The 117,311-nt window shown below is 55.7% G+C and overlaps 5 protein-coding genes across 21 annotated transcripts; 3 read left to right on the top strand and 2 right to left on the bottom strand.

Moving 5' to 3' along the window:
- Positions 1 to 9,146: 9,146 nt before the first annotated feature.
- On the top strand, positions 9,147 to 20,247 carry GIPC1 (GIPC PDZ domain containing family member 1). Of its 13 annotated transcripts, none has more exons than XM_081284328.1 (10): positions 9,147 to 9,236; positions 11,263 to 11,477; positions 11,959 to 12,013; positions 13,502 to 13,578; positions 17,044 to 17,364; positions 17,867 to 18,052; positions 18,147 to 18,327; positions 18,951 to 19,063; positions 19,341 to 19,422; positions 19,521 to 20,247. In XM_081284328.1, exons 5-10 carry the CDS (start codon positions 17,077 to 17,079, stop codon positions 19,670 to 19,672), a joined length of 1,002 nt encoding a protein of 333 aa, XP_081140454.1. In that variant the 5' UTR covers positions 9,147 to 9,236; positions 11,263 to 11,477; positions 11,959 to 12,013; positions 13,502 to 13,578; positions 17,044 to 17,076; the 3' UTR covers positions 19,673 to 20,247. The 13 variants fall into 13 exon arrangements, with proteins under 13 accessions (XP_081140454.1, XP_081140450.1, XP_081140452.1 ...); XM_081284330.1 differs by lacking the exon at positions 11,263 to 11,477 and adding an exon at positions 13,204 to 13,310 and having other exon boundaries at positions 9,176 to 9,236; XM_081284326.1 differs by lacking the exon at positions 11,263 to 11,477 and having other exon boundaries at positions 9,165 to 9,236.
- A 618-nt stretch (positions 20,248 to 20,865) lies between these two features.
- Positions 20,866 to 25,760, top strand: PTGER1 (prostaglandin E receptor 1). 2 transcript variants are annotated; one of them, XM_081284316.1, is made up of 2 exons: positions 20,866 to 22,214; positions 23,271 to 24,706. In XM_081284316.1, exon 2 carries the CDS (start codon positions 23,288 to 23,290, stop codon positions 24,548 to 24,550), a length of 1,263 nt encoding a protein of 420 aa, XP_081140442.1. In that variant the 5' UTR covers positions 20,866 to 22,214; positions 23,271 to 23,287; the 3' UTR covers positions 24,551 to 24,706. The 2 variants fall into 2 exon arrangements, with proteins under 2 accessions (XP_081140442.1, XP_081140443.1); XM_081284317.1 differs by lacking the exon at positions 20,866 to 22,214 and adding an exon at positions 24,751 to 25,760 and having other exon boundaries at positions 23,266 to 24,238.
- On the bottom strand, positions 25,589 to 50,137 carry PKN1 (protein kinase N1). 2 transcript variants are annotated; one of them, XM_081284313.1, is made up of 22 exons: positions 49,908 to 50,137; positions 45,214 to 45,508; positions 43,155 to 43,306; positions 41,248 to 41,383; positions 38,821 to 38,966; positions 38,190 to 38,403; positions 37,227 to 37,421; positions 34,192 to 34,301; positions 33,966 to 34,109; positions 30,078 to 30,153; positions 29,865 to 30,006; positions 29,682 to 29,775; positions 29,012 to 29,091; positions 28,862 to 28,937; positions 28,686 to 28,777; positions 27,288 to 27,464; positions 27,084 to 27,146; positions 26,921 to 26,997; positions 26,672 to 26,814; positions 26,310 to 26,417; positions 26,125 to 26,205; positions 25,589 to 25,858 (listed from the first exon to the last, which is right to left on the bottom strand). In XM_081284313.1, the coding sequence occupies exons 1-22, from the start codon at positions 49,926 to 49,928 to the stop codon at positions 25,655 to 25,657; spliced, it is 2,826 nt and encodes a 941-aa protein (XP_081140439.1). In that variant the 5' UTR covers positions 49,929 to 50,137; the 3' UTR covers positions 25,589 to 25,654. The 2 variants fall into 2 exon arrangements, with proteins under 2 accessions (XP_081140439.1, XP_081140438.1); XM_081284312.1 differs by having other exon boundaries at positions 29,682 to 29,778; positions 49,908 to 50,136.
- An 8,947-nt stretch (positions 50,138 to 59,084) lies between these two features.
- DDX39A (DExD-box helicase 39A) lies at positions 59,085 to 67,755 on the top strand. Of its 2 annotated transcripts, XM_081284318.1 has the most exons (11): positions 59,085 to 59,224; positions 63,283 to 63,494; positions 63,822 to 63,949; positions 64,879 to 64,971; positions 65,315 to 65,498; positions 66,220 to 66,338; positions 66,704 to 66,835; positions 66,917 to 67,026; positions 67,114 to 67,258; positions 67,363 to 67,510; positions 67,599 to 67,755. In XM_081284318.1, exons 2-11 carry the CDS (start codon positions 63,287 to 63,289, stop codon positions 67,613 to 67,615), a joined length of 1,284 nt encoding a protein of 427 aa, XP_081140444.1. In that variant the 5' UTR covers positions 59,085 to 59,224; positions 63,283 to 63,286; the 3' UTR covers positions 67,616 to 67,755. The 2 variants fall into 2 exon arrangements, with proteins under 2 accessions (XP_081140444.1, XP_081140445.1); XM_081284319.1 differs by lacking the exons at positions 59,085 to 59,224; positions 63,283 to 63,494; positions 63,822 to 63,949; positions 64,879 to 64,971 and adding an exon at positions 65,937 to 65,997 and having other exon boundaries at positions 65,438 to 65,498.
- Positions 67,756 to 67,833: 78 nt separating this feature from the next.
- On the bottom strand, positions 67,834 to 86,221 carry ADGRE5 (adhesion G protein-coupled receptor E5). Of its 2 annotated transcripts, XM_081284314.1 has the most exons (22): positions 86,035 to 86,221; positions 85,779 to 85,957; positions 82,667 to 82,720; positions 82,374 to 82,493; positions 81,702 to 81,857; positions 79,335 to 79,466; positions 77,946 to 78,077; positions 77,272 to 77,418; positions 76,708 to 76,854; positions 76,531 to 76,577; positions 76,343 to 76,420; positions 74,274 to 74,451; positions 74,084 to 74,197; positions 73,681 to 73,904; positions 70,932 to 71,111; positions 69,796 to 69,993; positions 69,286 to 69,512; positions 69,116 to 69,182; positions 68,939 to 69,030; positions 68,638 to 68,806; positions 68,454 to 68,552; positions 67,834 to 68,372 (listed from the first exon to the last, which is right to left on the bottom strand). In XM_081284314.1, exons 2-22 carry the CDS (start codon positions 85,801 to 85,803, stop codon positions 68,343 to 68,345), a joined length of 2,616 nt encoding a protein of 871 aa, XP_081140440.1. In that variant the 5' UTR covers positions 85,804 to 85,957; positions 86,035 to 86,221; the 3' UTR covers positions 67,834 to 68,342. The 2 variants fall into 2 exon arrangements, with proteins under 2 accessions (XP_081140440.1, XP_081140441.1); XM_081284315.1 differs by lacking the exons at positions 77,272 to 77,418; positions 77,946 to 78,077; positions 79,335 to 79,466 and having other exon boundaries at positions 85,779 to 86,221.
- Positions 86,222 to 117,311: the final 31,090 nt, after the last annotated feature.

Genomic DNA, 117,311 nt, shown 5'->3' with positions numbered 1-117,311 from the left:
CTTATTGTAAGTTGCCACTGCCGACACAAGACCAAAGTGTGTGACTTGTCATTATGCAGCGTGACAGCATTAAAGACTGATGCTAAACCTCAGGGGAGCGGTCCTGCGACTCTGTTTGAGGGCTCTGCTGGTTCTGGGGATGGGGGTGGGGGCCTGGGCATCCCTCCAAAGGCAGTCAGGGAGAGGGCGGGGTGGGCAGGAGGCAGGAGGGGATCCTCTGCAGGGCAAAGATAAGTCTGCCTTGCTGGGTTAGGAAACGCTAACCCATCCAAACAGCAAGACTCAAGTACAGTGGATGCTGCTCATTTGGTGAAGGTTAGGGCCAAAGCTGGGGTTGGGGCTGGCTCCTAGATGTTCTTGCCTATCTTCCAGGGAGGACTCTGGCTTTGCCTGGTGACCTGGTCACCAGGGCCAAGGAGAGGTGTGATCTGCATTTCTAATGCCCTGTCAGGCTTTCTGCCAGGGCAGGCTGTCTGACAGGCTCTGCCAAACCAGAACTAGAATTCTGGCCTCCCAGGAGCTGACCCCGCCCTGGAAAGATCCATTTCCTGCCTCCTATTTGTTGGCTACTGAGCTTTTACTTTGTAACTTTTTAAGGAACTGGTTTTATTATAAGGTAAGTAATTATGCAGGCTTACAAAAATGTAATGCTATTTAGCTACAAAGTGGTACTTTGTTTTTGGCAATAGTGGAGGATAAAACCAGGGCCTCTTGTATGCTAATCCCTGCTGCCTCACTGAGCAAGGCAGGAGATGCTATTTAGTGTTAAAAAAAAAAATCACACTGCTTGGAGCTAAGAACAGCTTCCCCTTCCCATTGAAATGATCGCTGGCCACAGTCTCAGACAGCACTGCCCAAGGCAACTCTCCAATAGTGGGAACAGCGTAAAGGTTAAGATAGTTGCAGTGCTCCAATCACAAATGAAGGGTTCAGCCACCATGTGTTTGTGGCTAGTGGTATCTGTTGGATGGTGCAGGTCTAGAGGGTTTTTTAACCAGGTATAATACCCAGGTAACTTCAAAGAACAGCTTCATGGAGCCAGGAGAGGCTCCCCTAGGCAGAAAGTGAGCCTGAGACTGGAGCCAAAAGTATTGAAAGTTGTTCACCAGCCCAGACCCCCGGGCCACATTTGCTACAGAACTGACCAGGCCTCAGTTGGGGGGGTCCCCCCCATACCCCTGCCAGAGTTGTCTTTCTGAAACAGGTCCCTGTGGATTTCATATTGAAGTGCTGCAGGTGACCACAATGTTCCTGAAGTTCTGACAAATGGTGTGGCTGAGCTTCCTGGTGACCTGGAGAGGAGGGTAGGAGGTGGGAAACTCCTTGTAGTAAGGGGCGGGGTGTGTGGCTCAGCAGCAGAGCGCTTGCACAGCACCCACAGGGCCCCCGGGTTCCACCCCGGCACCTCAAAAACAAATGGTATAACCCTCAAAATGTCCATGTGGTGGAGCTGAGCTCTGACCCTCCCTTTCCCACTTCACCAGGACAGGCAGGCAGTGGTGCGACACTTTTTTGGTGTGGATCCAAGGGTGTGCTTACATAAGCACGAGCATAACTGCTCATTTTTGAGTTTGATTTTTGTGGCTGCACAGGAATAAAAACTGCAAAAGGTTCAGGGCGTAAAATCCTCCCTCAGCCGGGGTGTTCACCTCCACCCCCAATGTTCCCACTTTCTCAAGTACCTTTCCTGAGGTGCCACAGGGAATGCAGTTTTTTTGTTTTAACTCAAATGCTATGTACCCTACACCCCCTCCCACCCCCCACATGATACGACACAGTAACGGAGCCATCTTGTCAACTCTACCCATATCGTGTGAAGTTTCAGTCCATCATTTTGGTGTCCCCTGATTGTTCTGCAGCCATTATTCCTGCTTCCAGGTTTGAGCCTCAGCTTGATGACTTTCTAGCTAGGTGACCTTGTGCAAGTGACCTACCCTCTCTGGCCTTCATTTCTTCAGCTATAAAATGGGCATGAGATAGTACCTCTCTCCTGGGTCTGTAGAATGTCATGTCTACAGACAGGCATGTGCACACTAGAGAGGCACCGGCTAGAGCGAGCGCTGTGTCCCAGCTCTTGTCATCATTCCTTGGGGATGTGAAGGGTTCTTGGCCCACAGCTTGTAACCCCAAAGAAGGTGAGTCTGGAGTCATTTGGGTCAGTGCTCTGCTGAGCTCCAGGAGCCAAATCAGCCAGCCTGAGGAAGCCCCTAAACTTAGCAGGCTCCCTCCGAGGCCTCTCCTGACAACCCACTCATTCAATAGAAGAGACTGGGCTCCAGAGCTCAGCGACCTGGGTTTAGATCCGGGCTTTATCACTCTGCTGCTGTGTATCCTTGGGCAAGTGACCATCTGATTCTCAGTGGCCTCCTTTCAAAAATGGGAGAAACGAAGGTGCAGGTCTTTTAGGGATGCTGTAACAACTAGTGAGGGGATGCATGAGGGAAGCACAGTGACAACGCAGCTCCCAGGCGAGGGGTAGCCCAGCGGCACAGCAGGCACTTAGCCTGCACAAGACCCTGGGATGGATTCCCCCACACCCGTGGGAAAAAAATAGCAAATATATCTAAAGTACCTTGCAGAAAACCTATCTTAAATATTTGTTGTTCTCATTGCTAATGACAGTGCCAGTCACTTAGTTAGCACTCATCCATTTAATAAGCATTTATTGAGCACCTCTTGTGTGTTGGCCAGGTCTTGATTCTGGGAACACAGAAGTTAAAAATTCTTGTCCTTGGGCTGAGGTGCAGCTCAGTGGTAGAGTGCTAGCTTAGCGTGTGCCAGGCCCTGGGTTCCACCCCAGCACACACAAAATAAAATCCCTATCCCTGTGGAGCTGATGGTAAGTAAGGGTAAAAAGAAAATAAGCATAAATAAATAAAATGTAAAATGTGCTAGATAATGGAGAAATAGAAAACTAGTGGGTGGAAAGTGTTGGGTACATTTTAAAATAGCACAGCAAATGGCCTGCCAAAAAAGTGACATTTGAATAGACAAAGGAAGTCAGGAGCAGCTGTGTGGATACTGAGGGAAGGGCATCCAAGAACAGGGAATAGCCTGTGCAAAGGCCCTGAGGCTGGGACATGCTTGAGTTGTTGAAGGAGCCAGTCAAGGGCCCAGTGAGGTTGGAGCACAGAGAATGGTGTGAGAGTTGGAGGAGGAGAGGGCAGGGAGGTGATCAGGCAGATGATGCAGAGCCTGTTGGGCTGCCAAGCAAACTGTGGTTTTCACTCTGAGTGTGTTCAGAGTCTGCCAGCATTTTGAGTTTCTTTTGTTTTCCTTTGCATGTAGCAGGGGCTGAAGGAGGAGTGTGGGTGTGTATCCTTTTACACGATGACTTCAAATCCCTGAGATAGGTCATCGGTGTCTTGAGATCTCACTGCACCAAAATTCCATCTCAAAACAGCACAATGCGGACAATAAACATCTAGATTGTTTTCCATTTAGATCTAGGCTTTCAAGTTCCTGTACTCATTTTTTCTCCCCCAGATCTTAAAAATGCTTTCATGGTTGGCTAATTCCATCCCCGAGAGGCCTAGAGTTCTCAAACTCCGATTATTCAAATGCACATCTCCCTGTCAGGAGGGAAGGAGCGACAACCTCAGGGCACCACTCAGAAGGGCCCCTTCCAGAGTGTCCCTGAGGTCACCAACCATGTCCTAATGAGCTTTGCATAGCCAGTGCACAGAGTGACTCTGGTCCATAACTGACTCTCAGAGCGTTCCTTGACTAAATAATTAAGTGACAAAGTGACTCTGACAAGAGCACTCACAACATTTGTCCTCTGATCACTCATGTCAAGGAATGTGCAGAAGAAGGTCGACCAACCCCGGGGACTGCGGAAGTCCCCCATGACACACATTCCAAGTTTTTTTTTTTTTTCCTGGCTCAAGGAAAGCCCCTCTTTCCTGGGGACCCTGCTCCTACTTCCTGGTTCATGAATGAGTCACTGGGCACAGTTCTTGAGGAACAGCTCAGGCCAGACCTGGGAGACCCTTTAGGTAACAAATGACAATCTTGGAGCAGCCTCAGAAAGCTCACAGTCTCCCGGGAAACATGGACCCGGAGATCCCAGATTCCCGTGGCTCCCATCACAAATAACCACAAACCGAGTAGTTTAAAAAACAGAAATCTGTTGCCTCGTGTTCTGGAGTCCAGAAGTGCAAAATCAAAGTGTCAGGAAACTTACCCTCCTGGGAACTCTAAAAGGGCATGCATCCCATGGCTGGTGGCTTCTGCAGGCATCTCTCTGCCAACATCTTCACATGGCCCTCCCCTCAGTGTGTCTCTCTGCTCCTCCCTCTCTGTTTCCCACAAAGGCTTCTTTCATTGGATTTCAGGCCCAGCCTAATCCTGGACTGTCTCAAGATTCTTCACTAAACTGCATCTTCACAGGCCGGGCTGCAGCTCAGGGGCAGAACATACGCTCAGCATGAGTGAGGCTCTGGGTTCTATCCCCAACGCTGTAAAAACAAACAAATAAATAAATCGCACCTGCCAACAGCCTTATTCCAAAGAATGTGGCATCCACAGGTCCTGGGATGTGGACATACCTTTTGGTGGGGAAGACGCAGCATTCAGCCCACTATGCCGACCAAGGCACTGCTATGAGCCTGATAGACCCTGCGCCCGCGGGAGAGTCACAGGGGTTGGTCAGGGGTCAAGGATGGGCCTCCTAAGCAGATGGGGGCCCAATGAGGATCCCTCCCCCTCCCCCACCTCAGACCTGGTGAGGCTTAAACAGAGTGAGCAGGGCAGGGTGTGCCCAGAGATGACACAGGCCCCGCGTCAGGGTCCTGCTGAGGCAGGCCCTGCGTGCCTGAGGACCAAGAGAAGCCGGTTGTGAGAGTTTGAGTCAGAAGGGACACGGCTGGGGTGGCTTTTCCCTGGGAGGTCGAGACGGGACCTGGGCGGTTTGGGACCCAGATTTCCCCGGGAAAGCGATGCCGGGCATCTGTGCGGCGAAGCTTGACTCCAGGAGAAACCCTTCTGCTCACAGAGCCTTTCTGTTCTTGGAGGGCAGGAGGCTTGCTGGGGTACCCTCAGCAGAGGAGGGTCCTGATCTGATTCAGGTGCTCACAGGCGCCCTCTGGCTGCTGTGGGTGGAACAGGCTGCGGAGGAGCCCAGGATCCAGGCGGGACGTGATGGAATTGAACCCAGGAGGGCTGTGAGGGGAGTGCAGGGCAGGATTCAAGAGGTGTTTTGTTTTGTTTTGTTGTTTGTCTTTGACACTAAGGACTGAAGCCAGGGATGCTTTACCACTGAGCTACCTCTCTAGTCTTTTCTTTTAATTTTTGTTTTGTTTTGTTTTGACACAAGTTCTCACCAAGTTGCCAAGGCTGGCCTCTAATTTGCAATCCTCCTGCCACAGCCTCCAGAGTAGCTGGCTTTAAGAGGTATTTTGAAAGTAGAGGGCTGGAGGTGAAGCTTATAGATATAGCACAGATTTAGCATGCATGAGACCCTGGGTCCCATCCCCAGCACTGCAAAAAAAGAAAAAAAATATGGAACTGCAGAAATTAGCAATATAAGTGGATTATCAAGGCGCAATGCTAAAATGCACAGCAATACCGTGCTGAAGAAAAAATAATTCAAATATTATAACAGAACAACCATTGAAACAATGCACATTTTCAAGGAAACACACAACTGGAAAGATACACACCAAACCCACCAGAGGGTCCCCTCTGGGATGGGAGAGAAATGTAGGTATTTCCCACCCCCATGTTATTTTGCAATTTTCAAACCTGTCACAAACTTAAAAATATAAGAAAATGGGGCTGTGGGTGTGGCTCAGTGGTAGAGCACTTGCCTTGCACGTGTGAGGCACTGGGTTCAATCCTCAGTGCCATGTAAAAATAAACCAATAAAATAAAGGTATTGGGTCCATCTAGGACTAAAAATATTTTTTAAAACAGATTAAGAAAATGAATACCCACAGACCACCCTCCTGGTTCCAGCAAGGGTTAATATTTTGCCAAATTTGCTTTCTCTTTGCCCCCACCATATATACATACTATAGTGTATTAGCTACAACATTCTGTACGCACACTTTTTTTCTGAGTCATCTGACATATGCACTCATCACAAGTTTACCCCAAAGAATCCTCCTCCCGAGGACGAGAGCATTTCACACAAGACAATGACGGCACTCAGGACACATAACACAGGTACGATGCCATTCTCCAACAGCCACTTACAATTCAAATTTCCCCAATTGTCCCGAGAACATCCTTCATATCTGTTTTATCTTCTTTGGAACCTTTATTAAAGATCCCGTGAAAAGGAGCCTGGCAATCATGCCTCTCTGTTTCCTCCCATGTAGGACTGTAGCCTCAGCTTTGGTCCAGTCATTCATTCACATAGTGAATCCGTTGCTGATGCAGCTTACAGCTTTGATCTGTTTGAAGAGTCCAGGCCAGTGGCTTTGCAGAATGGCTCTGGATCTGGATGCATCTGATTGTTTCCTCATGATTAAGATTCAAGGTTGGGGGCTGGGGATGTGGCTCAAGTGGTAGCGCGCTGGCCTGGCATGCGTGCGACCCGGGTTCAATCCTCAGCACCACATACAAACAAAGATGTTGTGCCCGCCGAAAACTAAAAAATAAAGATTAAAAAATTAAAAAAAAAAAAAAAAGATTCAAGGTTGGGGCTGGAGTGGTGGCCAGTGGTAGAGCGCTTGCCTAGCATGTGTGAGGCACTGGGTTCGATTCTCAGCACCACATACAAATAAATGAACAAAATAAAGGTCCATCAACATCTAAAAAATTTTTTTAAAAAGAGATTCAAGGTCAACTCTTCTGGGGGAACCATGTACTTCAAAGGCAATGTTTGGTTCTCAGTGCGTGACAGCAGGGGGCATGTGAGGCTGGCACTTTGATCACCTAGCTCAGGTACCTAAATTAGCCTGGAAGGCTTGGTTAAAACAGTGACTGACAGGTTTCTCCTCCGTTCTGTGTGTGGCTCCTACTGAACGTGCATTGCTTTCACACCATCAGAAACCCAAAACAGGGGCTGGGGATGTGGCCCAACTGGTAGCGCGCTCGCCTGGAGTGCGTGCGGCCCGGGTTCCATCCTCAGCACCACATACCAACAAAGATGTTGTGTCCGCCGAGAACTAAAAAATAAATATTAAAAATAAAATTCTCTTCTCTCTCTTTAAAAAAAAAAAAAAACATTGGAAGTCGAAACTTTGTCAGAGAAACACCTGTATACGTTCCCTTTTCCCAGTCCTGATTGAAAAATGTAATCTCTGAGCTAATCCTTGATGTGTCTTTCGTTGAATCAATGATTTCTCTCTTTCGTTGAATCAATGATTTCTGTGGAAGCTGCAAATGGTGATTTTTCTAAAACAACCTTTGTCTCTGCATGTATCAGGGGCATTTCAGAATGGGATTTTTTTTTTCCTCCAAAGGGATGGAGGTGACACTCAAGTTTGAGCCCCTCCCCAGTCTCAGTTTTCAGGAAGCCTCCTGAGCTATAAAACCGGAGTAGATGCCCAGCCCTGTTCTCTGCCCTCGGGCCATCCCATAACCCTCTTCTCTGGGCACTTCCTTATCAGTCAACGGGAGGCAGGTGGATGGGGCTCAGGAGTCTACAGCCTGGGTTCGGTTGTCCCTGAGGCCTCACATCTGCCCTCTCCAGGTGTGCAGGGGGGCAATTCTGATGCCAGGCTCAAGCAGGGCATGGGGCACAGGCCCAGCCAAGGCCACTCTCACCCAGTAGGAGTGGCAGAGGTCAGCAGAACAGGAAGGGAGGGACAGTGGCTGTGCCCATCGCCCTGGCCATGGCAGATCCTTGTTTGCTAGCTGGGTGGGGCCAGCCGGGAGGCTCTACAGCTAAGCCCAAGGCCCATGCCCCTGTTTCTCTCCGCCCTTCTCCAGGTCTGGTGAGGCTGGGATGCCCAGCAATTCCCCCTGGTGACTGCAAAGACCCTGTCATTCAATACGATTCCCTGAACACACAGCAAACTGCTGCTCCAGTGGCCGCCTTGGAACCAGAACGGAGGAACCTCATCTGTCCTGGAAACTGAGCGTCCTAGCCGGCTCCAGGTGAGTTTGTGTCTTTCTTTCTTGGATCTGAGCCCACCTGAGGGCTGATAAACTCTACCCGACTCATCCATCCACACGGGGCTGTTGAGATCCTGTTCTGGGCCAGCCTGGAGGGTGAAGCGTGGGGGGTGGGGGTGGGTGATGTGGTTGGCAAGGGAAACTCAGCTTTGGCCCTCAGGGAATTCGGTCAGATGGAGGGGTCAACTTCCTGAGAGCAGAAACTGGGCTAGTTGGTTCCCGCCTTCGATCTATCACATAGTAGGTGCTCAACCAACCAAAAGAAAACTTGCTTTGTCTTCTGTTCCATTCTGCCTTTCTTGGCCTTTCCTAGTGTGGTCCTCTCTCTGGCCTGCACCTTTTTGCTCAGGCTGTTCCCTCCAATGGGAGCACGTTCAGCTGTTCATTGATCTGTCTGTGGAGGTAGACCACGGCCTGGCACGGAGTAGGGGGCACATTAAATATTTGACGACTGACTGAACGAATGAATGAATGAATGACTGCCTTTGTCCATTGTACACCCCAAGAAGCAGGGACACTCGGGACCCTCCCTATTCTTCTCTGTCCATCGTCCGCCCGCCGGGGATGAATGCATCTTTTCATTCGCTTGCAGGATGGCAGGGCTGGGGCAGAGAAAGCAGGGCGGGAAACTGGGTTGGGGGCTGTCACCTCCCCCGCCTCCTCGAGGGTCTGCTTTTCTGGAGTTTGTGACCTCTCCCCGAAACTCGGCCTGGGTCACCTGACTCCCACGGCCAGTCCCCCGCGCCTTAACACCAGGGGCTCCCCAGACTAACACTCCGCCGACAGCACGCGGTGCAGGGGTCCCAGCTTTTTATTGGCCGCTTGTCTCCTTTCTCCCCGGCGATTGGCCGGAGCCCAGTCGCAGCTCCCCCCTCCGCAGCCCTGCAGTAGTACAGCCCGCCGCGGCTTAGGCGGGGCGGGATGGTCCACTAAGCCGTCGCGCAGGGGGTTCGGGAAGAGCCGGGAGAGGCGGAGGGATCCCCCTGGAATGTTTCCGTCGGGTCCACCCAAAGCGGGGCAGCGCGGATTGGCCGCGGACGCAGGGAGGCGCCTCCGATTGGCTGCCTCTGGGCGCCGGCCCCGCCCCCTCGCCGCGGCCGCCGGAGAGGCCCGGGCCAGAGTTTGCGGAGGGCCGAGCCAGGCACGCGCAGGGCGACGGCGCGGCTCAGGTGAGTGTCCCCCGCCTGCGAGGTGCCGCCGCCCCGTCGGGGGTTGGGTGCAGCGCAGACCCTGGGGTCGCGGACCCGCGAGGATCCAGCAGATCGTGCGAGGTGGGGCCGGCTGCGTGGACGCAGCTGGAGGTCGACAGTGGGCGCGGGGATGCCCCAGACCCCTTCGCAGCGGGACAACTCCCTTCCGGCTGGTGGCAGGGGACAAGCGCCTCCCGCCGCTGGACTGGGGTCTCCCGCCGTGCCCTTGCCATTCTTTCCTTAGCTGGATCGTCTGGTTCTGGTGTAGACAGGCGGGGGTCGGTATTTCTGACTCTTCCCGGGATACCGTTCCAAAGCTGGGGGGACGCGGCGAGGACCGAGGTCTGGATGATGATGGTGATGATGATGATGAAACTCACCCTAGCCAGCGTTACTGAGACTTCCTTGTCAGCCATTTACATGCGGATCACTGAATCCAAACACCTCATGGGAGGGGCTTTCACCTTCTTTCAGAGGTGCGGTAGCATGCCCAGAGAGGTGGAGTGATGTGCCCAAGGTCACACAGCTAGTAAGTGGCAGATCTGGGTCTCCGAACCGTGCCTTAGGGTCCAGAACTAGAGTCTCGTCCACTAGACCAGATGCCCAGTGACTCCGGGGCTTAGGTGTTCGTGACCAGCTCCTGAGCTCAGCCCCACCCCACACTCACATCTGGGCTGCACCTGCTAGTCTATGCTTTCTGCCCACCCAGAGCTCCCAGAGCTCTCCAGACACCAGCTCTCAAACAAGAAGCTGGCTCGTGTCCCTTCTCCCCTGGGCTGCAAAGGAAAGGCCTGAGTATCTGGGGGTCCTGAGAGAGACCAACGTCCAAGGAAATGGGCAGGGAGCCAAGATGCTGGAGTCCCGGGCATGCAAGGCCTCCTGGCCTCTGGGCAGCCTGCGCCAGGACTGGGCAGTGGGCGGTTTCCCCGGAACCACTCAGGGGCCGGTTTTTCAAGAATGAATCAGAGGCCTCCTGCCTTCCTCCTCTCCAAAGCAATACATTGCTGGAGGGGGGAGCCAGGGTGTGGTGTGCCCCCCACCAGCTCACATGGGCTCCTGGGAACCCCTTCCCTACTTCCTGCTCCCCTCACTTTGCTTCTGGGTGGTCTAGTTGCTAAGTTTCAGGGCCTTCCCAGAGACGAGAGGGTGGGGGTGTGCTGGAATTTCGCTCAACCTGTTTGATGCCCAAAAGCTCCTCTTCATGGGTAATTGGTGTTGTGGGAACTACCTGGCTCACAGCAGGCACATGAGGGTGGGGCCCAGGCAGTTAAGTGAGGCTATAAGACACACGTTCATTCATCCTAAGGTTTGGGGGGCTTTTCTGGTAGTACTGGGATGGAAGCCAGAACCTCGCACATACTAGGCAAGTGCTGTACCTCGGAGCTAGATCCCCAGCCCTTACAAGTATTTATTGAACACCTACTGTGTGTTAGGCACTGAGGTTGGCTCCAAAGGATACCATGGTGAGCACCATGAAAATCCTGCTTTCGGGGAGGGGCCTTCTAGTGGAGGCAGAACAGGCAACAGACAAGTTAATAAGAACATAGAGGAGGCTGGGGATGTGGCTCAAGCGGTAGCACGCTCGCCTGGCATGCGTGCGGCCCGGGTTCGATCCTCAGCACCACATACCAACAAAGATGTTGTGTCCGCCGAGAACTAAAAAATAAAATAAAATAAATATTAAAAATTCTCTCTCTCTCTCTCTCTCTCTCTCTCTCTCTCCTCTCTCACTCTCTCTTTAAAAAAAAAAAAAGAACATAGAGGAGATCACTTCAGGTCTTGCTTAAGTGCTATGAATAAAATATGAAGGAATGGCATCATAGAGAGTAGCTATGGGCTGGGGGTGTGCTCTAAGAAGGTGGCTTTTTCGGTGGCAGTGGGATGGAACCCAGGGGTGCTCTACCCCTGAGCCACACCTGCACACCCTTTTTGTTTTTTGATTTTGAGATGGAGTCTACATTAAGTTGCTAAGGTTGGCCTTGAACTTGTGATTCTCCTACCTCAGCCTCCCGAGTTGCTGGGATCAGGCGTGTGCGGTGGCAGGTGAAGAAGGTGGCTTTTGGAGTTGAGACCTGAACAAGAAGGAGTCAACCCCGCAGAGATCAGGCAAAGATCAGGCACAGGCAGGGCGAAGCCTCGGGGCTGCGCGGATCCAGGAACAGTGTGCTCGGGCAGAAGATGGAGTCAGAGGGGTGATTCTGCAGGAGTCTGTGGATCCGGGTGGGGGTTTTGTTGTGTGTGCTCTTTTCCCCCTGCAAGGTGGGATCCTGTTGTAAGATCTGAGGCAGAGGAGCAATGTCATCTGGTTTACATTTTAAAATAGAGACACAAAGTTAAATAACAGCCTGATGCTGGAGGACAGCAGTTGTGTCAGGCCTGAGCCGACTGGACCATAGAGGCTGGTCCAGCAGGCTAGAGCAAGCCAGGAAGGCTGCCTGGAGGAGGTGCTGCGAGTAAGCCTCAGCAGACACAGAGGACAGGGGTGTTCCTGGGCAGAGGAGGGAAAGCCTTTGGACAGTAGGAAGGACAGCAGTGGCTGGGGTCTAGCTCCGGGGTGGAATGTTTGCCCAGCTCGCGGGAGGCTCCGCCAGCGATCCCAGCTTCCCTAAGTGGCAGAACAAAGTGCCAGCGGGTCACGTGCGGGCACACACGCGGATTCCTAGAAGCACTCCCAGAGACAGGAATTCTGCCCGTTTTTCAGGTGAGGAAACTGAGGCCCCATGAAGTGAAGTGACTTACCCAAGGCCGCGTGGCTGGTAAGTGGCAGGGGTGGGATTTGAATCCAGACCAGGATGCCTCTAATGGCCCCGTTTCCCTCTCCACCAGTGCTCCCCTTGCATAGGACACCGGGCTGGCCGACCCCAGGGCTGTGGTGTGGTCAGAAAGAGTAAGGAGGTTGGGAAGGGTGTGTGACACTTGGGAAGTGGGGATCCTGGAAATTGGAAATTTGGGTCATGGTGACTGACTGAAGGACGGTATTGATGGAAATTGTTTAATAATCATCAATATTTATAGACCTTTATTATGTGCCAAGAACTGTTCCAAGCACATGCATAGTTTCCTTATAGCTCAGAGAGGTTAAGCTACTTGCCCCAAATCACACAGCTAGTGAGAGGGGAAGCCAGGTGCCAGATACATGTTCTCAGCATCCTACCTTCCAGCAGATGGATCGGGGGCAGTGATGATGACAACTGGTGAAGGGCGGGTTTTTTACTTTTTTCTCCATTCCTTTCCTTTTTCCTTCCTTTCTTTCTCAACATTAAGTTTGCGGAAATAACATGAGGGCGCAGTACTGTTTTATTCATTGAGATTTTTTTTTTTGGTCAAATATTTAGTGAGTGCCTACTGTGTGCTGGACTCTGTGATGGCTGTTGTGGTAGAGAAATGAGGGGAGCAATAAAAGACTGGTATCCAGAGTATATAAAGAGTTCCCCCGGGCTGGGGCTGGGGCTCAGGGGTAGAGCGCTCGCCTCGCACGTGTGAGGCCCTGGGTTCAATCCTCAGCACCACATAAAAATAAGTGAAATAAAGGTGTCGTGTCCAACTACAACTAAACAATAAATATTAAAAAAAGAGTTCCCCCAAATCAATAAGAACAGAACTAGGCCACACAGTTTAAACAGACCATGCATTAAAGGGGAGGGGGCCAAGGCTTAAGCAGGCAGTTCACCAAGGCCAGTCCGGAGGCCCAGTAAGTGTCTGAGAAGGTGTGTGTGCCCCTGGTCGTCAGGGGAGTGCAAACAGATCCACAGGGAGGCTGAGGGAGATGTGCCAGGCAAACTGCGAGCAAGGGGCCAGGGGACCACAGACGTGGGACTTGTGCCTTTGCGAGGGAGACAAGACCCTCTTGGGACAGGGTCTCCAGCCCGCAGCCCTTCAGTGCCACAGAGCCAGGCCCGGGGACTTGTTGAGCCAGGGAGCTTGGGGTCACTCGTTCCTCCGACAGGTGTTTCCTGAGTGCCCGCTCTGAACCAGACTCCGCTCTGGGCACTGAGTGTAGAGTGGACAATTTTGCTGGCGTCCCTGCCCTTCCAGAAGACAGACAGTGACAGGGTCAGTGGACAAAATGCGTATTCCGCCTGAAAGACAGAGGGAGTGAGTCACAGCAGGGGGAGCGGCCAGTGGAGGGCCCGAGGCTGGACTGTGTTGGAGGGAGGGAGGGGGTGACAGGTCTGTGGGCCACGGATGAGGACAGCCTGGGAAGGGTGGCAGAGGGTGGGTGTGAGGTGACATCTGTTTCACAGGTCATTTGGCTGCTATCTGACAAGACTCTGCGGGGCAAGGGCAGACCAGAGGCCCCAGGAGGCAGCCTGTGGTGTGGGTGAGTGAGGGTGCGGCCAGGGGCTCGGGGAGCGCCTGAGCACGGGTGGACAGGGAGTGGCACCAGCCGGGCTCCGAGAGCCCTTCCCAGGGCAGCAGGCGGGCACCGACCCATGAGGTGGGTAGGATGTTCCCCTTGAGGATCAGCAGCCGAGGCCCAGGGAGGTGGAGCCGCTCGGGGGACAGATTCATAGTTGTGAACTTGGGTTTGGGAGTCAGACTGCAGGTGCCTCTTGGCTCTGCGACTTTGGACATGGGACTTAAAAGTAAAATCTAGCTGGGTGCGGTGGCACTGGCCTGTAATCCCAGTGACGAGGGAGGCTGAGACAGGAGGATTGCAAGTTCAAGGTCAGCCTGGGCAATTTAGCTAGATCCTGTCTCAAAATCAAAATTAAAAGGGCTGGGGCTGTAGCTCAGCAGTAGAGCGCTTGCCTCGTACATGTGAGGCACTCGGTTCGATCCTCAGCACCACATCAAAATAAGTCAATAAAATAAAGGCATCGTGTTTATCTACAATTAAAAAAATCTTAAAAAATTAGAAACTAGATATGGGGTTAGAAATGATGGTGGAATGTGTTGGACATTACTATCCAGAATCCATGTATGAAGACACGAATTGCTGTGAATATACTTGTATGCAACCAGAAAAATGAAAAATGGTGCTCTGTGTGCGTAATAAGAATTGTAATGCATCCCACTGTCAAATATAAATAAAAAAATTAATTTTAAAAAATGTTAAAACTAAAATAGAAAGGGCTGGGATGCAGCTCAGTGGTAGAGCGTCTCTGGGTTCAGTCCCCAGAACCACAAAACAAACAAAAAAGTGAAACCTGAGCCCTGCCCCAAATGACCAGGCTGCTCGGGGTCACCTCTTCTCCTCTCACCTCCTCCCATTTACTCTGTGGCTCAGACCCCTCCCATCTCCTGAGATCCAGAGGCCCTGTGTGTTGTGTGCCCTGTCACCTCTCTGCCCTCCCCTCCCCTACGCTGAGCCACACAGGCCTCCTCCCCATTCCCCAAACAGGCCAAGCATGTCCCCACCTCTGGGCCTTTGCACCAGTTCCTGAACATTCTTGCCCCAGATCTTCGCAGGGGGCTTCCTCCTGTCCCTCACGTTCACCTTCACTTGCTCAGAGGCCCTCCTCGACCTTGTGCTCAGAATTAGTCTTGATTTATTGTCTTCCTAGCACTATTAGGGGCCACTTAGCGTCACTAAGTTGCTGAGATTTGGACTCAAATTTGCGACCCGATCCTCGTGCCTCAGTCTCCCGTGTCACTGGGATTACAGACATGTCCATGCCCGGCATATAGTCATGTCCACTTAACAGTGAGGATACTTCCTGAGACCCTCATCATTAGGCAAGTCTGTCATTGTGCATTTAGTATATTAGAACTGACAGTAGGTGTTCCCACACTGGCTGGCTCTAGACCGTGTTTTCTGAGGAGTATGGTCAGAGCCCCAGCTAGCTTAAGTAGCTCCCGTATGTGAACGGGAAAAAGACCCGCCTTTCTCCTGGCAGACACCGCCATACCAGGTATGTAGTTTGGCAGACAGAAGGCAGACTGAAACTCAGTCCTGCCTGATATCTTGGTTTAGTACTTTTGTCCAATAGACAACCTGTAGAACTGCCCTGGTGTTCCTGCCCTGGTCTTATTAAAATGATAAGTGGAATGTTCTAAGTACCCCCTCCAAATGTTTCCTTAAAGGGAGGGAGAAAGAGAGAAATAAAGAAACAGGAAGAATAAAGAAGAAGATAATCATATCCACTTAACAGTGAGGATACTTCCTGAGAGACACATCTTTAGGCAATTCTGTCATTGTGCAAACATTGGTTTCACTTACACAGACTATGATGCCCCTAGGTGATCTATTGTATATGTGTTTCTTTGTCCACTGAAATGTCATGCATCACATGACCATAAGTCTATCGGGACAGGTTTTGCTGCCATAACAAACATCCCCCAAATATTAGTGGTTGGACCAACCAAGGTTTAGGTTTTGTTCTTGCTGTGCATCCACTGGAGCTCAGCAAGAGGTTGTATTTATTGTAGTCTCCCAGAGCCTGGCCTCACGGAGTTGCCACCATATCACATGTGGCCGATCACCCTGCCTGAGGCTGATGACCCCATGAATTAAATGCTCCAGCTCAGAATGTCACATATTGCTTCCTCTTATAACTCATTGGCCAGAGGCAGTCCTGTGCCTGTCCCGTCCCAGGAGGATCAGTAAGTGCCAATCTCCTGTGTGCTTTGATGGGGGAGACCCCAACTTTTTGCACACCTCATTGATGACTGTGACTGATAGGAAGATGAAGGAAGGCCTCGTTTCCAGCCTCCGTTCTCTCCATCTGTTAAATGGACGTGATTATCACATGATGTGGTCTCTGCATTGTAGTGTGGGGTGAGGACTGAGGTCGCAGGCAGTTGCACAGAGTCGTGGTAGATACTAGCTGGGGTTACTTCTGTACAGTTCAACACCAAGTCGAGAATTCCAACCAAGACTCATCTGTGTTCTGAAGAGTCGCTCGGCCGTATGCATGGGTTCTACGTCCACCAATTCCACCAATAGTGGATGGAATACCTGGGGAAAAAGTTGGCGTCTATACTGAACAACTGGACACAGACTCTAAGTTATTCCCTAAATAATGTAATGCAACAAACTGCCAGGTGCGGTGTCACACACCTGTCATCCCAGTGGCTCTGGAGGCTGAGGCAGGAGGATCTCAAGTTCAAGGCCAGCCTCAGCAATTTAGCCAGGCACTAAGCAACTCAGTGAGACCCTGTGTCTAAATAAAATACAAAATAGGGCTAGGGATTGGCTCAGTGGTGGAGTGCCCCTGAGTTCAAATCCCTGGTACCAAAAACATATGTATATATAATGTAACAACTTTTTTTTGGAACTAGAGATTGAACCCAGGAGTGCTTGACCACTGAGCCACAGCCTCACCTTTTTTTATTTCCTCTCCTTAAGTTGCTTAGGGCCTCACTAAATTGCTGAGGCTGGCCTTGAACTTTCAATCCTTCTGCTTCAGCCTCCTGAGCTGCTGGAATTACAGGCCTGTGTCACCACACCCAGCTGTAACAATGATTTTTATAGCATTGGTATCTTGTAAGGTATTTTAAGTCATCTACAGTTGATTGAAAGTCTCGGGGAGAGGCTGGGGTGTCGCTCAGCAGTAGAGCAGGCACCTGGCAGGCACAGGGCCCTGTGTCCCATCCCCAGCACCATAAAATATAAAAATAAATAGTTTAAAATAAGATATGGAAGGATGGGCCTGTGCAAATAAACTCCATTTTATATCTGGGACTTGAGCATCCAAGGGGCTCGATGTCATCGAGGGGTCCTGGAACCAGTCCCCACGATACTGAGGGGCAAGTGCACATCATTGTCACTTGTCGGGTGGTAGTCCTGGGTGGGGGGGCACCCGAGTCCTGCCGGCCCCTGAGCCCTGCCTCCCGTCTGCAGATCTCCTGGGTGTACCCCCACTTCTCCCTGCTCATGCCGCTGGGACTGGGGCGGCGGAAAAAGGCACCACCCCTGGTGGAAAATGAGGAGGCTGAGCCCGGCCGCGGCGGGCTGGGCGTGGGGGAGCCGGGGCCCCTGGGCGGAGGTGGGGCAGGGGGGCCCCAGATGGGCTTGCCCCCCCCACCCCCGGCCCTGCGGCCCCGCCTGGTGTTCCACACCCAGCTGGCCCACGGCAGTCCCACGGGCCGCATCGAGGGCTTCACCAACGTCAAAGAGCTGTACGCCAAGATCGCCGAGGCCTTCCGGCTGCCAGCCGCCGAGGTACCTGTGGAGGGCCGAGCAGGGCGCCAGGGTCCCTAGCGGTGGGCCATAGGCCTAGGTGAGCCGGGGCTCAGGTGCCACCGCTGTGCGTGCAGAGGTGGTGTCCCCCTCGATGGTGGGGAGCCGGGGTCACTGGTGGAAGCCACACTCCCGTCAGGCCTTTCCAAGCCCCCGGAGACTGTGTGGGCTGGAGGCCTGACCCCGGGGCTGTGCGGGCAGAAGAGAGGCAGGCAGGGAGACAGCGGTGGGCTGGGCCGGGAGGAGGGGGTCTGCCCCTTCATTCACTCCCCAGGCACTCACTGAGTCTCACCCTGTGCCCGGCTCCAGTCCCTGGCAGCAGGAGGGAGTTTTTGTTAGGACAGAAGTCCTAGAGCTCAGAGGGCGCCCAGGCCCTGGGGTGGAGACCCCTAGCCCTTTGCCAATCCCCGCCCTCCCCCCCCCCCCAGATGTTAGCAAAGGGGCCCGGGAGGGAAGCCAGGGACGAGCATCTCCCACCCTGCAGGTGATGTTCTGCACCCTCAACACCCACAAGGTGGACATGGACAAGCTCCTGGGGGGCCAGATCGGGCTGGAGGACTTCATCTTTGCTCACGTCAAGGGGCAGCGCAAGGAGGTGGAAGTGTTCAAGTCGGAGGACGCTCTGGGGCTCACCATCACAGATAACGGCGCTGGCTATGCCTTCATCAAGGTGCCTGGGTGGTCGGGGCACCAAGTCCTGGGCCCAGGGCAGGCCATGGGCCCCAGGTAGAACCGCCAGGGCTGATGACCCCTCTCCTTCCCAGCGCATCAAGGAGGGCAGCGTCATCGACCACATGCAGCTCATCAGTGTGGGCGACATGATCGAGGCCATTAATGGGCAGAGCCTGCTGGGCTGCCGGCACTACGAGGTGGCCCGGCTACTCAAGGAGCTCCCCCGAGGCCGCACCTTCACCCTGAAGCTCACGGAGCCTCGCAAGGCCTTTGGTGAGGGGCTGCCTCCTGCACCCCGCCCGCCATGACCCTGCTCTTGGCCCCCTCCGCCTGCAGTGCCTGGAGCCACCAGCAGATGGCGGCCGTGCCTGGCTGCGGGGGAAGACGGGAAGCTCCGCCCCGCCCCAGGAGGGCGCGCTGGCTCCCCGCCCAGCCTGGGAGCAGGGGCCAGGGGGGGTAGGAGGAAGTTGCCCCCACACCCCGCTTCCAGGAACCATTAGCCCAGCCAAGCGCCCCCAGCCCTGAGAAGCCAGGCTTGGCTGCCCTGTGCCCACACCCCCACTTCTCCATCTGGCTTCACTAACTCCCAGGAATGGGCCCCAGGCCCCTGGGGGGGGGGGGGACTCTGAAGCCTTTCCCTGGGCAGACGGGGCCGGTCTGTGGCCGGCAGCTATGGCCCCCACCCCCAGGCCGTGGGGACAGTACTCAGAGGCCAGTTCCCATCCCCTCTCTATTCCTCGGGGAGGAGAAGTGGCCCCCTCTGGTCTCCTCTCGCTTTCTCCAGGCCTGGAGAAGGTGGGGAGGGGGTTCGCTGAGGCCAGAAGGCTGGTCTCTGGCCAGGGCCTGCGGAATTCCATCTCCCCTCCTCCCCCTCTCCTCTTCCCTGCCTCCCACAGACATGATCAGCCAGCGTTCAGGGGGGGGCCGCCCCGGCTCCGGCCCACAGCTGGGCACCGGTCGAGGGACCCTCCGGCTCCGATCCCGGGGCCCTGCCACAGTGGAGGATCTGGTGAGTGATCTACCCAGCTCCAGCCCCTCGCCCTTCATGTCGTGGTTGGTGAGGGGACTCTGGGCAGCCTGCCTGGATTCACATCCACTCCTGCCCCCCCTGAACTCACACAAGTGGGCCTCGGTTTCCCTACTGTGAAATGGGAGTCATAATAGCAAATGTCATGGATGAAAAGATATGTGAAGCCCTGAAAAGGGCACTTAATAAAGGCACTAAATAAGTACCGTGACAGTTCTGTTCCTATTATGATGACCTCCCTGTCCCTGCTCCCCCCCAGCCTTCAGCCTTCGAGGAGAAGGCCATTGAAAAGGTGGATGACTTGCTGGAGAGTTACATGGGAATCAGAGACACGGAGCTGGGTAAGCTGCTGGGTAGGGAGGGTCCCAGCCTGGGAGGGTCTTGGGGAGGGGGCTTCTTGAACCATCTGTGCCTCCACCTCATCTCCTCCCCCACACAGCTGCCACCATGGTTGAGCTGGGGAAGGACAAAAGGAACCCAGACGAGCTGGCGGAGGCCCTGGATGAACAGCTTGGTGACTTTGCCTTCCCGGATGAGTTCGTCTTTGATGTGTGGGGTGCCATTGGGGACGCTAAGGTTGGCCGCTACTAGGACTCCACTGGACCTCATGTGATGACCTGGGCCCAGCCTGGTGGGGATCCCCAGAAGGATACCAGGGCCTGGGCCCGAGTTCCCAGCCTGGGGCAGTAGCTCAGCAACCCGAGGACAATGCGGAGCAGAGGTGGGGCCAGCCCCGGCCCCAAGCCAATCGGTACCACCACCCTCCCTGCTTCCCAGCCCGGCTGGGGTCCCCAGCCTCCCTGTCTGGTTCCCCATCTACCTCAGCCGGGCCAGGTGCGTGGGAGGGATGGCCCAATTGGGCGGCTGCCCCTGCCCCCAGCAGTCCCCACCATGGCTGCCAGACTGGTCCCAGGGTCTCTGGGGCCTCAGGTCTCTCTGGGGGCTGTGACCTCTCCAGTTTCCTGCTGCAGGGAATGCAGAAGGGGGGCACCCCCACTGCCAGCAAATGCAATAATACCCTCCCCTCTGAGAGGAGCCCCTCAACCTGGATTCTGTTACCTCCGCATTTGAAGAGTCTGCTGTGAACCCCCACCTCCCCACACCCTCATGGCCAGGCCCCAAACCAGAGCGGGAGGGAGGGACTTTGTATCTGAATTTGCGTCTGGAACATAAAGAATCTATCTGGTATTGGACCTGGTGGCCTCGGGTAGGGCGGAGGTGGGCCTGTTAGGGAAGAGCACAGCAGCTGAAATCTATCTTCCCCGGGCTCCAAATTGAATTAGGAGCTGGCGGGGCCGCCGCCCCCTCCCATTGCCCTGACGAGGCTCCTGGCCTCCAGCCACCGGCCTTCCAGGCAGTGCGGAGATTCCTGGCCTACTAGGGGCTCAGCTCCTGGCCCCCGCCCGCATCTCCCAAGCCAGTGTTGGGCCTGGACGCGCAGGGTCCACAGGCCCATGGCACGTGACCCCTCCCACGGACATAAACCCGTGGCTTGTTTTGACAACCCACTTCATCCCAGAGGATTGAGGGGATCAAGGAAGGGGAGGGCGGGACCCTGGCCAGACCTGGAGAGAAGGGAGAGGGTGGAAGGAGGGGAGCAGGGCCAGAGGTCTCCGCAGGAATGTTTGGGGGTGAGCGGAGGTTCGAAGGGGGTGGGGAAGGAGCCACGGGGCCAGGCAGAGGCACGGCCTTAAGATGTCCCTGGGCATTTGAGGACTCTTGGTGTGGCAGTGCCAGGGGACAGCTCCAGGGTGAGGGGTGTGGCTGGTCTTGGGTTCTGTCTGTGTTGATGGCTGGTGACCATGTTGAGCAGGACTGCAGGTGCACGGTATGGGTGGGGGTGTCTGGCCGAGCTGTTGGAGTAGAAGCTGGGAGGTGGCCTCACCGTTTCCAGGGGTGCCCCTCCTTGCGTCTTGGAATGTGCCTGTGGGTCCTCGTATTGCTAGGGAGTGTCTTCCCATGGCCTGGAGTGACAGGGACTCTCGCAGAGGACGTATGTTAGAAAGGTCATTTCGGGGGGCTGTGTTTTGAGGTGTCAAGGGAAGTGGCTGGTGTCGCAGGGGGTCAGACTTTCCTGCGGCATCTCAGCGCCCCCATACATAACCACAGGGACCTCTGACGCAGCTCCCCTCCAGTCCTCTCCCCTCTCTCCAGCTCTGGCCGGGGTCCTGCCCCTCCCTCCCTTCCCCTCAGTCCTCCAGGAGGGTGCTGCAGGGGGCTGGGTGCTAGGATGACGCCTCTAAGTGGGGCCAGGAGGCAGCAGTGGCTGGGTCTCAGGGTGAGGTTGTGTGGTGGGCCCCCAGAGGTGCCCATCTCAGGGCACGAGGTGAGGCCGCAGTCTGTCCAGGGTGCGTCTTCGTGCCTTGGGGGTCCCACATGTGCTCAACTCACCCTAAAGCAGGGTGCAGAGGCTGGCCTCATCTCCAGGCTTCCTGGCTCCCCTGGGCCCTCAGCCTCCTCCCTGTCTCTGAGGGTGTGACTCCCCGCAGCCCTGGCCTGGGCTTAAGCCCCTGTGTAAATAGTGGGCGGGTCCCCTGACCAGGCTGGGCCTGACCCAAGCCAGTCCGTCCAAGGCACTGACCACAACCACCCATCTTGATGCCCACAAAGGTTCTGGCAGGTCAGGGAATAGTTGCTGCCCCCCACCACATGTTAGACCAGCCCCCCAACCCTCAAACCTGGTGGAGACAGCACCACCCCTGCAGCCCGCCCAGCTTGCCCTGGGCGACGCTCATATTTTCCAGTGTTTAGATTTTATCCGCTTTATTAATGAGGCAGGCAAGAGGCCCGAGCCCCGGGGGAAAGGGGCTGCTCCCGCCCCACTGGGAGGAGGGGGTCACAGGGGACCAGGCCTACTCTCAGGAGCCTCCCTCCTCATAGAGGAGGAGCTGGGGCCCCCAGTGGTCTCCACCCATTGCCAGGAGGACAGACTGGGGGTCTCTGCCACTCCAGGCCCCCAGCAGGCGTACAAGGGGTGGAGCGGTCCCTGGAGGCCAGCAGGGCTGCGGGTGGAGGCGAGGAGCCGCCCCAGGAAGAGGGAGGGAGGGAGCGGCGGCCCAGAGAGCCAGGCGCAGCGGGCGTGGGCAGCCGGGCCTGAGCGGTGGGCCATGGGGACCCAGCGTCCCAGCGCTGGGTAAGAAGGCTGGGTTCGGGGTTGGGTTTGGGGATGAGGATGGGACCTTGGCTACTTTGGTTGATACTGCTGTGTTCCCTGGATCTCAGTCCCTGTGTGTCTGTCCTTGGTTCTTACTCTGTCCATCCACCTTTCCCTCTGGCCCAGGGTGAAATCCGGCCTTTTACCCCCTACCACCAGAGTGTGGTGGAGTGGGAGGGGGAGAGGGAGGCAGGATATGGGTCTCCCTGAAGTCTCTGGGACAGGGAGGGGTCGTGGGCAGTGTGGGATCGTGGGCCTCCAGGTGAGGTGGTGGTCAGGGATGGTGCCGGGGTGAGAGCAGTGGAGCCCAGAGGCCACCGTGGAGGACCGAGTTGTGGCCATGGGCACAAATATGACCACAGGGCCCAGAGACGAGGTTCTGGGAGAGTGCCATGGAAGCCAGAGATGGGACTGTGGGGTCAAAGACATGACTATAAAGATACAGTACCATCAAAGCAAAAAATGGGATCAGGCTGTGAGACACAGAGATGGTCCACAGACAAGAGACGGGGCTGTGGGAGGAGGGTTATGGGGACAGAGACAGTGCCATGGGGGTCAGAGATGGGTCCATGGGACGGGGATGTCTGTGATAGTGGAGTTGGAGCTGGGGACATCAAGGATGGGACTGAAGTGAAGGTGACATGGTGAAGGTCAGTGCGGGCACCTTCGAGCAGCCTGTCCTTGGGGTCAGAAATAGGTGTCCCCCATGGGGCCCTGGGCCAGGAGTTTGCCGTGCTGTAAAAATGGGAGATGGGGGTCAGAGGTGGATCTCTGGGGTGCAGAAGTGGGGCAGAGCCTCGGGGGGCTGTCCAGGGCAGCCTTAGAGTGGTGGGCATATGGGAAGGAGGCGGCAGAGTGGAAGGAGCAAGAGATGGGCTAGTGAGGGGCAGGGGCATCAGAACAGCTAGGGTCATCTGGAGTTGCCACAGGCAAAAGGGCCTTGGGGTCAGATGGGTTCTGGTGAGATGGGACAGTCAATCCGCGGTCTCCCGCGGTGTCCCTCCAGCCTCACTTGCCTTCATCTCCTCTACCCAGCCCTCCTGGCGCCTGACATGAGTCTTTGCGGGCCCCTTAACCGGAGCCTGGCCGGCGAGGCTACCACGTGCTCGGCGCCCGGGATCCCCAACGTGTCGGAGGTGCCGCCCTTGGGTGGTACGGGCGGATCACCAGCGCTGCCCATCTTCTCCATGACGCTGGGTGCAGTGTCCAACGTGCTGGCACTGGCGCTGCTGGCTCAGGCCGCAGGCCGTCTGAGGCGCCGCCGCTCGGCTGCCACCTTCCTGTTGTTCGTCGCTAGTCTGCTGGCCATCGACCTGGCGGGCCACGTGATCCCGGGCGCACTAGTGCTGCGCCTGTATGCTGCGGGGCGCGCACCGGCCGGTGGGGCCTGCCACTTCCTGGGTGGTTGCATGGTCTTCTTCGGCCTGTGCCCGCTCCTGCTGGGCTGCGGCATGGCAGTGGAGCGCTGTGTGGGTGTCACCTGGCCTCTGCTCCATGCCGCGCGCGTCTCGGTGGCCCGCGCGCGCTTTGCGCTGGCAGCATTGGCCGCCGTGGCCTTGACGGTGGCGCTGCTCCCGCTAGCACGCGTGGGTCGCTATGAGCTGCAGTACCCTGGCACCTGGTGTTTTATTGGCCTCGGGCCACCCGGTGGCTGGCGCCAGGCGCTGCTTGCCGGCCTCTTCGCAGGCCTCGGCCTGGCTGCACTACTCGCTGCGCTAGTGTGCAACACGCTCAGCGGCCTGGCCCTGCTGCGCGCCCGCTGGCGCCGCCACTCCGGACGTTTTCCCCAGGCCTCCCGCCCAGATAGCCGCAGACGCTGGGGGTCACGAGGCCTCCGCTCGGCCTCCGCCTCGTCTGCCTCATCCATCGCTTCAGCCTCCCCAGCCCTCCGCAGTTCCCGGGGCGGAGGCTCAGCACGCAGAACCCGCGCCCACGACGTGGAGATGGTGGGCCAGCTCGTGGGCATCATGATGGTGTCGTGCATCTGCTGGAGCCCGCTGCTGGTGAGGGGCACAAGAGCCCCTCAAGTCACATGCCTTCCCCGGCCCCACCCACTCTTCTCTATCCCTATAGAGACCCTCACCCAGCCAAGGCTCCACCCCTTTAAGACCCCACCTGCCAGGAAGGCGACCCTTTGCCTTCTCGTTGGCGTCCGTTCTCCCAGCCCCGTTCTCTTAGTCCTTCCAGGGGTCTGTGTGAGCCGCCCCGACCTACACGGGCCCCCAAGCCCCTCTCCCCTAGCCGCCTCCTCCTTCTTTCGTGGCTTCCCTTTCTCCTGTGTGCTTGGGGAGACTTGGCCCTTGTATCCCTTCTGACCAACGCCCCCACTTCTGGAGGCCTTTGTTTCTGCACCCCTCCTTCCACAGCTCTTTCCCACATAGATAACCATTTAAGGTCCCCAGGACACTCCGCCCCTCCCCCAACCTCCTTCCAGCCATGCCCCACCCACCCCAGCCTCACCCTCCCGCCCCTTCTCTAACCCCCGTCGCACGGCTCACACCGGCTTTCCCCGCAGGTGTTGGTGGTGCTGGCCATCGGGGGCTGGAACTCCAGCTCGCTGCAGCGGCCACTATTTCTGGCCGTGCGCCTTGCTTCCTGGAACCAGATCCTGGACCCCTGGGTGTACATCCTGCTGCGCCAGGCCGTGCTGCGCCAAGTGCTTCGCCTTCTGCCTTCAAGGGCTGGCGCCAAGGGCGGCCCCGCGGAGTTGGGCCTAACCCCGAGCGCCTGGGAGGCCAGCTCTCTGCGCAGTTCCCGGCAGAGTGGTCTCAGCCACTTCTGAGTGCGCCCGAAGGCTAAGCCACCCAAAGTGCTCAGCGCAGCGCCTTTGAGGAACCAGAGTTTTGTCCCGTCGGGGCTGCAGCACACACTGGGGCCGCGTGGGGGCGGCAGAGGATCCGTGTGCGCCTCGAGACCGGAGCAGTTCCGAGGCTTGCCACGCGAGGGCGCAAACACCCGACGCTCAGTTGTCCAGCGGGGAATCCAGAGCCAAAGCCACAGGAGCATGCGCCCCAGCTCCGCAGTGACTAGAGCAAGAGTGTTTGAGGGACACTTTCTGTCACTGCGGCCGCCAAGACAGATTCTGTTCATTAGATCCTGAGCTCCTCCCAAACAGCCCCATGACCTATGCCCAAGCCATGCACCATCATGGCCTCGAACTCCCAAAGCCTCCAACAGGACCCTGACCCCCCTCCCATCGCGGCTCACCACTCCTCCCACCACAACAGCCCTGAGTCCCACCCTCCCCCGACCCTCTTCAAATGAACCCCCACCGATCTGCCCCATCACCTGGCCCTACCTCCAAGCATGTCCATCCCCCAACCCCCTCTCCGCGCACAAGAAGGGCCAGGATGCAGGGCTGGGGCAGACCCCGGAGGCCTTTTTAAAAACTAAGAGCTCGGGGCAGGGGAGGGGATGGGCTAGCAGCCGCCGGCCACGAAGTCGAAGTCCTGGAAGGCTGCCTGCTCAGTGGCAGTGAGGGGCCGCGCGTCGCGGGGTGGGCTCAGCGTGGGGGCCTCGCCGGTGAACTCCTCGTCAAAGTTGCTGACATCTGTGCGCCCCGAGAGCGTGGGCACGAAGGGTGGGGGCAGGCGCCGGGCCAGCAGGGCTTCCCAGCCCAGTGTCTGGGAAGGCAGGAGAGGGAGGTCAGGATGGGAGGCTCGGGGCAGGCGTGGCTGAGAGAGGCCGGTCCTGGGTTTGTGGGGTCAGCACAAGGTGGAAGAAGAGGGGTGAGGCTGGGGCAGGGGGAACTGGCTCACCCGGGACACGGCCCACCAGGCCAGAAGGAGTGACTGGGCCTCCACAGGGCCGTGTGGGAGGGGAGGGTAGGACACAGCCCGTGGCGACGGGCCCCTGGGGTGGGAAGGGCGACTGGCTCCTGAGGTCTCACCCTGAAGAATGGCTGCTTCTTCACGTCCTCTGCATCTCGCTCACTGGACCCCAACCTCCGCTCTGGATTCCTCCGCAGCAGCTGCAGGTGCAAAGCTGCGTCAGGTCTGTCTCCCGCCGAGGCCCTGACCCAGAGCCCCTGACCCAGAGCCCCTGTCTGGGACGTCCCTGCCCGGGAGTCCTCACCCTCCGCATGATGCCGATGGCCTCCGCAGACAGGAAGCGCGGGTAGCGGACCTCATCATTGACGATGCTGTCAAACACCTCCTCCTCATCATCCCCTGGGAATGGCGACTGGGGACAGGGGTGGGGTGAACGAGGCCCCTCTCCGGGATACCACACCCAGTTCCACCCGAACCCTTGCTTTGGCGGTGCGTCCCCACAGAGGCTGGCTTGAAAAGGGGCGAGTATCCCATTTCAGATTGGGCACTGAGGTCCAGGGGCAAAGCCACCTGCCCTCCTCACCCAGCTGGGGCGGAGGCAGAGTTGCGTCCCAGCCCTGGGCACAGGCACACTCCAGGCCCGGTGGGGGCGCCCTGGGGCCTCACCTCACCGACCAGCATCTCGTAGAGCAGCACGCCCAGCCCCCACCAGTCCACGGCCCGGGTGTAGGATGTGTCTGTCAGCACCTCGGGCGCCAGGAACTCCGGGGTCCCGCAGAAGGTGCTGGTCCGGTCCCCATAGCCCATGCCTGGAGCAGCAGGGCCAGGCGAGCTTAGCGGGTGGCCCAGTACCGCCACCGTGGTCCACACAGCCGGCCGCCCCCTCCCTGTCCGACCCCAGGCTCCGCTCCTCACCCTCTTTGCAGAGGCCAAAGTCTGCGATCTTGACGTAGCCCTCAGTATCCAGGAGCAAATTGTCCAACTTGAGGTCCCTGTGGGGTCAGAGGTACAGAGAGGGACAGGCTTGTTTGGGGGGGCTCTGGCTGTGCCAGGGCCGAGGCGCCCCCGCAGCACACACCTGTAGACGATCTTGTGTTCGTGGAGGAACTGCAGCCCCAGAACCACGCAGGCCGAGTAGAAGCTGCGGAGAGAGTGGGCGGGTCCTGGGAGCCTGGAACCCCACCCTTGGGCCCCCAGCCCCCAAGAGCTCCCGGAGGCCCGGGGAGGCAGGGCCCAGGGGTGGAGGGTGGCGCCCGGGCTGAGCGCCTGGGCAGTGGCTCACACGGCTCGGGGCTCGGAGAACACGTCGCTGTGGATGTGCAGCATGAGGTCGCCGCCCGCGGAGTACTCCATCACGAAGCACACGTGCTCCGGCGTCTGGAAGCAGCCGAAGAGGTTCACCAGGAACGGGTGTCCCGCGCTGGTCACCGCTGCCAAGATCCGCTTCTCACACATCAGGCTGGGAAGGGACAGGGGGTGGGGGGCACAGGTCATGGACACCCCCAACCCCCAACTCCCACTCTCCCCGGAGTCCTCAGTCCACCGCAGATACAGCTGTGCACTTCGGATAAGTTGCTTACAATCTCTGAACCTCAACAACCTGATCTGCTAAAGAGGCACCCAGAACCCATCTGTCTTCCCAGTAACTGCCCCATGACCTTCCTTTGGGGAACCCCAGGGCTGGGCACAAGGCCCAGGCTACTGGGGTGCTCCAACTCTTTGGCCAGGGATTGGTTCAAGGGATGGGCAAGCCTAATCAAGGGTCTTGGACTGAGGTCCCTGTGGGGTCAGAGGGTACAGAGAGGGATAGACTAGTTTGGGAGGGGGCTCTGGCTGTGCCCAGTGGCTGAGGCGCCCCCACAGGGACTCTGCTTCCACCACTGGATTGCCAGGGTTTCCACTGGAATTATTAAGGAATGAAGGCTAAAGCTGGGTGAATCTCAAGCTGTTGGAGTACAGAGGTATCTTTGCCCTCTGGAGGGGACTGCAAGCCAAGCCCGCACAGGAACACAGAACTGAGAAACCTCATCTGAGCACCTGGATATAGCCATGCCTGAAGGCACTCACCCCAGGACTTTTCTGGTCCAGCTCAATAAATTCTTTTGTTTGTTTAAACCTTTCTAAGCTGAGTTCCTGATTATTATTATTGGGAAGGCTGGGGACAATCCCAGTGCCTCTGTTGAGTGTTTATAGGGATTAAGCTCTGTTTATAGAGTACTTCAGATGAATCCTCTCATTTACCCTGCAAGAATGTTATCATTCCCCTTTGACAGATCAGGAGACTGCAGTACTGAAGGGAGAACTCAGGTTCTCCAAGCACATCCAGCAGAGCTGGGATTTTAACCTGGGGCCCTGACCCCAAAGCAGAGGCAGTGCAGTAGCACCAGCTTTGGAGCTGAGGCCCTAGGTTCAAAGCTGGACCTGCTGCTTACTGGCCGTGTGACTTTGACAAATTGCTCAATCTCTGTGTGCCATCAGCAGAAAGGGACCATAACAGTATTTACTACTTGAGAGAATAACTGCTCTTTAAATTGTCACTATTATCTTAAATATAAGAGTAATAAGTTCCAGTGGCTGTTATGAGTCACTCTCACTACGGCTCCAAAAACAGGATGGCTCTGTCTCTCATTTCCCAGAAGAAAAGACAGAGGTCCCCAGAGGGTCACAGCAGGGTTCTCACCTCTCTACCTCGTCTCGGGCCACAATGTCCCCTTTCTTCAAAGCCTTGATGGCAAACAGCTCCCCGCTGGACCGGAATTCAGAAAGCAGCACCTGGAACCACAGGTAGCCTTAGTGGCCAGCCCAGGACCCAGCCGGACAGGACCCCCAGCCCCCAAATCCTTGCCCTGCACTCACCTTCCCAAAGTGACCCCGGCCAAGTACTGCCAGGAACTTGAAGTCCTCGAGGGTCAGAGGTGACTTCCTCAGAGGGCTGTGGAGAGAGGGCACTGGTGGGGACAGGGACGGGGGGCAGGGCTGGGAGTGGGGACTGGAGAGAGGCGTCACCTGCACAGGGCGGGGCCTGGGGTCTCCTGGGTTTCCGGGGGCAGCTCAGGAGTGCTGACAGTTTCCTGGGTGGGGGAACTCTACGGAGGAGAGAGGAGGTCAGGTGGGGGGCCGGATGCCCCTGCCCCTGACCTGCGCCACCTGACCTGGACCCCTCTGTCCCGGCTTTGCGCACACCCGCCTTGCGCACACCCGGCCAGCTGCTTGGCGTCCCTGCCCTGCATACACTGGGCACACTGTGTGTGCCTGCCAACTTCTGACCTAGAGCCAGACCCAGGACAATGCCGTCACCTTGGCAGGCTCCCCTGTCACTCTTCTGTGAGTGACCCCTATCAGGAGAATGGCAAGATCCTGACCTCTGTCATTCATAGGAGCTGTGCAGGGCCCGAAGGCGAAGCTACTCGGCGCAGGACATGCAGCAATGAGGGGGAATGCAAGCAGCCGGGCTCCCCATTCCCTTTTTTTTTAGGACTGGGGATGGTCCCCAGGCCTTGCAAGTGCTCTGCCACTGAGCTACACTCCCAGCCCCTGAATGCAAGGATAGAAAGCCAGGCTCCAGTTCTACTAGAGACACGCTGTGCCAGCCCAGGGAAATTCCTGGCTGTCTCTGATGATGGACCAGGATGCGCAGCGCAGCTCGGGCCTAGTGGGAGAGGGGACAGACGCCTACCAGGCTTGACGGGCTGGAAAGAGGCCCCGGGAGGCTCTTCTGGGGCGAGCTGTCCGAGTCAGCTCCGAGGTTCAGCTTCTCCACGGAGACGTCACTGCTAGAGGGGAGGAGGGTGTGTGGGACCCGGCAGCGGCTGCGGCTGCGCAGTGAGAGGCGGCTGGGAGCCCCGGGGCGCCTCCTTACCCTGTAGTTCGGGCCTCGGACCCTGGAGAAGGCCCGGGACTGAAGGTGCCCGTGGCGGCGGCATTGGGAATGAGCCTCCGAAGCAGCCGCACCCACGTGGCGACGTCGATGTTCATCTGCCTGGCACGCTGGAAGGCCTTTCCTGAGACAAGACCAGGGCTGTCACTCCCTGGGACCTGGCGGGCCGCTCCCCCCGCCCCAGGCCAACCTCACCTTGCTGCTTGGAGAATATCTTCTTCTGCCGCCGGAGCCGCGGGATCCTCTCAATAACGGGGTTGCGGAAGGTGACCTGGGCGGGGGAAGGCGAGGACCCCTGCTCACTGAGGGCAGCCTGGTGAGGACCCTCAGGAGACCAGCTGTGTCCACCCGTGCTCTGTGGGTTCTGATCACCATGCACTGCGCTCAACCGCAGAGAGCCGGGTGACAGGGCACCAGCCGTCCCCACCTCCTCCTGCCGGGAAAGGGAAGGAGCAGGCGACCATGCCCCTGGAGGGGGAGGGTCCGGCCCATGGGACTGACATCTGAGCCAGCCAACTGAGGTCCGGCAGCACCCACTGCCCTGATTCCCCAGGTGTGGCCCAGGCCAGCTGACCTGGTGGCACCGGACGCTGTGGTCTAATCTGGAATGGCCTGTGTCAAAGGCTGGTCCCCCGCCTGTGCAGTACTGGGGGGCGGAGCTCCTGGGAGGCGGGGCCTGGGGCAAGGCCATCAGGTGGAGGGACACGCCCCAGCCTGGGGCACCAGGGCCCCAATCCAGGACAACAGGGCCCAGCCCCAGCCCGTTCTGCTCTCGCGGGGCTTCCAGCTGCCATGAGGAGAACAGGACCGTCTACCACGTGCCCCTGGAAAGATGTGCTGTGCCCCACAGGCCCGGAGCAACGGTGCCAAGCAGCCACTGACCAAAGCTATGAGACAAACACCTCTTTTAAGTTGACCACCACAGGTATTTTGTCACAGCGGAAGAGTTGACTAACACCTGGGAACTTGCTTGAAATAGAGACTCTCAGGCCCCCATCATGGACGAGCGAACCAGAAGCACTGGGAGTGAGGCCCACCAGGACGCCAAGGTCCTCCCACACGGGAAACCACGGTTTGGCTCAATCTTCCCAACTCCAACAGCTTCTCGCAGGTTCTGAAGTCCAGAACCACAGTGTCCTACATGGTCACCACACATGGTGACTTAAATTTAAATTAGTTGAAACTTAAGTACCATTAAAACTTTGGTTCCTCAGTCACACTGCCACGCTTCAGATAGGAACACTCCAGCCACAACAGAATCCAGTGACTGTGGCTCTGCGACAACAGAGCGGCAGCAAGTTCTGTGGCTGGAGCTTCAGGGGCCTCCGACACAGACAGAGGCAGGCAGGGAAGCCTCGCCGGTGCGCTGCCTCCAGCCCCTCCATCTGGTGTTTCTCTTGTTTGTGTTTGGTTTGGGGGAGCTGGGGATAGAGCCCAGGGCCTCGGCACTCAGGGAGGCCCTCTCCACAGGGCCTCGCCCCAGCCCAGAACAATTACACTGCCCACCACCTGAAATCGCCTTTCCTTCAATGACCAGGTTACATAAGAGTGTCCAGGTGAGGGTGTGAGACAGGAGACAGACTCAGATACAGGGAAGTAAAGGGTTTTGTTTTTTTGTTTTGTTTTTTGCTATGCAGTGAAGGGACCCAGGGCCTCACTCATGTTAAGCACGAGCTACCACCGGGTCCCATCCCGGTGGGTCCCATCCCAGCTCCTTCCCTACTTCTTTTTTTGTGGGGAGGGTACCGGAGATTGAACTCAGGGGCACTCAGCCACTGAGCCACATCCCCAGCCCTATTTTGTATTTCATTTAGAGACAGGGTCTCATTGAGTTGCTTAGGGCCTTGCTTTTGCTGAGGCTGGCTTTGAACTTGCAATCCTCCTGCCTCAGCCTCTGGAGCCGCTGGGATTACAGGCCTGTGCCACTGCACCCAGCTCGTTCCTCTACTTCTGGTGGAATTACACCCCAATATGAGGTTGAAATGTCGTAAGCTACGATGCACTGAATGCCCCCAAACGTCATCCTCTGCCTCGCTGCCAAAATCCTGCCAGAACTACCCCCCCACCCCACGCCTGCAGTTGAGCAGAACCATCCACCACACACCTATTTAATCAAAAGGCATTGACTAGTTCAGGTGATTTATGGACTATGGTACTGAGGGTCAAGGTCAGCACAGCTATACTAGCAGGTGACACAGGGTTTCTACTGCATGTGTTCTCTTTCTCCCAGCGTCATAAAGTTGAAAAAACGTAAGTCCATGCTGGGGGTCACTCAGGAGCAAAGCCCCACCAGAAAAGAAGAGAAAAGGAATACACACACGTAGGTGCATATAAAAAGAGTTTCTGAGGGGGTGGGGTGGGGCTCAGTGAAAGTGCTTCCTTGCATGTGTGAGGCCCTGGGTTCCATCCCCAGCACCACAGAAAAATAAATAAATAAAGATCCTGTGTTGTTTTTTTTTTTTAAAGAGAGAGTGAGAGAGGGGAGAGAGAGAGAGAGAGAGAGAGAATTTTTAATATTTATTTTCTAGTTCTCGGCGGACACAACATCTTTGTTGGTATGTGGTGCTGAGGATCGAACCCGGGCCGCACGCATGCCAGGCGAGCGCGCTACCGCTTGAGCCACACCCCCAGCCCTCCTGTGTGTTTTTTCATCTACAACTAAATAAATAGCAACAAAAAGTTTTTGAGAAAAATCTGGCCAATGAGGGGGGTCAGAGACTTTCCTTCTCTGTGCCTGAGTTTCCCCCTCTGTCAAATCCAATTAATAATGGTCCTCTGTGGGGCTGCTCTAAGATGTGACAAGTTCACATCAGCAAGGTCTCAATACGAGTCTGGCTCCACGCTCCTGGGACCTGCTAAAACCATTATTAATTCCACCTGTTCTCCACCAGGGGCCTCCTGTCTGGATAGATATGTGCTTTTTTTGTTTGGTACTAGGGATTAAACCCAAGGACACTTCATCACAGAACTACATCTTCAGTCCTTCTTATTTTTAGAGACAGGGTCTTTGCTGAGGGTCTTGCTAAGCTGGTCTGGAACTTGAGATCCTCCTGCCTCAGCCTTTGCCTCCCTAGTCACGGGGATTAAGGCATGTGCCACCACGCCCTGATGGAGATATTTTTGACTGTCAGAACTGGAACAGGCCTGGGCAAGGTGGCACACCACGCCTGTTATCCCAGTGGCTTGGGAGGCTGAGGCAGGAGGATCAAGTTCAAAGCCAGCCTCAGCAAAAGCAAAGCACTAACTGAGACTATCTCTAAATAAAATACCATAATATATTTTATACAAAATGGGGTTGGGGCTCAGTGGTCGAGTGCCCATGAGTTCAATCCCTGGAACTGGAAAAAAAAAAAAAAAAAGGAACAGGAGTGGGCAGAGGTGCTACTGGCACCCTGTAGGGGAGACCAGGAAGCGCCCTACTCTGCTACTGTACACAGGATGCCCTGCCACAGAGAATGAGGAGGATCCAGTCCCCAGTCAGCAGTGGCAGGGAGGGACCCTGCTTTAGACCCTAACCTAAGGCATCTGTGGGAGGAGCCTCCGCCTGCCTGCGAGGCTCTGGGGCAGGCTCCACCCTTGCTTTCTTTGCGGGCTTGATAAAACTTTGTGATTTTCTTCCCCGCTCAGTGCTGGGGACGGAACCCAGGGTCTCCTGCACACCAGCCAGCGCTCCCCCCGAGCTGCACCCCCAGCCTTTTTCAGAGAAACAGACATTTCCATCCCTGTGCAGACACCATGAGCGCACTTCACACAAAAGATGGTAAAATCAGGAAAAACCACGTAAGGTGGCCACGTTGTCACTGAGCGATGTCATCTTATGGGGTCCCCCTTGTCTACGTGGTCTGTCCTCTGCCTCAGAACCGAACCAACCAGCATCACTGATGGGACTGGGTAAGGGGCCGAGGCACATCCAAAGTGCGTCCTATTCTCCCAGGAAACGGGGGGGGGGGGGGGGGGGGAGGAAGGATTTTCTCAGGGTGGGGGGGGGAGGAAGGATTTTCTCAGGGGGGGGGAGGAAGGATTTTCTCAGGGTGGGGGGGGGGAGGAAGGATTTTCTCAGGGTCGGGGTCGGGGGGGCTGTACCTCAGCCACTAGGCAGCCTTGGGGCTCCATGTCCAGCTGCACCTCATGCCTCTCGTTGTCCAGGAAGTCCTCCAACTTCAGGAACTTGAGGGCACACAGGCCCCGCTGGTCCCTCCAGAACACCGCCAGCTCCAGCTCCCGCGCCTCGAGGGACAGGAACAGGGCTATCACCTGGGGTGTCCGGAGCCCAGAACTCCGCTGACCCCGGCTGTCCAACACAGCTCACCCTTTCCAGCTCCAGGGTGAAGCTCTGGTCCCAAGCGTTGGGGCCACACGGCTTCCAGGAAGTCTGTCCCACCACTGTGTTGTCAAGCTTGAGCACAGTGCTGACCTCACCTGCAACAGGAGAGCAGGTCAGGAAACCGTGGGGGGTCTCTAGGGTCTTCTTAAAGAAATCCCAGTAACATTCTGCTTTACTATATTGGCAAAGTTCCAAGTTTTGCCTGTGATGTTAAAGGCTTTGATCCAGTTGACTTTTTCATATGGTGTGAGGTAGGGATCCAAATTCACTTTGTGTGGGTACGGTACTGGGGATGGAACCCAGGAACACTCTACCACTGAGTTACATCCCAAACGCTTTTAAATTTTTTTTTTTTTTTTAATTTTGAGACAGGGTCTCAGTAAATTGCGCAGGCTGGCCTCAACTTGCAATCCTCCTGCCTCAGCCTCCCAAGTAGCTGAGATAATAGTTGTACACCACCACTTCCAGGCATATTCACTTTTATTCTATTCAGAAGTGCCAGCAGTATACTCCTACCCTAGATAAATGCATGCAGGCGTTATACTTCAGGAGATGCATACATATGCTACTTATATAGTGGACCTAAATCAAGAAACATCTCACTGTCCACTAATAGAAGAATATAGGTTGCATACCCCTAATATGAAAATCCCAAATCTGTAATGCTCCAAAATCTAAAACTTTTTGAGCACCAACCTAACCTTCATTTTTGAACTTAGTTTCATGTCCAAGATCACTAAAAATATATAAAATTACCTTTGGGCTATGTGCATAGAGTATATGAGACATAAATGAATTTTGTGTTTTGACTTGAGTCACATTCCCAAGATATTTCATTATGCAAATTCTCCATAATAAAAAAAAAAATCTGTATTGTTGGAGACAAACAGGTGCTAAAACTACAAAGGAAAACAAGGAAAGGAAATTACAATCATAAGCATCAGAAGGCCAGCTACCTGAGGCTGGGGTTGTGGCTCAGTGGTAGAGCGCTTGCCTAGTATGTGTGAGGCACTAGGTTCGATTCTCAGCACCACATATAAATAAATAAATAAAAATAAAGGTCCATTGACAACTAAAAAATATTTAAAAAAAGAAGAAGAAGAAGAAGAAGTCTAGCTACCTGAGGGTAAAGGGATTAGAATTGAACTGGGGAGAGGAATTCTGGAAGGCTAGCAATATTCTATTTCTTTTTCTTTCTTTTTTTTGATATTAATTGAACCCAGGGGTGCTCTACCACTGAGCCACATCCCCCAGCCCTTTTTAATTTTTTTATTTTGAGACAGGGTCTTAGCTAAATTGCTAAGTTGCTGAGGCTGGCCTCAGACTTGTAACCCTCCTGCCTCAATTTCCAGAGTCACTGGGGATACAGATGGCAACAGTCTATTTCTGGGCCTGGCAAGTGGTAAGATGGGTGTTTGCTTTATTGTTATTCTTTTGATTTCTCTTGTTTTGGGTTGTTGGGTTTTGTTTTTGCAGTGCTAGGGGTGGAACCCAGGCCCCTGAGCTAGGCAAGCACTCCCCCACTGAGCCACGCCCAGCCTTATACTCACGTTTTTGTACATGGGTACATCTTTTTTCTTTCTTTCTTTTTTTAAAAATTAAACCAAAATGCACATCAAATTCACCACCATGATCATCGTTGAGTGGGCAGCTCTGTGGCATTGAGCAGTACCACGGTCACCATCACCATCTCCAGAGCTCTTTTTCATCTTACCCAACTGAAACTCTGTCCCCACAAACTCCCCACTCACCCCTTCAAGTCTCTGGTACCTGCCTTCTAATTCTGCCTTTATGAATTAGACTCATGAGGAAGTCACGCGGTGTTGGACTCGTCTCAGAATTTAAAATAAAAAAGAAGTGGGAAGGGCTAGGGTAGTGGCTCAGTGGTTGAGCGCCTTCCTCACATGTGGGAGTCACTGGGTTCGATTCTCAGCACCACATATAAATAAATAAAATAAACGTCCATCAACAACTAAAAAAATTTTTTTAAAAAAAGGAGTGGGGATGTAGCTCAGTGGTTCAGTGCCCCTGGGTTTAATTCCTGGTACTAAAATATAAATAAATAAATTATACTGCTGTAAATGTGGGTACACAATGTCTCTTGACGATCTTGTTTTATATTCCAGGTGCAGTGGCAAGCACCTGTAATCCCCATGGCTTGGGAGGCTGAGGCAGGAAGATCGCAAGTTCAAAGCCAGCCTCAGCAACTTATCGAGGCCCTGAGCAATTTAGGGAGACAATCACACTGTACAAAATAAAAAAGGGCTGAGGATGTTGCTCAGTGGTAAAGTTCCCCTGGGTTCAATCCCAGTTACCAAAAATAAAAAAGAAAAGAAAGAAAGAAATTTCTTCTAAGATCTTATTTCCAATTTTTTAAAAATTTTTGTTGATAGAATTTTATTTTTATTTATTTATATGTGGTGCTGAGAATCAAACCCAGTGCCTCACACATGCAAGGCTAGCGCTCCACCACTGAGCCCCAGCCCCAGACCTTGTTTCCAATTCTTTTGGATGAATACCCAGAAACAGAATCACTGGATCATATAACTTTATTTCTTTGTGGCACTGGGGACGCAACCTGGGACCTCACAGGTGCTAAGCCAGTGCTCTACCTGAGCCACCGCCCAGGCCATGCTCCGTGTTCTGAGGAGCCACGGAGTTCTCCACAGTGTGCCCTTCACATTCCCACCAACTGTGCACAGAGGTTCCAGCTTCTCCAGGTCCTCACCAACACAACACTCTGCTCTGTTGTGGCTGTCACTGCTGTTGTGATAATAGATGAATTGGGGGGAGGGGATGTTGGTTGGTTGTTTTAGTGTTTTTTGTTTTTGTTTTTCTTTTCCTTGTTTTGGCTTCTTTGCTTTGTTTTCTGGAGATGGGGTCTGGCTCAGGTATTCAGTTGGCCTCCCACACAGCTGGGATTACAGCCGTGTGCCACATGTGCACTGTTTAAAGTGTCACAAATGTGGGGTGTCCAGGGCCCCATCCATGTCCCACCCTCAGGCCCGGTGCCCACTCACTTGTGTTCTCAGCTTCTGCTTTGAGGCTGCTCCGGCCGCTTAGGCTTCCGCTTCGGCTGTAAAGGCCCCGAGTTGGGCGGCTCAGGAAGGTGGTACGGCTGTCGGGGGTCCCAGGTACCCCCATCAAGGGTGAGGGGTTCCAGGGGATGGTCTCTGGGAGGTCTCTGCAGCCCACCACACGCACCTCCAGGGTTCCTGCAGGAGTAGCAGGATCATCAGGGGCCACTGCAGGAGCAGGCTACGGGGCCCATAAGGGAAGGGACACATCCCAGCATACAAGTGGGAGCCCATAAAGGGCAATCGGGGTGGGGTAATCGATGGCTGTGCCCAGATATGAGAATAGGGAGAGGTACTCTAGAGGGTCTCTAGGAACTCGCTAGGACCCAGGGGTCTGGGGTAGGATCTGGTGAGCTGATTTGAGGTTTGAGAGGGGCTGAGGCAGAGGTTGGAGGTTCAGGGCTGAGGGGTTTGTTGGGCCAGGAGCCAGGTGGAGAGGAGGGGATGGGGCAAAAATCTAGAATCAGAAAGCAAAGTGGGGTGGGAAGCCAGGCTTGGTAGGCACGCCTGTAATCCAGCGACTCTCTGTAATCAAGCTGCAAGAGGAGGGCTACAAGTTCGAGGTCAGTTTCCGTAACCTAGCGAGGCCCTAAGCAACTCGGTGAGACCCTGTCTCAAAATAAAATATTAAAAGGGCTGGGATGTGGCTCAGTGACTAAGCGTCCCTGGGCTCAATCTCCAGTACCAAAAAAAACAAACAAACAGGTGGGAGCCCACGTGCAGAGGGCTGTCTGGCCTGCGGACGTGGGGTGCAGGATGAGAGAGACAGGTGGCAGGGAAAGGGAGAGGACTGAGGGACAAGACTCTGATTGGAAAGCCTGGATCCAGTTCAGTGGTCTCAGGGCTGGGGCAATATGAGGGGTCAGAGGCCCAGAACCGCCAGGGCAGGGCAGACCCGGGGCGCACCTGTGAGCGGCGCAGGCTTGCACAGGGTGCTGTAGTGCATGGCGGGGAAGGGCCCAGTCAGGAGCGCGCTGAAGGCGGCAGACGAGGCCACAGCGAGCTCCTCCCGCAGCAGCCGCCCCTTGGGGTGGTCGGCAGGCAGCTCCGTGAGCCTCCGCTCCAGCGCCTCTCGAAGCAGCCCCAGCTTCTGGTTGGACTCGGTCAATTTCTCCTGCGCCTGCAGTGGGAAGGCAGGGCTGAGGGTGGGACTGGGCAGCCTACCCAAGCACAGTCTAGGTACTCCCCCAGCTTGGGTTCCTTCTCTCTAGGGGTTTAAACTTCAAACCACTCTTCCTGCCCTTGAACTCCCTGTAGACCAGACCCTGCCCCTTACTAAGGCCCATCCCTTGCAGAGGCCACACCTCTTACCAGTTCATCCAGGCCGAGGCCCCGCCCCTCACCGAGGCCCCGCCCTATAGTGGTCCCATTCCTAGTCCAAGCCCCACCCATTGCTGAGGCCCCACCCCACGCTAATAAACCGCCCTGCTGAGGCCCCGCCCCTCCCTCATTGAGGCTCCACCTTCACCAGGGCCTGTGCAGGGGGTCACTGCCCCTCACTGTAGCTCCGCCCACCGCTGACGCTCCAACCCCTTACCTCCCCAAGGGCCTTGCGGTCCGGGGTCTTGGCCGCGCTGAGCAGGCGCAACACATTTTTGGCACCCTCGGCCACCGCATGCTCCACTCGGAAGTGATGTCGTAGCTCCTCGATGCGGAGCTCTACTGCTCCCAGGTCTGGGTCCCCTGTTGGGATGGAACTTCGGACAGTGAGGCTGACCTGCAGGTCCCCGGGCAACCTGGCCCCAGACACAAAGCCATGCAGAGGCACAGGCGCTGGCCACAGACATAGCACCGCCAGGACGCATCCCGCTTCTCCCCAGGGGCAGTCACGTAACAGTCACGCTGCCACTCGCAGGCAGGCCACACTCAGCCAGACTCAGTCACTCTTATCCAAACACCACCACTCACAGAGAGCGTCCTAAGGACATAGCAGGAGTCACTGTAATGATACACAGGCATGCTGTCAACCTGGGCTTAGGGACAGTCCCACTGTAATTGCCGGTCTTCATTCCAGAGAGCAGCGGGGGGGACAGGCATGCAGTAATCCAGGGCAGTCACAGAATTAGCTAGAGTCAGTCACTGCCATCCAAATAAGACATGACATTTTTCACCCAGGGACTGTCACCCACAGGGACAGGGACATAAATCATGCTGTCATGAGGTGTTGACACACTTCACTCCCCAGTGAACAGTCACCATCCTGCTGTCACATCCTTAACCAGGCACAGGGTCACCTGTGGGCATTTGGACAGCCACAGGGATTCAATGACACTGCACTCACGACGCTGGAGCAACAGCCATCCTAAGACACAGAGTCCTGGATGCTCCGACCCCCATGGGGCACGTTGGAGCAGGGGCCTTGGGAGGTGACGAGGATGAGTGGATTCATGAGGGGCATTTGGGATAGCACTGAGGCCCTCAAAGGAGAGAGACCCGGGCTGGGTGCAGCCCAGTGGTACAGCACTTGGCTGGCAAGCTGAGACCCCGTCCGTCCCCAGCATGGCCAAAGAGACAGAGGGACAGAGACCAAGAGCCTGCCATGTGTGCTCACTTGAGCACATGCTGCCTTCCCCTCCTCCCCACCAAGAAATGCCACCACACTCCTCAGAGGCGGGGCTGTATCACTGAGCCCACAGAGACTCAGTGTCATAGAGAAAGACTGGGTGTCAATGCAGATGAAGGCACAGGGACAAGCCACATCCCAACACAGGAAAGAGCCACCCAATGGCTCGAGGAGCACATCCTGTGACACAGGTGTAGGAATTTCATCACTCACAGGCAAGGGTCACAGCTCACTTGGCTGGCTGTCAGTCGCTAGGATGGTCCTATAGTCCTGGGTAATGTCCCAGCTCAGACCCTCGCATTTTGTCACAGAGCCACGTCAGTCACACTGTGCCCACAGGTGCGTGGCGCTCTCCTAGACAGGAACTAGTCACAGGGATGCTGATGTTCACAGCATGTTATCTTACAGTCACACAGGGGTTCCCAGGCATGCTGGTGCACGATGCTCAATATGCCACAGAGAGTCAGGGATAAAACTACAAGCCACTCACGGTGACAACACCCAGAGGCAAAGGGCCACACTCACACAGCACGTCACCAAGAAGCACACAGACACACCACAGACGCACACAGGCCCCAGACACACATGCTACCACCAGTCACAGTCCAACAGCTGACCCTCCGTTACCTCTCCTGTGACACACTAGACATATAGTTGTCCCTTGATATCCACAGGAGACTGATCCCAGGATCCTCCTCTGGTACCAACATCAAGTCTCATTTATAAAACTGAGTAGCATTTGCATAGAACATACGCACATCCTCCCGTAAACCTCAAAGCACCCTTGGGTGACTTAAAATTCAATGTGAACGCGGTGTACATAGATGTCACGCCGCGTCATTTACAGACTAATAACAAGAAACAAAGGTCTGCATGTGTTCATCAGAGGCACAATTATTCCTCGAAATATCTTCAACCTGTATTGGCTGAATTTATAGACAGGGAACCCAGGGATACGGGGGGCCAACTGAACATCATCTCCTGGCCCCCATCCAAGTCACATTAATGCTGACCCACATCAGTGGTACAACCACCGCACACAATACAACAAGACCCTGCCTGCGCTTGGGGCTGGCAGTCTCAACACTTCAGCTCATTCGTACCTGCAGACCCAGACATGCAGGCTCATGCTCAGACACGTTCGTGCGTGTACACACACACACACACACACACACACGGATTTGTCCTAAGAATGAGAGTTGACTGATACCTGATTTAGTCCAAATTTTAAAATGGGACAAAATTTCAAACAGACCCAGAGAAGGTCAGGAACAGGTTACAGTCACACAGCAGGGGCATGGTACCTGCCTCCTTGCCCCAGAAAAGAATGCTTTGTGGAGCTGCAGATTGAAGCCTGCAGGGTGGAATGCAGGCCAAGCTATCTCAGGGTGAGGGACTTGCCTTGGGCCTCCTCTGGAGCCACCTGGCTCTCCAGCTGGCCAGCCTGCAGTGCCCGGCGGAGCTGCATGCGGATGATGTCAATCTTGGTCTTGCTGTCCTGCAGCATCTGCTGGGCTGTCAGCAACAGCTTGCGGTCCTGGAGGCAGAGAGGGGTTGTGAGAGGAAGGCTGGAGAGCTGCTTCTGTCCACACTACACAGACCCTGGAAGGCTGTGTGACAGTGAGTGTTCATGTGTAGATACAACAGCGCACACTCCCATAGAGTCCTGGGAGGTGATTAATATAGTGCATGGGGTTTGAGTCCTCACTCTGCCACTCCACCTCTCTGGGCTTCAGTTGCCTTACTTCAGAGTACTAATGGCACTTCTCTCCACTGGCCCGATGACTGAAGGAGCTGGTCTGTGTGCAGAGCGCAGAGCCAAGCCTGCTAATGTCTGCATTAGCCCTCAGAGTGACAGGCATGTGGGGAAGCGGTTCCCCAAGGCCACACACAAAAGGCTACGCATTGGCATTGTATTTATGTGAAACATCCAGAACAGGTGTCCATACACACAGAATGTAGATTCGCTGTTGCCAGGGGCTGAGGGAGGGGAGGGGGGCTGACTACTAATTAAGACAGTTTCCTTTTAGGGTGCCCCCTGAAATGTTCTGGAACTAGACAGAGGTGCTGGTTGCACTACATGGAGTGCACATAATGCCACTAACCTGTGCACTTTAAAATGGGTACCATGGTGAGCTGGGTGCTGTAGTGCATGCCTGTAATCCCAGTGACTCAGGAGGCTGAGGCAGGAGGATTACAAATTCAAGGCCAGCCTGGGTAACCTGGTGAGACTCTGCCTCAAAATAAAAATTTTTAAAAAAGGGCTGGGAGGGCTGGGGATGTGGCTCAAGCGGTAGCGCGCTCGCCTGGCATGTGTGCGGCCCGGGTTCGATCCTCAGCACCACATACCAACAAAGATGTTGTGTCCGCCGAGAACTAAAAAATAATAAATATTAAAAAATTCTCTCTCTCTTTCTCTCTCTCTCTCTCTCTCTCTCTCCCCCCCCCCCTCCCTCCCTCTCTCTCTAAAAAAAAAAAAAAAAAAAAAAAAAGGGCTGGGGATGAAGTTCAGTGGTAGAGTACTCTTGGGTTCAACCTCAAGTATCACAAAAATAAGTAGGTAAATATATAAATTGTTTAAAAAAATGATGAATGCTTGGACACTAGTTTTTGATTATTTTGCAGTACTTGGGGAAACCCAGGGCCTTTCACATGCTAAGCACATGTTCTGCAACTGGGATGCACCCCAAGCCCCAGGGTGATTTCTACTATGCTGTGCTTAGGGTCTGTCCTTGTGAGACTCAGTACAAAACAATCCTGGCACCTCCCCTGGTCTCCCCCATGTGACCTCTCAGGTGCCCGGCTGCCTCCCCTTACTGTTCTGCCATGAGGTCCTCCCCAGAAGCCGAGCAAACGCCAGGCCCGCGCTGCACCTCCAAACTGACCTAAAGTCATTTTTTTAAAATAAATTATCCAGTCTGTGGTTTAGCCGGGTTCAGTGGCGCACACCTCGAACCCCAGGGGCTAGGGAGGCCGAGGCAGGAGGATCGCAAGTTCAAAACCATCCTCAGCAACAGTGAGGCACTAAGCAACTCAGTGAGACCCTGTCTCTAAATAAAACACAAAGTAGGGTTGGGGTTGTGGCTCAGTGGTCGAGGGCCCCTGGGTTCACTCCCTGGTACCAAAAATAATAAATAAGCAGTCTGTGGTTTTCAGTTATAGCAACTGAAAATGGAGGAAGAAAATGTGTGTGATCATGTGTGCACACACATGCAGGCGTGTCCATGTGTGAACGTGCAGGTGTGTGCCCATGGGGAGGGTCTGCGCTCGTGAGTGTGCACACAGGTCCATGTGCACCCGACGCCCACCTTGGTGCTGCCGTTGCTGTAGGTCTGGATCATGTTCTCTGCCCCCTGCTTCACCTTCTGCTCAATGGCCAGCTGCTTCTCCAGACCTGCCACCAGGCTCAGGTTGGTGGCTGAACAGGCAGGGCCGCCCATACCTGGGGATTGGGGGCCATCTGGAGGGAACAAGAGGAAAAGCAGTTACCACTACTGTCACCTAGCTCTGTCTAGGACACGTTGCCCCAGCCATGAGCATCCATCCTCAGCCCACCTGGGACATCGGATGTTACCCAGGGGCAGAGGGGCGGAGGAGCTGCTGCCACCACACAGAGGGCCAGACACCAGGGCCCAGAGGTCCTGTCACCCAGCCCTCTCCGGGAAACCCCTTAGGACTGGGGTCAGGACCCAGAATGAATGAAGATGGCCCACATCCAGGTGAGTGCCTGCCTTTGTGGTTCACTGGTAGGAAAGGCCCCCAGGTGTTCACACGGCTGTGGGTGAGCCCATGGGGTGAGTGTGCTTATGTTGGTGAACCGCAGGTGTCACCCCCAATGCTGGCACAGCTGTGAGACACTGGGAGACCCTGGTGTTGGCTGTTCTGTCCACGACACCACTCTGTTTGGGTGTGCAGGGCTGGTGTGGCTGTGCTGGTGCCTCGGGGCATCTGCATGAGTCTCTGAAGGGTGGTGGGACACAGGCATTGGAGCCGCAGAAGCAACTGCGTGAGATCCAGGTGTTGGCTGAACTCTGTGCCTACATGCAGGACACGGTGACAGACTCTGTGTGTGAGGTGCTGGGCACTGGTGTGGGAGTGTGCGTCTCTCGGTCTTGTTTGGTCACAGATGTCCCTCTCTGGCTGTCCAGGGGACTGTGGAAGTTTGCAAGGGTTGGTGTGTGTCTCTGGGAGCTGGTGTAGCACGTGTGCAGGTCTCTGTGTGTCATCTGTGTTTCTGTAGGTGCTGGTGGCAGTAAGTGTGGGTGTTGTCATAACTAAGAGACAGTCTCTGGGATTCACATGATAGTGTGTAGCTGGGTGCAATGGCGCATGCCTATAATTCCAGCGGCTTGGGAAGCTGAGGCAGGAGGATGGTGAGTTCAAAGCCAGCCTCAGAAACTTAGCGAGGTCCTAAGCAACTCAGTGAGACCCTGTCTCTAAAAATAACATAAAAAGGGCTGGGGATGGGGCTCAGTGGTTAAGTGGCCCTGGATTCCATCCTTGGTACCCCCCCCAAAAAAAGTCATATGAGAGTATCTAAGTCCTTGGTGTCGCAAGGGTGTTGTGATTGATGGTGTGTTTTTCTGGGGAGTTATATGACAGGGTGTAAGTTCTGGGGTGCCATCTAGGTGTTGTGTGATGAAGAGACCTGTTACAGCAGTGTGAGCATACATAACTCAATAAACTGTACTTAATGTGGTTAAGTTTTACATTTTTTTAACCACAATTAAAAATAAAAATATAATTTTTTTAAACATTAAAAAAAATGGGTTGGGTGGAGCTCAGTGGCAAAATACTTGCCTGGCATGCTCCAGGACCTGGGGTCCAGGCCCAGCACCACAGAAATGAGAAATGAAAAATAAAATCCCTGGGAGTCATGCAAGCATTATGTGGTGTCTCCGGGGTATTTGTGTGACAGTGTGCACATCCTTGTGTGTGAGGAGGTGTGACTGGTGAGAGCTGCCGGGTGTTCACGTGACAGTGTGTCACCAGGCGTTGCCCAGGTGTTGACATGTCCGGGTTTTTATTTTTCTATTTTCCGGTACTGGGGACTGAACTCAGGCCCTCCACCAATGAGCCACCTCCCCAGCCTGTTTTCAGGCACTTGTGTAGCGGTGTTGTCTCTGTGTCGGTGTGGCTGTGGCACCATGAGTCTCCGGGTGTTGTCTGGGTGTCACGGTGGCTGTGTGATGCAGTGTGCATCCTTGGGTGGTGTTGGGCATGGGTGTGACCAGGCGTGCCTGTCTCTGGGTGTTGGTGACCGTGTGGGGCTGGACGCTTGCTGTGGCTGTGTGCTGACATGGACAGGTGTAGTGCTGGTGTGTCCCCCTGAAGGCTGCCGGCTGACGCCCTGTGTCCCCGCCTCACCTCCAGCAGGGTCCGGCAGCACCACGTGGGCGTGCAGCTCCTGCAGCTGCTGGTGCAGCAGGTCCAGGCGGCGCGAGGAGCCGCGCAGCAGCAGCTCCACGGGGCCCAGGCTGCGCCCCAGGTCGGTGGTGGCCCGCCGCAGGTTCTCGGCCCCCTCCTTCAGCTTCAGCTCCTTGCGGATCTCACGCCGCAGCCGCTCCCGCTCCAGCTCCAGCTGCTGCTGCACCCCGGGGGCCGCCAGGTCTGCCCCAGCCAGGCCCAGCTGCTCCAGCAGGGACCAGCTGCGTGGCTCGCTCTGAGGGGGACACAGCAGGCGGGGGGTGAGGGGGACTCTGGGTGCAGCCCCCACCGCACAGCCGCCCTGGCCTGTGTCCACCCTCAGCGGCCGGCACCTTCCAGCACTTACCCCACCTCTGACCCCAAACTGCTTCCTGTCCCCCAAACTGAACGTTGGAGAGCAGGTCAAGAGCAAGGCCTTCCTCTCTCCCTGTCCGCTAGACCAGGGGACCCCAGGTACAGTCCCGCTTCCCTTCACCTGTCCTATATGCAGTGGGGTCCAGGGACAACCCTACTGCCCCCGTGGAGGGGCCTGAGGGAAGATGCCTTCTCCCCATGGCTGCACCCCCAACTAGGAGGTCCTGAGGAAGGCCCTGTGTTCCCTCTACTGTACCCCAAACTAGGAAATCCCAGGGACAAGCCTCACATGCTAATGTACCCCCAAACTAGGAGGTCTCAAAAGTAGACCCTTCCCTCTGCCTCCTAAAACTGGGACTCCACAGAGCAGAACCCGTCTCCTTCTTCCTGTCTCCCCAACCTACGAGCCCTGGAGGCCCCAGATACGTTTACCCTCCGCACAGAACTGACAACCACACCGCGTCCCCTCCACAGTCCCCAACCAAGAGGTACCCAGGGCAGGGCCTCCAGCTGGTGTCACTCGGGGTCCCCTTCCACACACACCCGCAGGGACCCCAGCTCCCACCTCCAGCTCCTGCTCCTTAGGGAAATCAGCCTCCGCCATCCTGGGTCCAGGCTGAGGGCCCCGCCCTCTTCCTGAACCTCAGCCCTGCCAGGGCCTCTGGGCCACCACTTCCTCTTTCCTGCCAGCTCCCAGCACCCCCTGCGCCAGGCCAGCTCAGGGGCATCTGAGAGGCCCTCAGGGTCATGCCTGCTTTTTCAGGGCACCCCAGAGACAGCCCTCGCTCCCTGCAGATGTCCACAGTGTGGATACCCAAAGTGTGCACATGGCAAAAGGGTTCCCGTGAGGGCACACAGGCTCCAGAGAACAATGGGTGTGCGCATGCTTTCATACATCTAAAGGAAGGTGCACACAGCACAGGGTCACAAGATGCACACACTTACAGCTCTGCAGGTGTGTACATGGAACACAGGCGTGTACATGGAACAGCAGTTACTATTGGCCCTCAATGGGCTGGGGCTGGCCTGGTGCTGGCTTGCCCAGCATGCAGAGGGCAGCGGGTTCCATCCCCAACATCACACACACACACACACAACAGGTTCACAAATATGTGCAGGCTCACAGGTACACACATGCACACCTATGTATGTGTGAATAGGACAGGGCTCATAACTATGAGCACACTTCCCTTCCACACCTTCAGGTGTGCGCCCAGGCTCACCTGTGACACTCCTACTCCCACCTGCATGCACACTCATATGCAAATGCCTATGAATTCTTATCTGGGTCACTCCAGACCCCACACGATACACACTCCACCTGCCCAAGTGCACACAACTCACGTGCTCACGCCATACGCAAACTTCCCCAGGCACCACGGCCTCTAGCCCCAGTACTACCTACCCAGGCACACCCTCCTACCGGCCTTGTGTCCCCAGCTTCCCCTTTGGGGTCAGAACAGGCAGTCCTGCAGAGGCCAGGCCCCCTTCCTGCAGACAGGCCGTCCTGACTTCCTGCTTCCTCCCTGTCCAGACAGCAACTGCTGCTGGCCACAGCCCTGAGGCCTAGGGGTACCTCCCTGAGGCCAGCACCATGAGAAAATAGCACTGCGGGGCAGGGACAAGTCCTCCAAACAAGCAGCCCACAAACCACTTGCTGAGCACACGGTAAAAAGCTCACCTATCCATAATAGATGCAGGCTGGGGCGGAGCTGGTGGCCGAGTGCTGGTCTACCATGCGCAAGGCCCGGGTTCCATCGCCAGCACCACCAAAAATAGCAACAGCAGATACTACAAACCTCCCCCAGGTCTCAGCTAGCACAGTCCTGTGACATTGGTGCTATTATCAACCCATCTCCAAGATGAAGAAACTGAGGTCCAGAGCACTTGCCCACAGTCAACAGGAAACAGGGCCAAGATTTAAAGAGCACTCAGAAACCCTACGAGAGCTGGAGGTCCCCACTGCATTATATCCCCTGGCTCTGAGACTCTGTTTCATAGGTGAGGAAAGTCCTCCTTGGTACCTGACCTCAAGGGCAGCTGCCCCCAGGCTGGACCATCACAGGCCAAGAACTTAACTCCATGACCCTACCATCCCCCAGGACACCCCTGAGCTGCTGCCATTGCTCCCCCATTTTACATCGGAGGAAACTGATTTTGTCCTCACCCCAGGGGACACGACACTTGGCAATGTCTGGAGACAGTTTGGTTGTCACCTCTGGGGGTGTGGAGGTGGCATCTATCCATGGTGCATAGGACAGCCCCCACCACAAAGAAGGACCCAGCCCCAAAGAAGGCCTCTGCCCACCGAGTGTGGCCCATGCCTGTTTCTCTCTCCAGCTTTCTAGGCCCGGCTCCCCCTGGCAGAATGGAGGCTCCGAGAAGGGAAGGCATTTGGTGCAGAGCATCCAGTTAGGAAGGGACAGTGCTGGAATTGAAACCTAGGCTCACCTAATACCACCCTGGCCCAACTGGGCTCCACCCACCACCCTGCTGCCAGCCCCACCCTGTCCCCAGCAGGCACAGCAGACATAGCAGGAGCAGGGCCAGCTCAAATGGGGGAAGTCCAGGCAGAGAGGAGGAGTGACCTCCCTAGCCCCACCCCCAACAGCTGAGGCCTGAGAATATGCAAAGCAGGGAGGAAGCTTGGGGAGGGAGGCCGGGCCTCCTGGGTCCTCCTACCCTTGGGTGACTCACTGCTACCCAGGGGCAAAGGGTCACCTGAGGGCCAGAAGGGGAACCCAGGAACCAGGCCTGGCATGGCCTCGGAGAATCCCTACTCCTCCACTTCTCACCCCAGAGCAGGAGACACCAGACCCAGAGTGCCCACCTCCCAGAATTCCCCTCTTCTCAGAGCAGCCAGGGACCTAGACCCCCACGTCCTGAGATTTCAATGCCTTGGGCGGTTCAGGAATCTGAACAGGACATCCGTTCGCCGGACACAGAACAGACAGGCACACATTGGGACGGAGGGACAGGGCAGCAAGCCCAAGCAGCCACAAGAAAGGGATGACCAGGAAGGGAGAAGAAAGTGGGCAAGTGGCAGGGACAGGGACCAGGGCATGGGTCCAGCCTCATTCCAGGAATCACAGCCTCTGTGTGGGTCATGTGTGGCACACGCCAAGTGCATGCATGCGCCAGGGGACTCCTACACAGCCCTTCCTGGCCTGTGGGTGGAGGCAGGGACCCAGGCCCATCCCAGCCCCGAGGTCTGACCTTGTGTGATCGGCAACACCAGATACGCCCAGCTCCTCGGCAAGGCTGGCAGGCCATCAGCAGGACTGGGGGGAAGGGGCCACAGGGAAGACACAGAGGGGACGGAGGCAGGTATAGAAGATGAAAACCTGGTTACACAGCAACCACAGGACAATGGACTGGATGGTGAAGCACCAGTGGAGGCAGAGCGACACACACTTCTCAGATTTGGGTCCTTGAACCAAGAGGGTCAGAGGTCACCGTGGCCCCAGATTGTGATGGGAGGGGAAGGTGAGTCCAGGGTAGTGATGCCCACCAAGTGGCACCAGGCAACCTGGTTGAGCAGCAGGCTGGTGCCAGTCTCTGTGTGTAGGAGGTTCGAGGGTGACCCAGCAGTGCCACCCATGCATATGTGTAGGATTCTAAGTATGGGAGCATCCTGGTCCGTGGATACGGACACTCCCCACCTGGGATAAGGTTCCAGCAGGCAGCCTCTGGCAGCCTGAAGGGTGGGTGTGGGGGTCCCCAATCCCCTAATCTAATGAAGTGACTCGGGCACTTCCGCCAACAGGTGCCTATCTGGGTGGCGTCGGGACCATAGTAAAGCTCAGTCTGGAGGCTGGGTGGCTGGAGCTTTGTTGTGCAGGGGAGGGGCACGAGCCGGGAAGCCTCCTCCCCTCAGGGGCACGGCGCCAGACACCTGTCCCAGGTGAAGCGGCACCTGCCAGGAATCGAATGCTGAGGAGGGGGATGAAACACGGACCAGAGACATCGGGATGCACAGCCAGCCACAGACACCCAAGGGGGGGGTCTCCACTGCGCCCCCACAAATTCTTGGGAGGGGCCGAGATTGGAGGTGCGGTAAGAGCCTCTGGGCCAGCACCCCCTCCACGGACCACGTCTGTGCCTCCACCTGCCAAGAAGGGGGCCGCGCTGGCTCTCCGGTCCCGGCCAAGGGAGAGGACACCAGGCGCTAGGGGGGTCCCCGCCCTCGCCGCCCGCGTCCGGGGAGCCCGGGCAGCTCCCGGGCGGCGGTCCCCGGCGCCGTCCCGCCGCCCCGCGGGTGCGGACGCAGGTGCGCCTACCTGCACGGCGTCGCTGGCCATGTCCTCCTGCCGCCCGCCAGGGGTCCCCGCGCGGAGGGAGGGGCGGCGAGAGGAGCGCGCGTGCGCCCAGTGCGGGTCGCGGAGGGGGCGGGCGCGGGCGCGGCGCGACCCTCCCCAGGCGCGCGGCCCGCTCTGGCCTGCTCCACTCCGGGCCCGCCTGGCCAGGCCGCCGTGTCCGCGCGCCGCGCCCTCCGGCCCCAGCGGCCGCCGGGCCGGGTCACGTGACCGCGGAGGTCGGCGCCCGGGGAGGGGGCGGGGCCGAGGGGCGGGGCTCCCGGCGGCCCCCGGGGCTGCGGGGTCCCCTTCCCTCCAGCCCAGAGCGCCTCCTTGCACCCCTGCTTGCCTCCTTCCGGATCCCGCGGAGACCACGCTCTGCGCAGGGTTCCCACATCCAAGCGCGCGGGAACCCCAAAGAGATGGATGGGCCTCGTTAAAGCGGGCAGTGCAGAGGCCTCTGGGGCTCCCGGGACCACTGTAAAAGCAAAAACGACCATTTATCCCCCAGCATTGCAAGCTCAGGCCGCCTGAACCCACGGTCCCCCGGTCGGTGGTTGGAAGTTTCCCCATTGCCTGCAGACGAACTCTGGGCGGGTCTGAGTTCGAATCCCAGCGGACGATGTCGAGGGAGCCCCAAAGCCGAACGCTTCGTGCGTGAAATGGGAAGGGTTTACTCACCTCTCGGGTGTCGGTAAAAATTAAGTGCCAAGTGCATGCTAAGTGCTGAGAACACAGTAAGTGCTCAGTAAGTGTTGGCCATCGTCACTTTTAAAGCTACTGTCACCATTATTCAAAGGGGTTCGAATCGCAACACGGCCTCGGACTGGCTGCCACTGTGAACCTCGGGAGCTTCTGAGCTTCAGTTTCCTCCCCCCCGCCCCCCGCTGTGAAGTGGGGACCGGGCTCTTTTTCCGTAAATGCAGATTAGTACCCAAGCGAAATGTGGAGGTTTCTGCAGAATTTCTCCAAGGTGCTGGAGTCCCCCGGGGAGTGCAACTTGGTTTGTGGCCGCCGCCGGCCCCCTCTCCCCCTCAGGAATCCCGTGAAGAAGCCAAACCTTGGTGCCCGGGGCTCCTGGCGGGGAGCGCTCCCTGGAGGCGGTGCTCGCACTTCGGCGCCCTCCCGGGACCGGCCAGAACGCGGGGTTGTGGGTATCTTGGTTACCAGCGGCGCAGCTCTACGGGTGTCTGTCGTCCCAGAGATCAGGCTGCGGTGTTTTCTCTTGTTTGCTTCTGGGCAACTCTTCGGAGGATTTTAACAGAGAAAGGAGGAGCAGAAGCGTGTTGATAGAGAATCCGCTCACTTCCACCCTCCTGCCACCCTCTCCAGGTCCAGCCCTCACACCACTCATCTGGACCAGTAGTTGCCTTCTCCCTCTTCTCAAGGCCTCGTCCTCATCCCCCACAGTCTGTTCTCCCAAGGGATCCCGTGGACACCTGAGTTGGGGTGTATCTCTCTTCTGCATAGAACCTGGCGCCCAACTCACCAGAAACAAAACAAAACGCAGCCTACAAGACCCTGCACAATATGCCCTTACTTCCTCCTCCCATCTCTCCTCTTCATTCCCTCCAGCCAATTGGCTTCCTAGCTGTTCCTCAGATGTTTGTTGAATGAATTCAATAACTCTTCAAGCTAGTTATTTTGCTCCTAGTTATTAGCAGATACAAACAAAAACCCTGAGAAGCCTCTTACTCTAATAATCAAGATAGGATATTTGCCAGGCATACCTGTAATCCCAGAACTCCTGAGGCTGAGGCAAGAAGATCACACGTTCAAGGCCAGCCTTAGCAATTTAGCAAGGCTCTAAGCAACTTAATGAGATCCTGACTCAAAACAAAACATAGAAAAGAGTGGGGGATACAGCTCAGTGGTAAAGTACTCCTGGGTTCAATCTCCAATACTGCCAAAAAAAAAAAAAAACCCACAAAAAACACAGGATATTTATGGTCCTTGCACTGATGGACATAGCATCTCCATCTAGTTTTCTCCCACCCATTTAACAGAAGGGGAGCCCAAGGTAGAGAGGTTTCCAGGGAGGCCAAGGATGATTGGCAGAAAGCATCTTGCCCAGGGACGAGCCCTCGCCCGCCTGCCAGGTCCCAGGCTACTTCCCTGGATGCAGCCGGGGAAATCAGCCAAATGTTCTCTTCAACCTTCCCGCATTCATTTACTCAGTGAACATTTATCAATGCCTGCTGGGGACTTCGGTGGCACTGGAAACAGAGTTGCAATGGGGATCTAAAAGGCAGACAAAGGACTAACTGTAATATCTGAGCTAGCAGCAAGTCCGCGTAACTTTTCTGGCTACTCATCAATCCACTCTGGGGCCCTGGAATCCCTAAAAGATACCATCTCCCACCTGTCCCTGCTGGAAAACCTGCTCCTGGCTTCCCATCAGTCTTGCAAAAAACTTCTCACCCCTTACCTGTCCTGCAAGGTGTTTTTGTCAGCCACCCCATGGGGGGAGCAGCCAGCATGGGCTTCCCAGAAGGGCTGGCACTGAAGTTGAATTCCAAAGGATGAATTAGAAAATCGCCAGGTGGTTAAAGAGGGGCAAAGGCCCAGAGAAGAGTCAGGAAAACCAGGCACACTCTGGGGACGGCTGTCCTCCATCCTCATCTCCCACCAACTCCATGATCATTCCACTCTGGTGGCACATGCCTCAAAGGTGCAGAGCCTGTCCCCTGCCAGGGGTCCTCTACCATTAAGCTACATCCCTTTTTATTTATTAACTTTAATTTTGAGACAGTGCCAGGCTTGGATTCAGGAGGCTGAGGCAGGAGGATTGCAAGTTCAAGGCTAGCCTTGGCAACTTATTGAGACCCAGTTTCTTTTTTTTTTTTTTAACAATTTTTTTTTAAGAGAGAGTGAGAGAGGAGAGAGAGAGAGAGAGAGAATTTTTAATATTTATTTTTTAGTTCTCGGCGGACACAACATCTTTGTTGGTATGTGGTGCTGAGGATCGAACCCTGGCCGCACGCATGCCAGGCGAGCGCGCTACCGCTTGAGCCACATCCCCAGCCCGACCCAGTTTCTTTTTTCTTTCTTTCTTTTTTTTTTCTTTTCTGTGATACAGTCTAAGTTGCAAGGCTGACCTCGAATGTGGCAGTCCTCCTACCTCAGTCTCCAGGATCACTGGTATGACAGGCATGCACCACTGTACACGGCTCATTTCCATCTTTATGCAAATGTCGCCTCCTTAGAGAAGGTTTCTCTGATTGCTTCCCCATCTATAATAAATCCCAACCCATCCTTTCCAAATTTCATCCCTCACTTGGCTTGATTTTTCTTTCATGCAAATTTTAATAAATTTTCTTTACCGTTCCTTATATATCTCCCCCAAAAAGATGTCAATAATCTAAGGGCGAACATTTGTCTTGTTCTCGGCTGGGTTCCTGCCTCCTAAAACAGGGTCTGACACATACTAGATGCTTAATAAACAGTTGCTGAGGGCTTGAGGTGTAGCTCACTGACAGCCAGCTTGTATAGCATGCATAAGGCCCTGGGTTCAAGCCCCAGCATTGTAAAATAATAAATAAAGTAGCTGCTGAATTAATAAATGGGGATACAACCCAGACATCATACAGCTGGGCTGGAATTTTTAGTGCTGATAAACTTCAGTGTGGATACGGCAAGTTCCAGACACTGCCCACGGTGTGGTGGGAGTTTCAATTTGACCCTGAGGACAGTGAGAACCAGCGATACATTCTTGTCAGGGAGAAACGGAATGAGGCTGTATTTCCCAAAGATAAAGTTCTGGACCAGCAGGAGCCAGAGAAAGAAACGGGAGTGGATTAAGCTGAGAGCAGAACTAAATGTACCAATGAATCTATCTCAAAAAAAAAAAAAACAAAACATTTCCCGGGAGACCATTGTGGTGGCCCACGCCCATACATCCCAGCTACTTAGGAGGCTGAAGCAGGAGGATTACAAATTGGAGGCCAGCCTGGGCAACCTAGTAAGACCCTGTCTCAAAAATAAAAAGGGCTGGGAATGTACCTCAGTGGTCGAATACTTCCCTGGGTTCAATCCCCAGCAATAAATTTAAAAAAAAAAAGTACAGTGTGATATGATTTTCTATTGATTAATAAAACAGAGAAATAACGTATAAAGGTAGGAGAGCCTTATGGAGCTCACACTAATACGGACAGCTCAGGCAGGTTACTGTTCTGTATTTCAGTTTGTTCATCTGTTAAAAAGGATGATAATAGCAGCCCCTAGTCATAGGATGGCTGGAGGCTTGAATGAATTAAGTCTTCTGGAACACAGGGCCATGATTATTCAGTAGCATTATTTTTTATTTAGGGTATTGTTACTGTAGCAGGGCAGGTAGTGAACCAGAGTACTTTGACTTTATAATGTGTTATTTCTTTTGTTTTAAACTATTAATTATTTTGATTGAAGGACATTTTAGCTATAGTAAGATAAACAGATCTTTGGGTGGGGGGTGTGGCACTATGATTTTTTTTTTTTCTGCAGTGGGGATGGAATCCAGGGCCTGGTACATGCTAGGCAAGGGCTCTATCACTGAGCTACAGCCCCAGCTAATTTTCATATACGTCTATACCCAGGTGGTCACCACTTGGTCCAGTCTGCCACGAGGAGTTTAGTTTGTGTCTCTGCCTAGGCAAATTCCTCCTATAATTTCTATTACCATCCATTGAGGTTTTCCTTGAACTTTGTATTTCCTGGAATCATCCACATGTGCTTTTTTTGTGACTGGCTTTTTTTGCTCAACATGTTTTAAATTCATTTATTTATTTATTTATTTTTATTGAGATTAAATTCACAGACCATAAAATTCACGCTTTTAAAGGTGTTTGACTTGCTGGGTGTGGTGGTGCGTGCCTGTAATCCCAGCAACTTGCAGGCTGAGGCAGGATTACAAATTTGAGGCCAGTCTGGAAAATTTAGCAAGACTCTCTCTCAAAATTTAAAAAAATAATAATAATAAAAGTAAAACATGAGCCAGGTGCAGTGGCACACACCTGTTATACCAGAGGTGAGTCAGGAGGATTCCAAATTTGAGGCCAGCCCAGACAAACTGGTGAAACTGTCTCAAAGAATAATAAAAAAAAAAAGGGCCGAGGATGTAGGATGTAAGAAAACATCCTTGAGTTCAACCCTCAATACCACAAAAAATTTAAATAAGTAAATAAAACTAAAAGTATATGATCCAGTGATTTTGATTATATTTATAGAGAACGTGTTGGCTTTGAGATTCATCTATAATATTGTGTGTATCATTACTTAGATTTTTAAAAAATTTTCTAGCAATTTAAATTTCAAGGGTGATTGGTTTCAGGATCCTCCCAATACCAAGTCACGTGGCCGTTCAAGTTCAACTCCCTTTTAGGAAAGGATGTCACATCTGCATAGAACCCATGTACATCCTCCCATGGACTCCCCCCCCCCCAGTTCTGGGGATTGAACCCAGGGGTTCTCTACCACTAAGCTATATCCTTGCCCCTTTTTGTTTTCAGTTTTGAGACAGGGTCTGGCTAATTTCCTCGTGCGGGCATTAAACTTAGGATCCTCTACCTCAGCCTCCTGAGTCACTGGGATTATGAGTGTGGGTCTGAGTGCCCTGCTCTTCCCATATACTTTCAATGGCCTCCAGATGACTTATAATACCCAAAGCAATGTAAATGCTCTGTAAATAGTTGTTATACTGTATTGTTTAGGGAATCATAACAAGAAAAAATTCTGTATATGCTCAGCACAGATGTAATGCATTTGGGCTTTTTATTTATTTATTTATTTGTTTTGGGTACTGTGGATTGAGCCCAGGGGCACTCAGATACATCCCCAATCCTTTATGTTTTTTATTTTAAGACAGGGACTCTCAAGTTGCTGAGATTGGCCTCAAACCTGTGATCCTCCTGTCTCAGCCTCCCAAGTAGCTGGGATTAAAGGTGTGCACCACGGGCCCTGCTTCTCCATTCACTTTTTATGTGGACATTTGAGTCATTTCTAGCTTGGGGCTATTAGGAATAAAAGTATGATCCTTGCTCATGTCTTTTGTGAACAAAAAAGCATTTCATCGATTGTTAGGTCCTCACCTAGGAAGACTGCTTGACCATGACACAGGTCTGTTTAAGGAAGGGGAGCAGGGTGGGTCCCAGGGTGCGAAGGATTTTGCCCCTTCCTCTAGGGGGAGCCATGAACAGTGTCTGGGTACATCTTTGGTTATCATGACTAGAAGGGAACACAGGTATACAGAGGCCAGGAAGGTTGATCAACATCCTACAGTACACAAGATAGTCCCCAACACCAAGCTGAAAGAAAAGTCAAGGGTGCTGAGGTTAAAATGTCTGGTGATCCTTATTAGGAACTGCAGGTACAGCTCCGTAGCAGGGCTCTTGCCTAGCATGTACAAGGCACTGGGTTCTATCCCTGGCACCATAGAAAACAAAACCCTCAAAAAACAATGCTCAGGGCTGGGGATGTGGCTCAAGCGGTAGCGCGCTCGCCTGGCATGCGTGCGGCCAGGGTTCGATCCTCAGCACCACATACCAACAAAGATGTTGTGTCCGCCGAGAACTAAAAAATAAATATTAAAAATTCTCTCTCTCTCTCTCTCTCTCTCTCTTTCTCTCTCCTCTCACTCTCTTTAAAAAAAAACAAACAAAAAAAAAAAAACAATGCTCAGCCACTTTGGGTCCTCTTGGCTAAAATGAAGGCTGCCCAGAAATTTTCCAAAGTGGTTTTGCTGGTTCACCAGCCTCCAGCAGTGGGTGAGGGTTCTGCCAGCACCGTAGGCTCTCCAGCCATCAATACTGCCAGTCTTTCTTTTTAGCTCTCTGGGTGGGTGTGTTTTAAGTCTTTTCTATCTTAAAACATTCTGAAGTGGATTGAGCCAATATGACAAATGTTAACATTTGCTAATCTTGGGTGGTGGGTGTATTTTAGGAGGCTCTGATCTTTCCTGTAAGTTGTTTTTTTTTTTTTTTTTTTGTATAACCTTCTCACAGGCTGCATGGATGGTGAGCCACTGTTTCCCTAGACTTCTCAACAGGACTCAACTAGCTTCAGCCTCTATAAACTCATTTCAGATGATCTAATTACTCCAAGTGCACCTCCCACCTCTTTCTCTGGGGCATCTCTCTCTGGGGACTGATTTTCCCCAGGCTTCCAAGTTACTTGGCCTTGGGGATGTGGCTCAGTGGTAGAATGCTTGCCTAGCCTGCATGAGGCACTGGGTTTGACCCCCCTAGCACCACCAAAACCAAACCAAACCAAACCAAAAATCCTCAGCCAAATTACTTGGCCTCAGCCTCTGTCTCCACCTTCAGAGGGTACAGCCTAAGAAAGGGACACAGCCTGGCTTGGATCTCTGCCAACTGTGTGACATTGGGCCTGGGGTTAATCCTCTCTAGGTTTCAGGCCATGTATCTGGCAAAAAATATGCTAATACCATCCCCCTCACTTGCTCCACATGGTGATTAAACATTTGATGGAATCTGTTATAGGTTTAGATTTCTCAGGATAAGGGCTAGCACCTAAGCCCAGGACTAGGGGTGAAGTGAGAAACTGGCTTAGGGCATAAAATTCAAAATGCACCATGTGTGCTGGACATGGTGGCATATGCCAGAAATCCTAGCTACTCAGGAAGATGGCAAGTTGCAGGCGCCAGTGTGAGCAATTTAGCAAGACCCTGTTTCAAAAATTTAAAATAGGACTGGAGAATGCAGCTCAGTCATAAAGCTTCCCTGGGTTCTATCCCCAGTAACATAAAAAACAAAACAAAAGGAAAAGACAATGTGTTAATGCAGTATTGGTGGTGGTGGAAGGTGAACAGGGAATTGAACCCAGGGCATTTAATCACTGAGGCACATTACCAGTCCTTTTTATTTGAGACCGGCTCTTGCTAAATTGCTGAGATTGGCTTTGAATGTGGGATCCTCCTGCTCCAGCTTCCCCAGCCCTATCTCAAAATTTTTAAAAAGGGATGGGGATGTAGTTTAGTGGCAGATCAACCGGGGTTCAATCCCCAGTATTGGGGGGTGGTAAATCTACTAAACCCAAACCTTGCATACACAATTGTATGTGGTCTACCTTTCTACTCCTAGGAATTTGACTCCGGAAAAATCTGTTCACAAAGGTACTTGTACAAACTTCATTAACACTGGCCAAAAGAGATGTGGTGGTAACTCGCCTAATGTTCCCAGATACTGGGGAGGCTGAGGCAGAAGGATCGCTTGAGCTCAGAGGTGCAGGGCTATCCTGGGCAACAACAAAATGCTGTCTCAGCAGGGAAAACAGGGGCTCAGGGTGCATGCAGCTCAATGTCAGTATGCTTGCCTGGCAGCACAAGGCGTTGTGTTGTTCAAACACACAAAATCAACAACAACCAATTGATCATTAACAGATGAATGGAAAAAAGTATATTGGCTCTATTGTAATATAGCCACACAATAAATACTACTCCAGGAGAGAAAACAAAACAAACTGCTGGTATGCCCAGCAATTTGCGCTCATATGGACATTTTGCTAAGCAAAAGAAGCTAAGCCAGGCGGGTGTGGTGGCACACACCACAACACAGCCCTCCCCTGGGGCTGAGGAGGCTGAGGTAGGAGGATTGTGAGTTCAAAGCCAGCTTCAGCAAGTCAGCGATCCCTGACTCTAAATTAAAACAGAAAAAGGCCTGGGATGTGGCAGTGTAAGCGCCTCTGGGTTCAATCCCTGGCGCACACAAAAAAAGCTAAAGAAGCCAGACACCAAAGACAAACCTATTGCAGGATTCTACTTCTGTTAAATTCAAGAACAGACAAGAATAGTCACTGGAAGCCTCCAAGCCTCCTTGGAGTCCTTTCAAAGCCTCCAGCGTGGAGGGCCCCCACGCGGGCGAGCAATGCTAACTCTGGGAGCACTGGATTTAGTGTCAAGGACCGAGGCCACGATTCTAAAGGGTGGGGCACAAGTCAAGGGCTAATTATCTGTCCTTCAGTTGCCAGCACTAAACATGGCGGCACCCATGGAGGAGCGAACCCAGATCACATGACAGGGCGCCGCCCGGCGTAGATCTCATTTTGGCGCGCCTACTTTCAGATTGACCAATGAAGCGGAGGCTTGAGGCACGCCCTCTTTTCTCCTCTCCACCAATAGCCTTCTGACACCTTCCTTATTATCCAATCACCACTTCCGCTTCTCTTGACTGAAAAGCAAGGTATCCTGTGAGCAGAACCACAGTCTTACTGAGGAGGCAGGAAGCGCCTCAGCTCGTGTCGCGGCGCGTGCCGGGTAACCGGAGTCAGGCGGCTCTCCTCGTAGCACGCGGAGGCGAACGGAGACCCAGGTAGGCGGCGGCGCCGGGGGCGCGGGGCCGCGGTGCGGGGACGTCGGACCTGTGAATAAACGGGCGAGAGCAGATACCGCGGGTTGAAGGGGAGCAGGAGGGGGGGCGGGGCGGTTGGGGCTCCCGGAGCGCGCGGTGGTGGCCGTTGGGCGCCGGGGCGCATGCGCCAGGACCGGGCCGGCCGTTGGCGCGCAGGGCGCGGGCCGGCTTCCGGGAGGGGGTGTTATGGCGGTCTGTCTGCGGGCTGGGCCCGAGTTGGGGGAGAGAATAGGCTCCGGGGCGGCTTGGGGCCTTTTGTGGGAGAGACTGAGGGGGCTACACCGGAGTTTGAGGCCGCGGTGGGAGAAGCCAGAGCTACCAGACGGGACTGGTTTCTCCGGGTCCGAAGGGCGTCCCCCTCCCCCACTGCACCTTGTTCTTGCCCCCTTCATCGGCGGGACTCGAGTTCCAGACACTTAGGGCAGAAATCATCTTCTTTTGAAATTAGAAGTTCCCAGTAGGGAATCAACGCCGGGGTGAAAAGCCTATCTGAGGACAATGGAGGGCAGATGGGTGCGCGTGGCAGGTCTGGGTTGTCATTTACCCCGGTGTCAGCTTCCAAGCCCTGCTGCTCCTGGGACCTCAGCTGTTGCGGCCGGCCTTTCTGGGCTGTTAGACCACACCAAATCCTGCCTTATGACCCGATTTGTTTCGAGCATAGGACTCTGGCCAGCCACTTCTGGGAGTTGCCTTTTCCCCCCCTTCCTCTCTCGGGTCTGGAGTTGGAACCCAAGACCTCGCACTGGCTTGGAAAACGTTCCACCACTGAGCTACATCCCTCGCCCCTTCTGCAAAAATTTGTGCTGCGAATATGTCTCCACATCAACACAAAACAACTTGGCTTGGTCTGTGTATTTTAAACACGCCGTCTCTTGGCCACCCAGATTTGGAAGTCAGAGGAGGTAACTCTGGTTCTTTTCCATCTGTGGGTTGCCCAGGTGATGCCTGTCTCTGACCTGTTTGGTGTCCCGCGGTCTCCTCTCCTTCCTTACTTAGCCAGCCCCGCTCCCGCTTTAATTCTCTTCCATTTGGTGACTGGTTTTCCTGGCTCTTGGTGTCAGCCTCCTCTGCGTCTGTGGAGTAAATTCCTCTTGGGTAAATGCTGATTGACTCACTCAACTCTGAAACCTAATCAGCGATTCCCTATTGCTTAGTAAATTAAGCATAAGTGCCCTGGGCCTGACCAGCTCTTCCAGCTTTGTCTGCTGCCTGTACTTCAGCCAGCCAGTTGTTCTTCATACCCCAAAAGATCTGGTGCTTTTTGGACTGATCTTTTTTGGCTTCTGTTCTTTCTTGGCTCTTGGTCTTTTCTCTGGTGCTTGGAAAATGGACCCCTCCTGTCTTTGCCAGTAAGAATTCTTAGGGTTGGTATCAGATTACTTCCAGATTCAGAGACTTGCACACTCTGCCTTAAGACCTGATTCTTGTTCCATTTATTCAGCCATTGCTTTTGAGTGCTTATCTGCTCTGTGCCAGTCCGCACAGGGCGGGACTGACTGGAGGGGGTGCTTTTTAGATTGGGGCTGTAAGGAACTGCCCTTTTGGAGCAAAGGGGGTCCAAAAGAAGTATCGGGCAGGGGAGTTCTTTACTGTTCCAGGCGCCAGAGACAGCAAGTGCTGAGGTGTGTTTGAGATGCAGCAAGGCTGGTGAGGTGAGTAGGTGAGAAAGTCAGCATGGAGAGGGGGCTGTGGTGCTAACTTGAGTGTTATCTGAGCACAGTGGAAGCCTGTGACAGGTTCTGAGCAGCATAGTGACATGTCAGGCCCAACTTAGCTTTAACAGACTCCCTTTGACCCTTTTGGGTAGAAGGGGATGGGAACAGGGAGCCACTGAGGAGGCCGTTGGCATACTCCAGCCAAGAAGTGATGGCACCCAGATAACAAAGATGTGTTAATGTGCCCACACAAGGGAATATTATATGGCTATAAAAAGGAGTGAAGCACTGATCCATGCTATAAAGTGGATGAACTTCGAGAACCTGATGCTTAGTAAGAAAGCCAGACGCAAGGCCATATGTTGTATGAGCCTTTTAATGTGAAGTGTCCAAAACAGGCAACTCTGTAGAGACAAGAGATTAGTGATTTTCTGGGCTTGGGGATGGTGGCTGAAGCCTCTGATGGTACAGAGGCTTTTTTGAGCTGATGAAGCATTCTAAACTTGACTGGTAATGGTGACACATGTCTTTGTGCTAAAATCCACTGAATTGTGTACTTTGAGTTCTGTAACACATGAATATCTCTGTAAAGCTTTTCTACTTTTAAAAACGGCATGGCAGCTTGGGGTCAGTGTAGTAGCATGAGTGAGAAGTAGCACCTGCCTAGCACGGGTGGGGCCCTGGATGGATGTGGTGGAGGGATTCCTTGGCTGATCAGAGAAGGAGGTTGAGGGAGAAAGAGAAGACAAGATTCTTTCAGAGAATGGAATTGTTTTGTAGATGGGGATGCAAGTCTTCAGGGGGAAATGGAGAATTTTGCTCTGGGCATTTTGAGTTCAACTTTTAGTGTCACCCATGGATGTGAAAGTGACACCTGGTGATTGGGTCTGTTTAGGGAAGGGGTTTTGACTAGAGACACAGGGCCATCAGCATAGAAATGGTTAAAACCATAGGGCTGGATAAAGTCCACTAGCACTCTTAGTGTGTTGGCCCAGGAAGAAGCACTGTCTCACCTTCAGCTGGAGGCTGCCATGGGGGGTGGGGGAGGGGGGAACAAAAGCATATTCACAGTTGGGTCCCTGGCACTTAGTGTCTATTGCTAGACAAAGCAAGGAGATGAGTGAACTTTGTATTAATTCCATTTACCATCTCAGCTCTTTGATTGGCCAGCACCTAGTGGGAGGCCTTTTCATGAAAATAGTTATTCCCCTGGGTGGGCCACAGGTAGCAGAAGATACCAGAGCTGGGCAGGCGCTTCTCGCTTCCTCACATCCTCAGTTTTCTTTTTTTAAATATTTATTTTTTAATTATAGGTGGACACAACATCTTTATTTTATGTGGTGCTGAGGCTCAAACCCAGTGCCTTACACATGCCAGGCTAGCACTCTACCTGTGAGCCACAACCCCACCCCACATCCTCAGTTTTCTCCAGCATCTGGGCAGCTACACCTGCAGGTGTCTGGGGTCCTTGAGGATCAAGGGGGGAAGGGGGATTCCTTTGGGCTCATTGATCCAAGCAGGTCTTGAACAAGTCTCAAGAACTGAGACTTGAATGTTGAGAATGATGTTTTTGTGCAGAATGTTCTCCCAGGGGGCAGCAGGGCTTGAAGGCTTGGCATAGGGGCTCTGTGAGTCTGCGCAGATGAGCAGAGCAAGGGTAGTGTGCAATATGGTAGGCAGGGGCTGGACCCGGAGGGTCGTGAGGACTGTGGAGCAGAATTGGGATTTCACTGGGTGCTATGGGAGCCCTTGGAGCTGGAGGATGTTGATGGGCATGTGAGGACATGAGGAGAGACCTGGTAGCTTGGAGGAGGGTGGTGGGAGTGGGAACCATGGGCTGAAGCTGGGTGGTATTGCACAGGTGGAGCTGGTGGCGGTGTTGAGGCAGAAAGGGATCTGAGGGTGAAGTTACAGTTCTGTCGGTAGCTTGCTTTTTATTTTTTGAGACAGGCTCTTGTTAAGATGCTTGAGGTGGGGCCGGGGTTGCCCCTCAGAGTAGAGCACTCACCTAGCATTGTGAGGCACTGGGTTCGATCCTCAGCACCACATAAAAAAAAAGTTGACAACTAAAAAAAAAATTTTTAAAAAGATACTTACGGCTTCTCCAAGTTGCTGAGGCTGGCCTTGAACTTGCAATCCTCCTGTCTCAGCCTTCTGAGTCTTGGGATTATAGGCCTGCACCACCATGCCCAGCGCTCCATTAACTTTCTGTGCCACCTCGTGGGGCTTGCCCTCCCATGAAGGCCTCTTTTGGGTCTGTGTCAACGGCTTATGGCCGCCAGGCCATGGTCTCCCTTGCTGGGTAGGTTGTCCTGCCTACACTTTGTCACTTCCCTTGGCCCTTCCTCTCTCTTCTGTTCTCAGTACCATGGCAGAGCAGGATGTGGAGAACGAGCTCTTGGATTACGAAGAAGACGAAGAGCCCCAGGCTCCTCCAGAGAGTACTCCAGCTCCACCTAAGAAAGACGTCAAGGGATCCTACGTCTCCATCCATAGCTCTGGCTTCCGAGACTTTTTGCTGAAGCCAGAGCTCCTGAGGGCCATAGTGGACTGTGGTTTTGAACACCCATCCGAGGGTAGGCCTCCCTGGTGATGTTCACCCGCTGCCCCAGCTCATCTCCCCAAAACCAGCTTTGCCTGCTCAGAGCAGCGTAACCTCTAGCGTGTCCTGGATGAGGGAGGGTTTGCTTTTCCCTGTGGGTCAGCTGTGCAGTTGTCCTGGGAGGTTCTGCAGCATGGCAGTCTGCTCTAACTGGGGGAATACCCCAGACAGGCAGATGTCTGGTCTGGCCCAGGATTGACCTGTGGTTGCCCCATCTGGGGTCCCCTTAGTCACCTTCCCAGGAAGGTGTAGAGAAGGAATGCTCTGTTTTCTGGTCACTCACATGCTCCTCCTTCCTCAGTCCAGCATGAGTGTATCCCCCAGGCCATCCTGGGCATGGACGTCCTGTGCCAGGCCAAGTCTGGGATGGGCAAGACGGCTGTCTTCGTGCTGGCTACTCTGCAGCAGATCGAGCCTGTTAATGGACAGGTGAGGGCTGCTTCCATTCCAGGTGCAGACTGCCTGGGGCAGCAGAATCCCAGCTCCCCTTGGTAAAATTATGCTCCCACATTCTTTTTGTGGGATTTTTGAAATTAAGTAGTTAAAATTTAAAAAGCCAATAAGGCAGAACTGGAAGGTACCTGCAATTCATAAACCACTCAGAGATATTGCTGCTGTTTCAGTGGGTGCTTCCCTCGTAGCTTATGCTTTGGGAGGTAGAATTGCCCTGTCTGGTTGTTCCTGCTGTTCCTGATGATAGGCCTGGCAATCTCATGTCATTAACATTGAATTCCATTACTTGGGGGATAACTTGGGTGAATTCTGGTGTTTTGATCTTAAGAATAATACAGGGGTGCTGGGTGTAACTCAATTGCAGCACATTTGGCCAGCATGTGTTGAGGCCCTGGGTTCCATCCTCAGCAGCAAAAACAGAACAAATAAGAGTCATGCCAGGTTTCATATCCTTGTGTGGTGTGTTGGGACCTGTACCCTTGTCTTGGGGCAAGTCCTGAAGGATGGAGTCTTGGTGGAAGACTGGTGTGACCAGTGTTTGACATGAGCAGGAAGGCAGGTGCAGCTCGAGCAGAGGCAGGATGCTGTTAACTTGGAGCCTCTGTCACCCTGGGTGGGCAGGTTCTACCTTTACCCAGTCCTTTCTCCGTCTGGCTTTGTTACGGGTCCTATCGTCAAAAGATTAGGCCTCAGTAGCTATGAGTTTTGCGGCAATGAAGGGCTGTGAGAAGGTGGAGGGACGCAAGGCATTTGGACTGGGCCTTCAAGTGGCTTGAGGTGTAGGACACTGAGGTGTGGCTGGTGCCCTGTCAGGTGGGAACCAGTTAGGTGTGGTCGGTATGAGCTCTGGAGAGGGAGGATTTAGGCTGCCTTCCTCAAGGATTTCTTACATGTTCATTCCCCAGGTGACAGTCCTGGTCATGTGCCATACGAGGGAGTTGGCCTTCCAAATCAGCAAGGAGTATGAGCGCTTCTCCAAATACATGCCCAGTGTCAAGGTGAGCCTCAGGCAAGCAAGCAGGGTGCCCCATGGTCTCTGTAGACTCGCTGGCCCCAGCACTAGGCCAGCCAGCATTTACCAAGCTTGGCTACAGCAGCTGCCTTTGAGGTTTGCAGTGGTTTATGCTCCTTTAAAAGCCTGATGAATTATGCATGGCCTCTAGGGGCCTGTGCCCATCCCAGCCTGGGGCTGCCGTTCACTGGCACTGGGTTCTGAGGCACCAAGGCTGGGGTGTTGGGCACTCTTGGGACTGCTGGGGCCTGAGCTTTCCAGACCAAGGATGGCGTGTGAGTATGGACAGCCCCAGATATGTGGAAGCAACTTTCTCTTCATGCCTGTAGGTGTCTGTGTTCTTTGGGGGCCTCTCCATCAAGAAAGATGAAGAAGTGTTGAAGAAGAATTGTCCCCACGTAGTGGTGGGGACACCAGGCAGGATCCTGGCCCTCGTGCGGAACAGGAGCCTCAACTTAAAAAACGTGAAGCACTTTGTGTTGGACGAGTGTGACAAGATGCTGGAGCAATTGGGTGAGTGTCCCTACCAAGCCTGTGGGGCTACCTGGGGCCCGCCCGCCACACCTCCCACCCTTGCAGGCCCCCAGACTCCAGAGTCAGTTTCTAAGTGGGTTGTGGCAGTTTCTAAGGGTCCCATAGTGGGTCACATGGATATGGCCAGAACACAGGCCTCTGGTAAATGGCTCTAAGGGAAGTTCTGTGCTGGCAGAGTGGGATGTGCTGCTTCTAAGCCAAGCTCAATGGGACCACTGTGCCCGAACGAGCTGCTAGCCCTTCCTGGGCACATGAGCATGCCTACATGCACCTGGAGGAGCAGAGCGGCTTCTGCCACCTGTTGGGTTAGTCCTGGGTGCCACCTGCCCTCAGTCAGCTGTGGCAGGACCCGTGGGAGAAGGGCTTGTGTCCTGGGAGCAGCTACGGCTCTCACCCCAGCAGCTATCTCTGCCTCAGGCTCCCCTCCCCGAAGCGCGGCCCGAGGCGCATTGGCACAGCTGCTCCGCTCTGGCAGCGTGTAAGTCGACTGCAGTTCCTCCCGCGCCTGCGCTCACTCTCCCCTGAGTCCAGCCCCTCAGGCACCTGGGACTCTTCCCTCCTGCCACTCCCTTGACTCCCTCTGTCCTCGTCATGGTGCCAGTGGCTCCCTGACACAGGTGGGAGGGGCTGGGACTGACTGGGCTGGGCTGGTGGTCTGGCAGATACTCATGCCCCCCTGGTTCTTGCCTTCCCCACCCAGACATGCGGCGGGATGTGCAGGAGATCTTCCGCCTAACGCCTCATGAGAAGCAGTGCATGATGTTCAGTGCCACCCTGAGCAAGGAGATCCGACCAGTCTGCAGGAAGTTCATGCAGGATGTGAGTAGGGTGACACCCCGGCCTGCCCGTGGTGGCTGAGACCTCAGCGCAGCAGCTTCAGCCCTCCCCAGGGGCCTGGGGCCGCTCCACGACACCCACATTGCCCTCACGGCTGGAAGGATGCTGGGAGGCCGGCTGAGGCTCCTTCTTTCCCCTGTTTTGTCACTGAGAGTCGAGTGTGGTCCACGCCTGAGCCAGACCAGAGCTCACATCCAGCTTTTGGTAGAGAATTGTTTCTGAGGTTGGGTACAGCAGGCCCTCTGGGAAGCATCGCTGCAAAGGAGCCACTCCCTGGAAGGTTCTGGGCAGGCGAGACGCCCAGAAGTGAGCCCCGCTCGCCCCTTCCTGCTTCCCTTCCCACACAGCCCATGGAGGTGTTTGTGGACGACGAGACCAAGCTCACGCTGCATGGGCTGCAGCAGTACTATGTCAAGCTCAAGGACAGCGAGAAGAACCGAAAGCTGTTTGACCTCCTGGATGTGCTGGAGTTTAACCAGGTGATGCCCCCGCAGCCTGTCCTGGGCTTTGGGCCTCAGGAGCGGGTACCCGGCCAGGCCTAACCGCTGCCTCTCCCACAGGTGGTGATCTTCGTCAAATCCGTGCAGCGCTGCATGGCCCTGGCCCAGCTCCTTGTGGAGCAGAACTTCCCAGCCATCGCCATTCACCGGGGCATGGCCCAGGAGGAGCGGTGAGTGCACGCCACCTGCCGTGGCCAGAGGGAGCAGCGCCCAGGAGCCCGTGTCTGACAGCCTCCACTTATTTCTCCTGCACCCAGTCTGTCACGCTACCAGCAGTTCAAGGACTTCCAGCGGCGTATCTTGGTGGCCACCAATCTCTTTGGCCGAGGGATGGATATTGAGCGCGTCAACATCGTCTTCAACTATGACATGCCCGAGGACTCGGACACCTACCTCCACCGGGTAAGAGGTTCTCCCGGGGTGACAGTGGGTGGGCACCTGGCTCTGCTCATCATCAAACACTGAGTGCGTGTCTATGGCCTGACCCTGTTCCTGCCTCCCTGCAGGTGGCCCGCGCAGGTCGCTTTGGCACCAAAGGCCTGGCCATCACTTTTGTGTCTGATGAAAATGATGCCAAAATTCTCAATGATGTCCAGGACCGGTTTGAAGTGAATGTGGCTGAGCTTCCGGAAGAAATCGATATCTCCACATACAGTAAGTGGCTGGGGCAGGGCCAGCATTTGGGGATGCAGGTCCGGGGCAGAGGACCTCTCCCTCACTGCCTCCCCTGTTGTCTTTGCAGTCGAGCAGAGCCGGTAACCACGCGCCTTGAAGACCCAGCCGCCCTGCTTCCCACGTGCTGCTTCATGTCCTCTTTCTAGGCAACAGATGGGTGTCTCTTTTTACTGTTCAAAAGCTGTAGATTTGTGTAAGAATAAATTTTTATTATGGAAGCCTGACTCCCACCCCATCTGTTTCTTTGTCTGTCAGCATTTCATGGACACGGCCTGGCCAATGAGCAGCGCCACCTTCTGTATCATGATATTTAATTTTTTAAAGTGTCAACACTGAGAGATTTACACAGATAAAAAGACATTACACAACATCCAACCTTCACAACAGGGAGACCCCTCTGCCCCTGCAGGTGGGCAGCCAGGCCTCTGTACCGTGAGCGTCAGCGGCAGCCAGCTTCTCTGCCTCTGACTTCAGTCTTGGCTTAATAGGCAAGCTGAACCCAGCATCCTGGCCCCTTCTGTTCTGTGGCAAAGAGCTGAGGGTAAAGGGCACCGGGGTCTGCAGTCTGTCCTCAGAACTAGCAGTATGTACTAGAGCAGGGGGTTGCAACCCTGGGCCAGTTTCTGTCCCCACAGCTTTCGTGGGGCACAGAGATGGTCAGAAGCAGGACCGCTGGCAACTCCCCCCTGTTCTGGGGTTGAGTGTGAGATGAGCTGTGGCCCGCTCTACTGCAATGGGGCCCAAGGTGGGAGGACAGCGGCAGGAGGGTAGCCTTCAGCACGTGCAGGAGTCACTGGCTTGGTCCTTGCCTTTACATACCAGACTCCGATGGCCTGAGCTCCTGGGGAGAGAGGAGCCTGTGAGGACTTGACCCCTGACCAGGTGCCTTCCCAAGTACCCTGCCTCAGGCACAGTCCCTTACCCGAGTCTGATTGTGGCTGGTGCCAGTTGTAGAAGAGGCAAACTCTGAGTACTTGCTCCCAGCAACCATGCAGGCCCACTTGCGGTACTCTTCCCTCACCTGCAAGCCCAAGGTGCCAGGTCAGGGGAGAGGCCACCCCAGGACTGAGGCATAGCTCCTCCCACAGCCTCCACTGCCGGCCCACCTTCTTGTTGAGAAGGCAGAGCAGGACGTAGAGGAAAAGTCCCTGCAGGCAGTTGAGGATGGTGAAGATGTAGGTCAGTACCGAGCTGTAGGGTTCAAAGAGGAACAAGCCAAAGACCCAGGTACAGCCCAACACAAAGAGCTGGGCAATGGCTGTGACTGTCAGCACCCTGCAGGGGAGAGAGGGACAGATACTGACCTCCATCCTGCACTCCCTTCACCCCAGCCCCTTATCTCTGCCCACAACCTGCACCTCCAGGCCCCTCAGGTCCCAGCCCCTTTGCTGATTCCAGCCATCTCACCTTGCCTTCCGTAATTTCTTCAGGTCTGGGTTGATTTCAGAAAACTTCTGAGTGAGCCTCCAGACGGTAATCACGAAGATCACAGCATTGCACTGGGTGGGGGGTACAGATTGTGGATGAGAGGGGTGAAGGTGGGGACCCTGTCACTCAGGCTTTCTGTAAAAAGGGGGCACTTACCAAAATGATTAAGGCCAGGGGTCCTACGAAGCTCCAGAAAAAGCCATGCTTTTTGCTCAACCAGCAGCTGGGAGAGAGTAGGGGACCCATCAGACCCCAGAGGGGCACGGAACTGGGGTGCTGTCACCTGGCAACCCAGCCCCCGCCTTTGCCCCATCCAGCATACTCACTAGGTCTCGCCGACGTAGCCCTCGCTGGCGGTAGCCGCCGAGATGGCCACGATGAGCAGGGGCACGCCGTAGCCGATCAGGCAGAGCCAGCGTGTGCTCAGGCCCTGGCCCTGGAACACGCGAACCACGAGGAAGTACAGCACCAGGCCCTCCAGGCTCATCCAACAGAAGGCGGCGAGGAAGCAGTAGTGCAGCAGCCCGGCCACCAGGCGGCAGCGCAGCCCCGCCTGCGGGAGCAGAGGAGGGGCCGGGCGACGTCAGCGCGGGGCGGGGCCGCGTCGGCCGAGCCCCTCCCCCGGGCCAGGGGGCGTGGCCAGGCGCTTCCGGGTCGCCTCTGACAGCGCCCTGGCGGGTGGGCCTGGGGGTGGCAAGTGCCTCCAAGGCCGGCGCCCTTTGCCAAGACCGCGGCGGCAGGCGGAGCCGCCTGGCCTGGGGGTCCCAGGGGAGGGCGGGGCTCACCGCTTCTGGGTCTCCCAACCCCACCGCAGGTGAGGGCGGGGCGGGCCTCACCTCGCCGTCTGGGGTTTCCTTTTCGATGCCCGCCAGGAAGATGGCGGAGCCCACGAACAGGCAGACGCAGAGGTGCAGGTGCACGGTGGTGCGAGAGCTCTGGATGGGCCGCACCAGCAGGAAGGTGAGGATGCACAGTAGAAGGCAGACGAGCGACAGCGACAGTCCCACCTTGGTGATCAGCTCCAGTTTCCAGTCCTAGGAGCGGGATGGGTGGGCGGAGTCCCGTCAGGACCCGAGGGCCACACTCCATCCACGGGGTAGTACTTGCTGGGCCTCTGGCTTGGACCCCAGCCCCCACTGTCTGGCTAATTTTGGGTGACTTTGGCCCAGCTACCTATGGATCCCCCCTTAGGCCACATTTAGAAAACTGTGCTACCCTGGAGTGTTCTACGTGGGGAGGTTTTTGTTTTGTTTTTTGGGAACCCAGAGGGGCTCTACTACTGAGCCACACCCCCAGCCCTTTTCATTTTTTGAGACAGGGTCTTGCTAAGTTGCTCACGGCCTTGGTTAGTTGCTGAGGCTGGCCTCGAACTTGCAACCCTCCTGCCCCAGCCTCCCGAATGGCTACGTGGGGAGTTTTTAGCAACATTTCACAACTGGTGCCAGTTGGACAGGCAGAGGGGCACTGGCTGCAGTAGGGCTGTGCCAAGCAGCACAGCTGCTGGGTCATGAAGTCCCAGAAAGGGTGACAGAGGGCGTGGCATAGGGCCACTTGACTATGCAACCACAGGGACAGGGACATATTTGAACAACCAGATGGAATGTGCCATGGAGAACCAGCTGACTGTCTTGCCTAAACTGACCTCGACACCTGTGGGCCCTTTTTTTTGGCAGCACTGGAAATTGAACCTGGGGTGCTCTACCATTCAGCTACTTCAGCCCTGTTTTTGTTTGGTGCTGGGTATTGAACCCAGAGCCACTTAACCACTGAGCCACAGCCACAGCCCCGCCCCCCACCCTTCTTTAAAATTTTGAGACAGGGTCTTACTAAGTTGTTTAGGTCCTTGGTTAGTTGCTGAGGCTGGCCTCAAGCTTGTGATCCTTTTGCCTCAGATTCCCAAGTCCCTGGGATAACAGACGTGCCCCACTGTGCCAGCACCTGTGGCCTTTTGAGGGTGTCCTCCGCCCCTTACCTGTATGTCGTAGTGGGCCATGAGGATGGCAAAGCTACTCAAGTGGTTGCATTGGCAGGTGGTGCTGTTATCCCCGCTGCCCAGCTTCCAGCAGCCGGTGGTGTCCCAGTGTCCACTCTTGTTACTGTCAATCTTCCAGAAGGCACAGATCACCTCTTTACGTTTCCCGGATATCTCCCCCTGTGGGCAGAGGGGGTGAGCAGAGAGGTTGGCCTGGTGCTCACTTGGGTCCGGGGCTTAAGCCAAGTAGTCTGCTTTTCATTGGACAAGTATTTACTAAGCACCTACTGTGTGCCACAGGCTTGGGCACATAACAATGAAAAAGGCAGACACAAGTCCCCGCACTTCCCAGAAGAAATACAAATATTAAAAAAAAAAATCAACATGTCTAGAAATTAGAGAAATGCAAATTAAAACTACACTGAGATTTCACCTCACTCCAGTCAGAATGGCAATCATCAAGAACACAAGTAACAATAAATGACGTGATGGTGAAGGAGAGGGTCAACAAATCATAGGCCTCAGAACATCCAGAGCAGTGCTCAGTGAGAAGAGGGAAGCGGGGGTCCAGTGCCAGGCCTTAACCTTCACGACAGAGCTACGGTAACAAGAATGCGTGGTGCTGGCACCGAAGCAGACATGTAGACCACGGTACCGAATCAAGACACAGAGACGGGGCTGGGGATGTGGCTCAAGCGGTAGCGCGCTCGCCTAGCATGCTTGCGGCCCGGGTTCGATCCTCAGCACCACATACCAACAAAGATGTTGTGTCCACCGAGAACTAAAAAATAAATATTAAAAATTCTCTCTCTCTCTCTCTTAAAAAAAAAAAAAAAGACACAGAGATGATCCCACACGAACACAGTTACCTCGTACCAGACAAAGTACCAAACACTTACATTGGAGAAAAGACCGCCTCTTCCACAAATGGTGCTGGGAAAACTGGAAATCCATAGGTAACAAAATGAAATCAGACCCCTGTCTCTCACCCTGCCCCAAACTCAACTCAAAGTGAGTCAAGGCATTAGGCCAGAGACCCTGCACCTACCAGAAGAAAAAGTAGGCCCAACTCTCCATCATGTCGGCCTAGAAACCGACTTCCTCAACAAGACTCCTCAAGCACAAGAAGTACAATCCGGAATCAATAAGTGGGATGGTATCCAACTAAAAAGCTTCTTCACAGCAAAGGAAACTATCAAGAATGTGAAGACAAACCCTATAGAATGGGAGAAAATCTTTACCACCTGCACCTCAGATAGAGCATTAACCTCCAGGATAAACAAAGAACTCAACACCAAAAAAAAAAAAACAAATAACCCAGTCAATACACGGGCTAAGGAACTGAACAGAAGAAATACAATGGTCAACAAATATTAAAAAAATGTTCAACATCTCTAGAAATTAGAGAAATGGAAACTAAAACAACACTGAGATTTCACCTCACTCCAGTCAGAATGGCAATCATCAAGAACACAAGTAACAATAAATGCTGGCAAGGATGTGGGGGAAAAGGTTCACTCATACATTGCTAGTGGGACTGCAAATTAGTGCAACCACTCTGGAAAGCAGTATGGAGATTCCTCAGAAAACTTGGAACCACCATTTGACCCAGTTATCCCACTCCTTGGTTTATATTCAAAGAACTTAAAATCAGCATACTACAGTGACACAGCCACATCAATGTTTACAGCAGCTCAATTCACAATAGCTCAACTATGGAACCAACCTAGGTGTCCTTCAACAGATGAACGGATAAAGAAAATGTGGTATTTATACACAATGAAATATTACTCAGCCATAAAGAAGAATGACTGTGACATTTTCTGGTAAATGGGTGAAACTGGAGACTATCATGCTAAGTGAAGTAAGCCAATCCCCCCAAAAAAAGTCTGAATATTCTCTCTGATATGTGGATACTAACACACAATAAGGATGGGGCGGGACAAGAATAGAAGTTCATTGGATTAGACAAAGAGGAATGAAGGGAAGGGAGGGGGAATGGGAATAGAAAAGACAGAATGAATGGGATGTAACTTTCCTGTGTTCATACATGAATATGTCACCAGTGAAACTCCACATCTTGAACAACCAGGAGAATGGGAAGTTATACTCCATGTATTTATAATATGTCAAAATACACTCTAGTGTCATCTACAACTAAAAAGAATAAAAAATTTTAAAAATAAATAGGATATTGGGCTGGGATTGTGGCTGAGTGGCAAAGCACTTGCCTCGAGCTTGTGAGAACTATATTCAATGCTCAACACCACAAAATAAAAACAAAAAAATAAAGACTGTGCCCAAGTATAGATACAGATTCAAAATAAATCAATAAATAGGATATTATTTTGCAGCTTAAAAATTATGTCATGATTTTAAAAAATAATGAATAAATCGTAGGCCTACTAAGTCCCCCCTCCCATGCTGGGATGAAGCCCAGGCCTTGCACGTGCTAGACAAGCACTCTACCATGAAGCCATGCCCCCAGCCCATGCGTTTTGATTTTAAATAAGGAGGTCAGGGAGGACCAATGAGAAGGTGACATTTGAGCAAAGACCAGAAACAGTTAAAGGACTGGGTTCCATAGAGGAAGTGTCCCGGGCAGGGCCTCAGCAAGAGCAAAGGTCCTGAGGTACATGTGAGAAGGAAGCAGGTGGCTGGAGGTGGGGAAACGAAGGCACTGCGGGGCACTTGATTTGGCTGTGGAGTGAGCGGCAGGACCCTCCCCTCCTCCCCCCTGTGGACTCACATCGTGGGAGAAGGCGAAGGTCACAGGGGAGGCGAGCTTCTCAGTATCGTTGTTGGTCAGAAAGACGGAGTTGACGGGCGAGAGGATCTGGATGCCCACGCCCCGGAGGGGACCTTCGTGGGCCTTCTGCAGCTCCTCTTCCTTCTCGGGGTCCAGAACCAGGGAGGCGTTGACCAGCAGCTTCCCCATGTTCGGGTTGGACAGGATGCCCACCACAGTGGTGCCTGGGGACAGACGTGCTCCATGCCTCTCCTTCCGCCCCACCTCCCGCCCAGGACACCCCAGTCCAGACCCGGCCACCCCCGGAGGCCCGGAGCCGCCGCCCACGTTCTAGACCTGCCCAGCCTCCCCCCACCCCCGTGCCACCTCCCCCCGCCCCCTGCGGCTCCTCTGGGGACCCCACCTGTGCTGGAGTTCCCGGCTCCAGTTGCGGTGGCCCAGTCTAGGTGGATGCGAGCGTGGCTCTGGCCCAAAGTGACATTTCCATTCCCTGGCTTCTGGTTCATCAGGGACAGCTCTGAGGAGAGAGGGGCGGTGACTGGGGACCTGGAGTACTGCCAGGCGGAGGCTGGAGAGGGCGGAGGAAGCCTCACCTGTGTCTGAAGGGGACCGGTAGGTGAAGGGGCCTTCAGGCAGAGACTCCGCCAGGATCCTCAGAGATTGCTCCAGGCCCAGGAGCAACTGCGTGGCCACCTGGTGCCGGACAGGCAGGGCAATGTCCTCCACGTCCCCAGGGGCTTTCAGCAGTTCGTCCATGGCCCCAATGAGGTTCTGCAGGTGACAGAGACCCCGGGTTATTGGACCCCAGGAGGCCACCTGGCCTGAAGGACCTGACCTCCCCTAGGACCAGCGGCAGGTGGAAAACGGCCAGGTGGATGGCGGGGGAAGGCCTGGGAGAGTCGAGAGGACACAGTGGACAGAAAACAAGGGATCAGTCTACTCCGGGTGGAAATCTCACAGCGGCACTCAGGTGGGGCTGTCCGCCACCGTTCGCAGGACGCTGCACACAGCGGTGGCCACCAACCACAGGTGCTGTGCGCACGGGGCGGCCGACCTGCTCCAAGGGGCGCACACCAGGTTCCGTTGGAAAAACTGAAGGTAAACGGGCTCAACTTGCTCTCATGGTCCCTGTTGAGATGGTTGGCATCCTCTGCTGAGTTAAAGGAGCTCTGGGACTGGACAAGCACTGAGCTGCAGCCCAGCCCGCCTTATTTTATTTTAAATATATTTTGATGGATCTTTATTTTATTTTTATGTGGTGCTGAGATTGAACCCAACGCTTCACACATGCTAGGCAAGTGCGCTGCCACTGAGCTACAGCCCAGCCCTATTTTATTTTTCTTTTGAGATAGGATCTTGCTAAGTTGCTGAGCCTTGCTTTGGCATTATTATTATTATTATTACCACCAGGTGTGGGAGACCAACCTTACACGTGACTGAGTCACACTCCCTGGCTGGGTGCTGAGGCGCTCAGTCGCAGAAATGTGGCAGAGCTTTCCCTACCCTTCTTGGGTCCGAGGGTCCGTGTCTGGTACATGGGTGTGTCTTGCTACAGCCCGTGGATGAAGCTATGCTCACCAGCTCCTTTGTAATATAACCCCTTGCCCTGTTTAGGATAGAATCTTCCATGGAAGTGCCTTGTATGTGTCCCCTTCTCTTACTGTGCCCTTGGGTGTGGCCTACCCAGGTGTCAGTCAACCTGCTGACAGTGGACATCATGAAGATACTCAGCCCCCTGAAACCCGACCCCTTGCCTCATTTAAATAACTTCTCCTCAATAAAAGGGGTCAGCGCTTGCTCTTGCTCTCTCTCTTCCTGCGGACCCTTAAAGTCAGAGGAGCCGTCACAGTGACCCCAAACAAAAAGGTATTTGTGTCTCTTGTGTGGTTGTTTCGTGCAGCTCAGTTAGCCCAGTTTAACTGGAGTGACCCCCTAAGCCTTTTGGTCTTGAGAACTGAAACCCGGCAACCAGGTATTGAACTCAGGGGCACTCAGCCACCAAGCCACCTCCCCAGCCCTTTTTATATTTTATTTAGAGACAAGGTCTCACTGAGTTGCTTAGGGCCTCAGTGCTGAGGCTGCCTTTGAACTTGTGATCCTCCTGCCTCAGCCTCCCAAACTACTGGGATTCCAGGTGTGCACCACTGCACTCAGCTTATTTTTACTTTTTGAAAATGTAATTACTTAAATGTTTTAAAGTGATTCACATTTCTTTCCCCTTTCTCTTTCTTCCCTTTTTTTTACATTATATTTCTATTATGTTTCTCGTGTATGACACTGTTCTCTAAGCTTTACTTCTACCAGTAGGGTTCACTGAATCCACACCATTTTCATGCTTGTGTTACAGATGAGGAAATGGGCCCGGAGAAGGGAAGTCAACCGCCTGAGGTCACACAGCAAGAAGTGGCAGTGAGGAGGAGGTTTGCATTGTTGTGGCCCAAAGCAAGGGTATTGACTGCTCCCATCTGTTGCATTAGCACCCTAGTGTGTGCGCGTGCGTACACCAGGGTGCATCTACAGGTCTGTGTGCGGGAGATGGGTGAATATGAGGGCACATGAGTGTCCTGGCCCCTGCTCGGGTCAAGGGCTGTCTCCATCCACATGGAAGCCTCCCCCAGCCTTTCCCACACCATCCTGGGGTCCCACTGGATCCTGTCCTTACCTGGATGGTGTTGGTGGCCGCAACTGGCTTGAAATCCCTGTGCAGATTGTTGACTTTTTCAAAGAAGTGGGAGAGACTCTGGGGAGGTGAGATGAGGGGTCACGGGTGGGTGGGAAGCTCAGGGCCAAGGGGTGGACAGGGTGCTGCCTCAGGGATTCCCACCTCCCTGTCCTGGCTGGGGCGCTCACCTGGCTGTGGACTCCAGGGGGCAGAGGCCAGGTGAAGAAGGGCTTGACTGCGGGGACAGGACAGTGGTTCATTAGGAGGATTGCACGTGTGCGTGCGTGGGTGTGTATGAGCACGTGCATGTGAGTGTGCACGTGTGTGGGGTGGGGGAGGTTCTGGGGTCAGGGAAGGCTGGGTACCTTTGCAGATGGTGCTGTTCCGGCCATTGACGCTCCCAGGAATCAGCTCCCAGCCTGGGCGGCAGTGGCACTGGTACGACCCCAGGGTGTTGGTGCAGATGGTGGTCTGGTGGCACTGATGCTGCCTGGAGCTGCACTCGTCCACATCTGAGGACACAAACAGAGGGGTCAGTCCCACCTCAGCCAGGACCGGTGCACTCTGCCGTCTGAGCTCCACCCCCTTCTTCCTGCCATTAGTGCCCTGCCTGGGCTGCCGTGCGGTCACCTGGAGATCCACACCCTTTTGAGGTGGGTGCCAGATCAAGGGGTGTGCGAGGCCTGTGCAGGTACAGGTTGTGAGGCTGCAGAAACTCGTCACGCAGTTAGTCACTAGCTGCAGCCTAGGACCCGGGAGCCTCCTGTTAGACCCCAGCTCCTCCCCCAGGACCCCGTCTTTCTGTCCAGCCCCTGGAGCATTAGCTGGTGCAGGCGCAGGCGCCACAGCACTGGACGTGGTCGGTTTGCCCGTGAGGGCTGCAAACCCAGTGGGACTGCGGGCCTCTGAGTGTGGCCTCTGAGCCCCACCTTCGCACACGGTGCTGTTGGGGCCGTTGGGGGATCCGGGGACCGGCTTCCAGCCAGGTCGGCAGCGGCACTGGTAGCCGCCCACTTGGTTGAGGCAGTGGGTGGATTTGTGGCACGGGTTTTGTCCAGAGGCGCATTCATTCACATCTAGGACAAAGCAGGGGGTCAGTCCCTGCCCCTGACCGGCTCCCATGCCCCGCTCACTGCACCCACTTCTCCGTCTTGTCGCAGCCCCAAACCAAGGACCTCTGCAGGTGCCTCACTGGTGACCTTCAACTTCACCTTCAGAGCACCTCAGGTGGCTTTCCTGCATGAAGGGGACAGCATGGACCCTGGTCTCCAGTTTACAGGAGGTGGATCCAGGAGGGAAACTGAGCCAGGGGGTGGAACCTCCTGACCAAAGACTCTGGTCTTCCTCTTCATGGCCACGGTGGGGGCTCCTTGTCAGAACTGAAAGCGACTCTTCTACTCTCACATGAATGATGAGGATGGGGCTTAAAGGCCCTGTGGCCACCCTGCCCTGTGGCGAGACTTCCTGGGAGGTGATTCCTCAGGTGGAGCCTGAGCCTCTGGACCTTGGGAACCTCAGGTCTTCTCCCTCTTTGGGTGCAGGACCTGCCTCTGCTGTACCCCCAGCTCCTGTCCACCCTCAGGGGTCCTCCTGGGACCTCTACCTGTGCAAAGCTTCGGGTCCTCTGGGTTGAGCTCAAAGCCAGGCAGACACTGGCAGGTGTAGCTGCCCTGAGTGTTGATGCAGGTGCTGCGGCCCTTGCAGATTCTGGGGTTCTGCTTACATTCGTCCACGTCTGCAAGAGGAAGAAGAGGGAGAGGATGCAGGCAGCCGGCAGCTTCAGGTGGCTTGTTGGGTTGGATGTGAATGTTGTGATCAGAGGGTTTGGCTCTGTCAGCCCAGGCTGGGAGTCAGCCAGGTTCCTGGCATGGAGGCATGGGGTGGACCCACTGTGTCCCCAGGTTCCTTTCCTAACCCACAAGGAGGCTCTCCATGGGGAGCATGGTCTCCAGACCCTCTATTGTCCTCCCAGTGCCCTCTGCCTCCTTGGGAAGCTCCCAGCTGGGCCAGGGTGTCATGGCCACATGTGTCCTGGCTTGAGGATTTGGAGCAGAGGCCAGATGGGTCTTCCTGGGACCCGAGTGCAGGGGAAATGCTGAGCTCCCAAGTGGGTGGGGCCTGTCTTGGCTTCCAGGGTGGCCTTTGGTCTGATTCTGCTAGCAGGGCTGCTCGATGGCTGAGTTGTCCCTGGGTCCCAGTGACCTAGCAGGACAGGTTCTCTCATCCCACTAGCTCTGAGAGCCCAGCTCCAAGGAGAGGAATCAAGATCCGCCCCTGAGCCAGGCCCACTGGGACAAGACTTAATAGCAGGGACAGGAGTGAGGACCATGCCAGAGAGCCCAGGGTTGACATCCAGCCAGGCATCCCTGGGACTGTGCAGGTGTCTTCCTGACCCCGTGAAGCATCCTTGTCCTATGGAGGCCAGCTGTGGGTGGACAGCAGCAGACAGTGGAGCCATGGGGACGGGGAAGGGTGGCAAGCATTTCTGTCATCTGTCCTTCACCTCCACTGGGACACAGACCTGTGGCCTGCTGCGTGGGAGCCAGCATCGTCTCTGTCCCCAGTGGTCAGACCCTTAGGATCTGGGTTGACCTCTTCCGGAGAGGGGTGGGCCTGGGAGTGAGTGGTTCCATGTCACCCTCTCTGTGTGTTCCAGACCGAGCGTCTTCCTCCACCCGACTCCATGTCACCCTGCTGACCCTTTCCTGACTCCCTCCTCCAGTGCCTTCAGGTGGACCAGTTAGTGGTGAGTCAGTCAGGATGGAGAGAGCAGCGCAGAGAAATGAACGAGGCTGAGCGGCGCAGGAGGGCGTGGCTGATGAGCGAGTGCCCGTGGGCGTGGTTAGGGTGTGGCCGAGGAGGGCGTGGCCGACGGGCGTGCCCGATGAGGGTGGGATTGATGGGCGTGGCTAATGAGGGCGTGGCCGAGAAAAGCGTGGAGCACAGAGGCGTCCTCTCCAGGCCCGAGTGCTGGCTGGGGACTGGGGCCTACCCTCGAGTCTCCTTCCTCCTGAATTTCCTGACTGGGTCCCTGGGTCCATCGTGGCTTGGGGGCCCGAGTGTGTTCCAGGTGTCTCTGAGCCCCTGTGGTCCCCGGAAGGGGCAGGGCTCGTCCCGGCAGCTGCTAGCAGTGGGAAGAGGACAGAGTGGCGCTGGAACGGGCTCCCGGCGGGCTCCAGGGCCAGCTGGGGCCATCTTGACCCGTCCCCCTTGCGGTTCATGCAAAACAGATGCCAGATGGGCAGCGGGGTGTCCCGAAGGTCCAGAAGTGGCCCTCTGCGGAGGGTTCTGAGTCTTGGGCGTTGGACAAGGTTGGGCGACCGACTGTCTTGCACAGCCTAAGGTGGGCCAAGGAGCCAGGGGCGGGTCCCAGGTCCCCTGCCCATCACAGGAGTGGGACGCTAGTGGACGTATCCTCTGCGCAGCACAAGCCCAAGTGCTCAGTGAGGAGCTGAACCTCAGGTGCTTCTCCAGACGACAGACTGCTTTCTCTGTCACCTGCCTTGGGGCCCATGGTGTCCCCTATATCACTTCACCCCTGTTCATCCGATTCTCTGCCCAGCCACCTGGCCCCCTGCCCCAGCCCTGCTTGTTTCTAACCCTCAGCAGCCCACCTTCTCAATATGGATGACCACCTGGGACGGAGCATGCTGGGAGGAATCCATGACCACCAGGTGCCGGTTGCTCACTGCACCAGGGTGTCCACCAAGGGGGCCGAAAAAAACTGTGTTGGTCATACCATGGCTGTGTCCACGCGGAAAGGGGGCCAGCCTTTTTCCAGTTCACACCCAGACTGTCCCTTGGCTGAGTGTCATGCATTCCTGGTACGCACATTTCTGCTCTGAGGCCCAGCTTCTCGGGCCTGTTATCCTTGGCTGTCTGTTTACCCTCAGGGCAGGAGGGTCAGGGCTGGGATCTGGGCTGTGGGCTCTTGTCATTCTGCAGACAGGGAAGGGGCTGCTGCCCTTCCTCAGGGTCCTCTTAGACCCCCAGCTCAGCCTCAGCTCATCATCCGGGTGCTAGCTCCCTCCTCTCCCTGTCCTGGGGTACTCTGCAGTAACCCCCTCTCTGGGAGGCTGCACACGCCCACTACTGGCTCCCCCCTGCCCTGCCAATGCCTGAAGCCCCTCCTCTGCCCAACCTATGGGAAGGGCACAGCCTGACCAAATTGCCCACCACCCCAGGAGCTGGGTCAGGAGAGGGTGCACCGACCCCAGTACTCAGAACACAGTCTGCTGAGGAAGTGCTCAGTGGTGGAGGCTGCGTGAGACCTCGCTTCCAGCCTAGCACGCAGAATACAATTTTTTGTTTGTTTTGTTTTTTGTACTGGAGATTCAACCCCAGGGCACTTCGCCACTAGGCGACAGATCCCCAGCCTTTTTGTTTTTTGTTTTGAGACAGGATCTCATTAAGTTGCTGAGGCTAGCCTTGAACTCTCTATCCTCTTGTCTCAGCCTCCTGGTGCGCTGGGATCACAGGCGTGGGCCTCCATGCCCAGTTTAAAAAAAAAAAAATTGAGTCCGAAAGCCATCACTACTGTGGCACTTTCTGGGAACCAGGACCTGCCCAGTGCTTTTGGATCTCATTTCCCCTCCTTATGACTCCCTGCCTCACCCCGTACTGGGGACTGACCCAGGGACTCACACCTGCTAGGCAAACACGATACCACTGAGCGACGCCCCAGTCCACGACTCCCCTTCTACAGATGGGCAAACCGAGGCACAGAGAGGTGAGGTGACTTGTCTGAAGTCACACAGTGAACCAAGAGCAAAGCTACCTCTGGTTTTGGTTTTGATTTTCTGCAGTGCTGGGGAAGGAGCCCAGGGCCCTGCTCATGCCAGGCAAGGGCTGTACCCCGGGGCCGCACCCCAGCCTCTACCTTTGTTTGTAGCTTTAGAAGATCGGGGCTCCTTCCTGTGGGTTATTCTTTTTTTCTCTCTCCCCAACTTTTTCCCCACCTGGGATGGGGTCTCTCTGTTTCCCAGGCTGTCCTCGGACTCCTGGGCTCTAGTGATCCTCCTGCCTCAGCCTCCCAAGTAGCTGAGACCACAGGCACAGGCCACTGTGCCTGGATTTTTTTTTTCTTTTTTTAAACACAATGATGTCATCACATCTCTCATGTCCACAGGGTTTCCTGATAAGCACCCTGGCCATCGTCACGGGAAGAGCTATCAGGATGGGGCCAAGCAGCTGGTCCCAGAGTGCCCTGACCCTCCCGCACCTCTTGTGCTCGTGACGGGTGCACGCACAGCTGCCCCATCTCACAGTCCAGGCGCTGAGGCTATAACTGGGCGCTGTCCCCAGATCAGCTCTGTTGCCCTGAACTGCATGTGGGGTGGGGGTGAGGGGTGGGCCTTACCTTGACATGTGTTCTCACTCTCATTAGTGAAGTTTGTTCCCCCAGAACGGAGCTCATAGCCTGGGCTGCACATGCAGTAGTAGCTCCCCTCCACATTCTGGCAGTCAGCAAGTTTTCCACAGGACACTTTCATGGGTGGCACACATTCATTGATGTCTGCAACATAATAGGACCAAGGGTCACCTCCCATAGATGTGTGGTCTTACAGACCAGAGACTCCTGTCTCCTTCCTAAACCTCCAGCATGGGGTCTGACGTTGAGTTAGTGTCTTCTGGACAGAATCCTGAGCTGTACTGCTGAGGCTGTGCTGTAGCTGGAGCAAGCCCTTCCTAAAGGCCACACAGTCTGCTCTGTTCATCTCAGTCCTCTGGCTGACACTCCCAGTTTGGACACAGGGGACAATGCCAAGGTAGTGTGTGGGCTACAAGCTCAGTGTCACCTTCCCCAGACTTAACAACGGGCTGAGACCAAGTCCTGGGGCCCAGGTCCTCTCTGTGCAGAAAGCCATGTAATTCCCTGGTCTCTCTGCCATCTTACTCTTTCATTTCTCTTTTCTGTCTTTGATGATGGCCTTGAGGTCAAAGGCTCAGCCCTTGACCCTTACCCATGACCCCACTGGCACTGGGCACCTGCAGTCTCTGATGTGCCCTGCCCCTCCCCCATCCTCTTTACCATCACAGATCTCCAGGGGGTCAGTGAAGATCTCTGTAGATGAAGAGGCAAACCCTGGCTTGCAGCGACAGGCAGTGGCGTTGACACATTCCGAGTTGAGAGGGCACCGGGGGTTACAGGCTGTGGGGGCACAGACTGGTCAGAGGCTGGGAGGGGGCAATGTGGTCCCCAGAGGAGGTCCCAGGAGGTGGGGAGGTGCCCTGAGCCTCCCTGCTCAGGCCTCTCCTCCCTGGGCTGGGGTGCAGGGCCCCTCCCAGGCTCTGGCTGTGGACATGCTGCTCCCCCACACTCACCCTGAGAGCCCTGGGCTCCGGCTCTGGAGAGACTCAGCAGGACACACAGCAGCCCTGTGACACAGAGAGGGCAGGTCAGTGGGCCCATCAGGCAGAGGAGGCCGGAGGTGATGCACTGGATGGCGGGGGCTGAGGACCCTCCTGGGTTCGGACCTGGTCCCCTCCTCAGAGGGACCCAGGTGGCGCCTCCCAGAGAGTCTGGGGATGGGAAGGGGGCTGAGCCTGGCAAGCTCTGGGCTCCAGCCGGGGCTCTCCTGGCCTGTGGGTGGGGGACTGGAGCCTGGTGGCCCTGGTTCAGACCCTGGAGCACAGGCAGGCTGCCTCACTGCCCGCCTCAGTTTCCCTTTCTGTGGAGTGGGGACAAGATGACACCCACGTCCTAGGGTCACGTGGGAACAAACCCCAGTGTGTCAGGGTGTTTACCACCATCGCTGACCTTTAGGTAGGAAGGGAGGGTCAGGGCCAGCTGGTCTCTCAGGTCCCCTGCCTGGTCTCCCTGGTCCCCACCCTGACTTTCAGAGGATCCAGCCTTGGGGACACAGGTGCACACCCACCACACCCACCTGCTGGCTCCAGCTGTACCTGGAGCATCTGAGAGTCCCATCTGATGCCACAGTCATCAGCCCAAGGCCCATCCTGGGACCCCGTGGTGACATTTCACCTCCCACCCCCCACACAGAAAAGATGCCATGGGCACGAGCTGGGCTCCAGCTGGAGGGGCCCCCTCCTCTGTTCCTGCCACTCAGGGGCATGTCCTGGGGGACCCTCCTCAAGCCACCGGGGGCCTCCTTGCCCTTCTCCAGAGAGCGACAGGCAAGGAGACAGGGAGAGCGAGAGGAGATGGGCGACAGGTGAAGAGATGGAGAAAGGAGACAGGTGGGGGCTGGGTGCGCACCTGGAATCCCAGGGACTCGGGAGGCTGAAGCAGGAGGATGGCGAGCTCAAGGCCAGCCTCAGCAACTTAGTCTCAAAATGAAAAGTGAAAAGGACTGGGGTGTGGCTCAGGGGTGGAGCACCCCTGGGTTCAGCCCCTGGTACCTCCCCCCAAAAAGGACAGATGAAGAGAGATTAGAGAGAGAAAAAGAGGGGGGCCAGGGGATAGAGGACAGAAGAGAGGACAGGGACACGGGAAAGAAGCCACAGGTGGAAAGAGAAGGAAGGTGGGGGACAGAAAGTACAGGCCACAGAAGTGACAGGGAAGACGGTAGAACCTGCAGAAGGCAAGGGGCGGAGGAGACGGGCTGGAAGGCACAGGCAGGGACAGACAGACAGACAGGGGGTGGATGGAGCAGGAGGGCGGAGGCGTCTCCACAGCAGCAGGTGCTGAGGGGACAGACAGCTGGGGCCACCGAGAAGCAGTGAGGACCCCAGTAGTCCAGGGATCCCCCCAAGGGGGTGCCTGGTGGAGGTACGGGGACCAGGAGGCCGTGTGAGTCACTTCCTGGGGAACAAATGACTCACGCGTTGCCTCAGTTCAACCCTGGAAGGGGCTCCCGGGGGCAATCTGGGGTTGGTCACCGTGAGCATCACTTGGGGGGCTGTAGGGGACCCCCACTAGAGGATGCCCTGACCGCTCAGTCTGTGCCTACCCTGGGGGCCCCTCAGGCTGGTGGCGGGCAGAGAGCCCCACCCCCCGTTGGGGGACACCGATGTGGGAGCGCCCTGGCCCAGCCCCCGGCCCTCCGTGCTGGGATGCCCCTCTGTCCCTCTCCGCCCTCCTTGGCACCAGGGCTTGGCTAGTTCCCCTGGGCAGGGACCCACTTCCTCTTCTCAGGACAGACCACACAGTGACCTCCCTTCCCTGCATGGTACCAGGGTGGGTGGTCCCCAGCTCCCCAAACCCCACATCACTCCTTTGTCTCAAGGTCCTCCTAGGAGGCAGGGGCTGCGTCTGTGTCCATTCTACACTCGGGGAAACTGAGGCTCAAGGCCAGAACAAGATCGGGAAGAATCCAGGAAACCAAGAAGGCTGGGAAGGGTGGCTTTGAGGGGCAGCTCCCTCCCTCACTCCCTGCCCCTCCTGGGCCGGGCTCTCCCCACCACCGTCCTGAAGCTGCTGGGCCATCTGGGGCCTTGGACGGTGACCAAACAGGAGCCGGGAGAGAAGCTGCTGGTCACTGCTCCCGGCCCATCTGGTTCTCATTCCCTGGCCGGCAGAGCCGGGAGCAAGAAGAGTCCCGCCTGGGACCCTGCGTGGGGGTGGGGTGCCCTCCGCCTCCTGCTGAGGACCCAGGATTCCGGGGCCTGGAGTGGCTCAGCTCAGGGGCTCAGAGAAGTCAACCCCAGCATCCCGCAGGCGTCCCACAGACTGAGGTCCCTAAACAGTTCCTGGTGAACTTGCCGGAGCCTCCAGACCCAGCCTGTCCCTCCCCCTAACGGGACAGAGAAGCTCTGGGCTCTGTGACTGGGCTCTGTAATGCAGCCAGGCCAGCCGGGCAGCTGTCCCCCACCCAGTGTGCCCGGGCGCGCTCCCGAGCCCAGGGGGCGCTGGGCTGCCACCAGCCACCAGCGGCTGACAACAGGAGAGTCCCTGTGGTCTGGGCAGCCCCATCTGCACCCCAAATGCCATTTCTTCACTCTTTGTTGCCCCGTTGCCTGGGTAACCGCTGCCCTGATGACCGTTAGAGCCACCCTGGGTGGGGCGGGAAGGGAGGCCCCAGTTCAAGTTCAAGCCCACAGCCCCCCAAACCCTGAGGGCGCCGAATCCCAGCCAGTTCCTCCAGGACCAAGAGAGGTCTCTGGGGCTGCCCCTGCCACTGAGACAGCAGGGGACACCATCCTGGGGACACCCAGGAGCTGGAGAGGTCCAGGCCACCAGCTCTCCCGCAACCGCCCCCCCCCCCTGCTTTGTAAGGAGAGCAAGTGCCCGCGGGCGCCAGCACTTGTTGTTGCCACCTTTCTTCCCTGGTGCTTTGGGGTCCCCTCTTAGGGTGCAGCCTGAACACCTCTGGGCAGGGCACAGGCAGCTCCCCACGGTCTCTGTCCCCATGTGCCCAGCGGTGCACGCTTCCTTCCTGGATGGGGAGCTGCCAGTGGTGCCTCCCATTTCTCAGCAGCCGCCTGGGGTCCCGCCAAGGTCCCCGCCCCTCCCCGCAGGGCCCAGAGCTCTTACCTGGAAGGCGCAGGGGGCCCCCCATGGTCCAGCTGGGGCGGGGTGGCCGCGCAGGGCGTGGGACTGGGCCGCTGTGTCCTGGGCGGGCAGCTGTGTGGCCGGTCGGGAGGCAGGCCCTTTATGAAGAGGGGCGGTGGGGACAGCGCTGGCCAGGGCCCTCCCCGGAACTGGCGGGGCAGCTGGAAGCCAACAGGAAAGTGCTATGAACACACGCGCACACACGCACACACGTGCACGGGGACCTGCTCCAGGCAACCTGCTTTCAGTTCTCTGCCGCCACCGACGCTCCGGGGCCCTGAGGGCTCCAGTGGCTGCCTCCGAGAGGCCAGGGGAGGCCAGGCAGGGGAGGCTCCTTGGCCGCCTGGCTCCGTCCCCAGGCGGTAGGGCGGGCCTGGGGGGCCAAGCTGGTTACCGGCCAGGACAGAAATAGCCCCGGGCTCCCTCATCAGGGCCGCTCAGGTCTGAGTTGTCACCCTTTGTAGCTGGGCTGTGGCGCCTTCCTGTCCCTCTCTCCAGATGTCCAGATGGGGAGCAGACACAGGAGGCCAGCGTCCACCCAGGAGCCTGTGAAAGGCAGAGGGCCCCTCAAGGGTGCCAGGCAGGCGCTGAGGAGAGGAGTTTGGGGGGCTGGGGTGCGGCTCAGTGGTAGAGTTCATGCTTAGCAGGAGCCAAGTCCTGGGTGGGAGCCGAGCTCAGCCCAAAGAGAAAGGGTGAGAAACTTCCAGACCCAGGGCGGCCATGTTCCTGGGCTTCCGGGGCCGGTCCAGGGGCTCGTGGGCGCCACATCACCAACAGGGAATCGCATGATGGAAAGTTCCCTGAGTAGACCCTGCAACCCCCTCGACTCCACCCCTCTCCATCCGTCCAGTGATTTTTGGAAGCACAAACGCGAAGCAGTGAGTCTACACCTGGCCTGGTCCTCAATGATTCCTCAAAACACCAGCAGGCCTGCTGAGCCAGCTTCCCACTCACAGAGGGACAGACCAAGGCACAGGCACCCACACCGCTCATGAGGGGCCCGGCCAAGAGCGGTACAGCCAGCCCAGACCCCAGTCTCTACAAGGAGCCCAAGGCCACCGAGTAAGTCCTGGCAAGTGACCCTGAGGCTCAGCAGGCACAGTATCCAAACCTGGCTTTGTGTCCCCTGAATGCACATTTCTTTGGGCCTGGGGTGGTAGCTCAGGGACAATGCACTCGCCCGGCAGGCAGGAGGCCCTGGGATGGATCCCAGCCCCACAAATAAGTAAATCGGACTTTCCGCTGGGCTGGGTGTGGTGTGCGCATCTGCAATCCCAGCGGCTTGGGAGGCCAAGGTAGGAGGATTGCAAATTCAAAGCCAGCCTCTGCAACTCAGTGAGACCCTCCGTAAGGAAGGGAGAATTTGTTTCAAACATTTTAAAATTAAAAAGGCTGGAGATGTAGCATCCCTGGTTCAATCCCCAGTGTGTGTGTGTGTGTGTGTGTGTGTGTGTGCATGTGTGTGTGCTGGGAAGGGGACCCAGGGCCTCCAGCAGTATCCCCAGTCTCCTTTTCACATGAAAGGATCCAGGGTGCAAAAGAAAATTAACAGTACAGAGTAGTTCCAGGAGGCAGGAACGTGGCTTTGGGTGGTTAAGTCACCAGTGGCCTGTACAGATCTGTGGGTGGCGGACACTTGCCTGACCTGTGGAGGCCCGGGTGCCTTCCCCACCAAACCAGGAGGCAACCGAGCCGGAGTCAGAGACCCTGAGGGGTGCAGTCCCAGGCTGCTGCCCGGGAGCCGAGGGGTTTGGGAAGAGGAGTGGACAGCAGGGGAGGCCATGAGGACAGGGGCCAGCTCCCGTCCAGAGTGGATTTTTGGCTTTTTCCCTGGAAAGCTGGAAAGCCCGGCTGAGGGCTCCGCCCTGCAGACAGCAGGTCAGACAGCTGGTGTCTGGAGAAGCCATCGGGGAGGCCGGAGGGGCTGCCCGCTGCCCAGGCGGAGTCCCCACCCTTCTCTGGTGACCGTTATCCCCTTGCCTGCTCCCCCAGGGATGGTCCTGGGCCCCTGGAGGAGGTCTGGCCTCCCTGGACTCAGGATTCTGTCTGTCCAATGGGGACTCAAATGCCCGACCCGCTGGCCGCCCAGAGCCGAGGAACAAAGGAACAGGTCGCAGAGGACAAAGGCTTCCAGATGTTTGTCCTGTTCTTGAGGAAGGCCTGAGAAGGGACATCCCCGCTTCCACCACTGCCACCCCATAATCTGGCCGGTCAGCAAGTCCTGCGGTTGTGCCTTCAAATAGACCCAGAATGACTTCTCCTCCTCCGCGGCTCCACCCAGGTCCAGCCTCAGCCTCTGACCCGGTGCCCCTGATGCCCCCGCTGGCTGCTCCTTGAGCACCTGAGTCGGGGCCCACACCTCAAGAACCCTCTAGAGCTCCCACCTCACTTACAGCAGAACTCCTGCCCTCCCTGGGCCCCAAGGCCCTGCACAAGTCTGTCTCATCACTGCCCAGTTCTCGTCTCCTCTCTGTCCCTCTTACCTTCACAGTTCCAGTTTTCCTTGTGGAGAGGACAGACACAGGGCCTTTGCATAGGCTGTTGCCAGGGCCTATGAACTGCGCTCACGCCAGCAACCTGCAGTCTGCCCTCTTCTTCAGGGTTTTAGTCAGACACACCCTGACCACCCTCACCCCGATGCAGACCTCTCCCCTCCTCCGGTTGCTCCCAATACTGCCCAACTTTTTTTTTTTTTGGTGGCCCTGCAGATGGCCTTGGGCTGCCAGCACATGCCCTGCCCCTGAGCTACATCCCAGCCCCTCCTGCTTTCTTGGTTCATGTCCCCATCATATAATCTGCTTGCCTTGTTTACTGTCTGCTCCTGTCCTCTGCTGGACCCCGGCCAGGGGCAGGACTCTCGTCCTCTTCCCTGCAGTGGCCTGCGGGGGTAGGGCTGCCCCGGGGCTGGACGGGCACCTGACGCCCCTCACTGGAGGAAGCCTCCCCAGGCCTCCTGATCTGACTCCTGTGCCCCGAGGGTCCAGCTCCCAAGACCCAAATGTGGCCCCTGGACCAGCTCACAACCTCGGTTCCACCTGGCATCAGGAGGGACAGGAAACCGGGCAGCTGGGGAGGGGCTGAGGTCAATGACCCGGGGTCACCCCTCCAAGAGGACAGGGGACTCATTATGTTGTTAGAAGAATCCCGTCATTTATAGGATTGTCCCCTCCACGTCAGCGTGTCCAGCACCTGGCACTTCTGGGTACTCATGGTGACAGAGCTCACCTACCCTCCCCGGACCCTGGGTGGCAGGGCTGTGGTTCCCACTTGATGGATGGAGAAACCGAGGCCCGGGGTGGGTGTGTGCACTGTCTTGCCCAGAGTCCCAGAGCACCCCGAGCGTCCTGTCCCTGTGTTGCACTGTGTGGCCCTCTGGCTGCCTCTCTGGGTCTCAGTTCCACCCCGGGCACAGTGGCAGGGTGGCTGGAGGTGGCTGCTGGCTGAGCACGGCCTGCCTGAGGCGGGTGGGAGCTGGGGCTTCTCCTAGCTGCCCTCTGCAGGGCCAAGGGAGGAGGGGACCCCGGTGCCCAGCACCCTCATAAGCCTGGGCCCAGGCAGGGGGTCAGCTGGGGTCCCGGTGGAGGGGGCCTAACAGGATGCCCCGCGCTGGGACACAATGGCAGAGGAAGGGGCCGGACAGCCCCGCGGATGGGCCTGAGCGGCTCCGGCCAGGCGGCCGCTATTGTGCGAGGCCACAGCTGTCGGAGGCAGGAAGCCCCGGAGCAGGGAGGAGCTGGGGGCTGCGGCGCCCCGACCTGGGCAGGCCCTCTCCTCCTGCAGGCCGGACACCTGGGGGCACCCCTGGCGGGCCCAGCAGCTCCCCTTAACCCCTTGGTCCCCGCCCAGCCGGGCCAGGCCAGCGGAGGGCGGGAGGCCCCAGCAGCCTCCTAAATATAGACGGAGCCACGTGGAGGCGCTGCCCTGGAACCGGGCCCCAGGACCACCCCCGCCTCTCAGTCTCCTGGGGCTGGAGCTGCCGGGGTCTCAGGGGCAGAGGGGGACAGAGATGTGGCAGAGGAGCAGCATGAGGTGGCAGTGGCTGGAGGCGCCTGTGCCCGCTGCAGACAGGTCCCAGCACCTGGTTCCTCCGCCCACTGCGCCCGGCGGTGACAGAAGGGGGCTGAGCTGCTACTTCCACGTCCTCAGCTTCTAGGAAACAGCCCCGAGGAAGCTGCAGGGCGCCCCCAACCCCAAACAATCCCACGCCTGGCCACACACTTCCCCTTCCCCGGGTCCCAGCTCACTGGTTGCCCCAGCTGGGGGCTGTGACGCGGGGTGGGGGCGGGGACGGGCTATAAATAGGCTGTATATAAGCAGCTGCTGAGACTGCAGGCCGCGGGTGGCCAGAGCGCCAAGGGCTCTTCACTGGGCAGCCGCGTTTCAAAACGTCCCCAGCTTTGCCTCTTCCACAGGACTGACGATCAACAAGATTTGGGCCAGTGCCGGGGGAACAGGGGGAGGGTTACTTAAAAGGGCAACTTCAATGATTCCCCTCCCTCCTCCCGCTGTGCTGGGAAAGGAACCCAGGGCTTCCCACAGGCCCAGCCCCTGTGGGTGACTGACACTGCAGTGAAACCCAGGCAGCTCCCCAGCGGTAACTGCATAAACAGGTGAAATATAATACAGCCAGGAAAAAGAACCCCAGGAGTGTGCAATGTGATGGCTGAGTCTCCATATCACATTCCTCTCAATTTAAAAAACTGAGGGGCTAGCTCATTAGTGGGGTGCATGCTTAATACGTAGGTCTGGGTTCCTTTTCCAGCACCATAAAATAAAGAGAGAGAGAGAGAGAGAGAGAGAGAGAGAGAGAAATCTTAAATTTGAGTGTGACAATTTCATACAGAATCTTGAGGAGGAAAACCAGAAAAAGAAAAAAGTCCCCCAAGCTCTGTAGGAAAGACCTCTTCACCAAAAAGCTCAGACCCAAAGAAAACAAAATAAGATCTGGTTTCAGCATACAAACATATGTGAGAATATTTTCTTAAAAAATAAGGATGTGAGGCTGCGGTTGTGGCTCAATGGTGCAGCCTAGCATGAGTGGGGCCCTGGGTTCCATCCTCGGCACCACTAAAGAGAAATAAATAAAATGAAGGTATTGTGTTCATCTATAACTAAAAAAAAAAAAATTAAAAATATAAGGATGTGGTACACACCTGCAATCCCAGCTACTGGGGAGATTGGGGCCAGAGGACTGCAAATTGGAGGCCAGCCTGGAAAATTTGTCTTAAAAAAAAGAAAGAAAGAAAAGGAAAATAAGCAAAAGAATGAAGGACAAAAAATGGGTGTGTGTCGGGGGGGTCTCCTGTAGGATAGGGAGGGAAGGGACAGAGCCCTAGTTCTCCGTGGCTGAGAACTTCTTTTTCTTTCTTTCTTTTTTTCTTCTTTTTCCTTTTTTTTTTTTTTTTTTGGTGGGGGGTAGTACTGAGGCTGGCCTCAAACTTGTGGCCCTCCTGCTTGAGCCTCCCCAGTCCCTGGGATTAGAGGTGTGCACCCCACCCCTCGCTGTCATGCTTGTTCTTATCTATTTCCTTATGTATACACGCCTTTGCTAAGTGAAACTCTCTATTCCCACTGATTGTAAATAAGTCCACGTTTCTGAATACAAGTGTTTTCTTAAAATGACGGCCGTTTAGCATAATGTCAGGCCACACAGAGAAGGTGGGGTTTTGAGGTGAAATACAGACATGACTTTATAAAATGAGAGAGGAAAGCAACAGAAACCGGGTTCTGAAAAGAGCTTGCTTCAAGCAAGAGAAGGAGAACGGGGCCCGGTGACGCGGGCCTTGTGACACCCACCTGTGATCGCAGCCACCTGGAAGGCAGGAGGATGGCAGGTCCCCAGTCTGCCTGGGCAATTCGGCAAGACCCTGGCTTACAGTGAAATAAAAGGACTGGGGACGGAGCTCAGGGGAAGAGTGTCCCCCACCCATCACTCCCTGGGGTGGAAAGAGAACGGGAACCTAGGATTGGGCACCTTGGGGACACCTGATGTTGGTAAATCTGCCTTGGCCCATTTCACGGGATCAAATCCATCTGTGGGCGGAGCAGGATTAGCCCCCGATGTCCGATGTCTTCTTAAATTGTTTTTGGTGCTGAGGACAGAACCCAGGGCCTCACTGACAAGCCCTCTACCGTTGAACTCCGCCCCCAGCCCTTTTTTTTTTACAAAATATTTTTTAGTTACACATGGACACAATATCTTTGTTTTTATGTGGTGCTGAGGATCGAACCCAGGGCCTCACCTGTGCGAGGCGAGTGCTCTGCCACTGAGCCCCAGCCCAGCCCCCTTCCTAATTCATTTTTTTTTGAGACAGAACCTCACTCAGTTGCCCAGGCTGGCCTCCAACATGTGATCCTCCTGCCACAGCCTCCAGAGTCACTGGGATTACAGCCTCTGATATCATTTTAAAAAGTAAATGAGGCCATGTCTGGTGGCCCCCACCTGTGGAGCCAGCTACTTCAGGAGGCTGAGGCAGGAGGATCGCTTAAGTCTAGGAGTTCAAGACCTGTCTGGGCGACATGATGAGGACCATCTCCACAAAACTGCTTTACAAAATAAATTAAAATAAAGTAACTTGGGGCTGGAGATGTGGCTCAAGCAGTAGCGCGCTTGCCTGGTGTGTGTGCGGCCTGGGTTCGATCCTCAGCACCACCTACAAAGATGTTGTGTCTACCAAAAACTAAAAAATAAATATAAATAAATAAATAAATAAATAAATAAATAAAGTAACAGGCAGCCAGCCGTGGGCGAGAGGCGGTGGTCCCGGGAATTACATCCACTGAATAGCTTCTGTGAGCCTAGGGACCTTAAAGAACTGGGAAAATAATGGTTCAAGGTGCCGGGGTGGGGGCTCAGGGGTGAGGCCCGCGCTCAGCACGCACAGGGCCCTGGGCTCCATCCACAGCAGGGAAGGGAGCAAGTCTGGTGGCCACAGGCTCTCCTGGGCAGCATGGAGGGGCTGAGGAGAGGACCGTGGAGCTGGGCCTGCGACGCTGAGGGCAGGGACTGGCAGAGGCCAACAGGAAGCTCTGCAATTCTGAGCGGAGACAGCAGGTGACACTTGGCTTTTCCGTCACTCTCTTGCAGTCCCTGGCCTCTTCCTCTTTCTGCAAGGGCTTTTGGGTGTAGCAAAGCGGGTGGAGGCAATGCCCAGGGGAGGGTGGGCTCCTGCCTCCGGGGGACGCTGCAGGAGGGGTTGGCCCAGGATCCTCACGGTCCTTGGGAACCGGGGCAGTGGATGGCGCCGAGAGGGTCGTAGCCCGTCCTAGGAAGAAGTGACTGGTGACAATAAACTACCCCCCCCAACCACCACGCACTGTGCCCATCGGGCCGGGGTTTCTTCTTGACAGCAGTGAGAAACGGGTTGTCACTTCCTCAAAAAGTGACAGATCGTTCGTTAAGTTACTCGGTGACACAGCTGTTCTATCCTGGGTTACCCGTCTGCAAGAATGGACGCGGGATTCAGAGGCTCCAGTTCCACGTCCCGGCTGTTTCCCGCCCGGCCAGTGTGGACACAACCCAGTGGACGAAGAGGTCAGCCAAAGGCATAGTGGAATATTAGTCAGCCACTAACAGGGGTGCAGCTCCCACAGCGTGGGTGGACCTCCCAAACATGACCCAGAGAGAAAGGGGCCAGTCACAGAGAAGCACGCCGCATGACTCATCTACACGAGATGCCCAGAACAGGGGAATCCATAGAGGCGGAAAACAGATCTGCGATTGCTGGGGGGCTGGGGGAGGGGCATGGGGTGACTGCTAATAGGGGCGGCACCTCCTTTCCGGGAGAGGGAGGCGATAGTTGTGCAGCGTGGTCCGCGTGCAAATGCCCCTGGGCCATTCACTTTAAAATGGTTCATTTTGTGTTCATCTTACCTCAAAAAATTAAAAAGCTGATCCAACTAAGCATGTGCTTCCCCAGCCCCACCCTGGACATCATCCCACCTGACATCGTCTCTCCTTTGTGGCCACCAACTGTCCCTCAGTTAATCTTCCTGCAGCCCTAGAATGAGGCAGGCATTTTTCTCCCTCCACAGACATGTCTATCGTGCATTCACTCAACAAACACTGCCTGCCCGGGGCTGCTCTGGGCCATGGAGGACGGAGGTGTGAACAGCCAGACATAGACCTCCACCCCGTGGGGCTGACTTTCCAGCAAAGAAGACAGTAAGCGTGACAAATGAGCTCCACGTGGAGAATGCTCAGGATAGGAAGATGAGGCAGGTTACCCAAGAAGGAGGGTGGTTCCTGGGGGTTGCAAACTAAAGAGGGCTGTCGGTGAGACTGAGCTGCAGTTCCCACGTTGAACACCCGGCAAGGCATGGGGGTTGCCAGCTGGGACATCATGGTCCACAGGCAGCTGCCTGCGGGTCCTGGACTCTGTGGGTGTGTGTCTGTCACAGGTACAGAGAGGTCTCAGGGCGGTGAGGGTACACGCAGGCTGCCCAGGGAACGTGCACCTGGCTCTCCCGGCTCCTTCGTTTATCTGCAGGAGGCCGCGGCTCTTCTGGGCCCTTTCTCAAGCCCCAGATGGCTTCTCTCTTGTCCCCACCTCATCCCTAACAGTGTCTGCATGACCACTGCGTCTCACTCCCCCACCATCCCTGCCTCGCCTGCTCCGAGCCTGACACCTGGGGAAACAGACGCTCCTGTCAGGAGGGTGGCTCAGGGTCACACAGACGGGGGCAGAGCTGGGGTTCCGCAATGGTGGCGAGTTCCAGAATCCACACCCTGTCATGGCTCACCTGGATCAGCTGCCTCTGCCCTGGCCTCCCTCCAGGGGGCACCGGTGAACACCTGGTCTGCAAGAACCTTCCAAGGCTCCCACCTACCTGGCTCAGAGCAAAATATACAGCTGGTGCTCAATAATGGTTGAATGAATGAATGTCTGAGCCAGGAGTGGTGGCACATGCCTGTAATCCCAGTGACTCGGGAGGCTGAGCAGGAGGATCACAAGTTCAAAGCCAGCCTCCGCAATTTAGTGAGGCCCCGAGCATCTCATCGAGACCTTGTCTCTAAGTAAAATACCCAAAGGTCTGGGCCATGGCTCGGGGTGAGGCGCCCCCCCCCCCCCCCCCCGGCTCATTACGGGTCTATTTCTGACCCCTTTGAACAGCTCAAGTAATTGCTTTCAGTTTTCTTTTTTCTTCTTTTCTGTGTGTGTGTGTTACTGGGGGTGGAACCCAGGGGGACTCTGCTACTGGGCTGCAGCCACGGCTCTTTGGATTTTGAGACAGGACCTAGCTACGTTCCCAGGCTAGCTTTGAACTTGCGATCCTCCTTCCTGGGCCTCCAGAGCAGCCTGGGAGGACAGGCGAGTGCCCCTGTGCCCAGCTCTTTCGGTTTTCCTTTTTTCTGCGGTGCGGGGGCTGGAACCAAAGCTCTACCACTGAGCCCCAGCCCAGCCTTGCATTTATTTCTTCTTTCTTTCGAGTACTAGGGAGTGAACTCAGGGGCCCCCAACCACTGAGCCCCATCCCCAGCCCTATTTTGTATTTTATTTAGAGACCGAGTCTCACTGAGTTGTTTGGGGCCTCACCCTGGCTAAGGCTGGCTTTGAACTCTCAATCCTCCTGCCTCAGCCTCCCAAGCCGCTGGAATGACAGGCCTGCGCCCTGGCGCCTGGCCCTCATTTCTTTTCCTTTGTGTCTCTCCTAAAACTTTTTTTTTTTTTTTTTAAAGAACAGTTTTTTTGACAAGAGTGGCTCTCTGGGTTCTGAGAGTTCAGGCACAGCCCGAGAGGGTGGCCCCTAGACTTGGCTCGGGGTGCCTCCTCTGAGCCCCAGCGGCTGCGGCACGAGCGGAATCCTAACCTCCTCCCCCGCTGGCTGATGGCTTTCTTTCCTCTCTGCTCATGGAAAGGGGCCCTGGTTTCCTTTTGTGGTAGTGGCATGAAGTTTCCTTTCTAAATAAGTTCATTTAAGAATTTTTAAAAAAGGAAAAGTGAGCTAATTGAAAGAAAAAAAAATCTGTGGTCTGTGGAGAGGCTCCGGGTGCCAGAGGCGGGGGGGGGGGGGGGGGGGAGGGGAGGAGGGTCCACATCCCTGGATCTGCTCACACAGCGGCAGTGATGTCCCCTCCAGGAGGGGCCACAGCCTGCTGGGACAAGGAACCGCGCTGGGCAGATGGCATCACCTTTTCTGAGCGGTTGGAGGTGGCATTTTGTAAGTGCACTTCCTGCGGGCACCCCCGTGCGGGGCACGAGGGTGTCACTGGGATTTTCTGTGGCCGTTGACGAGTCTTCGTGACACATTTCAATATCAGGCCCCCCCCCCCCCCCGCCGAAACGCTGCCACCACCGCTTCTCTCCCCCAGCTTCTGCCGGGGACTGAAGTGCCAGGCCTGGAAGACCCCGTGGCCAGATGACCCTGGCATTGGCCGGAAAAGTGACACCCACACCCTAAACTTCCTTCGAAACCGTCGTTAAAAGCCCTGCTGGACAAACAGCCAGTAAACACAGGAAAAGATGCCCGACGTCTAATCTCTAGGAAATGCAGAGCAAAACCACAGCCAGATGCCACTTGACCCCCTGGGGTGGCAGCCACCCAAACTGCAGAGGGTCTCCTGTGGGGTCGGGGCCTGTACACCCCTGGTGGGAACAGAAAAGAGATGGAGGTTCCTAAAAGTGACACAGGACTACCACAGGGTCCAGATCTGCGCCCTGGCGGGCCCAGCAGCTCTCCCCCCCCAGCCTCACTTGAGGGGCAACCCAAGGGTCTGCAGATGGATGGATGCACATAAAGGAATATTATGTGGCCTGAAAAAGGAAGAAAATTCTGACCTACGCTACAGCCAGGGTGGACCTTGAGGACAATATCCTGAGTGAAATGAGCCAGTGCCCCAGAGACACGTCCCTTAGATCCCACATGGTTCCATTTTTATGAAGTAATAAAACTAAAACTAACTCAACTAAAACTCATAGAAACGGAAAGTCAACAGGTGGTGCCAGGGGCTGGGGGCGGGGTGGGAAGTTCCCGTTTAATAGGGTGAGAGTTTCAGTTTTGCAAGACGAAAAGGGTCCTGAGGCCCAGGAGCACAGGACTGCAGAAGGCTTCTCGCTCCGGCGTTCTGTTAGGAATTGTCAGGGGCTATTTTTAAAAATGCAATTAATAAAAATGAAATAAGGAAGGAAATTCTGACACGTGCTGCATTTTGGATGGACCTTGAGATGAAATCAGCCCAACCCCCGAAGACACAGGCTGTAGGAGTCCCCTCATCCGAGGTCCCCAGAGCCATGAAGTTTGGAGAGGAGAAGAGAAGGGTGGGTGCCCTCCGGGTGGGTGGCCTCCCGGGGAGCCGGAGGGGGAGGCAGCGAGGGCTGAACGGTTTGCCAAGATAAGATCTCGAGTGCTGGAGATGACACGGTGACCACGGTGACCAGGGAGGTGACCACGGTGGTGACGGTCGCACCACAGTGTGCATGTACCGACTGTCCTTCACGGCACACCTAACGATGGCCACGATGGTGAATGTGTCATGCATGTCAATATCCCACACTTCAAACCACCTGGCCCAGAGGGTGACACGGGGCGGAGGCATGAACCAGCGGCTGCAGGGACCCCTGAGTCTCTCTGCACTTAGGGGGTGGCCGGGCCTGCGGTCCCCGCAGGTGTCAATACCAATCATCAAGGAGCCTGGGCCAGCTCCCCACGAGGACCTCCCTGCTGGCTCCAGACACCCGCTGTCCCCGGTCCCTGTCGTGGTCCCTGTCGGTTCACCTGCGTGATCCAGCTGGAGCTCCAGGTACCAGGTCGGGAGGGCATGGCCCCGCCCACAGCGCGACCACGTGGCCCGTCTCGACCAATGAGACGGGAGCCGGTTTGACAGGCGTCGCTACTGGGGGGGGCTTTTAAAACTGGGGCGGGTTTTGCTATATTTTCTTTTTCTTTCTTTTTTTTCTCTTTCTTTCTTTTCTTTTTTTCTTTCTTTTTTTTTTTTTTTTTTGGACGGGGGACTGAACTCAGGGGTGCTCCAGAATTGAGCTACACCCCTAGTGCTTTTTGTTATTTTTATTTAAAAATATTTCTGTTTTAGTTGTAGATGGACACAACGCTTTTATTTATTTATTTATTTATTTATTTATTTATTTATTTATTTATTTATTTATTTATTTATTTATTTATGGTACTGAGGATGGAACCCAGGGCCCCATCCGGGCTGGGCAAGCGCTCTACCCCTGAGCCCCAGCCCTATTGTTTTTATTTATTTAATTAATTTTTGTTTGGTGGGGGCTACCGGGGATCAAACTCAAGGGCGCTTAACCCCTGAGCCCCATCTCAGCCCTATTTTGCATTTTATTTAGAGACAGGGTCTCACGGAGTTGCTCAGTGCCTCGCTTTTGCTGGGGCTGGCTTTGATGTCACCATCCTCCTGCCTCAGCCTCCCGAGTCACTGGGATGACGGGTGTGGGCCACCCAGATCCTTATCACCTCTTATGGGGCTCATCTGGTCCCACCTCTTGGTTTCTCATAATGAGGATTAAACCCCAACATGAATTGCAGAGGGGACACACCACATGCAAATCCCTCCCACCCCTCTTCTCTTCTCCGCTGGGGCTTCCTAGGGTCGTTTCCCATAAACTACCCAACTCAAGTCCTGGCCTTGGGCCCTGCAATGGGCTGGGGGCGTTGGGGGGCTCGGCTCGGGGTAATCACACTTTTCTTCAACATGGCAGAACTCATGACTCTGGGTTCCCCTCCTAACTTCTGGCTGAATCTGCTCTGTGTGTTGTTTCTTGATGTTTAACAAATGAAACCCAAAGTTAGGGGCTTAAAATATAGGTCATGTATCACTTAGCAACGGGAACACATTCTGCAAAACACAGGCCATTAGGTGAATTTGTTGTGTCAACATCACGGTATGTACTTAACACGACCTAGACAGCATGGTCGATACGGCCTCTTGATGTACTCCATCCATGTCATAAGTCTGGGGTGGAGCTCAGGGGTAGACGCTTGCCTAAAGGTGCAAGGCCCCGGGTTCCCTCCCCAGCCCCACAAAGCCCGTGTGTGTGTGTGTGTGTGTGTGTGTGTGTGTGTGTGTGTAAGGCTGCTGGGCATCTTGGCGTACCCTCGGGAGGCTGAGGCAGGAGGATCTCAAGTTCAAAGTCAGCCTCAGCAAAAGCGAGGCCCTAAGCAACTCAGTGAGACCCTGTCTCTAAATAAAATGCAAAATAGGGCTGGGGTGTGGCTCAGTGGTCGGGTGACCCTGAGTTCAATCCCCAGTACTCACACATTCCTCCACACACACACACACACACAAATACACCTCAGGCTGCTGGGGGCAAAGCCTGTGACAGTGTTTCACAGCAAACTTCTGTTCTAAGCAGAAGGCGCACACTCTACAACAATGATACGTCACAGCAGAGAAATTCACAACCAGTAACAGTCAGGGGTCATCGTTATCGAGCACCATGTGCTATACACAGGTTCACATGGTACACCTTCACCGCACTGGTGACACCGCAGGCTTGTGTACCTCGCATCACCAGAGGCACGTGGAGAAGGCATGGCACCATGACGTCACCGGGACTGTGATGTCACTGTGCAACAGGAATCTTTCAGTTCCATTATAATCCTGGGGAGTCACCGCGGTCCAGGCAGCCCATGGTGACCAGTGCAACCTCATGTGGCTGCTGCTGGCTCAGTGTCCTGGGTCAGCAAGCAGTGTGGCTTGGTCCTCTGCTCCAGGGCACGCCCAGGCTGCAATCAGGTGTGGCTGGGCTGCCTTCACCTGTGGAGCCTGGGTCAGGGAAGGCCCTGCTTCCAAGCCCCCTCACCACGTTGCTGCAGAATTCAGATCCTCGCTGGTATTGACTCCAGGCCGCCCTCAGTTCCTTGCCATGCGGGTCTCCAACAGGGCCCGTCACAGCCTGGCCAGTGGCTTCATCAGAGCAGAGAGCCAGAGTCTCTCAGAGCAAGGGGGGAGTCACAGTCTTTTGGAATGGAATTTCAGAAGGGACACGGCAGCACTTTGTCATATTCTATTGTTAGAAGTGAGTCACTAGGTCAGTACAAACTCAAAGAGAGGGGCTCACACAGGAGGCAGATGCCAGGAAGTGAGGATCACGTGGGGGTTATTCGACCTTTTTTCTTACTGTAACAAAATACTTGAGACTTGTAAATTTTATAAAGAAAAAAGTTGGGCTGGGTTGTGGCTCAGCAGTAGAGCGCTTGCCTAGCACAGACGAGGTGCTGGGTTCGATCCTCAGCACCACATAAAAATAAAATAATTAATTAAATAAAGGTATAAAAAGTTATAAAAATAAAGAAAAAGGGTTTAGCTTGCTTGCAGCTCTGGAAGCTCAAGGGCATAGTGCTTCAACCAAGGGCATTGGCTGTGCGGTGGGGAAGGCCTCCCAGTAGTGGAAATGTGAGCGGAAGCACACCCCCTGCTGACCTAAGGACCTGCCACTAACTCCCATCTCTTCAGGTTCCCACCCTCCAACACCTGCCCTGAGGACCAAGCCTCCAGCACATGACCCTGGGGACAAGCCACATCTGAGCCCTAGCAGGAGGCCTCAGAGTCCCTCCACCTCACCTCTCTCCTCCAATTCCCTGCCTCCTTACAATATGACTCCACCCCGGCTCAGCTGGCCAGGTCCCAAGTGGGGGAGCCCTGGGCTGTCTCCTGCTCTGGTCCTGCCCACAGATGCTCTAATCTGCCTTCCACTGGCCCCTGACCTTACCTCCTTTTCTCACCCTGGGCTGATCCCACTGGCTTTCCTGCTTTTTTTAAATTTATTTTTAATTTTTAGATGTACACAAGATCTTTATTTTATTCATTTATGTGGTGCTGAGGATCGAACCCAGTGCCCCACACATGGAAGGCAAGCGCTCCACCATTGAGCCCCAGCCCCAGCCCTATTTTCCTGCTTTTAATAGAAGCTCAGCCCCACCTCAGGACCTTCGCACCTGCTATTCCCTCTGCCTTCAATTCTCCAGATATCCTCATGGATACCTTCAAGGTCTCTCACTGGGCTGCCATCTCATGTAGAGGCTCAGTGAGTGAAGGATCCACTTCCCTCAGATCTTAGCTCAATGTGAACAACTATCACTACTACTTCTCCTCCTCCTCCTCCCTCTTCCTCCTCCTCTGCCTCTTCCTCCTCCTCCTCTTCATCTTCTTCTTGCGATAGTCACCCGCTATGTTGCCCAGGTCAGTCTTGAGTTCCTGGGCCCAAGTGACCCTTTTTTTTTTTTTTTAAAGAGAGAGGAAAGAGAGAGAGAGAGAGAGAATTTTTAATATTTATTTTTTAGTTCTCGGCGGACACAACATCTTTGTTGGTATGTGGTGCTGAGGATCGAACCCGGGCCGCACGCATGCCAGGCGAGCGCGCTACCGCTTGAGCCACATCCCCAGCCCCCAAGTGACCCTTCTGCCTCAGCTTCCGGCCAGCTGGGTGTATGGTGCCGGTCACCATGTCCTGGTGACATGAACTCCTGAAAGATGCTGCCGTAGCCCACCATCAAGTCCAGCCCTGCGCAGGAAGGGGTTAAACTCAGGGGGCTTGGGAGCCCTAACCCTGCACAAAGACAGGTCTGTCCACACACAGCCCCTTGCCCTGCTGCTGGAAAGTAACCGGTGACACGGTGAGACCCAGGTTTGGTCTTGTCTTCATGTCCTGGGACACGACTCTTGAAATCCTGGACTTTCCGAAGCTGTGACCTCTCTTCTGCGCGCGACCGCTACCGTGTTGAGTGGCCCCGGCAGCCCCTGGTTAGCCTTAGGAGGGGGGCTGGCTGCCAGGAAAGACCCAGGCTGGGGACACTTCCAGTCAGCACCTGAGGTCCCCCCGCAGGCGGGGTCTGGCTCCTGAGCCCAGCGGCGGGGGTGGAGGTCCCTGGGGGGGTGGAGGTCCCCCTCCCACCTGCCTCGCGCCCTGTGTCTTTGCAGTCTCCTTCAGCGTCCGCTGGTACGTGTGAACGGGAGCTGCTTGAGTAAGCTGACCAAAGTGAGGGGTGTGTGAACCCCGATTTATAACCAGGGCTCAGAAGCACAGGGACAACCAGCTGAGGATGGCAGTGGGTCCCCAAGCAGGGGCCATCGGGGAGCGAGACTCAGGCTGGGGGTTCGGATATGGTCGAGAGCACCTGTGGGTAAGGAGTGCACCCCGAGACGGCGGTACTGGGCGGGGATCCCAGACCTGGCTGCAGGAGGCTGAGGCAGGAGGATCCGGAGCCTGGGCAACTCAGCAAGACCCAGCTCAGAAAATAAAACAAAAGAGCCTGTGCGAGGGTTCAGGAGAGACTGAGAGTGACTCTGTGGGTTCCACAGGGCGACTGTGTCTGGTCTTTTTTTGGTACCAGGGGTTGAGCCTGGGGCGCCTAACCCCGGATCCACATCCCCAGCCCCGTTTTTATCTTTTCTTTTGAGACACGGTCTCACTAAGTTGTTTAGGGCCTTACAACATTGCTGAGGCTGGTTTTGAACTTTTGATCCTCCAGAGACCACCATGCCCAGCCTCAGAGTCACCTCCAGGCTCCTGGAGTAGCTGCCTGAGAGGAGTTTCCCCAAACTGGGTGCAGTGGCGCACACCTGTAATCCCAGCTACTCAGGAGGCTGAGGCAGGAGGACGGCAAGTTTGAGGCCAGCCTTGTCAATTGAGCAAGACCCTGTCTCTAAAGAGCATAAGAAGAAGGTCTGGGATGCGGCTCAGTGCAGAGTGTTTTCCTCGTGCACAAGGCCCTGGCTTCCATCCAGAGAGGCTCAGAGTGTGACTTGTAGTGGGGCCAGGGATACCGCACACCTGAGGTCAGCCCCGGGGACGGCCCTGGGTGTGGAGCTGGTGCCTAATGAACCCTGGACGTGCCCTCAGCAGAGGGCACCTCCCAGGCTGCCTGAGACCCCGGGTTCCATCCCCGGCACCAAAACAGCCTGAGAGCCCTGGGCACCAGGCTTGGGCGAGTTCCCAGGCTGCTGTCCATTGCATTTGGAAAACTAAGGGCAGTTACATGACCCCGCTGGGAGGGGACGCCTGGAGGGTCATCCCCTCCGGGATCCTGTCCCGGGCCCCTCCTTCCTTTGCTGGTTTTAATCTGGCCCTTTGGGGGTCTGCACCCTAACCCTGAACTCACCACCTGGTCTGACTCGTGAGTCTGGGTGGATCATGGACCCCGAGGTCGTCTTGGGGACCCCCTGGCACACATGAGCCTCTGTCCCCAGCCCCCCCCCCCGTCACTGAATGGAGTGTTCTTGCTCATTTTCTTTCTCTCTTCTCTAGGCTGAGGCTGCGGGAGGCCATGGGAGACTGGGGAGCAGAGCTGTCAGGGGTGAAGTCCCCGCTCCGCTGGCTTCCCGCTGTGTGGCCTTGGGCAAGCAGCATCGCCTCTCTGTGCTTCAGGTTTCCTATCTGCAGGATGGGAATGCCAGCCTTCCTCACAGGACCCTCCGGGCGGATGGGCTGGTTTATTAGCTCCTTGTCGGCTCTCTCCAGGCTTCACCCTCTGTGTCACCCTGAGTCCCCTGCAGCTGGTCACCCTGAGTCCCCTGCGGCTGCCCAGCCAGCTCAGGAACAACCCGTGTGGGAGCCTCCTCCAGGGGGAGGGCGGGTGCAGGAGGCCCAGATGGTGGGAGGAGGGGAGCGGAGGCCGAGGCTGGGAGACGCTGGGGGGTGGGGTGCCGGCCACCCCCCCCACCCCACCCCCGCCGGGGCCACCCACACACTCTGCCAGGGCTCTTTAGGGCTGGTGTGTCCCATGAGGGGAGCTGGTCCCTCTGTGGTCAGGAGGGAGGAGCCGAGAAGCAGCAGATCTGAGGGCGCAGGGTGGGGAGGCCGGATCCCACGGTGGAGCCTCCAGGAGGAAGTGTGTGGGCGTGGGGCAGCTGGCGCTGGGCTGCCTCCGGGGCCTGGGAAGACGCCTCTGGGTGCTGGACTGGTGCTGGACCATGGAGAAGCCCCCGAGGGCGGACAGAGCCACACACTCCCCCTGCCCTGGGGGAGGGCCAGCCTCCCCCTCCAGCCTCCAGATTCTTCCACAGAAGGCTGGGGGCGGGGCTCACCCCGGTGGGCCGCTGGCTTCCCAGGGAGAAGTATGAAGGGGAGGGCAGGTCACAGGGCCCAGGGGACAGGAGCCAGGAGAAGGGGCCTCACCCTGAGCCTCTGGGACCCGGCCACTGCCTCCCTATGACCCAGATGCTCAGGGCAAGGTGCTTCCTTCCAGGTCCTTCTCCGTCCCTCTGTGTCTCTGTCTCTGTCACATCAGTGACTCAATCCTGAAGGCTCTGCTTTCAAATCTGTCCAGAATCCCCTGGTCCCCACCTGGCATGTCCCCTTAGATCACTGCAGCCACCCTCACCCTGGTCTTAGCTCTGGCCTTTGTCCTGACCCCACTGTTTTGTCTGATTGCACCCCTGCTCTGCTCAAGAACCCTCCGTGGCTCCCACTCACTCTGCAAAAGCCACAATCCTCCCCAGGCCCCCAGTTCCCTGCCCAGTCCATGCCATCACCACCCACCCTCTCCTTTGATCCTCCTGCTGGCTCAGTCCCTCCAACCCTGCGGGATTCCTGCTGCAAGCTCGACCACAGGGTCTTTGCACTGCCCCCTCCCTATTTTATCTTTCTTAACACTTATCACTCGCTGACACCCGGCGCATTTGAGCTCTTGATCTTGCTTGTTTCCTGTCGGTTGAGGGTGGGGATTTTTATCTGCTTTGTGCCCGGGTGTGTCCCCGGCTCAGAACAGAGTCTGGTACCATAGGCACTTGTGGATTCAATGAGTTGAACGGTGACAATCCTGTCCACAGCAGCCACGGCGACATTTTTATTGCTTTATAGGGGCGTAATTTACATAGCATGCAATTTGCCCATTAGAAGCCCACGGGGAGATGAGTTTTAGTAAATGGCCCGAGTTGTGCAGCCACACGACAATTCAGGGGCTGCGGAGACGAACCGCCCCAAACTTCCTCATCTGCTCTTCGATGCTGCGCCTGGCTCCGGCCACTTGCTGCTCTACTTTCGGGTCTAGAGCTGGCCCTTTCTGGAAGTTTCTATCAGTGGAATCTTTCGGCATGCCAGGCGCTCTGAGCCCCACCCCGGCCTCTGACTTCTTACTGTGACCCAGGGCTCCACCAAATGGCTAAGGCTGGCCTTGACTGTGTGTCCCCACCTCAGCCTCCGAGCCCTGGGTGGACAGGTGTCCCCTTGTTGTAAGGTTTCTGGGGTTTCCCGGTTAGGGCTGCAGTGACTCTTTGCTTGTTTCTCTTTCTCTTTTTCTCCGGTGCTGGGGATGGAGCCCAGGGCCTCGGGCCTGCTGGGCAGGTGCTGTCCCACTGGGCCGCGGGCCACCTCGGTGGCTGCTTCTTTTTTTCTTGTACCTAGGGTTGAACTCAGGGGCCCTGGACCCCGAGCCACCTCCCCAGCCCTGTTTTGTATTTTACTTAGAGACGGGGTCTCACTGAGTTGCTTAGCACCTCTGCTAAGTTTCTGAGGCTTTGAACCCGAGATCCTCCTGCCTCAGCCTCCCGAGCTGCTAGATGACAGGCGTGGGCCACCGTGCCCCTGTTTCTTTTCATCGCGGGGGGGGGGTTTCCCTTGAGGAGGGGCCACAGTTGTGTGTCCACTCATGAGCTTGCGGATGGTCACTGTCCCCAGCTCTGGGAGATGCTGAACCATGCTGCAGGGGGCATCGGGGACACATGGCCGCCTTCCCATCTGGATCCTGTGCTGCCTGTGTGGGGAAGGCCCTTTCTGTGGGTGTGCAGCTAACCAGCTGTTTACATTTAACGTAACTGCCTATTGTTTTCCAACGTGTCTGTGCCAGGGCGCATCCCCCAGGGATGGCGGATGCTCCCCCACATCCTCACATCCTCACTCACAGGAGATGTTAGCTTTTATAACTTAATTCTTTTCTTTTCTTTTCTTTCTTTCTTTTTTTTCCTTTTCTTTTCTTCTGGTACTGGGGGTTGAACCCAGGGCGCTTTACCACTGAGCAACTTCCCCAGCCCTTTTATTTATTTTTTTCCTGTATTTTGAGGCAGGGTCTCTCTACGTTGCCGAGGCTGGCCTCAAATTTGCGATCCTCCTTCCTCAGCCTCCCAGGTCGTTGGGACCACAGTGTGCCATGCCTGGTTTGCAAGATTCCTTTGTTTTCCTTTTCGATGTATTCTGGATTCAGGTTCCCCTTTCAGACTCAGGATGGGCAAATGTTTTGCCCTGTCCCGTGGCTTATCTTTTCATTTTCCTTATGTCCTTTTAGATTCTCCTGGCCTGGAACCTGGGCCTCCCTCGTGCGGGCAGGCGCTCCTCCACTGAGCTGTGGAAATTCCAAGGGGGGTCGTTGGGTTTCTGCCTGAGCAGGGCCTGGGCCTTCTCCTGCTGTGACTCCCAGGAGGACTAGGGCCTGCCTGGATCGGCCACTCCAGGGCCACAAGAGCCTCAGCAAACAGGATGCACCCCGCCCTCCCGGCTGCCATCCAACAGGCTCCTTATCAGCCTCTCCATCCATCAACATCTCTGACCAGGCCTGGGGCCGACACCCCGCCCGCCCCTGCCACCAGCCGGCTCGCCAGGGGCCGTGACGCCAGCCAGAAGGCCCGGCCCTGAGCCCGCTCCGGAGTCCAGCTGAGTGGCCGGCACCCTGCCCCAACAGCCCCCAGCCGCCTGGAGAGGGAAAGGCAGAGCCTCCCCCCTGGGTGGAGGACGGGCCTGTGGCCTGGGCCCCTCCCTGGGTCGTGGGAAAGGCCACAAGCCCAACCCCAGGGAGAGGTAGGGACCTGGGTATAGAGAGCGGGGAAGTCCCTGGGGGGGGGGGAGGACAGCTCACCCCAGGCCACTTCCAGCTGTTTATAAACACAAGCTCCGACTGTAAACACCGCGGCTGCTTTTGTGGGTTTGACAATGTGTCTTCCTGTGAGCGTGGGGTCAGGTCATGTCAAAACCTTCCTCTGCCCAGAACCCTTCTCGGGGCTCACCCCACTCACAGCAATGTCCTCCCTGTGACCCACAAGGCCCAGCATGACCTGCCCTGTCACCTCCGGCCCTCACCTCCACCTTCTCTCTCCTCCTTGGCTCCAGCCACATGGGCCTCCACACTGTTCCTCGAACACACAGGGCCTAGACCAGCCGCAGGGCCTTTGCACCTGCTGGTCTCTCTGCCTGGAACATCTTTCCTTGGATAGTCTGACTTTTCGTCTGTCTCAAGTATTCACTCAGCTGTCACCTCCTCAGTGAGGCCCTCCCTGATCCCCGTGTTGAAAATCTTAGCTCTTAGGGTTGGGCAGGTAGCTTGGAGATAGAGTGCCCGCCTAGCACACCAAGTCTCGGGGTCTCCAGGGTCTTGCCTGCCCCCCCCCCCCAGGCCCCTTGCCTTATTTCTCTTAGCTTTGCTTTTCCGGGGTCCACCCAGGGTGCCGGCCTGCCGGGAAAGGGGCTGTTTCTGCCCTGTTTTCTGCTAGAACAGGGCCAGGTACACAGCAGTTGCTCAGTGAGTTTGTGAAATGAACTGCCATTTTTTCTTCCATCCCTCATCCACCCCCATCACCAGGAGTGGTCACATGGCCCATCCTGGCCTGTGGACAGTCTACCCTTTCTGGTCACAGTGACTGCTTCCTAAGTAATACCAGTCTGTCCAATGACAAGGAGACTCCGGGTTGTTGTCTTATTTTTCTGGAGCTGTTGGGATTTTCTGATTCCTGTCTGCAGTTTCTGGGGCTTGCTGAGGTCACGGGTCCTCAGGGGAAGGGGCTGGCTGAGATGGAGCTCTGCAGAAGAAAGTTTGGTTGAGTGAGGGTGATCGTTTTGAGCTCCTGGATCCAGCTGTGTCTGAAGCTGACTTTCCTAAGACTTTTCTGGTACATAAACCGACATATTATGATTTTGCCTTAAGTCCTGGGGGTTGGGATTTTCACTTGCAGCTGAAGATGGTCCTAACCAGTCCTCTCCTCCTCCTCCGGATTCCTCCCCTCCGCCCTCTCCCTGTCCCCTCCTTCTCCCCTTCCCTGTCTCCTCTGACCCCACCACGTCCTAGCCCCAACCACCCTCTGCCCTGCCGCACAGCTGACAGGTTGTGACCTCACCTTCCCGCCAACAGCCTCCGCCCACGCCCCCTCCCGCTGCCCGCTCCGCCCTGCGCGCCCTGGACTCGGCCACGCGGGTGTGATTCTCGTCTCCCCCACTAGAGGGCGGTGCGCCCTCCGCAGGCGACCTCCCTCTGGGCCGGCTGTCCACCTGGGCAGCACCGTCCCCGGCCCGGCCTCCCCTCTGTCCTCTTCTGCACACCACCCACCCGGGCCTCTTGCTCGCCCGCGCTGCTCGGGCTCTCTGGCTCCCTGTCCTCAGGGTTTTACTGACTCCCCCAAGTCCTCCCTGCAGGACTTGGCAGGGTTCAACTCGCCCAGGACCCCGAGGGGCGCCTGTCACCACCTGGGTTTTGCAGATGAAGACACTGAGCCCCAGGCTGCCAGCCAGAAAGTAAACAGGGCCCTCTTAGAGGGAGAGGTAACAGGGTGGAGGCTGCAGAATCCTCAGAGGATGTGGTTCGGGGGAGGCAGGGAGGTCAGGGGAGGCAGGGAGGTCAGGGGAGGCTTCCGGAGCTGCGAAGGCTCAGGATGGGAGCGTCTCAGACGCGGTGTTCTGGAAGCGAGAGGACACGGGGCCCCTATGTTCAGGGCCCAGCCAGGGGGTGGGGAGCTCAAGGAGCCGGGGCTGCCTGACCTGTCGGCCGTAAGACTCACATCGCTACAGCCCACGCGGACGGTGACGGGAACAACCTGGGGGAGCTCCTGATGAGCGCCGTGTCACCTCAGTGCCACCAGGGTTTCCTCCAGGAGAAGGTTATTGTTTGCGGCATCTCATTCTGGGCTCGCTCTGGCCCCATTGAACAGATGAGGTAACTGAGGTTCCATTCCCCCACCCGGAACCATCAGCCCCGGCCCCCCAGGCCCTGCAGCCCGCCAGGTGGTGCAGGATCCTAGGAGCCCTGGGCCCATCAGTGGGGAAACCTGGGGTCCTTAGGACCATCCTCAGCCACCTCTTCCAGGAAGTCTTCCGGGCTTGCTCTGGCTGGGAACCTCTCCCTGAAGTCCACCCAGGCCTGGGTGGGATCCAGCAAATGTGTTCCCGGTGGGGATCCTGGAGGCTTGGGATCCCTCTGACCCCGCCCAGCCCACCATGCCCCATCGTGCAGGGCAATGAGAAAAAGCACAAGAAAAGAGGGGGGGCGAGGAGGGGTTTCTGGAAGGAAAATATTTTGGTTCTCAGGAGGCGAGAAAATTGCCTGATTCCCAACCGATTAGGGGTAATTAACCCTTCCAAAGGCAGTAATTAAGTCTGCTGACTCTGAAGCCATAATTAGAAGTCCCAGAGGCTCCGCCCCCTCCCCACCAGCGGGGCAGCCCCTTCTGCACCAGCAGGGACAGGAGACAGCGAACTGCCCCCCTCTGGGGGTGAAGGCCTGGCCTCTGGCCCCCACCCCAAGGCAGGGACCTGCAGCGCAGGGTGCGTGCCACCCAGTTTCCCTGCCACCCAGTTTCCCTGCACATCGCCTGCGGGGTTGAGAGGTGCACAGGGAGCATGAAGGCAGGAGGCTGGGCAGGGGGCTGCGGTGTGGAGCTGGGGACAAGCCTTCAGGGCTCCTTCCTGGGCCAAGAGTCTCTATAGCAGAGACCCCAGCCATAATGGGGACGGGATGCCAAGGACCCAGGTGGACCATAGGCAGGATGGGGTGGTCCTGGGGCTCAGAGAGCCCAGGGCACCCTATGGTGGGAGTGCTCACCACAGCCACCCAGCTGTCAGAGGTGGGGACCCTGGGGCCTGCAGTGTCCCTTAGTGTCAAGGGGGAAGCCAGGCCTTGGGAGCTGGGTGACACCAGACCCACGGGGTGGGCCAGAGGATGAGATAGACAACGGGCAGCGCCTGGTGGTTCACACTGTCATCCCAGCACGCTGGGGAGGCTGAGACAGGAGGATCTCAAGTTCACAGCCAGCCTCAGCAAAAGCTACTCAGTGAGGCCCTGTCTCTGAATAAAATACAAAACAGGGCTGAGGATGTGGCTCAGGGGTCGAGTGCCCCTGAGTTCAATCCCGGGTACCCCCTCCCCCAACAAAAAGATGGAGAACAGAAGCTGGGTGCCCAAGATGGGGTACCCCTGGGTGTGGGGCTTATTCCCCTCCCCTGGGCTCTTAGGTAGTGGCCCCAGGGGCCATCCCACCTCAGCTCAGCTCAGCTCTGGTCACCCTGACTTCCTTTCCTATTGTCCAGGTTCCCTTCTGCCCCAGTGCCTTTTCATCTGCGGTGCCTTCCCCTGGAGAGCCTTCTTCCACTCTTTTAAAAATGCTTTTGTGGTGATGGGGATGTGGGGATCCAATCCAGGCCTTCCATTTGCAAAGCAAATCCCGGCTCCACCACTGAGCTACCTCCTGCCAGCCGGTGGCTCCAGTCCTGGTATACGGAAAAAGTCACCTCCCACAGTCCCCGCCACATCACCCGGAGCAGCCTCCTCCTATCCCATGGCTCATTCCATCCTGTTTACCCGGCTCCTCCGGGCACTTGGCCCCGTGGCCCATGGTGATTGCTTTCTTCCTTGTTGTCTTCTCTCAGGCTACGATTTTCAGGTAATCAGAAGGTCAGGTTTATCTGTTTTATCTCTTGCATCTTCTGAATCGAGCAAGCACACAGTAGGCGTGCAATAAATGTCTGTGGCGTGAATAAATGGGCCGGTTCTGGCTGGGGAAAGCGGGATTTGGAGAGAATTTCCTGGACGTGAGCTGCTTCCCAAACTCCCGGGGGCGGGGCCTGGCGCCCCAGGTGGGAGCAAAGGGGGCGGCGACCCACTTTCCCGGGCGTCGCACGCGCCTCCCGCTGGCGGCCCACAGGTGGCGCTCGTTCCCCGCGCTGCAGCGGCGGGCAGCGAAGGAGGCCGTGCCGGAGGGGGAGGCCCGGGTTCAGCCCTCTCGCTGCTGTCCCCATTGGGTGGCGAAGTCGTGGGGCTCAGCTGCTGGCGGGAGGCTCTTCTTTCTGGTGAAGGCTTTTGATTTCAAGTGGGAGTCTGAGAGGCGTGGGGGGGGGACTGCGGAGGAGGAGAGCCCAGGGCTCCGCCCTTGTGCCCACGCGTGCTCCTGCTGTCCCCCAAATTAGTCGGGCAGCCCCGAGCCTGGGGAGTGGGGAAAGCGCTTGCCCTGGGCGTGTGGGGCCTTAACCATTTGGAGACTGGAGCTGCACACGGTGCCTGGTCCTCAGCGGGTCCCCGGGGCACATCTGTGCCAGAGTGAGAGGCCCAAGCCCGTTTTGCAGGCGGGAAAACTGAGGCTCAGGAAGGCGTGTGGCCGGCCCAGGTTCAGAGCCAGTAAAACGGTGAGGTTGGGCTTGGAGCCTCCATGCCTGTGTGGCTCCAGGATCAGGTTACTTTAAAATTTTTTTTTTTTTTTTAAAGCCAGGCATGGTGGCACAGGCCTCTAATCCCAGCTACCAGGGAGGCATCTGCGCGAGGTGCCTCAGCCCTTCTGTGCGGCTGTCCCCCGGGGGTCTCTTTGGGCTCCCACCGACTGTGTGTGTGCCCGTGTGTGTGCCCGTGTGTGTGCCCGTGTGCGTCTGTGTTTGTCTGGCAGAGTGTGCTCGCCTTTGTTTTCCCTTCTGCTCCGTCTCCAGGCACATGGGGGAAACTTCTGTTTTTAATCGGGGGCCAGCGACTGGGTTGTTGATGAGCCAGTGGGAAGTGGTTTTTCCGTCCCTTTTGAGAGGTCAGAGTTAGGGGTGTCCGGTCCTGAGACCCTCTCAGAGGGAGCAGCCATACCCCGGCTGCTTCCTGGGTGCCCGGGAGGGAAACAGAGGCACTAGGAGGCTTGGCAGAGGACAGTCAGAGAGAGGGAGTTGACAGGGAAGCAATTGGGTGTCAAGTGTTTTACTTGCAAAAAAGCTTAGTGAGACTACCACTCCGTACCCGCAAGGTGGCTTCTTTCTTTACTTTTTTTTTTTTTTTTTTTTTTGCAGTTCTGGGGATTGAACCCAAGGGTCCTCTACCACTGAGCTACATCCCCAGCCCTTTTTATTTTTATTCTGAGGCAGGGTCTGGCTAGATTGCTGAGGCTGGCCTCCAAGTGTGATCCTCCTGCCTCAGCCTCCTGAGTCACTGGGATTACAGGGTGGGCACCCTGGCGGACAGCTGTGCATAAGGAATTCTTCCCACGGACAGATGAGGAAACCGAGGATGGGGATGGGACCCAGCTTCCTTGGGAAGCTATGAGCTCCCAGCTCTCCAGGGTCCTTATGCTTTGCTCCAATGGCAGGCATTGTTGAAGCCCTCCAGATCGTCCCTGCCTCGGTTTCCCACCTGGTTGCCGTGAGCCCTCGCTGCTGGCCCAGGCAGCCCAGCCCTGGAGATGTGAATGATCTGTTTCCTGGCGAGGCGCCGAGTGCCTTGTGCTTCCCTCTTGCGGCTGCCGCAGGCCCAGAGGTCTGGCTGATCTGTGAACACAGATATTAATTAGCCTTAATTAATAAATCCCTGCGGGGTGGGGGCAGTGCTGGCGGACACCCAGGCTCTGAAGGACCAGAAGCTGACTTGGGTGCCTGGTGAATGGCACTCAGGGCTGGGGTCCTGGCCGGGCCGAGGGCAGGGGGCAGGTTGGCACCACGTGGGAGGTTTTCACTTAACACAGGGACTTTCCGGCTCAGCCCAGGAGGCCAGGTTGCATCCCTGGGCTTCCTGCAACTGCGGGATGGCATCTGGACCAGAGGACACCTCGCCTCACCCTGCAGGGGATGGAGCTTTGGTCCCCGGAGGTCACTGGCCACGCGGGCTCTGCTCCTGCTTTGGCATCTGCCTAGCCCTGGGCAGGGTGCTCTCCGCTCCCGCCTCCTACCTCATCTGTAGCATGAGGCCATTTCTGCCTTGCAGGGTGGTTGGGAAAATTAGTGACCCTGTGCCTTTCATGTCACATATACAGAGACTCCATAGAAGTCAGGGACTGGAGTTCAAGTCTCAGCCGCCACCGGGGCCAACTCTGTCGCTTCCCAGGTGGGTGTGAGCCAGAAAGGGGGACCTGACCTCCCTGGGATCAGTTTCTGTGTCTGTACAATAGGACGCTCACTCCCGGAGCTCCACGGGGTTGTTACAAAGATGAAATAAAAATAATTCCGCACGCTGCTTATAACTGTGTTGGGCTTGTCGAACGTGCACAGTGGAAGGTGGCTTTAATTGGGGGGAAAGGATCTTCTGTGATTGAGCTGAAGAGTGAAGGCGTGGGGTGCGGGCAGGGGGATATGCCATCCAGTAAGGGGGACCTCTCATCACACAGAGGAAATCGCACTGTAACAGAATCGCCCAGTGGACCTTGCTTTGGGTTTTGTCTCATCAAAAGTTATGTTCGTAGTCCTGCCTGTTGGGACCTGTGAAGGTGACCCTATTTGGAAAGAGGTCTCTGTAGGGGTGCCTACTATTCTAAGCCACTCCTTTTGTGATCCTATGTGACGTCAGCCCTGGGAAACCAGTGCAGGCATAGGTACCTTTTCATAGTATTCCACACAGTTGCATAGTATTCCAATCACCGTGGCTGGTTTCCTCATCCCTTACTGATGGATATGTGGGTGGTTTCCGTTCTGTCTGGTCACCAACAAACCTGCCAGAAACATCCTGCCCCCCCCCCCCATGCATGAGGGCCATTTCTTCTTACAGTCAGCCACTCTGGAGGGGACTTGACAGCAGATGGTTTGTGCATTTCATGTTTTAACACACACTGCCAAGTTGTCCCCCCTCCATGCTGTTTACTTTAACCCCCTCCAAACCAGAGTTCCCTGAGAACAGACTCCACAGTGGGTCACAGCTGCCAGCTATAATGCTGCATTTGAGTCCGGATGCTGCTTCTGAACCGGCGAGAGATGCAGAATCTTTCTTAACCCACGCCCTGGGTTTTTGAGTCCCTCTCTGAGATGTGGGTTCCCCGAACTCAAAGGGGCTGGATAGGTTGGGGTTGCAGTGGGAGGTGACCCCAGGAAACATGAGAAGGAGGTGCAGAAGGGAAGGGGGCGAGGAAGGCTGCTTCCATGAGCGGGTTTCCACCTAGTCCTGCAGAGGGGTCTCCATGAGCCAAATGCAGCCCCCCCACCCTATGAGGAGCTGGTACTCAGCCACCAGTCCCCTTCAGCCACTGGGCAAGGAGAGCGTTCGCTTTCTGGAACTTTCTACCGGCCCTGGCAGGAATCTAGCGGTCAGTGCCAGTCCTCAGGGGCTGTTCATTAGATGCTGTGGGGTCAGGTGTGGGGACATGGGTGCTGACCTTTTGGAAGAGGAGGCAGATGATCAGCAGAACAGGTAGGTCTGAGAGTGTGGGGAGAAGGGAAATGTGATCCGGTAAGGCACAGACTGCAGCATTCAGTAGGTGACTAATAAGTGTCCATGCTTCTCTGCGGTCCGCGGGAGGAGAGCGCAGGAGTGGAGGGGCAGGGCAGTGTGGGCAGGGGCGGGAGCCGCTGGTAATGGTGCGGAAAGTAATGGGCCCTTCTCTCTGGGAGGCAGCGAGACTCTAATTAGAATGAAAATGTGGTTTAATGAGGATGGAAACGGTAATTGTGCCGGGCAGCGCTGTCCCCGCAGTCCCCCGTCCCATGGGGCACCTTCTGGGGCTCCAGTGAGCTGGGACTCGTGTGTGGAGGTGGGTGAAGACTGGTGCTGGGTGGGGGGCCTCGGTCCCACCCCACAGAGTCCCCGAGACCCCGGGTAGGGAGCCGGCCTGGGCCAACAGTGGACCCAAATGACTCTGTCATTTATCAAGTCACCTACTGTGTGCCAGGCACCGTTCTAGCCCCTTGATGAGATGCTAACTTCGGTAATCCTTAGAAGGACCCCCATTTTACAGATGAGGACACTGAGGCACAGAGGAGCATGGTGAGAAAGGTGGATTGCAGTGGCCAGGAGCTCCCTGCTGACCCCCTGGCTCAGTTTCCTGGCCGTGCCACTCATTCCTTTCAGGTCTGGTGCTATTGGAGCAGGTGAGCGTGGCTAGGTGAGATGGGCGTGGCTTGAGGGGCCCTGGGCGTGGCTTGAGGGGATCTGGGCGTGGCTTGAGGGGGCCCTGGGCGTGGCTTGAGGAGGCTCTGGGCATGGCTGAGCAGCTCCCCTTGACTTCAGGAATGGAGGCATTAGGCAAAGCCAGGGTTCCTATGCCTGAGCTTTCTTGTCCTGAAAAGTTCTTCAGGGTTCTTCAGGTGTTGGTCTGCGTGAGACTGAGGTTTATAAGCCCTCAGGGTCTCCGCTTTGCCTTCTTGAAGTACTGCAAAGAAAACACAGCCTGCAGAGAATTCTTTGTCAGAACAGAAACATTCACTGGGGTCAAGTGGGCAGTAAAAATAGATTTTCTGAACTTTCAAAAGGGGTCCCAGATCAAAAGAGATTAGATTGTTTACCACCTATGTAGCAGACAATGGGTGAGGAGCCTTAATATACCAAGAGCACTTTGAATCAATAAGAAAAAGACAAACATCTCAAGTGTGAAATTGACATAGGAGATGAATAGAGGGTTCACCAAGGAATGATAAAAAGTCAATAGACTTCTGCAAAGATGCTGTCTGACCATTTTTCAGCTAAAGAATTGTTTTTTGGTTTTTTTTTTTTTTTTTTTTGATACCAGGTATTGAACCAGGGGCTCTTAACCACCGAGCCACATCATCAGCCCTTTTTAAAAAACTTTTTATTTAGAGACAAGGTGTCGCTAAGTTTCTTAGGGCCTCACTAAGTTGCTGAGGTGGCCTTGAACTTGCGATCCTCCTGCCTCAGCCTCCTGAGACTTCAGTGACAGGCCTGTACCACCATGCCCAGCTGACGAATCACTTTTACTTGATCTCCCTAGTGGTGTGTGAAGTTCTGGGGATGTGCCCTTCAGCACAGCTGTGGGAGTGTACCCTGATACAAGTTTCCTAGGGGGCAACCTAGATGTCACCATTAAACATTTTCAGGGCGTGAACTTCTGAGCCAGTAAGTTCACCTGCAGGAATTTATTTCAGGGAGACAATCTGTCAAGTGTATAGAGAGCTACAAAGAGTCAGGCGGGTGGTTAAGAGCCCCGAGTCCGACAACTAGAGTTCATCTGGTCCCCACCACCTTGGAGCTGTGTGGCCTTGTCACATGGCTTTGTTTCTTGGGGACCTGATTCTCCCACGGGTACAAGGGGCCTCTCTTGAGGACACCAGGAGGTACTGTGTGTGGAATGCTTAGTGAGCTTCCTGCCAAGCACAGACTAGGTGCTTGTTCTTGTCACCGTCATTATGAAAGAAAGCTTGATATAAAGGAAGGGCACGGGGCTGGGGGGCTGGCCAAATGCACAGTAGAAAATGCACCCATCGAACCTGCATGCAACACCAACCCCCCAAAGCAAAAACCACCTGAGTGCCTCGACTCCGCATGACCTCTGCAGGGCAGTAATTGGGCAAAGCAAAAAGAAAACGGGTCGCAAACATCACAGGGAGCCACCACCTATTCAAGCATTTTGGTCCCGTGTTAGGGAATTTTTCACATTGCAGCGGCGTCCACCCGGGTTAGGGTGGAGACGGTTTCCGAAGGCGAGGTTTCTGGGTGCGGTGGGTCCCCACCTCTCTCTGCCTTTCTTTCTTCTGCTTCGAAGGGCGGCGGGTCCCAAAGTGGCCTCTTCTCCTCTCCAGGTTCTGCTGGTGCAACCCGAGCCCGGGGAAAGGGGGTCGGGAACGGGGGCCGGGTAATGGGGGTCGGGTACCAGGGTTGGGTAATGGGGGTCGGGTACTGGGGGTGGTCTCCACGGGTGGCTAAGAGACAGGCGGGTGCTGCCTGCCCTCTGGCTTGGTTTCACCCCATTATTGGGGTGCAGCATGAACGCGTGAGCGGGGTGTCCCATGTGCACATGTGCGTGCTCGTGTGCCCAGGCTGAGTGGCGGGACCTTGGCCTCAGACCCTGGGGGCCACTCTTAGGGGGTGTCCGGGACTCACCCCTCACCGTGAAGGTGTGGTTTCTTTTTGCGCTGGGCCCAGGGCCTCTCCCCTGGCCATATTCCCGTGCTATATCTTAGAAAATCCAAGTGATGGGAAAGGCATCGGAACCAGCCACCAGGGGGTCTGTTTCCTTTCCTGTCTTTTTTCCTCCTTGGCACAGGGGATTGAGTTCAGATGCCCTCTACCCTGAGCTATGGCCTTTTAATTTTTTTAGGACAGGGTCTTGCTAAGTTCCTGAGGCTGGTCTTGAACTCGCCATCCTCCTGCCTCCCTTGCCTTCTTCGCTCCTTTGTGGGCCGGGATGTGACTCCCGGCCTTGGGCAGCTAGGCACGTGTGCTACCCAGAGCTCCACCCCAACCCAAAGCATCAAGTGCTATTTTTTTTAATTTAATTTATTTTGGTGCCAGGAATTAAACCAAAATTAATCAGTGGCACTTAACCACTGAGCCACATCTCAGCCTGCTGTTATATATATATATTTTAGATACAGGGTCTCACTGAGTTACTTAGCACCTCACTTTTGCTGAGGCTGGCTTTGAACTCGTGACCCTCCTGCCTCAACTTCCCAAGCTGCTGGGATTATAGGTGTGCATCACCGCGCCCGGCCAAGCATCAAGTTTTTTTTT

The sequence above is a fragment of the Spermophilus citellus genome, assembly GCF_964194105.1.
Source record: "Spermophilus citellus genome assembly, chromosome: 3".
Classification (NCBI taxonomy): Eukaryota; Metazoa; Chordata; class Mammalia; order Rodentia; family Sciuridae; genus Spermophilus; species Spermophilus citellus.
The sequence above is the reverse complement of the archived record's forward strand: the minus strand, read 5'-3'. Positions and strand labels throughout refer to the sequence as shown.

Bases quoted from the DNA above. Each gene is read 5' to 3' on its own strand.
- GIPC1 (XM_081284320.1), top strand. From the start codon at position 16,906: ATGTCATCGAGGGGTCCTGGAACCAGTCCCCACGATACTGAGGGGCAA. The intron at 18,053-18,146 runs GTGCCTGGGTGG...TCTCCTTCCCAG, and splicing joins CTGGCTATGCCTTCATCAAG to CGCATCAAGGAGGGCAGCGT. The intron at 19,064-19,340 runs GTGAGTGATCTA...GCTCCCCCCCAG, and splicing joins CTGCCACAGTGGAGGATCTG to CCTTCAGCCTTCGAGGAGAA.
- PTGER1 (XM_081284316.1), top strand. From the start codon at position 23,288: ATGAGTCTTTGCGGGCCCCTTAACCGGAGCCTGGCCGGCGAGGCTACC.
- PKN1 (XM_081284312.1), bottom strand. From the start codon at position 49,928: ATGGCCAGCGACGCCGTGCAG. The intron at 37,422-38,189 runs GTGCGCCCCGGG...CTACTCCTGCAG, and splicing joins CAAGCCTGCGCCGCTCACAG to GAACCCTGGAGGTGCGTGTG. The intron at 28,778-28,861 runs GTGAGTGCAGGG...CTGTGGTTCCAG, and splicing joins GCCGGGGTCACTTTGGGAAG to GTGCTGCTTTCTGAATTCCG.
- DDX39A (XM_081284318.1), top strand. From the start codon at position 63,287: ATGGCAGAGCAGGATGTGGAGAACGAGCTCTTGGATTACGAAGAAGAC. The intron at 63,495-63,821 runs GTAGGCCTCCCT...CTCCTTCCTCAG, and splicing joins TTTTGAACACCCATCCGAGG to TCCAGCATGAGTGTATCCCC. The intron at 66,836-66,916 runs GTGATGCCCCCG...CCTCTCCCACAG, and splicing joins ATGTGCTGGAGTTTAACCAG to GTGGTGATCTTCGTCAAATC.
- ADGRE5 (XM_081284314.1), bottom strand. From the start codon at position 85,803: ATGGGGGGCCCCCTGCGCCTTCCAG. The intron at 76,578-76,707 runs GTACCCAGCCTT...CTGTCCCCGCAG, and splicing joins GAACAGCACCATCTGCAAAG to TCAAGCCCTTCTTCACCTGG. The intron at 69,031-69,115 runs GTAAGTGCCCCC...CCCCCCACCCAG, and splicing joins CCCTGGCCTTAATCATTTTG to TGCAATGCTGTGATCTTCGT.